This window comes from Eretmochelys imbricata, chromosome 26 (assembly GCF_965152235.1).
Source record: "Eretmochelys imbricata isolate rEreImb1 chromosome 26, rEreImb1.hap1, whole genome shotgun sequence".
Taxonomy (NCBI): Eukaryota; Metazoa; Chordata; order Testudines; family Cheloniidae; genus Eretmochelys; species Eretmochelys imbricata.
This window is the reverse complement of record NC_135597.1, coordinates 7,034,496-7,178,674: the sequence shown is the minus strand read 5'-3', so window position 1 is coordinate 7,178,674 and position 144,179 is coordinate 7,034,496. Positions and strand designations below refer to the sequence as shown.

The window sequence follows — 144,179 nt, the reverse complement described above, 5'->3', positions numbered from 1 at the left end:
AATCCCTGCTTCACCATAGGATGGGGGACTATAAAAATCTAGTCTTGCTAAAACACCTTTGGTGAACTAAGCCAGCTCTATTTATCTACCACCTTGAGAACTGTCAGTTGCCCATTTCCTTAGTTGGAAATGGTCACGCTATGGGCAGCGTCTGCACAATCTCAAAGAAAAATAGCACACAATCTCTCTTCAAATCTGTTGCTGTTGGAGGCATAGCCATGGGGAAATATGCAGAGTCAAAGGGATTTCACCCCAGCTGCAAGAGAGAACATGTCGAAGGGGAGAATGGAAAATTGAAATATTCAGTGTTCCACTGCCATATGAAAAATGTGGTGGAAGTCAGTCTATCTAGGTGGAGGGTGGGAGGATCAGCTCAAATGTTTATCTCGGGAAGGAGTGCAAAGGCCATTCCTGAATGGTACGCTTCCATCACTTAAATGGTGACAAGCTTAGATAGGGGTCTGGCAGCTGGATCCTCGTGCCTCTATAGAGCTCCGTTGACTTCAGTGCGATTCTCTGGGGGGAAAGGGGTCTTCCTTAGTGTATCAGATTGTAGAATCGAGACTTTATTTCTTATTAGTGGAGACCACTGTGAGTACTTTCCTATATTCTAACTTGAACATCCGCCAACCCTTGAAGTCAATAAAATTGTAATTGGTGAGTAAAATGGGACACAGCTTTAAATTCAATTGATATAAGTGGAATAAGAAAGCTTTGGAAGGACAAAGTGGGGGAAAACGTTAAATATTCTTCTGCAAACAGGAGCTACGCCTCCTAAATGGAGACAGGTGGCGTGTGTGAGAACTTGTCAGTCTGAATGTGACACACTAATGTTTTCTTGTTTGTTTCTGTCAAGGTTCCTTCCCCACTCTGAACTCTAGGGTACAGATGTGGGGACCTGCATGAAAACCTCCTAAGCTTACTTTTACCAGCTTAGGTTAAAACTTCCCCAAGGTACAAATTAATTTTACCCTTTGCCCTTGGAATTTCCACTGCCACCACCAAACTTTAACTGGGTTTACTGGGAAACGTAGTTTGGACACGTCTTTCCCCCCAAAATCCTCTCAACCCTTGCACCCCACTTCCTGGGGAAGGTTTGGTAAAAATCCTCACCAATTTGCATAGGTGACCACAGACCCAAGCCCTTGGACCTTAGAACAATGAGAAAGCATTCCGTTTTCTTACAAGAAGACTTTTAATAGAAATAAAAGAATCACCTCTGTAAAATCAGGATGGTAGATACCTTACAGGGTAATTTGATTCAAAACATAGAGAATCCCTCTAGGCAAAACCTTAAGTTACAAAAAAGACACACAGACAGGAATAGTCATTCTGTTCATCACAGTTCTTTTCTCAGCCATTTAAAGAAATCATAATCTAACACATACCTAGCTAGTTTACTTACTTAAAATTCTAAGACTCCATGCCTGTTCTGTCCCCAGCAAAAGCAGCATACAGACAGCCCCAGACCCTTTGTTTTTTCTCCCTCCTCCCAGCTTTTGAAAGTATCTTGTCTCCTCATTGGTCATTTTGGTCAGGTGCCAACGAGGTTACCTTTAGCTTCTTAACCCTTTACAGGTGAGAGGATTTTTCCTCTGGCCAGGAGGGATTTTAAAGGGGTTTACCCTTCCCTTTATATTTATGACCGTTTCTTTTTGAAATTCTACCAAGATCAAGTAGCAAATGATGCCAATTCTTTGTCCCAACCTCTTTATTCCCAATTATCGGGCTGAAAAAAGTCCCTTAATATGGTAATTTATATAGGTTTCAGAGTAACAGCCGTGTTAGTGTGTTATTCGCAAAAAGAAAAGGAGTACTTGTGGCACCTTAGAGACTAACCAATTTATTTGAGCATAAGCTTTCGTGAGCAGCTCACGAAAGCTTATGCTCAAATAAATTGGTTAGTCTCTAAGGTGCCACAAGTACTCCTTTTCTTTTTGTAATTTATATAGAATTTCATTAGCATACAACTTTTGTAATATAATAGCCACGCAAATAATGATCCCTCTTGAGGAAAGCATCTCTTCAGGAAAATATTTACACACCTGCTTAAAACTAGGGAGGCACATAAGTGCTGCCCTGAAATAAAGGATGAACTTAATCCTCATCATGGACCAAGATCCTCACCTGTAAGAAACTGTACAAACATAGAACTAAAGGATTGCCCCTGCCCCAAAGAGCAGGGGCTTAATTATCCACTGCCTTATGCCTTGTGCAGTCCTCTACATCTGTGCAAAATGGATGTGAGATGTTACACGTGCTTTGTACGGCATCACGTCTTTGGTAAATGAAACCAGACCACAGACTCTCCTCTGGCTCCCTGTCAAGTAAAGTAAGTGAAATTCCAGCCACCTGGATTTTCTCTGGTAAATTGACTTAAATTAATGGTAGATTTAAAGATGTGGGAGGCTGAAATGTGCTTTGCTTTTCTTAGTTCCTTGTTGTCACCTGACTTGCCTCTGGTATGTAAGGGACCTGATGGCCATCAGTTTGCAGAGAAATTGCTTAATTTCAAGGTGAGATCAAAAGTCTTAAATTCAGTGCTCTGTTCTAGAGGAGATTTGCTTGTATGATTTGTAGTCATGGTTTTAGGGATGTCCTCAGCTGTCTGAACTCTTGCCCAATAGGTGTACAAAATATATTGGGTACTGCTTTTAAATGTATTTAGTTGTAATTTTGAACCCTCCATTCTATTACAAGTTTTATGGAGGGCAGTGGGGTCAAGTGGATAGGGCACTGGGCTGGGAGTCAGGAGACCTGGATTTTATTCCTGGCTCTGCCACTGATCTTCTGTGTGACCAAGTTATTTCCCACTCTCTGCTTTGGTTTTCCCTCCCATCTTTTTGACTACCTTGTGTATTTGGACTATAAACTCTTTAATCTACTTATTTATTATTTTATTCCTCACAATAAAGTTGCTGAACACACATTGCTCCAAGCAACGCTGGGAAGTATTTTCGTTTGCTTTCACTTTTTTTGCAGTTAATTTATATTTTATATTGTGAGGTTTACTTAATCAAAGCTTGTAAAGTGCTTTGAGCTCAAAGGAGAAATGATGAAGAAGGGCAGATGGATTAAGATTGTAGATGGATTAATAACAAATAGTCCATTTTATGCTACAAATATGCTACAGAGTGAGATTGATCCTCTAAGGCTCCTGATGTTCTAGGTCAGAGGGTCATTTGCATCAGTCAGTCTCCTCCTAGTCAGTCAGTGCAAACTGTATTGGGCAAACAAAGGGCATGGTAGGGAATTGAAAGATTAGAGTTCCAAGAGTTTTTGAAAACAAATCTAGCTAGCCCACAGACACGCAGCATGCACACATGGCACATGAATAGATGATGATGATAAGCATTTATGAAGAACTGTTCATCCAAGGATCTTAAATCCTTTCCCAAGAATTAATTAAGCCTCCCTATTACATAGGTATGTGCAATTATATTGATTTTGCAATTGGATAAACTGGCCCGGTGAAGTGACTTGTCCAGGGTCCAATAGTAAATCAGTAGACAAGTCGGGAATAGAATCTAGGAGTCCTGACATTTAATTCCTTGCTGTAATTACTAAACTAAGTTAGTTCCTAATGCTGGGGAGAGAATCCAGGAGTCCTCACTCCAGTGCCCTACTCAAACCACTAAACAAAGCTGGGATCAGAAGCTGAGAGTCCTGGCTCCCTGTTCTAACAGCTCTGCCTCTGCTGGTTATGAATTGGAACCGGTAAATAAAGATGTAATATGTTTTCAGTCCTTTTGCAGCCCAGAAGTCATCGCAAGTGGCAGGTGAAAGATTTGCTGAAAAACAAAACCTCCTATTAACAAGATAGAAAGGCTGAAATGCCCTCTAATTACAGTTTGAAGGGTGATAAGATGCCTCAGACAATGAGCCTTGGCAAAGGAATTTGATCGGTGCCCAGAATAGCAACCCATAATGGAATGTGGTAATGTGACTGCCCCTCCCAAGTGGTAGCCAGTCTGACTTTGCCTCTAACAGGCTACAGTTATGCACTGCAGTGGCAAGAGGGAGTTCAGACTCCCCTAAGCAATAATTTCCAGCTGCTGCTGCTGCAGTCATTCAAAAGGAGAGTCTTTTGTTGCAACTCACTAATGTAGGCAGCAGGACTCTGGGTACAGGTTTTTCAGAGATGAAAATGAGTCAAATTACAATAAAAAGCCTGTAAGGGCTAGATCATCCAATGGTGAAGAATCAGAATAACTCCGTTAACTTTAGTAGAACTATGACAATTTACCCCGGCCAAAGATCAGACCTTAAATACTTCACAAGCACAAAATATGACGCAAAGTTGGATGTTGGCAGATGTAAGTGGAATTCTTTGTAAGGTAAAATGAATCTGCAAACTCTTAGTTGTACCAATTTTATGGTGAAACCTAAAAGCCCCAAATGAGGTAAGGGCATTTGGCCAAAGCGCTGTACAAAAATACAATAGGAGACGGTGTCTGCCCTGAAGAGCTTGAAGGATAACTAGATGAAGTGTGAAAGGAAATAGAAGTGTAGGTCACACCGTAGTTTAGCAGCGCAGCCAGGTACAGAACCCACATCTCCTGGTTCCCAGGTCAATACCCTACTCTCTGAACCACAGTCTCTTTTTTTATTATTATTATTATTATTTATTATTTTTCACAAAATCAGTTAAGATTTTTGGTGTTATTTTGTGTTGATTTCAGTGCTGTGAGTTTGTTATAAGCATGTTCCGCTCTGATTTGCTGATATATAAAGACTTGGCCCCAGCACTCTAGACATCAAGGACACTCTAACATCCTTTTAAAATGGCACTGGAACTTGTTACTTTGGCCAGCGTGTTGAAGGCAAGCTTCTGTGAACCTCCTTCAACACTGTACTATTGCGTGTCTCTACAAGTCTGCTCCAAAGCTTATTGAAGTGAATGGGAGTCTGTCTGGTCTGGTCTGGTCATGTCAGTGGAGTTTGGATCAGACTCGAACAGAGGAACTAGCATCCAGAGTTAATTGATAATTAACCTTCTTCTAAAATCAATGAAACCGTTAGGTGGTGCCTTTCAAACACCAGCCCTCTGAGTGGTTTACAGTTACAGTAACCAAATCTATTCAAAAATACTAAACCAAATGCACACTTAGCATTTCCAGAAGTCAGCCTTCTGGAGAGAGATATTGTTAATTGATGGGCAGTTCCCCAGGAAGATCTGGAGGCTCAAAGAGGAGCTCTGTGCTAGAATCCATATATTTTCATATGACCCAGCTGAGGAATGCAGTGGTTCTGATCCTGATCTCTCACGGGTAATCAGCAGTAACGACAATGCCCTTGTAAAGCTGCATCAACAAGATCGGAATCAGGCTCACTGTTGTTTAAACACTTCCTTTGAATGAGCAATGCATGCATTCAATAATGAAGTCTCAGAAAACCCTTATGAGGTTGGTAGGTATTGTACCCATTTTACAGAGGCACAAATTGCTACCATTCAATGCATCCGCTACAGCTGATCGTCTTAGCAAATTCCAAAGAGAAGTGGTGGAAACCCCATTGCTTAGAACATGTCAATTAGATTGGATAAAACACTAATACAAGTGTGATAGGGCATATGGGCAGGGAGATGAATTATATGGGGTACCAGGTCTCTTCAGTTTCTAGAGAGGTGTAGGGTAAAACACCTAAGTCTCTTTGTCAATCCAGGCCTTAGGCACTTGCACTGTGTCTATGCTGCACACTAAGTCCGGGCTCAGATTCAGGTTTCAGCCCAAGCCCCCTTTCCATCCTCTCACTAATCAGTCAGGCACTCAGGACGCAGGTCCTAGGACCCTGCTAGAGGAATGGGCACACAAGCCCTTTTATTTTTCAGCGTGGATGCAGAACTGCCTCAGGTCTGCGCGGTGCCGTGTGGGTGCGTTCGCATGGCTGTCTGACCCAGATTCAGCAATTGTAAGCCCAGGTTTACAATGCAGTATGGAAGCTCAAGCACATGCTTTGAAAGCCTAACACGCAGCCTGGGATCCCACAGACTTGGGCTTACAGTGCAGTATAGATGTACTCTAAGGAGCCTTTGCCACATGGGACTTTAGTTTTGAAGTTTATTTTGGTGCTTTGGAACATTTTACCCAAAGTGACTTGGCAAAGTTCACACAGCTCGACAGTGGCAGGGTTGAGACATCTTACTTTTTACTGGGACGACCAGGGAAAAACCAATACTTTGCACCCATATCAAGAATTATTGATTGGTTTTTTTGACATAGTAATTGCAGTTAACCGTGTCACTCGCTGACTGCGTGATGTATTAACACACAAGCTTAAAATCTAAGATGACAAAAGATCAGCTGGCTATTTCTCCTTTCCTCTTGTCCCTCGTGCTGTCCAGGAGCCTCATCCACACTTCAGGCAAAAGCATTTGTAAATAGATGGCATTTGTAGCCTGGAAGGTGAGCAGTCTTGGGGTGCGATCCTGGCTCCATCGAGGTAAATGGCAAAACTCCCATTGACTTCAATGGAGCCAGGATTTCACCCTTGGATTCTATTGAGTAGAACGTGCAATGGGAAAGGAGGCCGAAGGAATTGGTGAGTGGGTGAAGTTCAGTTCTCCCAATAAATCTCATTTAAGCCCTTAACCAGACCTGGAGTTATAGAGGGACCTGAACAAGGCCTATCCGCACAAGGATGAATTTATTCCAAAGAGATTGAAATGGAGCCTTGCCATGAAAGGCTTTGGAGGGGAGCCAAAGTACTTCAGAATCAATCTACATCTTTATGGGAAGCTGGCCTTGCAGAATAGGGGCCACAGGTGACTGTCTCCGTAGCTAGATGCCAAGTGTGGTATGATGAGCAAGTGAAGCAGCAGCACCAGGCAGGGCCAAGTCTTTTCAGAGTCCGTCCTTCCACCACCCACCCCCCAGTCCCGAGAGGATGGGTGCAAAGCAGTTCGGTTCCAGAGGTGTCGTTTAATATCCATTTGCCATGATACATTTTACATCTAGACATTTTGGCAATGGGAGTATTTGTATACATGAATGAATAAATAAGATAACCACAAAGGGGTGGGAGGAGAAACCTTTCCATGGCAGGATGGAATCTATTATTGGGGCCTGCTTCTGCCCGGAGAGCAGTTGATAGCAGAACTTGTTAGCGGTCACATCAGACTCTGTAATAATTTTCCATGGCTGTTGACTGCATAGCTGAATTTATGGTCTTTACAAGTTTTGGTGATGCAGGCAGATGGTTTAATGTAGACAAGGCCTGACTTACAACAGTGAAACGGGGCTTAGAATCAGGGCCAGATCCCCAACTGGTGTGCAAATCAGCACAGCTCCACTGGCCCTACACTGCAAAGTCACAGTGAAGCAAGACCCGCCTCAGCCCCATTTCGTTGATTGCCTTTTTGGGGACACAGGGGAATGAGCCTGACATTTAGTTCCTTGTTAAAAGGGCTTTGATTAGTAGAAAACTCTGCACATAAAAATTCTGGTTGCACGGCACCTTATGCTCTTTGCAGACAAGAATTGCCTCATTAAGGAAACAGACAGTGATAAAAATTTTTTTTTAAAACATCAAGCTGTTTCGTGTTCCAGATAAGTTTAGTCCAGATTTCTTTTTGTCTTGCAGGCTAAAACAGTCATAAATATTTAATTGGCTTCCTAGGCATCTGCTGAATTTCTTTGCTTATTGGGCAGGTTTGTCCTTGGAGCTTTGTATTAATGCGACAATGAACTTCCTTTTGGGTGGTGGAGTTGTCTGCTCAAGTGTGGCCCAGTGCCAGGTCGGGTCCATTTCTGTTTCCGGTGGGTTCTCCATTAGAACTCGGCTATAGAAAGCCGATCAAAAGAAGTGTCACAGGGAGGGGGTTTAAGGTAATCATAAAGCAAGGCTTATAACAAATATTCTGTGAGGTCACTGGGCTGCTGCAGTTAACAAAGCTGCAGGTTGTGTTGCGGTTCAAGTATCAATGTTACTGTACATCTGCACAGTATTTTCAAATTGTAACTGTGGCATTCGCATTAAATATTGGGTCGGATCCTCCGCTGCAGCGGAGATGCTCAGTGCAGCTGAGATTAGTGCAAAGCTGACTCTGTGAGTCACTCTGACATTCCTGGAGTTGATCCAGTCCCTTGCCATAACTTAGAGCAGCCTCAGAGGCTATGCCAGCACTTGGCATAGATGCAGCACGTGCCAACGGAAGGAGGAGTTCTGCCAGTGTAGGAACACGACCTCCCTGAATGACATTAGCTATGCTAGGTTTCAGAGTAACAGCCGTGTTAGTCTGTATTCGCAAAAAGAAAAGGAGTCCTTGTGGCACCTTAGAGACTAACCAATTTATTTGAGCATGAGCTTTCATGAGCTACAGCTCACTTCATCAGATGCATACCGTGGAAACTGCAGCAGACTTTATATATACACAGAGAATATGAAACAATACCTCCTCCCACCCCACTCTCCTGCTGGTAATAGCTTATCTAAAGTGAGCATCAGGTTAGGCCATTTCCAGCACAAATCCAGGTTTTCTCACCCTCCGCCCCCCCACACAAATTCACTCTCCTGCTGGTGATAGCCCATCCAAAGTGACAACTCTTTACACAATGTGCATGATAATGAAGTTAGGCCATTTCCTGCACAAATCCAGGTTCTCTCACTCCCTCACCCCCCTCCAAAAACCCACCCCCATACACACACAGACTCACTCTCCTGCTGGTAATAGCTCATCCAAACTGACCATTCTCCAAGTTTAAAACCAAGTTAAACCAGAACATCTGGGGGGGGGGAGGAGTAGGAAAAAACAAGAGGAAATAGGCTACCTTGCATAATGACTTAGCCACTCCCAGTCTCTATTTAAGCCTAAATTAATAGTATCCAATTTGCAAATGAATTCCAATTCAGCAGTTTCTCGCTGGAGTCTGGATTTGAAGTTTCTTTGTTTTAAGATAGCGACCTTCATGTCTGTGATTGCGTGACCAGAGAGATTGAAGTGTTCTCCGACTGGTTTATGAATGTTATAATTCTTGACATCTGATTTGTGTCCATTTATTCTTTTACGTAGAGACTGTCCAGTTTGACCAATGTACATGGCAGAGGGGCATTGCTGGCACATGATGGCATAAATCACATTGGTGGATGTGCAGGTGAACGAGCCTCTGATAGTGTGGCTGATGTTATTAGGCCCTGTGATGGTGTCCCCTGAATAGATATGTGGGCACAATTGGCAACGGGCTTTGTTGCAAGGATAAGTTCCTGGGTTAGTGGTTCTGTTGTGTGGTATGTGGTTGTTGGTGAGTATTTGCTTCAGGTTGCGGGGCTGTCTGTAGGCAAGGACTGGCCTGTCTCCCAAGATTTGTGAGAGTGTTGGGTCATCCTTTAGGATAGGTTGTAGATCCTTAATAATGCGTTGGAGGGCTTTTAGTTGGGGGCTGAAGGTGACGGCTAGTGGAGTTCTGTTATTTTCTTTGTTAGGCCTGTCCTGTAGTAGGTAACTTCTGGGAACTCTTCTGGCTCTATCAATCTGTTTCTTTACTTCCGCAGGTGGGTATTGTAGTTGTAAGAAAGCTTGACAGAGATCTTGTAGGTGTTTGTCTCTGTCTGAGGGGTTGGAGCAAATGCGGTTGTATCGCAGAGCTTGGCTGTAGACGATGGATTGTGTGGTGTGGTCAGGGTGAAAGCTGGAGGCATGCAGGTAGGAATAGCGGTCAGTAGGTTTCCGGTATAGGGTGGTGTTTATGTGACCATTGTTTATTAGCACTGTAGTGTCCAGGAAGTGGATCTCTTGTGTGGACTGGACCAGGCTGAGGTTGGTGGTGGGATGGAAATTGTTGAAATCATGGTGGAATTCTTCAAGGGCTTCTTTTCCATGGGTCCAGATGATGAAGATGTCATCAATATAGCGCAAGTAGAGTAGGGGCTTTAGGGGACGAGAGCTGAGGAAGCGTTGTTCTAAATCAGCCATAAAAATGTTGGCAAGCTTTCTTACAACTACAATACCCACCTGCGGAAGTAAAGAAACAGATTGATAGAGCCAGAAGAGTTCCCAGAAGTTACCTACTACAAGACAGGCCTAACAAAGAAAATAACAGAACTCCACTAGCCGTCACCTTCAGCCCCCAACTAAAAGCCCTCCAACGCATTATTAAGGATCTACAACCTATCCTAAAGGATGACCCAACACTCTCACAAATCTTGGGAGACAGGCCAGTCCTTGCCTACAGACAGCCCCGCAACCTGAAGCAAATACTCACCAACAACCACATACCACACAACAGAACCACTAACCCAGGAACTTATCCTTGCAACAAAGCCCGTTGCCAATTGTGCCCACATATCTATTCAGGGGATACCATCACAGGGCCTAATAACATCAGCCACACTATCAGAGGCTCGTTCACCTGCACATCCACCAATGTGATTTATGCCATCATGTGCCAGCAATGCCCCTCTGCCATGTACATTGGTCAAACTGGACAGTCTCTACGTAAAAGAATAAATGGACACAAATCAGATGTCAAGAATTATAACATTCATAAACCAGTCGGAGAACACTTCAATCTCTCTGGTCACGCAATCACAGACATGAAGGTCGCTATCTTAAAACAAAGAAACTTCAAATCCAGACTCCAGCGAGAAACTGCTGAATTGGAATTCATTTGCAAATTGGATACTATTAATTTAGGCTTAAATAGAGACTGGGAGTGGCTAAGTCATTATGCAAGGTAGCCTATTTCCTCTTGTTTTTTCCTACTCCCCCCCCCCCCCCAGATGTTCTGGTTTAACTTGGTTTTAAACTTGGAGAATGGTCAGTTTGGATGAGCTATTACCAGCAGGAGAGTGAGTCTGTGTGTGTATGGGGGTGGGTTTTTGGAGGGGGGTGAGGGAGTGAGAGAACCTGGATTTGTGCAGGAAATGGCCTAACTTCATTATCATGCACATTGTGTAAAGAGTTGTCACTTTGGATGGGCTATCACCAGCAGGAGAGTGAATTTGTGTGGGGGGGTAGAGGGTGAGAAAACCTGGATTTGTGCTGGAAATGGCCTAACCTGATGCTCACTTTAGATAAGCTATTACCAGCAGGACAGTGGGGTGGGAGGAGGTATTGTTTCATATTCTCTGTGTATATATAAAGTCTGCTGCAGTTTCCACGGTATGCATCTGATGAAGTGAGCTGTAGCTCACGAAAGCTCATGCTCAAATAAATTGGTTAGTCTCTAAAGTGCCACAAGGACTCCTTTTCTATTAGCTATGCTGACAGAAGCACACTGTTGGCATACTTGCATCTTCGTTGGGGGTTTTACCAGCATCGCTATGTTCGCTAGGGGTGTGACTTTTTTGCTGATACAGTTTAAGTACAGACCTGGCCGTAGATAGCTCAAACAGTTCCTTGGAAATATTGGCAGCAATCCTGAATCTCCAGGGCTTTAGCCACAGTCTTTCTCCTAGTACCATTCCTTGGGCTGGGGTCTGGAAGGGATGGTAGCGTTGAGCCACTAGGCTGGCTCTTTGCCACCCAAGGGGTAAGAGCTAGTTAAGCCAGCATTCTTGGTGCTTTGCGCCAAAGGAGCGGATGTGAAAGTCAGGCCATCAGCTCCTCTTGCTGTTGGGCCCCATCATTTTTGGTTTGAACCTGTCAAGTGTTGAGCCCCCTTAGTCTCTGACTGCAATGAGGGCTAAGTGTCCTCAGTGTATCACGGGGTCAGTAAGCCTTCAACTCTGCAAGTCAGCATCAAGCCTACAAAGCAATGCTTTAATTCTCTTAAGAGGGGAGAAGACAACCCCACCCCAGAAAAGCGACTTTCTTCCTCTTCTAATTCACAGATCTCTCGGAGGGCTTTCTTTTCCTCCAAAAATAAATTCCTGCCCCCAGGCTGAGATTCTTCATGCAAAGCCTCCTCCCTGAGCCCATTTTAACCACTGAGTTCTATAACCCCACGGTGGTATCGGGTTAGAATGAAAGCACTTGGAAATGGGTGCCAGTATTAGATTATTGCAAAAGGAGTAGTGAAGAAGGGGACCTGGCAAGCAATAGGACAGCAATTGAAGTGAGTACATTCTAGACCTTTTGGCAGTTAATTATTCAGCTTGTCCCTGTTGCAGAGGATATGGGCCCGCTGAGCTGAGCTGAGCTTCCGTCCAATCGGCAGGCTTGGCATTACTTTCCTGAGCGGCAGGCTTTAAGAGGCCTGTGCGCTCTACCTCATTGATTGATGCTCTCTTCCTTTTAACAGCGTTGGCAATATTTAAGACTGAGCTGTTTTGGAATAAAATATTTAAATGCCGTACTGTTTTCACTCTTCTGCTCAGCCCTGAGCGCAGAAAATAGTTTAAAGGCTGGAGAGAATAATAGAACTGGATACCACAGAGGGCCCGACTTCTGAGAGACTGTGTGTGCTCCACTCCCATGACTTCAAAGCTGTCAGCATATTGCAGGATTGGGCCCCATAAGCAGTGGGGAAGGTAGCTAGATAGTACTCTGCTATTCTGCTACAACCTTTCCTTTCTCAGTTTATCCAAGGTCGGGCTTTTGTGCAACTGAAAGGTCCTGGCCCAGAGCCTCAAAGGGTTCAGTGGGATCCCATTGGGTTCAGTGGGAGTCAGGTGCCTAAGTATCTTTGAGGATCTGGGGCCCAGCTCCTCGGCTGGTATAAATCAGCAAAGCACTGCTTCTGCGAATTTAACCACAACTGAGGATCTGGAACTAAGGAAGCAATCGTATCCCCATGGCTAGGAGACTCCAATTCATGCAAATGCAGATGTGAGGCTTATGTGGTGTATAGGCATTGTGCTGGCCCTCTTCACAGGGATGAATCTCACCCTAGAGGCTTAGAAAATAAAATAATATAACACAGGGGAGCTCAGTGCTTAATGTAGCGAGAGAGTCTACAGACTGATATGCTCAATATAATTATTAATAGTGTGATTAAGTGTTTGATGTTCTTCACAGACAACTTATCAACATGTTCCACATCAGTTTTGCTTGTACTGCTTTAGGCACCATTCATGCCCCATACTATGCATGTTAAGTACAAAGGACGCTTAATAGTTCTGGTTCCGCTAGGACACGAGCAGAGGAACCCCCTGGGCTAGGGGAAATGAAAAATGGGTAAGAATGAGATTTCTTGGGCAATATGTGAATGGAGTAGTAAGAGTCATTCATTGTGAAGAAAAGAGAGTAAGGGCTGGGCGGGGGAGTGAGAGAAATGGAAGTACATGGGGCGGAGGGGAAGACCCCTTTTCTATGTCAAAGGGCTGGATTGGAACCAACAACCTAGAGGAAAAAAGACTGGGGGTTTCTGCTCCCACTGAAGTCGATAGGAGTTCAAAAATGTGGGTTTTGGGCAGGAGGGATTTTTTTGGGTTGTGGTTGGTTATTTGTTTTTTTATTTTTTTTGTATTTTTATTTTTACAGAAGCATACAGGGTGTTTACGTTGTGTGTTAAAACCTGTGGCAGTGAGTCTCGGCACCTGAGACGTGGGCTCATGCTACGGCACTAAAACAGCAGTGTAGAAGTTGTGGCTTGGGCTCGGAAACCTGCCCTCTTCCTCAGGTTCCAGACCCTGGTCCCAAGCCCAAACATCGACGCTGTTGGGTTTAGTGCCATAGTGTGAGACCTGCGAGCCCCGGTCTGTAGATACAGGCTCTGAGACTCACTGCTGCGGGTTTTAAAATCCATTGTACCCTTAAAGGCTCCAAAAGAGACACTGTGGCCCTCTTTTTTTTTTTTTTTTTGGCACTGTATAGACTCCGCATTAGCTCGTTTGGGCAGGAACTGTCTTACAGTCTGAAGACACTAGGCAACCAATGGGTCGGAGGGGAAACCAGGGCACCGAGAGGGGAAGTGACTGGCCCAGCCAAGCTGAAGGAGGGAGCCAGTGTGCGCCATCCCCCAGGCTAGTACCCTATCCACTAGACCAAACTATCTCCCCATAATAGGGGTAAGGATTCACCTCAGTTATATTATTCTGGTTCAAAGAGGGTCAAAAATCCGACCAACCCAGTTTCCACTGTACTATATGCCATGGGCTGACTATTCAGAGGTGCTGAGGGCCCATAACTCCCAATAAAGGAAGCGGGAGGTGTGAGTACTCAACGCCTCTGAAAATCAAGGCCCTGCAACCATTGTCAAACTCAGAGGGAACTTGTATGTCTTATTTTTCTCTCCTGACTAAACTGTCTGACTGGCTTTGAAAACAGCAATGGAATATATGAGCAAGTCTCTACTGTATTCCTAAAAGTACACAGTCACTCTCATTCTTGGTTTAAGATGCTCGTCCAGTCAATTTACCTGGCAGTACAGAAATGGCTGTCATTTCCTAACAATTTTTGATATGCCCCATATAGTAGATTTTATGCAGTGGTCTTCAAATGATACAGCCTCACTTTATATATGTGTATATCTAACATAATGTGGATTTACATATCCATGCATTCATAGACTTGAGAATCATTAAGGTGAATTTGTACAAAGAAAAGCTAAAGAAATGGCATATCAATCAACTCTCATAGCCTATAATAATCCAAATTGGATGCTTCATGTATAGATCCAATGGGGGAGGGGGGGAGAAATGTGGGTGGCAGACCAAGTAACTGGCGCAAAGATAATCTGTACTTTCTTTCCATCATCTAGTCCTATCCACTCTGAAGGAAATGACATTAAAAATCAGATCGTATTTCCTTACCGAGCTCCCAACCCAGACAACTCAAGCTCCTCTTGTTGTTGTATTACAGTTCGCACAAGTTTCTCCCAATGTCATCTGTGATAACTTCCTGCATCCATGTCCTTCAGTGAGTCACAATGGGTATTTCTGCACTTCAAAATAACAGGACATGTCCGCTAGAGGAATTATAACTCGTTCCTTCTTCCCCCCCTAGTTGTAGCACATCTTTTTGTGAGACAGGTATATTTGTTACATCAGGCCGGCCTGATACTAATGTACCCTGCTTTTCAAGGCCCCAGTTCTGCATAGCACCTAACCTTAGGTGCTTCACTTTAATGGGACGATGGGAAGTCAGTGGCATTTACACATGTGCTTTGCTGAACTGGTGCCTAAATGCAGACTTAAAAAAAGGGACCAAAGAAGCAAAATGAGGTCCTGAATTTCTTCGCGTTTACATTTAATGTCAATCAGGAGCTCCTTCTCTGAAGTCAGTGCAGTTTCAGAAGTGTAAAACTAGTGTGAGAGGAGAATGGGCCCCTGATTGTGTAATTTAACATTGTACATTTCTGACCAGCACTCGCTCCACCATTCATGACAAGGTCCCATTGGTTGTCAGCATTTCAGGCGTCATCGCCCGCATTCTCTGTGCACGCTGACCTCTGCAACCTCTGAGTCCAGTGAGACAACACCATGTAGGCATGGAGAGCCACCCATCTGGTGCTCATTGCAGGGTCAGGCCCTAACAATGCATCTTGCCATGGCTGAGGGGGTGGGAGGAGCTACATTTCAAGCCACTCATGTAGCCATTGTGAAGTGGGCCTGAATCCAAACCTCTGATCCTAGCATCCTCAAATGCTTGGACGTTCAGAAACTGACACTGATCTGCACCTACACTGTGGGCCTTATCTAATGCCCATTTAAAATAAATAAGAAACTTTCCATTGACTTTGGTGGAATCTGGACTGTGGAACTGGCCTTAGCTGTGCTGGCTGAATCAAAGCCTCTGGGTCTGATTGCCATAAAGGCAAGATGAGGTTTTGAAACCTAGATTTGAGTTTTGCAGCTTGAGCCCGTCTCGGCAATCGTCAGAGGCCGTTTCCATTTGTATCCATCTGCTCCACAAAGCTGCTTTGCTTCAGTGGGTACCATCTGCAGCAGCGCAATGTGTCAGACACCAAGAAGAAAATAGTAAAAGCCATCCCCGGCTTTGATTTAGCATGAGCGCTCTGCTGCCCTTGCATGTTCCTCCCAATTGATGGGGAGGGAATTTCCAATTGGGCTCCTAGGAAGGCCCTGCAGCATGCTGACCCCAGCGCGAGCCCTTAGCTTGTTTGACAGCAAACACATATTAAAAAAAAAAATAAATAAAAACACTGCATCAGGGAGTAGGCATGGACTCGGATGCCAGTGCAGGAGACAGACAATTGAAGGCCTCATATGTCAGGATCCTAGATGCCAGCATGCGTGTTAGCTGCCAAAACAGTTGCTTTAGCTGACTGAGCGGGGGTCCAAAGGGACCTATGTATCGCTAACAGGAGCGTGCGCCGACAAGCCAGCTTTACAAGACTGCTAACATCACTTACAGCAGGGTGCTTTCTTATCTTTGGTGCATGTGCGACCCACGGGTGTGTGTTTGTAGGGACAATCCACAGAGGGTACAAGTTGTTTAAGCCAGCAGTTGCAGAGCCTTGGTGGTTTTTTATCTCAAGCCATCGTGGTTTGTGCTTTTAGCTCTGGAGGTCCCCGTTCAGTCCCCAGTGTGCAGGCCAAGAGGATGATCACCACACATGCTTTAACTTCAACCGGTGCAAAGAAATCTGCGCATTTTACTCCCCTAGCTGAGAGAAGCTGACTGGATTGTAAACTCTTTTTCAGACTTAAATTCTTTGGGGGCAGGGACTGTCATTTTCTATGTATTTGTACAGTGCCATGCACAGTAGGCCCCAGCCTGGTTAGCCTCTAGGACAAGCACTTAAAAAACGGAGTCTGAGCACTTTTGAAAAGGATAAAGATCACTATCCCCATTGGAGAAACTGAGGCGCAGATAAAGGGCAGCAATTGCTCCAGTTATCAGAGCTGGTCAGAGCCAGAAGTAGAACCAAGCTCCTTGACTAGATCTGGTTGTTATTTCAAGGGAATGTTTGAGTTTTCTTTACAAAAAATAGTTTTTTTTTTATTAAATGGAAATTGTTGCAAAATTCAATTTTTTGTGAAAAACAAATTAAAACTGAAAAAAGAAAAGTTAAAACTGATTTTTAGTTTTCAGTTGCTGAAATTTCTCAGTTTTTAACAAAAAAGCTTGCAGGTATGTGTGTTTTTGTTGTTGACGAAAACCCTAAGAGTCAATGTTTTGTTTTTGTTTGCGGGGCAGGGGGAGAGGAAAGTTTCCCAGCCAGCTCTACCAGTAACCTATCCACTGGACAACCCAGCCTTTCATTGCCTTTGGAGCACATCATGATAGAAATCAGTGTATGTGAAAGAAGAATCAGATCGGACATTTGAATCCAAGAGGAAATATGGAGCTGTTGTAAATAGAGAGCAAACAAAGAGATCCACTGAAGAACCATGCCTATTTCCAACAGGTAAGGGTTTATCTGAATACAATAATAGTTCATTTTTATGGCGTGCCTTTCATCTGCAGATCTCAAAGCACAGTGCAAAGGAGATAAGTAGCATTATGCCCACATTTGACTGAAAAACAGTGTGGATGTAAGGTGGGTCGTAAGCTGCATCTCCAGTAAATCCTCCAAGGTTAAAAGAATAGGGAACAATTTTAGAAGAAAGCTGCTGCATGAAGAAGAGAGAATTTCTGAAAATGTAGATGAGGTTCTTGAGATTTCAGTGACTATTCCTGTACACTCAGGGGTCTGTAGTAGAGACCGATTGATGAACTTTTTGTTTAAGAATTGAGGGTTTTATTTATCTTTTCCCTAATGGGGGCCCTAAGCATAACTGGCAAGACCCATGTTCTTGCTTGTCCTCGAATTCATAAACAATACATTTTAATTCCATTATGAACTCTCATAATGAAATCAACAGCTGGAGTGGGCCATGCTGCATTACAGTCAGAAACATGATAGGCTTGGAGTTATAACTAGGGTAGGACTGCAATGCAGAGAAAAAGACAATTCGAAAGAAAAAGAATCTATGATTTATGATAAGCTACTAATAACTCATTTGCATTGAACTGTGTTTCCCTACATGCATCAGGTAGATTTTTAACTTTAATGCAGGGTTTAGGGTTGCGGGGGGCTCGAAGGGGAGGTTATGGTTGCAATTTATTTTCTTAGGTCTGCCGCATTTTCTGTAGTGAACAGCATCAGTCCTGACAGGCTGGCTTCCAAAAGGTAATGTAATTCATACAGTCAGCATAAAGAAGCCCAGGAAGTCAGCTGACCGTTCCTTGCACTCTTCCTGTCTCAGTTTCGCTGAGACACAGAGGAGGTAAACTGTGTAATATGCAGATAATCTGAGGGTATGTAAGATAAGACAGTCAATGAAGACGACGAATCCATACCAAGCTGCTTCATCAAGATTAGGGATGGGAGAGCTGTTTAGGACCCAAAAGTTCACCATAAAACTAAATGAAACGGAACCTTTTCTGAGGTTGGGATGTGGTCAGAAGCATCAGCAAACCATGCAGAAGGGCCTGTTCATGCAGAATCCCAAACCAGGTTGAAACAGGCATACAGGTCAGGAAGTCCTGACTGAGCCTCCATTGTGATTGAACCCCTGCACCCCACCCCCAGCATGGAACAACGTGAAGAACATCCTTTCAGTCTGTGGGTGTTGGTGTGTCAATGTAGATGGAATAAATGAGCCCCTCGAGTCAACGGAGTTAATATGACCCTGTAATTGTCCAACATCAAATGGATTTTAAACAAGGTTTAGGTTTGCTATATCGAGACCTCAGCCTGCTGACTACTGTGGCAAGCCCATCATTAAAAATCCTTGATACAGGGAAAACCAAACAGTTAAAGTATTTGACATGTAAAGCATTAAATAAAGAGACAAGGGGAGGGAGACCATATCTTTTATTGGACCAACTTCTGTTGGTGAGAGAGGCAAGCTTTCGAGCTCACGCAGCGCTCTTCTTCAGAAGCTGGTCCAACAAAAGATATTACTTCACCCACCTTGTCTCTCTAATATGCTGGTACATGAAATACATCTTCCATTTGAACATCATCCCTTGCTCCTTTTCCTTTTAGCTGGAGGGAATCTTTAGAAGGAAACCCCCATCTGACAGTCTCTTAGTAGGCATAGATGGTAATAACTGTCCTGTCTGGGGAGAAGAGAAGTTAGTTGAATTGGGTTGGAGGATTTGCTTCTGCTGTTGAAGATAGTAAATACAGCTCCTGTCTCTGGCTTTCACTCTTACTTGTAACCTCATTGCTGGAAAAACACAGGCTCAGCACATGGTCTTAGCCACTCTCTAAGACCTGGCAAATTTGTACCAGCGTTGGGATGTTTAGAGTATTGCATTTAGCTGCCTCTTTCTAGTCACAGGTTCACAGCAGTGTTGCAGAATAGCCCATCCTCACATTATTTTGTCCACCAGCAATGCCTGATTTCCAACCCACCAATGTTGGGTCATTGATTTCTAGTCCCACGCTGTTCTTGTTTCCACAGATGAGCTCACAATCCAGGTAAACTTGTAGGCCTGCCAAGCTACTCTGCCCTTGGGTGCAGGTGTATGGGAATAAATGGGTACTCTGTCTGCTCCTACTTCTCCCATGCAAGCTGAGAGAGGGGCAGGAATCTTGGTTCCATCTCTCTTTATCCACCAGCAAGTTAGAGCTGAGCTAGTACGAAGGGTGTTGTCTTAGGCTGACCAGATGTCGCGATTTTATATGGAAAGTCCTGATATTCGGGGCTTTGTCTTTGTCCACTCCCTGTCCCTATTTTTTCACAGTTGCTAGCTGGTCACGCTGTGTTCGCTACCAGAGTAAGGGGGAAGCAGGAAGGGAATTGTGGCTGAGGCGTTCTGCCTCCTAGGGCTATTCCTGGGTGTGGTGCGTTTACCCACCCACTCTTGCTCAGGGGTGCACCTGAAAGCCAAGTCTAGCCCTTCATTAGCAAAGACCTTTTTAATACATTTTAGGCCATTACAGTAATATATGGCACTTACAGTGTACAGCCCAAACATTAATTAAGATTCACCCCCTCCTTGTAAGTGAGGTAGGTGGTAAGTGATGTTAGCCCCGTTTCCTAGACAAGGCAAATGTGATGCAGTGAAGTTAAGCAATTCATCTCAGGTCACCCGCACAGTCTGTTCTGGAGCCTCAGAAGTTCTTAATCCCCGCTTCATCTGCTATTCGCTACATCACACTGCCAAGCTGAATAAATGTATTCATTGTAGACAAGGCGGCCTGGGCTGCATTCTCCCCTCAGTGGCAGTGCTAATGGGAATTACGTGTACGCTTTGAGGGGAAGGCAAGATTCCAATGTCTTGTGAGATGCCACAATGCTGTTACAAGAGCTGAAGTGCAATTTCAGGCAAGTGCTGTTGTACAGATTGTGTTGCTGATGCATGTGACCTTTTTAACCTTGGCTAAGTTGAGAGGAGCATTGTGTAAAGTGGTTGCCAATTGATGACCACTTTATAAATAGAAATCTATAAAATCTGTATATTTGTCCTTCCTAATGTCAATCATGTCATTAACTTGTTTAAAAGCCTATTGTGATAAACTATACAATACCATTAAAATATGGTAGTATTTGTGTGTCTCTCAGAGCAGGTAATTAAGAAATACTAACAGAAGAAGAAAAGAAAAGCTGGTAGAATGTCAGTAGCAATTGCACTGAAAGATAGCAAATTTAAAACTGGTAATATGAAATACTTTTCCACACAAGTAGCCTGTGGAACTCAAACAAGCCCCCAGTTTTGGCAAGAATATAAACTCTCGTTCTTCGGGGCATAAGAAAACCTCTACTTAATGGCGGTTAAGAGGAAAATTTCACTGAACCAGCAGGTTTGTTGCAGATGCTGAAGCAGAAGCTGTTGGCAACTTCCAGAGACAAGATCTTGGGTGAGATGGGCCATTGGTCTGATCCAGTAAGACTGTCCTGTCCATCAGTAGGTCTGTCCAGATCTATTTGATCTATCACTGTCAAATCTAGTACCTTCTGTTCCTTAAATTACATAATCCAGATGACTGTAAATATGATTCCACTTAATCCATTTATTATTTTTAACTGGGGGCCTGATCGACACATGAGTTTCTTTCTGCTTTGTGTTAGGTTTTTCTGAATTGCTTGTCCTGGCAGCAAGATACCACCTCACTATCCCAATGAAATCTATGACTCCTCCCTTTGGGAATGTTTTGACAAAGGATTCTGTGGAATCGTCCTCTCTGAAAACAACAAGGTGGATACTGAGACTAATGTCAAGAGGCGCTTCCTTCGAGGTCATATTTAATTTTTTACCTCCACAGACCAAGGACAGAGCCCCTTTAAACCCTGTTTTCCCAGAGCATCCTGGTAAGAGCACTTGGCTGGTGCTCTAATATTAAACCAATCTGAAATTATGTTAAAGGGCAGTTTACTTATTTGTATCCCTACTTTTTGGTATCTTTGTTTACAGTGCCCACTGTGTCTTGGAATCTATTTTTTGTTTGACACCCCAATCACAGTTTTATATCACAACAAGAATACACTCCTGCTGTTTGTTCCTATTCTGTTACAGATCATTTATGTGTCTTGTAAGTGTTTACATCTCTTTAAAAGTGGAACAATTCCTTTAAAAGGGAGAGCAATATGAACCTCATAACCAGTAACAGTGCAAGAGACCAAGACTCTAACAGGATATATTTCAGAAAGATTAATTTATTGAACAGAGGTAATGGGCTGTTTGGAAGAGTCTCTGATACATGCCAGGAGAGGAGGCTCATCAGTCATACCTATTTTCAGATATTAATAAAGAGGTATAAGCTATTCAGTTTAAACTAGGGACATTTTCATCTTCGACTCAGAGCAGTCTTAGAATCACTTCGCCGGTCATCACAGCAGCTGTCTCATTATGGACACTTGTTCTTATTACGATTTATAGGGGGCACATTCAACCCCCTTTAAAGGAGGCACACTTGTGAGAATTCTTTCCCCTCCTTGCTGCGATGCTCCACACTCTAAATGAAATCCTGAGGATCAGCTCCATTGTACCCCTGCACATCGGAGACACAAACTTCCAACCAAGGATGGCTGTCCCAGGACGAGATGTTCACTAAAACAGTTCCTTAAACCACTTTCCTACTACTTAGCTTGAGGAACTCATTGCCACAGGCTACCATTGAGAGCAAGAGCTTATTGGATTGGATATTTATATGGATAATGAGTAGATCTGGGAGACTAATTGTTTTGTCAGTGCATTTTTTGGCAAATTCACTATCTATTGAAAAATTTTGCCCAGCTTTAATGAAAGCATGTAGAGTTACAATAAAAGATTTTAAAAATTCAAGAGTCTTGCAGGGGGTATAAGTCTTCACACTTGAAGGCATGAGCCAAGTTCCAACTAATGCAGGTTAGGAAGAAAATTCCATTGGGGGCAGCTTACTCCACCACTGCCCACTACAGACTTTCTTGCATCTTTTGCTGAAGAAACTGGCACTGTCCACTGCAAAGGGCAGGATATTGGACATGTTCTGATCCAGTATGGCAATTCCTATGTTAAATCTCATCGTGTCACTCAATGAAATGAACGAATGGGAAACTTAGATCAGATGAAAGCAACTATTGCCTTGCAGAGTATAGAGTTAACCTCTGGAATTCATTTCTGCATGAAGATAAGTACAATACTGACTAATTGTATGATCCTTAGGCACCCTTGTTATGTATTCTAAGAAAAGGATAAACTCATTTCATGCTTCAGTAACATCCAGAGCACATGCAAGGATCAGAAAGTGATCCCTCATCCCCTCCAGGAACCGTGTAGCAGCCGTGTTAGTCTGTATCTGCAAAAAGAAAAGGAGTACTTGTGGCACCTTGGAGACTATGCTCACATAAATTTGTTAAGCTTTCGTGAGCTACAGCTCACTTCATCGGATGCATGTAGTGGAAAATACAGTGGGAAGATTTTGTATACACAGAGAACATGAAACAATGGGTGTTGCCATACAGACTGTAACAAGAGTGATCAGGTAAGGTGAGCTATTACCAGCAGGAGAGCGGGGGGGGGAACCTTTTGTAGTGATGATCAAGGTGGGCCATTTCCTGCAGTTGGCAAGAACGTGTGAGGAACAGTACGGGGGGAAATGAACATGGGGAAATAGTTTTACTTTGGGAGTGGATGTGTCATTACACAGTCTTTATTCAAGCCTAAGTTAATTGTATCCAGTTTGCAAATTAATTCCAATTCAGCAGTCTTTCGTTGGAGTCTGTTTTTGAAGTTTTTTTGTTGAAGAATTGCCACTTTTAGGTCTGTAATCAAGTGACCAAAGAGGTTGAAGTGTTCTCCGACTGGTTTTTGAATATTATAATTCTTGACTTCTGACTTGTGTCCATTTATTCCTTTACGTAGATTCTGTCCAATTTGACCAATGTACATGGCAGAGGGGCATATATGATGGCATATATCACGTTGGTAGATGCACAGGAGAACGAGCCTCTGATAGCGTGGCTGATGTGATTAGGCCATACGATGGTGTGCCCTGAATAGATATGTGGGCACAGTTGGCAACGGGCTTTGTTACAAGGATAGGTTCCTGGGTTAGCGGTTCTGTTGTGTGGTGTATGGTTGCTGGTGAGTATTTGCTTCAGGTTGGCGGGCTGTCTGTAAGCAAGGACTGGCCTGTCTCCCAAGATCTGTGAGAGTGATGGGTCATCCTTCAGGATAGGTTGTAGGTCCTTGATGATGCGTTGGAGAGGTTTTAGTTGGGGGCTGAAGGTGATGGCTAGTGGCGTTCTGTTATTTTCTTTGTTTGGCCTGTCCTGTAGCAGGTGACTTCTGGGTACTTTTCTGGCTCTATCAATCTGTTTCTTCACTTCAGCAGGTGGGTATTGTAGTTGTAAGAACGCTTGATAGAGCTCTTGTAGGTGTTTATCTCTGTCTGAGGGGTTGGAGCAAATGCGGTTGTATCGTAGAGCTTGGCTGTAGATGATGGATCGTGTGGTGTTGTTTGGATGAAAGCTGGAGGCGCGTAGGTAGGAATAGCGGTCAGTAGGTTTCCGGTATACGGGGGTGGTTATGTGACCATCGCTTATTAGCACCGTAGTGTCCAGGAAGTGGATCTCTTGTGTGGACTGGCCCAGGCTGAGGTTGATGGTGGGATGGAAATTGTTGAAATCTTGGTGGAATTCCTCAAGGGCTTCTTTTTCATGGGTCCAGATGATGAAGATGTCATCAATGTAGCGCAAGTAGAGTAGGGGCATTAGGGGACGAGAGCTGAGGAAGCGTTGTTCTAAGTCAAAACTTCAAAAACAGACTCCAATGAGAGACTGCTGAATTGGGATTAATTTGCAAACTGGATACAATTAATTTAGGCTTGAATGAAGACTGGGAGAGGATGTGTCATTACACAAAGTAAAACTATTTCCCCTTGTTTGTTTCCCCTCCTACTGTTCTTGTCACCTGCTGGGAATGGCCCACCTTGATTATCACTACAAAAGGTTCCCCTTACCCCCCGCTCTCTTGCTGGTAATAGCTCACCTTACCTGATCATTCTCGCTACAGTCTGTATGGTCACACCCATTGTTTCATGTTCTCTGTGTATATAAAATCTCTCCACTGTATTTTCCACTACGTGCATCCGATGAAGTAAGCTGTAGCTCACAAAAGCTTATGCTCAAATAAATTTGTTGGTCTCTAAGGTGCCACAAGTACTCCCTTTCTTTTTCCAGGAACAGCATTGCACAGATGGCCAAGTGCATTAGATTTGCTGTTACCTTCCTCTCAGTTATTGTGTATTGGCTATTTCTGGCTGTAACATCCTGGACTTGACGGACCAAACTCTAATCTATGGCAAATCCTATATTGCTAAACCATCCGTTAAGGGTCATTTCACTCCCTTCTATAACTTTCATGCCGTTTCTTTAAAGTTCTAAACCTCTGCCAACCTAGATATGAGAGCTTGACTGTGTGACCTCTGTGTTCAGGTTGCAATGAGCAAAGTGTTTTTGCTAGACCAACCTACTCATTCCAATTTTGTTCAGCTACCAAGATTCACCTTTATGATCTTGTAATCAATAAAGGGGTAGGATGAAGTCATTAGAGCTAGTCAAAAAAATTCTGGTGGAACACTTTTTCCCATTGCAAATGCAAATTCTACAGAATCTAAACTTTCTATGGGAATATGCTAGTTCTGTCAAAATATTTGTCAGAAACCAGGCATGTTACCTGGCTGCCTGACTCCTCAGGGAACTGGCTGCCTGTGGGGTCAGGCAGCTGCTCAGGGAGCCAGACAGTCAGGAGCAAGCCAAAATATAGCATTTCAGTTCTCCCCAAAATGGAATTTTTCCTGTAGCGAATTTTTTTTTCACTTTTTCCCAATTCAGATTATTTTCCCAAAAAAGATTGAAATTTTTCATGGGCTGGAAATTCTATTTTCCAGGTGTTGGGATTCCTCAGACCTATTCCACTCTGCTGATCCAGAACACTTTATCCAGTTCTCTTGAATGCAAAAACTTGATTCAAATTCGACTTTGTCACTGAGGTTTCTTTATTGGCATTTCATAAAGCTACACCTGAGGCTCAGGTGGGGGGCAGGTTAGAGTGCACCTCAACTCCAAAGTATATAATTATAAATGAAATTGTATACATCATCTAAAACAGACTAACCCGTGCATTACATTCAGTGCCTGTATAGATCATGAGCTGTCCATGAGCTACAGTGCGCTAGTAAACAAACCTGCAGCTCCAAGCTTCTCTCATGTTACTCTTTATCTATTAGCTACATATTATTTACAAGATCACTTCTGAATTCATGCTTTATCCATGGCTAATGTCTTGTCTGTCTTCTGTTTTCTTTCATTGTTCCTGCAAGGCCTACACCAGCTAGCTCTAGACGTAATCTCCAATCACGCTGTAATAGAATAATGTTGAACAAGCTGTGAGGTACATTAATAGAACCCTTCAGAAGAAAGATTGTCTGCCTGGTGCTTGAGCCACTCATTAGAATCCAGGATTGCATGTAACTCGGGGGGAGTTTGATTTTTGTCAGTCATAGCAAGTAAGGGCTGGTCTATACTAAAAGCTGAGTTGTCTTAACTACATCGCTCAGGCTTGTGAAAAATTTCTCACCCTATGCAATGTAGTTAAGTTGATTTTAAGCTCCGGTGTAGACACCACCAGGTTGATGGGAGAATTCTTCCAATCCTCCTGCCCTCGGAGAGGTGGATTTACAACAGTGGTAGAAGAGCCTCGTTTGTTGCTGTAGCAAATGTTTTACGCTAGTGCTGCATCTGTAACATTTCTATTATAGCCAGACCCTCAAACAATGCAAACTGTACTGCATGTTAACCTAATGCTGAGGTAGTTCTCAGTTATGCTTGGGAGCGCTTACTTGGAAGACATCAATGGGTCTGTTTCTTAAAGCGCTCGCCAGTGTGAATACAGGTGGACAAGCTAGCGCTAACTAAACAGTAACTTACAACGAACAGTGGCGTCCATTCAGCAAAGCGTTTATACATGTGCGAGAGTGCTTCCCTATATTGCAAAACACTTAAGCATGTGCTTAAACCCCACTGAAGTCAGAGTTGAGCAAATGCTTGGATGCTTTGCTGAATATACCTGGTTTGCTTGAAGGAGCCACTGGTAGGTCTGATACTCTTAAATCAGTTCTAACCCCAAACGGGTAAGAAGACTTGTTAGAGGAGTTTTTAGGTGCATTTCTCCTAATAAGGTGTTGAGTGCTGTCCACTTAAAACTTGTCTCCACCGGGTATAAGGCTATAGTTTTCTTCTTGTAATTCCATGTATGGATGCTTTGATTCAAAATGACTTAATTGAAAGGGCATGCGGCAGGATCAGACCGAGAGTGCAGGTTCATTTGTTTGAAGGGGGACAGTATTTGAAATCAGGATCTCCGAAATCTTCTTCCTTATCTTGCGCTAATTTCTGTGTGATTGGAATTAGGAACAAAGTTCAGAGTGTACAAGTTCTATTTGCTACCCAGACTAACTAGATAATAAAAAACAAAGCTCTGTATTCAAATATAAAGCTGGCTCCTAAGCCCACTGAAGGAAAGGGGAGACTTTCTATTCAATTCAAAGCCATTGGTCAAGCCTACGTAGAGGCATATTTTTCCCCACAGTCAAGAAAGTTAATGTCACAGAAAATGAGCCCCATAATTGACATCACAGACAGCTTGGATATTTAATTACTGGTTTGAAAGGTCGTGCCAGTGCTATTCTGTAACTCAGCATTTCTTCTGACAGCTGACCTTACTGAAAAACGCCCTCCGATCCTATGCAAGGAGGTGAGTACGCTGCTGGTAAACACACAACTCTGCATTTCTGCACTGCAAAGCTGGGAGATAATGCTGATAACTATAAACACCATGATAAACATAAGCCGAAAACCAGAGCAACAGAAAAGTCCACCAGCTCAGGGTTCAGCCCAGTTAATGTGGCCCTGGGTGTGAGATTTGCTCACAGACAGGAGTGCCTCTTGTAGGAATTGCCTCTGTAGAGGAGAGGAAGCAGTAAAGTCCGGCAGCATAAGCCACTTTATCTGTAGCTTACGCAGTTTAGGGTGAAATTCACCCCAAAGCAGAGAACCGACCTCATGGCCTAAGCCCCTAATTGTTTGGATTTAAGCAGTGCATGCTCCTTATGATGTGTGCACAGGACTTGAAAACAAACACCTGGATTTTAATATTGGCTCTAAGACTGACTTCCTCTGTGACGTGGGGCAGGCCACATAGCATTTCTGTTTCTCTGTCTGTAAGACCTCAACAATAACTCTATTACATTCGCAATGCGGGCTTGTTGGGATTAATTAGCTGCTGTGTGTAGAGCGCTTTGATAAGTATTAGTGGGCACCGTACACTTAGAAAACTATGTCGCTAACTCTGATTTCTCTAGCACATACTATTCCAGTCGTGAGGAGTTCTTTAGTTACTACACTTAATGTTCAGCAGGCAACACGGCAGCTGCTTCTCATTCTTCCTGGACATGCGGAACTCTCATTAATGTTTATGGGACTTATGCATGAAGAGCAGGAGGAAAATGTACTTGAAAGGCTTTTCATGGAGCTGTTCCTCAATATTTGAAGCCTGCAGGCCCAATTTCCAGGTTGCAAGGTGGTGCCTGCTAACCCACTCTGACTTCAGTGGGGCCTCACGTGTACAATGGAGGGTCTACACTTTAAGTCAAAGTGAAAGGAGGACTTGTGGCACCTTAGAGACTAACCAATTTATTTGAGCATAAGCTTTCGTGAGCTACCGCTCACTTCATCGGATGCACAAAGCTTATGCTCAAATAAATTGGTTAGTCTCTAAGGTGCCACAAGTACTCCTTTTCTTTTTACGAATACAGACTAACACGGCTGTTATTCTGTAAGTCAAAGTGTGATTGGAGCATGGGTAGACTTGAATTTAGCTAGCACAGGTAATGGGTCACAATAGTGCAAACATGGTGGCGTGGGGTTCAGCATGGGCTAGCAACCAGAGTACAAGCCAGCTGGGGAGCCTGGCTCTGTGTCCTGAGGTTGCTAACCCAGGTCACTACATTTTCTTACGGCTATTCTTACCCGTGCTAACTAGATCAAAGTTACAATCACACTTTCGCGTGCAGTGTAGATGTACTCTGAGAGGAGTGTCCCCCAGCAAGCACTGATTGAAAGATACTGCAGTGAGTGACCGTCCAAGGCTGCACAATAAATGTTTGTCCTGAGCCTGTGCAAAAACACATTAGAGACAGGCCAGGGACAGAATCCCAGATCTGAGTGTCCCTTGTAAGGGATCCGGGTGCTGCAGACAGCATGGACAATCATACAAACTACAGCACAGAGGGTAAGAATGGCCATACTGGGTCAGTCCAAGGGTCCATCTAGCCTAGTATCCTGTCTTCCAACAGTGGCCAATGCCAGGGCCCAGAAGGAATGAACAGAACAGGTAATCCTCAAGTGATCCATCCCCCGTCGCCCATTCCTAGCTTCTGGCAAACAGAGGCTAGGGACACAATCCCTGCCCAGCCTGGCTAATAGCCATCGGTGGACGTTTCCTCCATGAACTTATCTAGTGCTTTTTTTGAGCTCTGTTACGGTCTTGGCCTTCACAACATCCTCTGGCAAGGAGTTCCACAGGTTGACTGTGTGTTTGTATGAAGAAATACTTCATTTGGTTTGTTTGTTTTTTTAAACCCGCTGCCTCTTAATTTCATTTTGGGTGGGGTTCTTCCTTTTGCAGCGGCCAGTGCGTTGTCTATGCACCACCTATCTACCACTTTAAACCCTCGCCACAGGAACTAGGAGTCACCTCCTTTAGCTCCAAAAGCATAGTTCTCTACCACGCTTTTAGCTACACTAACAGTGGGGCCAGTGATTAAACTGCATGAAAATTTTCCACTGAAACATTTTTTTCAGCAGAAAATGACTTTTCAACTGAAGAATTTTTCATGGGGAAAATGTCAATTTTCATTGAAAAGCTGGGTTTTCCCCACCCCCCCGAAACCAAAACAACCCAAACTGTTTTGGGTTTATTTGTTTTGGGGGGCTTCAGTGGTGGTGGGGTTTTTGGGGGTTTTTCAGAAGCAACCCAACAGTCGGATCTTTGGCTTTCCGTTATTTTGATGAAACCCTAAAAATCTAAAAGAAAATTAGAGGAAAGCAAACAAAAAACCATGTTGATGAAATGTCTTGTGGGGATAAAATGGATTTCCCCTCTCTCTCTCTCTCTCTCTCTCTCTCTCTGCCATAAGCACTTTGTAGGCCCAGCTGCAGGAAGGCAGAATTTGTCACTCACACGTGAACGATAAACTTGACTCTGAGGCTGTTCGGAGCTGGAACCAAACTTTTGTCACAGGCTCATCCCTTTGCAGATATTGTCCCAGGTCTGGGTTATGTGCGGCTCCTGCATGCTAGCTGTGTCAGGGAATGTAAAAAAGGTGGAAAAAGCCAATTGGGAATTCACTGATGGAGCGGCTTCCCTGGGCTCGGTAAGGCTGGCAGAGGAGCCCTGTCCCAGCCCGCTGTAGGGATGTGGCGGAGTCCTCGCTAGTGGAGAAGAAGGAATGAGGCTGTTGTGGGCGGCTGCCTTGACTCATGGCAGCTGCCGTAAGAGCAGTTCATGGGGCTGCTCTACTGCACGTGTTCAGAGCCTGGGGATGCCAAGGTGGCGCAAAGCTCAGCTGAAACTCAAAACTGGGGCCAGTGAAATCCCTTTTGATTGATTGCTGCACGATCTCCACTTTCAGGGCTGGCTTCTGCTTGGCTTACCCGGTCCGTGGGAGTCCTCGCAGTGAGACGAGCCGGCAGCATTCCATTTCTGTCCTGCCCTGGTTTTTGAAATGTTGTGCTTTACCCTGTTAGGCTGCTAACCCCGCGTTGAGTTGTGGCAAGTCTGCGTGCAAGGCAGTGCCTCCTGACGACGGGTGACACAACAGATGTGAATGGAACATGACAAGCTGGCTCAGTCCGAAACGAAAGCTTTCCTGCAACAAGGTGACAGCTTGTATTATTCTATTACAGGGAAGGGTTAGATCGGGTGATTGCATAGGGGACCGTGTCTTGCGTGCATGAAAAGCGGCTGTTTAAATTCAGGTTCAAGTTACAGAGCCCCTTTAAAGCAATTTGAAAGGAAAAAAAATAACACCATGCTGTAATATAGCAATGTACATCCCAGGGTCTGAAAATACTTTCTAGGAATTAATTGATGAAAACCCAGATTGTTCCTGATCAGGGGGATGTGCTGGGTGGGGAAGGGCAGGGAACGAAGGCTACAAGGAGCCTGTCTTGGTGTCCCTCTGACAATAGGGAAGGGAGGAAGCAGAGCTGAGTCTAAAGGAAACTGCACACTTCCCCTGCCTACTGAGAGAGGAGCATAACCCCTTCCTGGGGTGGCTCTATGCTGCCCCCTGTACTCAGGGCAGTGCAGAAATGGCACAAGCCTCCCTAGGAGCCCCGTATTCTCCCTATTTAGCTGATGGGGAAGCTGAGGCATGTAGAAATTTAGACCTACGTTTCCAAAAACAGCCACTGATATTTTTTTGGGTGTCTCCATTTTTGAGTGCTCGGCTTGGGTCTGACTTCTAAGGAGGAGTATCCGCAGCTCCAGCTGAAGGGCTTGGACGCTCAGCAACCCTGAAAATCTGAATCCTGGGTGCCTTAAGTGGGACACCCCAAAACTGAGGGTCCTGAAGCTAGTGGACACCCTCAACATCCTTGTAAGGCAGGGTAGTGTTAGAACATCCTCGCCTACTGACCAGCAAGCTGAGGGACAGAGGTGAAGTGGGGAAGAGCATCTTCCATATGGGAAAGGGTCCTAGGACTATGCATGAGCGAGAACTGCCTAGTTCCTCTTTTTATTCAGAACTGGGCCCTGAGCCTGCCAACTGATCCAGGCAAGTGGCCCCGTACACATGCCCAGAGTTCCATAAAAGTCAATGGGGGCTCTGCATGGGTTCAAGGAGTCTTAGGTGTGCATATTAGATTGCAGTGTCTTGGCCTAAATTTGTCATATGCACCAATAGTCTTTCATTTTAGAACAAACCCTTTGTTAGAAGTGGCTCATTTGCAGCAACCATTTGCAAAGTAAATCTCCAAACTTGATTTAATCTACCTCATTTTCCATTCCCTAAATTGATTCTTCCTGAAGCGGGGCCTTTAAAACAAAAATCCCATACCTCCACTTGCTTATGCACCCATTATGAATTTACTGTCTTTGCCAATTGCATTATGCAGCCTGGCATGATGGACTTCTTAATAAAGTGAATATTGGACAGATAGGGTTGATTAAAGATATGCCACATCTAATTATGGTTAACGAAGGTGAAAGCTTTTGGTTTTGGTGTTCTGCCCATGCCTTAAGTGCGATGCATATGTTTTCTCCATTAGTCGTGAAGTCACCACCAACTCAGTGATAAAAGTAAGTTTTGGTGATACAGCAATAAAAAGAGAGCATGCAGGGCCAATGGTTTATAGGCAAAATAAACTGCATTGGTTAATGCTTTCTGTGCAGGAAAGGTCTGGTCCAACGCCCCTTGAAATCAGTGCTGAAATTGCCATTGACTTCGATGGAAATAGGATTAAGCATTAAGTTTGCAAATTTCAGAAATAGGGCAAAGAGGTGTGTGGTTGTGTGTGACACTGTGATGGAGTTATTTTTTTCTAAAGCCGTTGGCCTATTCCTGAGTGGCTGGTTCCAGAAAAACTGCAGCGTAGCATAGCAGTAGTGATGGAAACTTGTCAGTTCCACTTATTTATTATTTGTACGATGGCAGCGGTCAGACTAATTGGGGCCCCATTCTGCTAGGCGTTGTACATACACAGAATCAGGGACAGCCTGCCCCACAGAATGTACATCTAAATACGTACGGGCAGGTCTACACTACGGCAGGGATTGACACTCTGAGATCGATCCACTGGCGGTTGATTTAGCAGGTCTAGTAAAGACCCGCCCAATCGACTGCAGATCGCTCTCCAGTTGTACTCTACCCATGACGAGAAGAGTAAGGTAAGTCGACCCATAGACCCCCACACGGTGTAGACCCCGCGGTAACTCGACCTAAGGTACATCGACTCCAGCTACGTGAATAACATAGCTGGAGTTGCATAGCGTAGGTTGCCTTACCACGATAGTATAGACAGAGTCAAAGACAGACAAAGGAAGTAATATGATCACCATTTACAAAAGGGAATCTGAGATAGTTTCAGCTCTCAGTTTATCAAAACATTTAAGCACCTGCTTAACTGTAATGACACTTCAGCATGTACTTAAAGACTAATATGCTTGAATCCTTGGCTGAATCAAGGCCTAAGCAATTAGCCCAAGGTCAAACAAGGAGGCCGTTCCAGATATGGAAATAGAACCCAGGCCTCCGGAGTCCCAGTCCTGTGCTTTAACCCCAAGAACATCTTTCTTGTCTGCACTCCACTTTCTATTTTTCTCTTTGTATGGGACAAAAGTAATTTCTAGAGCGGGTTGAGAAGTGCTTAAGTATGTTTCACACAAAACTGAAAAATGTTCATTTCAAAAAGTTTAAATTTTGCAACTGAAAAAATTAAACCCCTGGTTGTGGGGGGATGTGGGTTTGGGATGGGAGGGTTGTTTTTCTCCCTGGTCTCTCCATTTTCACTTTCCTCCGCTCTTCCTTTTTCATTGTCAATGGGGAAAAAAGAATGAAGGGAGGAAAAGGGGAAAATTGAAAGTAAAGGATGGGGAAGCATAAGTTGAAAAATGGATAAAGAAATCTGATATTTTTGATCAAAAAGTTAAAAAATTTTGTAAAGATGAACATTTTTATTTTTAATAATGGATGATTTTTCATTGAAAAAATATTTAGAATGAAAAATCCCAACCAGTTCGAATGATTTCACAAGTAACACAAGGTTAGTTGATTCCCCTCCGGCAAAAAATGTGAATGACCACAACGTAAGAACCACCAAAAAACAACGAAGAAGAAAGACTTGGATCACAGATGGTTTCTGCTCCATGTATAACCATCATATCTCAGGGTAGCAGCTGCTGGGCAGGTTCATTGCTGGTTTCTGACTTTCCTCCCCCTCCACCCACCAAGAAATCAATACTAGATAATTTAAAATAACCAAATCATTAAAAGAAAAGGAGTACTTGTGGCACCTTAGAGACTAACAAATTTATTTGAGCATAAGCTTTCATGAGCTACAGCTCACTTCATTGGATGCATGCAGTGGAAAATACAGTGGGGAGCTGTAGCTCATGAAAGCTTATGCTCAAATAAATTTGTTAGTCTCTAAGGTGCCACAAGTCCTCCTTTTCTTTTTGCGAATACAGACTAACACGGCTGCTACTCTGAAACAAATCATTAAAGATGTCATACACTGAATAGAGCCAAGTATGAAATGTATCAGGCCTCAGCGAAGAAGAAAGAGGAGAAACCAGGTACCCCCAATGCTGATAGAAGTAAGAAACCGTTTTCAGGCTCTTTGCACAGGCACTACAATAGAGAATGGTTTGGAAGGCTCATCTGAGGGAAGGGATCAAAAGGAGATCCCATTGACCGGAAGGCACGGGATGCATTGTCCTAGGGATGGGGGTTCCACGACCACCACTCAAGAGGAGGAGACAGGTGGTGGTGGTCGGGGACCCCTTCCTAAGGGGATCGGAGTCATCCATCTGCCAGCCAGACTGGGAAACTGGAAGCATGCTACTTGCCTGGAGCTAGAATTCAGGATGTGACCGAGTATCTGCTGAGACTGATCAAGCCCTTGGATTACTACCCTTTCCTACTTCTCCACGTGGGCACCAATGACACTGCCAAGAATGACCTTGGGCAGACTACGTGGCTCTGGAAAGAAGGCTAAAGGAGTTTGAGGTGCAAGTCATGTTCTCATCCATCCTCCCTGTTGAAGGAAAAGGCCCAGATAGGGACCATCGAATTCTGGAGGTAAATGCGTGGTTGCACAGGTGGTGTCGGAGAGAAGGCTGTGGATTCTTTTGACCATGGGATGTCCTTCCAGGAAGAAGGATTGCTAGGAAGAGATGGGATCCACCTAATGAAGAGAGGGAAGAGCATCTTCGCAGGCAGGCTTGCTAACCTAGTCAGGAGGACTTTAAACTAGGTTTGCTGGGGCATGGAGACCTAAATCCTGAGGTAAGTGGTGAAGTGGGGTACCCGGAGGAAACACGAGGAGGAGGGTGCAACAGGGGAGGCCTCCTGATTCATACTGAGAAAATAGGGCCATCGGCTAGCCATCTTAGGTGCCTGTACACAAACGCAAGAAGCCTGGGAAACCAGCAGGAAGAATTGGAAGTCCTGGCACAGTCAAGGAACTATGAATAACAGAGACTTGGTGGGGTAACTCGCATGACTGGAGCACTGTCATGGATGGGTAAAAATTGTTCAGGAAGGACAGGCAGGGGAGAAAAGGTGGAAGAGTTGCACTGTATGTAAGAGAGCAATTTGATTGCTCAGAGCTCCAGTATGAAACTGGAGAAAAGACACTCTCAACAGGCTTTGGGTTAAGTTTAAAGGCGAGAGCAACAAGGGTGATGTCATGGTGGGCGTTTGCTATAGCCCACCAGACCAGGAGGAGGAGGTCGACGAGGCTTTCTTCTGACAACTAAAATGTTTCCAGATCGCAGGCCCTGGTTCTCATGGGGGACTTCAATCACCCTGACACCTGCTGGGAGACCAATACAGCAGTGCACGGACAATCCAGGCAGTTTTTGGAGAGTGTGGGGACAACTTCCTGATGCAAGTGCTGAAGGAACCAACTAGGGGCCGTGCTCCTCTTGACCTGGTGCTCACAAACAGAATTGCTAGGGGAAGTAGAAGTGGGTGGCAACCTGGGCAGCAGTGACCATGAGATGGTTGAGGTCAGGATCCTGACAAAAGGAAGAAAGGAGAGCAGCAGAATACGGACCCTAGTCTTCAGAAAAGCAGAGTCTGACTTCCACAGGGAACTGATGGGCAGGATCTCCTGGGAGGCTAATATGAGGGGAAAGGAGTCCAGGAGAGCTGGCTGTATTTTAAAGAAGCTTTATTGAGGGTGCAGGAACAAACCTTCCCGATGTGCAGAAAGAACAGCAAATATGGCAGCTTGTCTTAACAAAGAAATCTTCAGTGAGCTTAAACACAAAAAGGAAGCTTACAAGAAGTGGCAACTTGGGCAGATGACTAGGTAGGAGTATAAAAAATATTGCTCAATCATGCAGGAGTGTAATCAGGAAGGCCAAAGCACAATTGGAGTTGCAGCTAGCAAGGGATCTGTGGAACTCCTTGCCTGAGGAGGTTGTGAAGGCTAGGATTATAACCGGGTTTAAAAGAGAACTAGATTAATGGACTTAACCTCCATGAATGGCTATTAGCCAAGATGGGTAAGGAATGGTGTCCCTAGCCTCTGTTTGTCAGAGGGTGGAGATGGATGGCAGGAGAAAGAAGGGATGTGAAGGGCAACAAGAAGGTGGTCAGGGGAAGTGTGGGACCCTGATTGAATGGGGGGAGGCAGCCTAGTGACAGAGGATGTGGAAAAACGGAAGTACTTTTTTTGCCTCGGTCTTTGCAGACAAGGTCAGCTCCCAGACGGCTGCACTGCGCAGCACCCTATGGGGAGGGGGTGAGCAGCCCTCAGTGGTGAAAGAACACGTTCGGGACTATTTAGAAAACCTGGACATGCACAAGTCCATGCGGCTGGATGCACTGCATCCAAGGGTGCTGAGGGAGTTGGCTGATGTGATTGCAGAGCCATTGGCCATGATCTTTGAAAACTGATGGTGACTGGGGGAGGTCCCGGATGATTGGAGAAAGACAGACAAATATAGTGCCCATCTTTAAAAAAGGGAAGAAGGAAAATCCGGGGAACTATAGACTGGTCAGCCTCACCTCAGTCCCTAGAAAAATCATGGAGCGGGTCCTCAAGGGACCCATTTTGAAGCACTTGGAGGAGAGGAAGATGATGAGGAACAGTGTACATGGATTCACCAAGGGCAAGTCATGCCTGACCAACCTGATTGCCTTCTATGATGAGAAAAGTGGCTCTGTGGAAATGGGGAAAGCGATGCATGTGATATAGCTTGACTTTAGGAAAGCTTTTGATACGGTCTCCCAAAGTGTTCTTGCCAGCAAGTTAAAGTAGTATGGATTGGAAGAATGGACTATAAGGTGGATAAAAGCTGGCTAGATCGTTGGGCTCAATGGGTAGTGATCAATGGCTCTGTCTAGTTGGCAGTCAATATCAAGCAGAGTGCCCCAAAGGTTGGTTGTGTTCAACATCTTCTTTAATGATTGAACTCAGCAAGTTCACGGATGACAGTAAGCGAGGGCAAAGGTAGATACGCTGGAGGGTAGGGATAGGGTCCAGAGTGACCTAGACAAATTGGAGGATTGGGCCAAAAGAAATCTGATGAGGTTCAACAAGGGCAAGTGCAGAGTCCTGCACTTAGGATGGAAGAATCCCATGCACTGCTACAGGCTGAGGACCGACTGGCTAAGTGGCAATTCTGCAGAAAAGGACCGGGGAATTACAGTGGACGAGAAGCTGGATATGAGTCAGCAGTGTGCCCTTGTTGCCAAGAAGGCTAATGGCATACTGGGCTGCATTAGTAAGAGCACTGCCAGCAGATCGAGGGAAGTGATTATTTCCCTTATTTGGCACTAGTGAGGCCACATCTGGAGTATTGCATCCAGTTTTGGGCCCCCCACCACAGAAAGGATGTGGACAAATTGGAGAGTCCAATGGAGGACAACAAAAATGATTAGGGGGCTGGGGCACATGACTTACGAGGAGACTGAGGGAACTGGGGTTATTTAGTCTGCAGAAAAGAGTGAGGGGGGATTTGATAGCAGCCTTCAACTACCTGAAGGGGGGTTCCAAAGAGGATGGAGCTCGGCTGTTCTCAGTGGTGGCAGATGACAGAACAAGGAGCAGTGGTCTTAAGTTGCAGTGGGAGAGGTCTAAGTTGGTTATTAGGAAAAACTTTCACTAGGAGGGTGGTGAAGCATTGGAATGGGTTACCTAGGGAGGTGGTGGAACCTCCATCCTTAGAGGTTTTTAAGGTCAGGCTTGACAAAGCCCTGTCTGGGATGATTTAGTTGGGGTTGGTCCTGCTTTGAGCAGGAGGTTGGATTAGATAAACTCCTGAGGTCTCTTCCAACCCTAATCTTCTATGATTCTGTGAAATAAAATAAATGAATGATGGTAAATAAAAATGAAGGGAAGGAAATAATGACCCTAAGTATAATCCAAACAAAAATAAAGATTATCCGGTCATGTACATCTTCTTCCATACATGTATGCAGTATTCTCTGTATCTGCTGTGTATATTTATGTATACAGTATTCCATATATTTGTATACATGTCTACACCGTACAGATAGGAATCATAAACATCCGGTTTAATCAATCTCAGTTTGTGTTCGATGGTCTTTGTTTTTTCAGGGGCTAAGGTACTAGACGTGTCTCAAGTTCGTAAAAATGACTATTTTTTTAAATGTGGCATAGATGTATTATCTTCATGTCTCAATGGAATATAGTCTACAATCCTGAATGTCTTGGGGCCTGCCTACTTGAGAGATGGCCTCTCTCCCTGTGCCGTACTGCCACAATCAGCAAATTCTGCAATGCCCCATCTCTGCTCTATGCCGATACACATCCCAGCTAAACCAGCAGAAAGATTTCCATTGACTTCGGTGGGCTTTCCATGTTGCCCTGTAAGAGGATCTGATCCTGCACCCACTGAAATCAGTGGCAAAATTCTAATTGACTTAAGTGGTGCAGAATTAGATCCAGAGAGAGGTGACTGGAGGTAGTATGTTCCTGGGGAAAGCTCCTTGGCTTTGAAGTAGCCTGAACTGGTTGCCCTGTGTGGCATGTTGCAGAAACCGTCCATCTGGGAGGAGGGCTTCTGGGAAGAGCTGATGGTCTGGGGATAGAATTTACTGTTTTATTTGCTAGCTCACGTGTTACATTTTTGCTGCGTCATGATGTGGGTGACGTTTCGATGTGGCTTGTAAGTGTAACTGTTAGGGTGCTTACCTGTTGTGTATAGGAGAATCTGGCTCTGAGTCTTTTAAATGTGAAAAGAACTCTCAAGAATGTTATAATAATGCTGTATTTTTTTTATTCCACCAGTACAGACAGTAGCAAATTTTTTCAGTCGGGGGACAACATTTGCTGTGCTTGCCTCTGTACTGCATTTGTACTAGCTACTTGGAATCACATGCAAGAGAAACAGCTGACGTGCAGTTTCCTGACTCCATCCAGTGGCAAAGAGAAGGAAATGCAAGATGGTTCTTCAGCAGCTTTTAGGAACTAAAGACACCCAACTTCATTCCCTGTGCAGCTCACATGACCAGCATACAGTATGTATGTGTTTTTTGTCTGTCTCAGTGTGATTTGTTTGTGCTCTACAGTGGAACACGGGATTTATCACATTGGTTCATTAAGTCCGATATCCTTCCTTCTGGCAGTAGTCTAATGCTTCATCCGTTAGAGGCAGGTGGTTGTGGTTGGATTGTAGATAGGCAGAGCATTCTTTCCTCACCCTTGTGGTGATCAGCTCATGCCCTAACGCTCGATCAGGAGATGGGCCAAACCAAAACCCCAGTTCTGAGCAGCTCCCAACTTCGGGAGGTTTGAAATCCAAACCCAGACCCCAATCCACATTTTGCACCTTGAGCCTATCACCAATGAGATCCATTTACCCTTGGCTTAGCAGGTATGTGTATACTGTGATCCCACAAGCACAGAATATGCTACAGAACCCATGCTGCAGACTCATGCTCCAAAATCTTTCACTTCTTAAAAAACGAGAGCCAGATCCTCAGCTAGCGTCACCTGGCCTTAGCAACACTCACCTGACTCCCACTTAAAGGGCTTTCAAAATTCCTCCAAATTTGTTGCCCTTGTCCGTCTCTGGCCCTGCTGAGGTATGTGCTAGCTCCTTGCGCTATGTAGGACTACTTCTGATGAATGCCTTGTGCTAAGTAGGAGAAGACTGGCTAATAGCATGGGTGAGGGAGAAGCAGACTCTCCCTTTTTGGGGTAACACAGGTCTAAAAACTGAAATGCGGATGAGGCTAGCAGTTAATACTGAGCGACTCAGCTTGGAAAGATTTGTATTGGTAAATGTCAATAAACTACAGTCTATGGTGCATAGCGGTTTACTCATGAGTAGCATCTTACTCCAGGAGTAGCCTTCTAGAATGAAGTTGACCACTGTCCCTTAATGATTTTTTTTAAAAGCCGGCATTCTCTCCATATTGCTCTTACGTGTTTCTGGATATTTTGCAGATATTTGAACGGTGCATATGAATGTGACTCTTTCCCTTGGGGATCTTTTGGCCAGCAGATGGACTATACCTCACAAAAATCCATGCTGGTTTGCATTTTTTTTAAATAATGAGCAGTCAATATTTCCCTGATTCCAGCATTCCCAAGAAGCAAGGCAATTAGATAAAACACATTAACCTTCTAAGGCAGGAAACTGGCAACATAAATGAGAAGTAAGAATAAAATACATAAGTACAAAAAGCTGAGTGGCGGAAGAAATTCAGGATGGTACTAATTAAAGCTTGCATTCATTTCTCGGTAATGATATATGGGACTGATCCAAAGTCCACTGAAGACCATGGAAAGACTCCCATTGGCTTCAAAAGGTTTTGGATCAGGCCCTATTTAAGGGGGTGGGAGGGGGAGTTGTCTGCCAGTTTAGGCTAAGCAACTGGAAAGCCATATTGACTGCACCAATAGTCTATGCAAAAGCATTCTTGTGTTGTTACCACCTCTTCCCTCTTGTTGTTTGTTTAATCCACCTCTTGTTTCATGTCATAGCCAAGACTGTAAGCATGAGACTGTCTTGTTACTAAATATTAGGGCTGGCCAGAAAACAAGAAATCTGTTTTTCAAAAATATAGACGTTTTCAGATTTGTTTGCGTTCGGATGTGGAATGAAAGCTAGACCTCTTTAAAAACTGTCATGGAAAACCAGAGAGACACCTCCCAGAATACCCAAGAGCTCAGTGGTTGAGACCAGGGGTTCTCAAACTTCATTGCACTGTGACCCCCTTCTAACAACAAAAATTACTACCCAACCCCAGGAGCGGGGACTGAAGCCTGAGCCCAAGGCTTCGGCCTGGGCAATGGGGCTTCGGCTTCAGCCCTGGGCCCCAAAGTCTAAGCCAGCCCTGGCAACCCCATTAAAATGGGGTCGCGACCCACATTTTGAGAACTGCTGGTTTAGAGCATTCGCCGGGGAAGTGAGAGGCTCAGCTTCAAGTCCCTGCTCTGCCGGATTCACGCTGTAGACTGTCTGCCTCCCTCTCTCTTACCAAATGAATAAGAACATGAGTGGCCATGCTAGGTCAGACCATTGGTCCATCTAGCCCAGGATCATGTCTTCTGATAGTGGCCAGTGCCAGGTGCTTCAGAGACCATGAACAGAACAAGGCAATTATAGAGTGATCTGTCCTCTCTTGTCCAGTCCCAACTTCTGGCAGTCACACATGTTTAGGGGCACCCGGAGAATGGGGTTGTGTCCCTGATCATGTGGGCTAATAGCCATTGATGGACCTGTCCTCTATGAACTGACCTAATTCTTTTTTCAACCCCATTATGCTTTTGGCCTTCACAACATGCCCTGGCAACAAGTTCCACAGGTTGACTATGTATTGTGTGAAGAAATATCACCTTTGTTTGTTTTAGACCTGCTGCTCGTTAATGTCATTGGGTGACCCCTGGTTCTCCTGTTATGTGAAGGGGTAAATAGCACTTCCCTATTCTTTCCTCCACACCACTCGTGATTTTATAGACCTTTATCCTATCCCCCCTTTGTACAGGTAATTATCGATACAACAGCTCCAGCAGGAGGGATTGAGAGACTGACTCCATAGCCCAGTGGATAAGATACTTCCCTGGGATGTCAGGCAGAGCAGCAAAGTAAACTGGGGTCTCCCACTCCCAGGTAAGTGTCCTAACAAGTGAGCTTTTGAGTTAATCTCAAGCTATTCTGTTACTCTGAATACTCTGAATACAGGTGGATCAGCTCCAAAGATGAGACTAAGCAAGAGAAAGAGGGACTGTATAGCTTAGTTGTTAGGATATTCACCAGGGATGTAGGTGACTCAGATTTAAGTCCTCACAGGGACTTGACTCTGCATCTCATACATCTCAGGTGAGTGTCTTAATCAATGGGCTATAGACTATTCTTGGTTTTTTCTCTCACTCTCCGTGACCAGAAATTCTATCATGGACCTGAGAGAGACTTTCAATGAATGGAGATTTTTCCAACAAAAACACAGCTTCCTCAAGAAAAACTATGCTAAATGTGTATTCCTTTGCTTCTAGCGCAATTGGGTCAGGCCTGGCTGGGTAGTATTAGTGACAGTGGTTTTGGTTCAGATCCCCAATGCAGGGATGGATAAAAGCTGTAAAACATATGCATTATGAACATCCTAAAATCCTGGCACCAGGTTCTGTCTTTGTTGGGAATGGCTCAACCCTTGGTCATGCTGCAGATCAGGGGAGAAAGGTGGGGTCCTATCTCTTCTAACAAGCATAGCTTGGCTGGACTCGGAGATCTGGCCCTTTATATGCGCTAATAGGGCCTGATCATCAAAGTTATTTTAATTTTAGAGGGCGTCCAACTTGACACCTCCTAGAGACCAAAGTGCTGTGCACCTCCAATTCCCTTAGACTTCCATAGGAGCCGTGGGTGCTCAGGACCTTTGCAAACCAAGCTCGAAGGACCAGGTATGTGAGTTGCAACTGGGGTTGTCAACCCTCCAGGAGTCTCCAGCCAATTAAAGATGAATCTTTAATTAAAGATTGTGTCGTGATGAAACCTCCAGGAATACATCCAACCAGAATTGGCAACCCTAGTTGGAACCAGTTGTTTAGCCTGCCTTTGGACAAAAAGGGAACAGTTTCTCCCCACCTCCAAATAGTCCCTGTCCTCAGTTATCTCTTTTGTCTGTATTCTGCCTGTCCTCTGATAGATGTCATTAATATTTCAGGTTTGTTTTCCATTCTGGTCCATGCCCGCAGTGCACAGCTGACTCTGGCATGAAAAATTCACCGCCAATTACAGCTATCCGGAGATCTGGTGATGGTCAGATGATTTGGACATGTGGGTCCTGCTGCGCTGCCTTTCCCTTTTTAGGACAACCTACTGCTCTGTGCTGTACCTGGTGGAGCGTAAGTTTATTTGCTTTCCAGCTCAAGGTTTCGCTGCTGTTTTCAAATAGTTACAGTGCAAAGATGAATTTAGGTGGAGTGCTGCTTTTGATATCTAACACAGTAGAGACATAGCCACTTCAGTGTTTTGGATGTACTGTGGCAACATTCTTATTTGCATTAATTACTGTGTTGTGTAGAGGCCCCAACCAACAGCAAGGCCCCAGTGCCCTAGGTGCTGTACAAACAGAATAAGGGACGGTTCCTACCCCATAGGTCTTACGGTTTTAACAGCCAGGAGAGACATTATGTGAAAGAAAGGGAGCATTATAGATGAGGAGCTGAAGCACAGAGCGAGCAAGTGCTTAGCATCCACAATTGAGGGCAGATTTTCCAAAGAGTTCAGCACACTACACGGACATCTGGTGCTAAGGTCTTCTGAGAATCCAGACCCCAAGGATGCTGAGCTCTAGAAAAGCAGGCCCTAAGTGACTTGCAGAAGGTCACACACAGTCTGTGGTGGACCCAAGAACTGAATCCAGATCTCCTGAATCCCATCTAGTGTTTTATCTGATAGACTATCTCCCCTCTTTATGTTCTTCATGTGCAAGTCTCCGGTCTTACTGCTATAAAGCCTCATCATCTGGAAACTGTCTTGTATGTCAGGCAGTCTCTGAATCAGCTGATGTATATAATGTTTAGCAATTCTGTACAGCACTAGAACATAAAATGCCAGTAAACTGGGATTAGGAACATGTTTCTCTGTAATATTTTTAAAGAATAACATGGAAAATGCATCATGCTGGTGCATTTAAGACAGAACAAAATGGGTCCAGCATGCCGAAAAGGGAGTTATTTTCCACCTGCATTCAGTAAAAGATCCAGAGATGAAAACCTTTTCCCCAGCTGCAGTAGAGGTTCAATCCAAATAAGCCCTGTGTCTGTCTTGGACAGGGCCCGTTAATTAAGAACACTTCTAAGTCCTTGGCTGTGGCTTCTGGGCTGTTGAAGTGCAGATGCCCTCCCTGAAGTCTTCTGATGCTATGTTGCTCTCTACTAGAATGAGCACTGCATCCATTTACCTACCTAACTACCATATACTGTACCCGTCGTTGTGTTGTCGTGTTGGAGAAGTTGGCTTTCCTTGGGTCCTTTATGTGGTAACACTAAAGTGTTTCAGAAGAATGGGGACCTGGATCCAAACTACCCCTGCTTTTGTAAATCTAAAATCTCCCCTCGATCAGAGTTGTGACAGTGAGAAATTGGATTTCAGGTACATTTCTTTTGCCTCCTTCTGATTTGTGTTTTATGGTTTTTACTTAGTGGGGCAGTGCTCTAGGTAATCCCAATGGGGAAACTACCCCTGTACTTCGCTAAATAGTTGCAACCTCTAGAGAGGAGTCCATTTTAGATTTACAAAGCAGGGGTAATAGTTTGGATCCATGTCTCATTTCATCTGAAACTCTAAAGGTTTTTCTTGGATAGTGGGTAGTTGGATAATTGGTTCTGGTTCATGTTTGGCTGGAGTGAGACAAATCTCTCCACTGTACACGAAGTTACTTGTCCTGGTGGGCTTTGATTTCTCCTGTTTGAAATAGATGATCCAGTTTCCTTCTCTTTCTTTGTAAAGAGACATTGACAAATCCCATGGTAACCACTTCTGCTCTTTTGATAGCTGCTACAGACACAACCATCAATACGCCAGCCTCTGTTTTTCCCCCTAGACCCTTTGAAGGGTATGGTCATGTATTATGCAGAATTATTTATGGATCTAATGCCAGTTATAGCATGCTGATATCCATGCCACTCTTCTAACCTTTGATCTAAAGTAATTTGGTGGCCATGGCTGTTGCCGGCAGCTCTATAGATAGCCCTGTGCCTCACTGGGCCTTCAGTTTCTCAATCACATAGAGGAAGATTAAAGGCGTCCAATTATGCAACACTTGGGAAGCTTTCAATAAGCCGATGATTGAAGATTGTCGTCCTTCTCCTGTTAATAATAAGTAGCTAATTGCTGAGGCTCACATATGGAAATGTACCAGTATACAGCAAATTACCCTGCTGCAAGAGCTGTTTCTGTCCCATAGAAATTGTGAGCCATTAGGCCCAGTTGGATATTGGGTAGTGGATAGTAGCTATTAGGGTCTGGATCTTCAGCTGCTGTCAGCTGGAGTATCTCCATTGATTTCAATGAACAGTGGCACCGGTGCCGAGTGAAATTTTTTAGGCACGTGGTTTATTCACAAATTTGACACACACATTTCTGGCCATTCACAAAACGGCCAGAGCTGCTGGTGCTGCTGCCACCCCTTCTCCTCCCTCCCCTTTGTAACCTTTTGCCCGGTGATTCGGCCACTCACATGCGATGTGGGGAGACCCCGGTTCAAATCCTAGCTCTGGAACAGACCTGCAAGAGACTTTCAGTTCACTGAAAAATTTCAGATTCTGTTTGTCCCAATCTGATTTTTCTTTTCTTTCTAAAATCAGTTATTTGCTCAGCTCTAATTCGCATCTGCTAAGGATCTGACTTTCAGTCCTTCGTTTGCCCTGAGAGAAGTATGGATGCAGTGTTGTTAGGCACACACGCTCTTTGGCTGAGCTGGGTTGAGACAGCTGAAGAGTAAAGAAAAGGTTTAATCTCAAGCTAAAAGAAGTGATAATCTTTTACCCATCTGTTTTGGTGCCGAATAAGTGTAAGCCTTAGTTTAGCTTTATAGTCAGTAGGGCTTTAGAAAGCAAGGGCTTCCTCCTAACCTGCATATCCTTGAGCATATAATTTCCATGGTATTCCATTTGGAGAGTGGGTTTAGCCTATTGATTAGTTGGCTGGCGCCTGTTTGAGGCTTTCATGCTGCCCTTACCTTCCTGCTCTGTCACTGTTAATGTATTTGAATCTATAACTGAATGCCAAGGGACATGGAACACACTGAAATTCATATTTAATTTGAAATCATGGCTACCAAGCAAGCTCTGACTGGATTATTAAATGGCTTTTTTTCCCCAGTAGAGTGGATTGTCTGGGCTGGATTCATCCTATATCCTCACCTCCCCAAATAGCCTATGTTCCCTGTGCTAGAGGTGGTTGAATGATCAAAAGAGCCTGCCTGCAGAAGCAAAAAGAAAAGCCTGCAGAAAGTAGAAGATGTTAGTGGATCCAGGCTGCAGTGGTAATTCTGCAGTATGCACCGACCTTCCCTTGACCCCAGGAAGTTGCTCTGCAAGGACTTTTTGTGAGGATGGTGCTTTGAGGGTATGCAGGGGAAAGGGAGTGGCCACTTTTTGCCGCAAAATTTCTCAGGGACTTGGGAGGGTGAGTGCAGGGTTTTAAAGTCAATGGAAACAGCAGGAGGTGCTCTCACAACACCAGCCCAGGAGGAGAGGGAACTGGGGTGGGAGCACTTATCCACGCCCAAGAGAAGATTGGAAGTTCTCCCCTTTTGTTTGTAGTAGTGGAAGGGGTGATGCATTTCTCCACAATTCCCCCTTACTTGAATCCCTGCATCTGTGAAAGCTGAGCCTGTCCCTGTTAACTACAGCGGGGAAAGAAGCTGTTTTCCTGTGCCTGGAACATCTTTGAGAGAGTGAAAAAATGTTCCAAGTTGGGAACGTTTTACAAACTGGAAATTGGAATTGCAACATTTCATTCAGATAAATTCAAATTTAGTCAGTTTTTTCAGTTTCAACCTTGTTTTCTTTCTTTCTCCTCTTTTTTAGTCTAAAATTTTAAAATGAAAGGTCATTTCAACTCAAAAAACCAAAACTTTCTGGTTCAAAAATGTTGAAGTGGGACGTTTTTGACAATTTTGGAACTCTTTTCACCACTTTTTTTCTTTTTGAGTCAAGAGATACACTGGAACTGTGCCTGTTTAACAAACTGTTTGGGTTACAACAAATTGGCATTTTGGGGGGGGGGGGGGGGGGAAAAAATGGTTCACTGAAATTCCCAGCCAGCCCCCGTGTTTACTCACTGATCCCACCAGGCCAAGATCTTTTACACCCATAACTGTGAAATGTTGCACGGTGGTCGTGATGCCAGAAGCTGGGAATGAACGACAGGGCATGGATCACGTGATGACCTGTTCTGTTCATTCCCTCTTGGGCACCTGGCATTGGTCATTGTCAGGAGACAGGACACTGGGCTAGATGGACCTTTGGTCTGACCCAGTCTGGCTGCTCTTATGATGCTGCCCATTGCAGGTGTGGAATGGACCAGGAGCACAGGGTGCTTGGCCCTATGCGCATTGAGCACATGGCTGGGGTGCTCTCTAGGAGTAGGATTGAAACCACAGATGGGAGCAAATAGCAAGATGAGGGTCTCACCTAAGAGAGAAAAGAATATGTCTACACTGCGATCATAGGGTATGTCCGGGACCCAGAGCGGAATGCAGTCCCAGCTCATTGTACTCAGTTGATTCAAGTTAATGATCCTGGCCTCCTGACAGGCTGAAGACACTAGCAGTCATATTCTTAAGCCCTGCTGCCTCCCCCATTGCTGCTCTGTAGTGTTTTCTGGTTCAGCTTCCTGGTTTTTCGGCCACCTTATCGCTCCTCCTGGCACTTGCTCCTGCCTCTGTCCCCGGTCCCCACACCTGGTCTCTAGCTCCCAGTTCTTGGGTCCTGCTTCAGCTGATACTCTGGTTCCAACCTCTGACTTCTGGCTCTCAGCTCCATCTTGCTCCCAGGACTTGGTATTGGCATCTGACTCTGGCTCCAACCTGGACTTGGTATTCAGCTCCTAATCCCGGCCTGGTCCCCTGGTTCTGCCCCCCACCCCAGTTCTGGCTTGCTCTCTGGGCTTGGTAACTTCCTCCTGAGCTGGGTTCTGGCCGCTGTGCCTGGTCACCCAGTTCCAACCATTAGGCAAGGCTGTGCACGGTTCATTCCTTAACAGGGTGCAATTACTGCTGGAGCTGACTGTGATGCAGCAGGAGCGTGAGATGGGAGGTATATAAGCCCCAGGATGATCAGGGCCTTATTCCCTGTGGACTAAGGAGAGGTTACTACAGGTTAATTAGAGCACCTGGAGCCAATTAAGGCCATGCTAGAGACCTAATAATCCCCTGCTTCAACAGGAGATGGGGAAGGAGACCTGACTGTAGTCTGGAGGAATACCAAGGGAAGGGAAACTCTGCCCGAGCAGAGGGACTCTTTCCCCCCCGCCCTCTCCTTCCCCGGCACAGAAGACCGAGAGAAACCCTGTCCAAGGGCAAAGAGGGTAAGAAGTCTGCGAAGCTGAAGGGGATGGGATCCAGATTAGGGGGCAGACCTGGGTCCCTTCTCCCACTCTGCTTCTCTCCCTGACTAGGGCACTAGTGGAGCAGTTGACGCTTAAGAATAGGGGCAGGGGTAGCGCCCTGACCCACCACACTAAGAAAAAGCACGGGACCCACCACAGTAGTGTCGGCCATTTGCCACACAATGTACCTGAGCTAGCTTTAATCAAGCTAGGCCAGGTCCCAGAACTTCAGTGCGGCCTAGCTTGTACTGTTGTCTTCATTGATCTGGGTCCCGAGCTTAAACTTAGCTAGCTATCTCAAGTACATCATTCAAACTACAGTTACACCCTGTGACTGCAGTATAGACATACCTATGTTTCCTAAGATGCACCTGTTCTCTGGCCATGCCCCCTTTTCAGCCTGAACTCTGGTGAGAACAGAAGGGTTTGAGACTTGTTGAACGCTCAGACCTACCAGCACTCTAGCATAGCCGTCATTTGCAACTGTGCATTATGTAAGGACTTGCCAGATCAAAGATAGCAAATATTTGGGGGCAGAGCCTCAGGTGGTGTAAATCAGTGTAACTCCATTGGCTTTTAATGGCACTTTGCTGATTTACACCCTCTGCGGATCAGGCCCTGGAAGTTTTGACATCTGAAAGCATCATAAGTATTCTTCCATCCTGTATATTAGAGGCTCAGATTTGGGCTGCTTTCTGCTTGCAGTTGAGGCTTTCTAACAGCAGATGTCACATTTGTATAACAGAACAATGGGGTTCTACAAATATACTCTGGCGTTTATATGCTGTGGCTGCCGGGAGTCTATGCTATAGTGAATATGGATAGCGACATATATGCGACTGCTGCATACATACACTATTGTCTGGAAGACTGGTCCAGTTGAGAAGCAACACTTGAGCATTGGGCATTTGCTTTACTCATTTCAAAGTGCTCAATTACTGTGATGACTGTGGTCAGATAATCTATGTAGCCAACAGCTAGATATAAATTAGCTGAATAGACAAATTGAAAGAAGGTAGATTTTTACATCAAGTATTTAGGGTTTTGTTCTCTCTGTTTTAGAGCAATTGGGCCATTTTCTCACCTAATATAAACTAGATTCAATGGAACTATGCCAGTTTACATCAGCTGAAGATCCATCCCACTGCATTAATACAAAACTTTGCTGGGCAGTTTGAGCAAAATTTGGAGTCCCGTGGATTTTATAGGATTATAAATGATCCCACTCATCTTTTATATGTATTATGTGCAATTGATGATGTTCTACAAAAAATACTCTGCTTTTCTTAGAACATTTTAATACAGAAATATTTGTAAATACATTATATATCGGTAATAAAAATAACATTTTAAAATCTCCATACACCATGTTTAAAATTGCTTATATTAAATACAGCTTTGAATACAAATAGAGAAGAAGTGATTCCAAAGTGGGAGACACAAATGTTCTCCCAATGAAGTTGAATCTAAAAAAAATGTACACCCAAAACTGACAGCTTACAAGGCAAGTAACAGAATATTATCATTTCATAGCATGGTTCTTTCTGTTACAGTGCTTGATTGACAGCCCAAAGGAAATCACAGCATAAGAGAAGGAATGGATATTTTTCACATTCTTGTTTTTGTTTCAGAGAGACAACAGTGGGCAGGTCAATACTTCTATCTACCTTTTTTTTTTTTTTTTTTTTTTTTAACTTAGATGTTGACGATCAAAATAAGATACTGTAAGCCAGAATTTCAACTGGTGCAAACCGGCACAACTGCGCTAACCTTTACGAAGCTTAGATTTACACCAGCTGAGGATATGGCTCTTTTTAAAGAGCAGGCCAAACAGGGAATGCTCAGGACCTGGCATGGATTAGAGTTACGATGCAATTCCAGATTTCATGTGGAGGCTAATTCAAGGCTATGACTTCACTTCGGTGGTTCTGCAGCCGGGAGAAGATCTCCCTTCGCGACACTTTTGTGCCCAGGTGGTGTAAATCTGCCATCCTGAACCACATCCTAACCCGTTCTGAAAATGAAAGGACCATTCTGCTTTTGAATGTGACCTAGAACCAAACCTGGTTCAAACTGGAACCTCTATGAAATGTTGGGTGCTTGGGATACAAGGCTCATCTTATTTTTTTAGAACATCTTTTTTCCTTGACACATACTCCCATGTGCTTTAACCTAAATATAGTGATGCTAGTAACATCAATCATATCAATGCCCCAAGTATCAATAACAGCAGTGCCAGCAGCCCAGAACTAATGAAGACCCCTCTAGTAACATACTAGTGTGCAAAGCCCAAGACACAGGAGCAGTTTTACAATAATAAATCAATGTGCCCAGCCTAGTACTCATTAGCAAACTTACAATAATACAGCAGAGTGCAAAGAGTAATCCTACAATTAAGAAAATACCAGTGTTTCTCTGCTGGAATGTGGCAGGGTGGGAAGGGGGAAGAGGAGATAATTCTGGAACTAAGTGGTGAATAAAACCATTTATTAAGGGATTTTTTTTCATTGTCCCTGGAGTTCAATTATGGCATCTGAAGTTCCATGTCAGGCTGGCAAAGCATGCTTTTCAGGAGCATTGTGACCCAAGCAGCTAGCTGGTTGACTGTAATACAGTCTCTGACCATGTCTCCAATCTTCCCAGCTCAAAATAGCTCACTGTGGGGCCTTTAAAGTGGTAGAGAATAAAGGGGTACTATAATCCCAAAGGATCTTTTCAGAACCAAAATACTTCTCAGATCTCAAGCGTTGCCAGTCAGTGCAAGAGCTAATAAACTGACGAACAGGAGGGTAATCCAGCCTCATGCTTCAATGTTAAAAGGGGACTTCCTCCAAGGGTCAGGAAGGAATTTTGTTCTACCCTTGACAGCTTTGCACATCCTTTTGAAGCATCGGGTGTTCACCACTGAAGGCAATGTTGGGCCATTGATCCAGCTACTTTGATGGTCCTTCAACTTTACATGTAGTTTGCAATTTACAGACAGAATCCAGCGCACCAGACTTTCCCAAATCTTAGACTCTAGAATCATAGGACTGGAAGGGACCTCGAGAGGTCATCTAATCCAGTCTCCTGCACTCATGGCAGGACTAAGTATTATCTAGATCGTCCCTGATGTGTTTGTCTAACTTGTTCTTAAAAATCTCCGATGATGGAAATTCCACAACCTCCCTAGGCAGTTTATTCCAGTGCTTAACCACCCTGACAGTTAGGATGTTTATTTTAATTCCAACCTAAAACATATACTGAGCTGGTTTAATAACTCACATATGGTCCCCCTCAGTTCAGTTTGCTATTCCCCTGGCTTTTCCTCTGGAAAGCCAGGAATGGCAGGCTGATGTCATTATCCAAGGACTACAACATTATTTGAAAAACACATTTTCTTTCAAAGAAATTGCCAGTCCATTTAAAAAAGAAAGTTAGTGGAACGATCATAATTTCCTTGGCAAAGGCAGGAACCACAAGGTGAATGGAGATGGAAACTGTCCCTCAGAATGTCAGGAATCTTGATCAATTCTTCTTCAGTAGCTTCATACTCTGGGTTTGACTGGTGGTTTTAAAGCCTGAGTGAAAACAAACAAATGGAACAAATCAAGTGACTGACACAAGATTTTCCACAAATTCTACTCAGCATTGCACAACGTGGTGAGATGCATTGTGGGTTTTTTCCGTACCTCCGCAGCATCAGAGAATAGCCATTGCTGCAGATTCCGGACTTGATGGGTAAATGGTCCGGCTCCTATATTCCAGCAACCCTCTTAAGAGCCAGATCTGATACCCTTACTCATTCTGAATGACACCTTACTCCGAGAATGGTCCCTCTGAATCACATGTTGTATAAAATACTACTCAGCGTGAGTAAAGGTAATTGAAATCTGGCCCACAGTTGTTCTACATAATAATAATTTTTGTATTGCAGTAGGACATAGAGGCCCCATTATGCTCGGCATTGTACTCATATATAGCAAAAGAATTATCATTCAAAGGCACCGATTCTGCAAAGACCTGTGCACATGCTGAGACTAGTCAGACGCTTAAAGTTAAGCGCACGGGATAATTCTTTGCAGGGTCAGAGCCTAGACCACATGCGGAGTAGTGCTGCTGAGATCCTGTACTTTTATTACAGGTTTAAAACCCTGCACTGTAATGCAAACCGACGAAGACAATTAGAAAGTAAAAGCATTTTAAATACCAACTACTGGACTGTGCTGCTAATAGTATTGACAGCTCTGTCTCTCCAAAAATCTTGGCTCTGTACCACTCCTCCATACCTCCCCCGCAAACTAACCAGACTGGATTCCCTTTATTTGCCTTCATGTTGTTGAGCCTTTAAGGAGTCGTGTTTTTTATCTTTTCTTCACAGCCATGAGTGCTGGAAACTTACTGGTTTTGAGTTTGTTGTAACCTGACTCCAGGAGCTATTAGGGCCTTGTGGGGAAAAAACACCAAGAATCATGCAGCTCACAGTGAAATCATGAATTGGCAGCACTGTGTTAAGATTTATCTTGATCTCTATCTTGCAGTCAGTCATACTTGGAATATCCACATGTATGGTGTACTTGAGTTACCTGTGGTGGGGGTGCAGGTTTGCCCTTTGGGACTGGTGAAGGAGTGGACTTTGTCTGTGCTACCTGTGACAAAAATATAGTTGTTATACCTCCCTTTTGAAGTGAGTACAGAGCTGAGCTGCTACTGGGGTTATCTCCCATATTTACCAAGACCTTTCCAGAGACAAAAAGTAAATAAGCAAGTAGCACTGTGATCCTAAATATTTTCCCCCTACACCAGGGGTCTCAAACACGCGGCCTGCAGAGTTATTTCCTGCGGCCGCCAAGCTCCCCTCCCCTCCCAGCGCACCGCGTCCCCGCTCCTCTGCCTACCTCCAGGCGTTTCCCACCACCAACCACCTGTTTGATGCTTAGCCCTTTCCTTGAGGGAGGGGGAGGAGCGTGGAGCTGCATGCTCGGGGGAGGAGGTGGAGAAGAGGCAGGGCAGGGCAGGGGCGGGGATTTGGGGAAGGGGTTGGATTAGGGGCAGGGAGGGGGCAGAGTTGGGGTGGGGACTTTGGGGAAGGGATGGGAGGAGGCAGGGCAGGGGTGGGACCTATGGAAGGGGTGGAGGGGGCGGGGTAGGGGCAGAGGTGTGGGCTTTTGTATCTTTTTATGAAAAGGTGTCAGTGATGCGGCCCTCGGGCCAATGTACTAGTCCTCCTGTGGCCCTTGTGGTGATCTGAGTTTGAGATCCCTGCCCTACACACACAACAAATGTAAACAGACAGAAACATAGATCCCGATTCTGGAAAGCACCTGAGCATGTGAAAACAACGAGGAGCCCGGTGGCACCTTAAAGACTAACAAATGTGTTTGGGTATAAGCTTTTGTGGGTAAAAAAACACTTCTTCAGACGCACGGAGTGAAAATCACAGATACAAGCATAAATATACTGGCACATGAAGAGAAAGTGGAGAACCAGTGATAAGGCCAATTCAGCCAGGGTGGATGTGGTCCACTCCCAATAATTGAGGAGGAGGTGTCAATACTAAGAGAGGTATATGCTTTACATATGGGATGTAAATTCATCTCTATCAGCAAAGGGTATTCAATAGGGCTACTCAGCTGCTTAAAGCCAGGCACATGCTTGAGGCAATGACTGAGGAAAGCATCTCTATTTTGGATAGCGCTTAAGCACATGCTGAACTTTAAGCATGCACTTAGGTCCCATTTGAAGTCAATGGGACTTGCGCTTAACTTTGAACACATGCTTGTGCTTTGCTGAATTGAAACCTTAACGAAAAATCCTTGCTCATGCAAGCAGTAGCATTGACTGTGGTGGGATTACTAGCTGGAGTAGGAATTGCTAGTCTGAGTAAGGACTGGAGGATCAAGCCCTCGGACAGCAAGAGTTTGAGTGGTTGTTTGCTTGGGTTTGGTTGTGTATTTTGCTTTTTGGGCAAACTTTCTGGCCTTTCTCATTTACACCAAAGGTGCTTTTATACTGCTGTGTTAGTGCGATGTGGCCTTAGTGTAAATGCAAACTAGTTTAAAATTCTTTCCCCCTGAATTTTATTAAAAAATTATTGATGACCTACTCTCCTGGTCCTGCCCTTTCAGTACATCTGAGGCAATTTTAGTGACTACTCGACATACATAGGAACACTGCAAAAATGGGACATAATAAATAATTTTAATATATTAGGTATTTGTATCACTCACCATCCCAGTCACGGATTAGGACCCCATTGTGCTAGGTGCTTTACAAACACAGAACAACAAAAAGATGGTCCCGTCCCCAAAGAGTTACAATCTAATTAGCTTCCATCAGTTTTAACCATGAAACTGAAAACACTGGCCAGTGTCCACTGCATCATGATTATATCACGTGTAACTTGATAAGATAAGATCCATGAGAAAAGAATGGACCAGGATTATGGAAGTCTACTTACCGAATTGCCCATGACAGAAGTAAAGGCTGGTTTGGCAGTAGGAACTGGAGGTGGTGGAATGGTTGGCTTTACGATAGGCTGAAAAAGAAGAAAATAAAAAATATGTTTACGCTGAGAGATCGTGTGTGTGTGTGTGTGAGGGAGAGGCCTCTGTCCCTTATTCAGAATTGCCCCAGCCTTACAAGTCTAGAGATGAAATCCTGGCTGCATTGAAGTCGTTGGGAGTTTTGCCATTGATTTCAACGGGACCAGGATGTCACTCTTCTTCTTTAAATCCACTTATGAGGTTCTTACCATTTTTGTATTTTGGTGGATGGCTGGCCTGCCATTGGATCTCTCCTCTGGGATATTCTAGGGAGCAACAATAAGTGACAATATGTTAGTGTTGCAGGGGGAAAAAAGGCAGTTTACAGGTTTATGGCTGACAACATACTGAGCTTTCAACATTAAACAGCCGAATACAGCACAGATTGTAGTATTTGACTTCCAGGACATTACTGATAAAAACCTATCCATTTCCCCAAGCTTTTTCCAGAGGGGATGTGGTGACAAACTGAAGTTGGAGTTTTTGTCCTGGTCTTCTCTTTAATCCGTTGGAGCTGACGTATCAATTTAACTATTTGTGTTTCAATTGCTTTATAATTGATGAGCATGCACCTGAAGATGGGAGAGGCGTGTTTTTATAAATACAAAGATAAATCCAATCCAATAAGCATTCTTTAAGGTGTATGCTCTTCTTGCAGCCTTAAACATTCAAATCTATGAACTCTAATGATTGTAGTGCCGAGATTATTTTGCTCTGGCTCAGATGTCACCACTCGAGATGGGTCCGAAACGCAGAAATTTGGACTGGGGGAGGGGGGCAAGTTTCCCAAAGCTTTAGGGATTGTTTAGATCTAGAGCTTTGTTTTGGGCCAATTTCTAATCACAATAGGGCCAGTCCTGAAAGATACAAATCACCCACTGTGTGATGCTGAGCGTCCAGGAGTAGATGATGAGGGCACTCAGCATTTTGTGGAATCGGGCCCAGTGCTCAGTCTGGTTTCTTGGCCGATATTTACAAAAGCCTCATTAAAGCGGCATGGCTTTGCATATTGAATCTATCCAAAGGACTTGCCTAGGACGCAAATGGAAGTCTTTCCATTGTGTCAAGCTCTTATAGCTTATAGGTGGTCTCATAGCAAACTCATGAAGGTGCACAGAAACAAGTCCATCAAGCAGACAAACAGAAGACTGGCGTGGACATACTGTGGAATTGAATGGAAAATTGGTGTAGGAGTCTGTAGACCTGAGATGCTTTGCAGTTGCGCATGTAGATATTACGGATCAGTAGCCTATCAAAATATGTGATGATGATCTTCTACTCTCTGAGGCCTATTCTTCCATGATATGCACATGCAAGTCCCCTGTTAGCATTAATGGGAGTTAGACACCCATCATCGAGGAGGAAAGAGATCTCCAAAACTTATTAAAGTATATTGGAGCTAAGCAAAACCGGTAGCAATTTTTGCACAAGGTATATTTTGTTTGTTTGTTGCCAGTGACTTCACACCCATTACATTTTTCTTTCCAGCAAAATTTGAATTTACTGTCTTTGCATCAAAAGCTTAAGATTTCAGTGTCAGACTTTGAATTTTGAAAGGGTCCGTTTTCCTGTGAAAACTTTGAAGCCTGGCAAACTTTTCTGCGAAATGGGCTCCGTTCTTCAGCAAAATGAGAGAAATACGAAAAGGTTGAGAGTATTTTCACCTTTTCTTGTGCACAGATCCCCTATTTCTGATTTATATCCAATGCTGCGAGCAATTAAAGGCCAGATGGGAGCTCACACTGTTGGGCAGCTATTCAATTATTTTCTGTCTGTTGCAAGTTCGTTGTTCATGACTGAGCAAAGCCCTTAGGCATATGCTTAACTTTAAGCATATGAATAGTCTCTTTGAATAAGCAGATCATTAACAGATTGGCTAAGTAGGAACTTGAGTGCTTTGCTAGACTGGGATCTATAATCCTTCGATGAGCTGGCAGTGCCCATTTTGCAAGGAATGTGTTTGTTTGGATATGAATATATTATAGATGGCGGGTTTGGGCAGCATTATTCCCCTTTCTAGCCATCTATGTTAGCCCTGAAAGAACAGAGAGGGGCCTGATCCAAAGTCCACCGTCATCAATGGAAGTCATTCCACTTTTGATGGACTTTGGATCTGGCCCCAGCTGTGGCTGACCATTACATCCCTTTGAATGCTGTGTTCAGCCTTATCAAAAATAAAATTGATTTTAAAAAAGAAAACAGTCTCCGGCTGTGCTCACAACATAGGCTTGTGGCTTGTTTGCCTGGTGTGGAGGAGTGGGAAGGAGGAATCTTGTGTTGTGGACCTGAAAACAGGAAAAGAGAAGAAACTTGATATGAGCCTTACTTTAAAATCTTTATCTTGCTTATTGATTTTGCTCGCAGCCCCTCGCTCCAGACTGACAAAGTACAGAAATTAGACTCTCTAAGCCAAATGGTCTACCCACTAGGCTGCGCTCCCACCCTACCAGAGCTGGGAACAGAACCCAGGAGTTGTGATTCCAAGCTCTTTGCTCTAATCACTAGATTAATCTTTAGACTCAGGCCCCTATTAATCATAGAATATTAGGGTTGGAAGAGACCTTAGGAGGTCATCTAGTCCAACTCCCCTGCTCAAAGCAGGACCAACACCAACTAAGTCATCCCAGCCAGGGCTTTGCCAAGCCAGGCCTAAAAAAACCTCTAAGTATGGAGATTCCACCATCTCCCTAGGTAACCCATTATTAAGTAACTGCAGGTAAGTTTTGAAATTTTAGCCACTCTATTACAGTGATGGCAGAATATAAGCAGAGCACCAAGCAGTCTGTAACTCAGCCATACATCCAGATTCTCACCTCCTGGACAGGTACCCCGGGTGCAGCGTTCGGTCTTCTGTTCTGTACTTTCCCTGAGAAGCCTTGGTTTGTCTCTCCAGATACACCTTTGCTCTGGCCACTACAAAGACATTATAATTTGCACTTCGGTTTGTATGTGTTATCTTGATTGTCTTAAAAAAAAAAAAAGACATTATACCATGGAAAGCGTTCCACATGTTGAGTTTAAATAGCTGGCTTACTATTGTTTACTTTTACTTTTTTTAAAGAGCAATGTATGGACATTAATTAGTCCTGAGAGGTTGGGGTGAGACCATGGCACTTTCAGGTCCCAGGGTTAACATCTCCCATCCTTCCTGCACTATTCAGAGAAGCCTGTGGGAGCAAGGAGCCCATCTCCTATTGAAAAGCTCCAGCCTTAATTCCTTCAAGATTTTTTTTATTCCAAAAGGATAAACATTGTACCTCTGAGCTTGCTTCTTCTTAGCATTTCGGTAGCGGATGATTAAAGCAGCGACTATCACAATGATGGCAAGGGCAGCTAGCACACCGGCAACGATGGCGAAATCTGCAGGGATGATACATTGCAACACGTGACTGTTTTGCGACAACACTGAGATGTAACAAAGGCATGTAGATATGGCATCATCATTTTCCTACGCTAAGGGCTTTCTTAAGGCTAAATTGCATTCCAATCAAAAGCGGCCACACGAGGGAGACTCCACCCCATTCTTCTGCATGACTGCGTAGTGCTGTGTCTAGCTGGATCCTGGGTCTGTGCATGTAAGGGGAGAACAAGAATTGCACGGCTGCTCGATATTCACTCATCACCTCACTAGCAAGATGGGCAGAAGCTTGGGGAGTAGGTCAGGACATTGTGTCAGCCAGATGGCTGCCAGGAGGAGGAAGAGGATGTGTCATAGAAAGGCTGACACAGCATATTTCTCCAACCAATGACAGATGGAAGTCCAGAGAAATGGTGATTTGGAGTGGTGTCTCTGAGACACAATTCCCTGCCTCCCCAGTGCCTCTCCTGGGTATGTGTAATGTCAGATTGTCGGTACTCAGAACTGAGTCTTCAAGCTCATTCTTGCACACAATGATCTTAAAAAGTTTCCTATTGAATAACAAAAGTTGGGGAGAGGGCAGGTGAGGACCTTAATAATAAAATTCCGTATGTTTGGGTGCTTTCTCTCTTCGAAGCACTTTGCACATACTCACGAATCCTCACAGCGCCTCTGTGGAACTCTGGACCAAGTTCAGAATTGGTGTAGGAGGTTTTCCTCTAACCAACCACAGTGGGTTTTCAGCTGCTTACACCAGTTCTGCATGTAACCCCCCTCTGACTGTAATCTAGCTTTTAATTTTGTTGTAGATAACTTGAAGGCAGGAATGAGTCTGGGGCTTCGTCTTCACTGCTTAAAAAGCTGTTTCTGCCATGGGGTGACTAACATATTAGCTATTCTGCTCTAAAGTTCTAGTGGAGAAAACACACCGTAGTTTTACCACGAAGCAAAATTACAAGAAGTCAACCACAGGCAAGCCATTTAGCGTTGTCCTTGCCGAGCTACTTTGTGGTAAAAACTACAGGGAGATCGTCTCTACCAGGATTGTACAGGTGTAAAAAAACACATTTTTAAGCAGTGAAGACAGAGCCTGCCCCTCTCCCCCCGCCCCCCCCCCCCGAGATGTGTCAATTCTTTAGGGCTATCAGAAGTAACCGCTTTTTTTAGTCACTCAAATAAGCAGCGATGACGGACATGCAGAGAGCAGATACAAAGGGGAATGAAGGTGCTGTATCCTGGTCTACACTAGGAACTTAGGTTGGTGTAACCGCGTTGCTCAGGGCTCTGAAAAATCCACACCCCTGAGTGACATAGTTAAACCGACCTAACTCCTGGGGCAGATAGCACTCGGTCAATGGGAGAATTCTCCCATCACCCAAGCTGCTGTCTCTCGGGAGGTGGGCCACCTACCCTCATGGGCAAACCCCTCCCGTCAGCATAGCTAGCGTCTTCACTGAAGCGCTGCTGTAAGTGTAGGCAAGCCCTTATGGTCATAGCTTCAGCTGGAGCGAATCCCCGTTGTTGTTCCTCTAAAGTCAGTGGAGCTGTGCAGCTCACGCCAGCTCTGTTTGGCCCACAGTTTATGGGCTGACCAGTGTCTCGCTTGATCATATTTATCACAGCCTACTCACACTGAACTGTTGTGGTACTATCACAGCTGGGCGGTGCCCATCCTTCTTCACACTGGCATTGCAGTTCATGGTCACACACCTAGGAGAACAGAGGTCTGATATTAGTCTTTAAACCAGGGTCAAGAGAGTGAAGAAGCTAGCTTAATGCCCGTGGCTAGTGTTAATCCACGTTTGTACCAGTGTAAGATCAGAATTTGGCCTATTTATTATACATAAATATATCAGCAGGATTGACAGCCCATTAAAGTCCACGGAGATCTTTCCATTGCCTTCAGTGGGCTTTGAATCAGGCTTCCAATGATGGGGCCCGCTGCAGTGAAGTGTAAAATTCCTATTCAGATAGATGAGAAGTTAGCTCACATAATGATAGTACTGACTTCTTACAATGCACTTTCACAGGCCTGATTCTCCACTCTCCTGCACCTTGTACAGTCACGTACCCTTGTGCAAAGCAAACGTAGAGTGCTCCGTGTTCATCTCGGTAGCATTTTACACCAATGTAAATTACTACACAAGGTGTGTGGCAGCAGAGAATTAGGCCCTACATCTCTAGACCTCTGAGCATTTTGTAAAGGAGGCATAAGGCCTGGTCTACACTTAAAATTTAGATCGACGTAACTACATTGCTCAGAGGTGTGAATTTTTCCCAGGGATAGAGCCCAGGTCTCCTGATTTCCAATCCAGTTTGCTACCCAAGGATTATGCTCCCTCCTGAAAATCATTTACGCTATCATTGTATGTGATCTCCTAAGCAAAGGTACTGATATATTATTGGGTTACGTGTGCTCCTGTGAAACCACAGGACGTTTCGGACTCAGTTCATCTGGATTCTTTCATTTGATCACACATTGCCAACCCCCCTGGACTTAAAAAATCCTATAGCTGTTACTGTAATATCAAAACTGGGCTTTAGTCCACACACAAGAGCTTTTCTTAGTGTCCTTGGCAATAAGACTCAGATCTTACAGCATGTCCGTTGCACTTGGCGGAACAGTTGGTTGACTTGTAGGCTCTCTCGATATCAACACATTGTCCCTTGCTGCACACCTGAAATTCAAAGTGCATGTGTGATCAACAAGAAGGGACTTTCAGCTTTCATAAATTGCATCACTGTGTAATAATTGTGTCAATTGTAATGTGATGAGCAGTGTAAAGGGGCATTAAAGTGTGTGTACAAATGTATTTTACATAGGTATTAAGGGCCCCGAGGTGTAAAGGGTCCTTAATATAACTAAGAATCAGACACTGTATAAAGAAAAATAGCATGATTCTCAGTTACACCAAGACCACTGTGCACTGCTATAGCAGTGTAAAAGGGCGTTAAAGTGGGAGTCAATTATATTTACTCCACATTTCAAGCTACAGCAGCATATAGGGGACTTCATGTAAATGAAGATCGGGCCCAAAGCGTTATTTCATTGTACCCAGGGTTGGTAGAAATGTTACAGAACTTGAAATTTTGATGTCATTTTTCATTGAAATTTTGAATAGATTACAAAAAAGGGAAAGTGTGTGTGTGTGTGTATCAATATTCCCCCTTCCCTGTTTTCCAAACCAGCTTTTACTGTACCAGATGTGGCTAACAGGTGTTACTCGATCTTTGAGATATCATGTTCTGTGTTTTGTACAGCACCTAGCACAATGGGGTTCTGGTCTGTGACTAGAGCACTGAGAAACTACCACAATACAGCATCTTCCCGTTTATCTGAATAGCCTGGGCGGGGGGCCCATAGATTTCATTTGGATAATCAGGTGTTGGGATAATCAAGAGGGCAGCCTTTCATCCCAGCCCCCCTAGTGTTCTCTCTTGCAGTCAGAAACAGTTGGACAGGGTATAGACTTCGCTGTTATCACTGTGCATGCGCAGTAGCCACAAGGCAGTAGACTCCCTAGCACCTGGGCTCCTCTTGCAGCTGCTCGGCTCAGTGCATGTGTGCCCCAACAGTGGCTCCTGCAGGCCGCCTGGGGAGCAGAGTGGAGAGTGCACTGAAGAGGGAGCTGCACATCTCAGTGCTGCATCAGCCAGAGCTACACTATTGACTGGGTGAGGGGCATCTTCACGCTACAGGTGCAGGGAGGAGGCGATGTTCATGCAGGCAGCGGGGCATAGTTGGCAGGCGGTTCCATTGGGGGGTGTGCATTCCGGCAGCTGGGCAGGGGGTTCCACTGGGGGGGGGTGCATTCTGGCAGCTGGGCAGGGGGTTCCATTGGGCGGGGGTGCATTCCGGCAGCTGGGCAGGGGGTTCCACTGCGGGGGGGGGGTGCATTCCGGCAGCTGGGCAGGGGGTTCCATTGGGGGGAGTGCATTCCGGCAGCTGGGCAGGGGGTTCCATTGGGGGGGGTGCATTCTGGCAGCTGGGCAGGGGGTTCCATTGGGGGGGGGGTGCATTCCGGCAGCTGGGCAGGGGGTTCCACTGTGGGGGGGGTGCATTCCAGCAGCTGGGCAGGGTGGCTAGCTGTGGGGTTTGCATACGGGCAGTTGTTTTGGGGTCAGGGACGAGGAAGGGATTTGGAGAATGCAGACGTTTGAATAAATGGGAGTATACTGTACAAATAATAAGTCACATTCTTATGAGCTTTAGACACCTTAGACTCCACATGCCTGATTCTCCATCAGTAACTTTATACCAGTGCAGACTGTAAAATGCATCCAAATCAGAAGGTAGCACTTTACACTCACTTTGTACAGGAATAAATGATGGCACAAAGAGTGAGATGGTAGAAAAATCAGACTTTACGGAGTTGAGTCACTTTGAATAGGACTTTTTTTAAAGTCCTTTTTGTCTTGCAAGAGTGTCTGTGCTATAAACAAGAAACAGCTAATGAAATGAATGGAACAGAAACTACTGGGGGATAAAAACTTCTTTCACTAACCATTCCATCACCACATTTAGTTCCAGCAGCGACCATGCCTGTGTCTTCATTATTGTCATTAGGAAAACTGCCTTTGCATGAGTCGAAAGATAGTAGGTTTCCAGCTGTAGGCATTCGTGAACCACCAGTACAGAATAACTTCCCACACTGTATATCTCTGGGAGGAAAACACTTGCTTATCTTCTAGAATGTCAGAGCACAGCATACCTAGATGTCATATCCCTGAGTCCATACACAGACTAGAACTGAAATAACTAAAGATTTGAATTATAACCCTTATTATTTCAGCTCCAGTCTGTGTGTAGACAAGTCCTGGTGCTCAATTCTCACTGACTTCCAGGGGAATTGAGGATCCTCACACTACTTTGCAGGACAGAATGCTTAATTTAACTGAACCCAGCCTCTGATTCTCTTCGGGTTCATTCTTCCTTTCTCAAAAGATTCTCTCTCTGACTGATCTCACTCTAGTTTATTATGCTGTCTTTACCTGAATCAGAATTGTATTTAGAAACTGTACTTCTCTCTTTCCATCAGAAACTGCCCTGCTTTACTGCAACATCCAGGTTAAAAAGAGAAAAGCAAACCAGCCCCAATATGAAAGGAAGAGCTGCTAGAAGAGAGTTATCCTAGTTTTTTGCCTCTTCACACGGACATGAATTACCTATTTCCTAGAACCCCCCAGACTTCAACAAGGTAAGTACTTTTTTGCTTACTTTTTTGCACAGGGGATGAATGTGCCATTCACCTTTTTGCAGTGTCCATAATAAACTCCATTCTGGTTAGTCTTATAACAAGAGTCTACAGCTACTGTAGCACCTGGGAAGGAGGCAAAAAAGACAGAAAAGACATGAAGAGCATGGAAAACAGTATGCCCTGGGCCAGATCCTCTGCTGATGGAAAAGTGGTGGAGCTCCATTGACCTCACCAGCTGAGGAAATGATCCATTCATTCTGTTGACATCACACACATGTAATCGGATTTGCAGTGGCACATCACTCAAATGTATCCTGGACTACAGTAGCACCCAGGATGTTCTAGGTGCTAGCATATCTACGTAAAAAATAGATGAGGGATAAAGTACATTCAGGGGTGTGTGGCCAGAGGGCATGGCTGGGACATGCCAATCCCTAGCTTTTCATTTTGACTCCTTGAGGTCCATAATGGAACTTCGGCTGGCTCTAGATTACACTGGAGGACCAGGCTAGTGGACCGAGTTTAGGGGAGGGCAAAGGTGAGCTTTATGCAGACCTTCACCCCTCTGTTCTCTGCCTCGCCCCCAGCCTGCACTGTGTGTTCTTTGCACATAGCGGAGGATCCAGTCCCATGTAAACCTATATAAACGCGGGGTTGCATGGCTATAAATGAGGGCAACATTTGCAGCTACGCCTTTAGTGTCTGAAACTGTGAGGTGAGTGTGGTCCAGTGAGTAGGGCACTGGAGTGTAAGTCAGGAGACCTTGGGTCTATTCCCAGCTTGCCACTGGCCTGCTGTGTGGCCTTGGCCATGTCCATACCGCTCTCTGTACCTCTGCCCCCTGGTTTGCATTGCCTATTTCAACTATAAGCTCTTTGGAACAGGGACTGTCTCTTACTGTGTGTTTGCCCAGTGCCTTGCACATTGGAGTTGCTTGGTGTGATGACACTAATACCCAGTGAAGAGCAGCTGATGTTTCTGATGGCTGCGTGTTAAGACAACAAGCACAATACGTTTATGCTGTAAAGATTAATTTGAGTTTTTTGTCTTCTAAAATATCGTCAGTAATGAAGACCCTGCAGTTGGAACCTAGCTTATAATTTGTCCCTAACAAGCAAGGGAGAATGATGTCTTGTTTGCTCTCCCTGCCCTGTAGTGCCACAAAAACAAATTTTTATCGCTAAGTAAAAAGGGAGCATAATCATCATCATCACATCAGTGTGAAAACAGAGAAATGGCCTCAATTTATCATGTAAATTCCCCACCCACTGCCGGACTACCTTTTTCCCCAACATTGTGCAAAAGAGGAGGAGTTTTCCAACTTCCTCTTTCCCCAGAAATGCATATTAGAAAGTGTCTGAAATGTGGCACTGAGCTTATGAAACTGGTAGGGATTGTCAGATGCAGTGGTGGCGTAAAAATACTAGATTTAAGCACACATGGCCCAACAACCAAAAATCCCCACATGGAATGAAATCTTTAAAGCTTTTTTCCTTCTTCTTTGGGGGAGGAGAGAAGATGTGTGATCAAGCAGCTGCAAATACTGAAGGTTTGTCTACAAAGGAAAGTTAGCGGGGAGTGAGCTAGGGTGTGAATTTAAAGCCCAGTAGCTACTCTGCACTAACTTCCTGTGTGGACACCTTTCAGAGTAGCAGCCGTGTTAGTCTGTATTCGCAAAAAGAAAAGGAGTACTTGTGGCACTTTAGAGACGAACAAATTTATTTAAGCATAAGCTTTGGTGAGCTACAGCTCACCCTTACTCCTCATTAAGGGTGCCTTTGGTACTTATCTACATGGCCCTGCAGTTTGGACTACAATGCTATGCTATAGCTCCCCTGGGTGGACACCGTTGGCGCAAATTAAAAGATACCTAGTTCGGGATCCTGGACCTTTTAGTTCGCGCTGGAAGTGTCCACATGGGGCAGTTACAGAACAGCACACCAGCGCATGCTAATACACACTGCACTTCACACCCCTGTGGTCTGAAACCCGGCCACCATCAACCATTTGACCTACCAATAGGGTGCAAGAAAAGCTATGGGGTTTGTACACGCAAGGAACCTTAGTACCAATAACTCTGTGCTGAGGCATTAAGACAGAAAAGGGAAGTTCTCTCTCTCTTTTTTTTTTTTTTTTTTTTTTTTGAGGAAGTATTAACAGATTTCAGAGAAGTTTCTGTTGGCTTTGTTTTCTAAATGAATGTGACTATGAGAAACGGAGATTAAGCAGGTTCTCCAATGGGAAAAAAAGCTTAAAACTACTCCCCCTCCATGTCTTAGACACATTTTTTGCCATGCTGGGAAAGTGGTAATTGAATACTTGTAAAAACCAGTTAATCCTGATGATAAACTGGGCTGACAATAAATTAAATAGAGTGCTGTAAATATAGCCCCTTCCACAACAGGTGGAATGTTAAGACGCTAGGACCACACCTGCATAACATCATAGCACAATTATATTGACGTGTTGGCTCCCATTCTCAAAAGGTACTTGACAAATTGTCACAAATCTGTCCTGAACTGTCCCCCTCACCTTAAACAATCTGATTAATTTAATGACAGCATCCACTCACCTGATCCCCAAAGAGCAATGCATTGGCTCTGCAGGGTGGGGCATTTCCCCATGTAACAGTAACCCTGGCCATCTCTGCAAGGGTATCCATTGACTCTGAATCGATCCACTGGGCACTGGTGGGACTGGCCAGTACACAGCTCGGGCAGGTCACAGTCGTGCTTTATCGGTCGGCAAAGAGTCCCTGCTTTTTTAATCTGTAGCAGAAAGAGAGAGCAGTGGTTTTAGACATGCCATTCCCCCATGTCATTTAAAATACCCAGCAATGGACTTATCCCAGGGCTGAATAGGACTTAAAAGTCTCTAACGGTCTGATCACCCATGTTACCCATTAAGGGCAAAGGGTGAGTGTTTGGTAGCTCTGAAAACCAGGCCACCTCGAACCAATTGTGCAGTCCTTCCATGCATGCCTCCCTCATTGAAACTAGTAGAAATTCCAATTCCCAGAGAAATCAGTAGGACTTCTGCATATATAATGACTGCATAATCGGGCCTTTTCATTGAGCCTGCTAATCAGTGACATTGGCAGCCATCCTATAAACTCACTGCTGCTAGCTATAAAATGCTTCTAGCGAGTGACCTTTAAGTGTCATGTGTCATTGCTTTCAAACACCTGATATAATTTCCAGGGAGAGGATTATTTTAGCTTTGGTGCAGATCAGTTATTTGCTGGCTACCATTATTTCCAATGACATTCAGAGACATCCTGGGTTAAGCTACTGCCATTTTAAAGAAGGCTGGAAAATATACGCTACATCATACTGTGAGAATCAGAGATGCGGCAAACCCAGCACAATGGGTGTTAATAATAATGCAGATTAAAATACTTCGCAGTTTCTAGTAGAAGGTACTCAGCATATTACACAGGGACAGCCATGGAGCTTGCTGCAGTGGCAACGATGCATTGTGAACCTCCTATGCTCTCCCTTACACACCTTTTCTAAACACTCCTGGCTGTGTTATGGCGCAGTTGGACTGCAAGTTCTTTGGAGAAGAGCCCTGTGATTATTTAGTTGTCCTTAACATACCGTTGCCACCCATGACTTAGTAGGATATAAGGGAAATGGATGATCTTGTGGTTAAGATACAAGCATGAGAGTTGGATGTGGATTTTATTCCTGTGTCTTCCACAGCCACACTGTATGAGTCACATAAACCTTCTGGGCCACAGCCTCAGTGGGTGTAAACTAGGGTGGTTCCACTGACTTCAATGGAGCTATGTCAGTTTATACCAGCTGAGAATCTGATGCTCCATGCGTCAGTTTACCTGTCTGGAGAGATGGGGAATGCTGAGAGGTTAAGTTAATTAACACTGGGTTGAATTAATCAACCACTTTGAGGTACTCCAATCGAAGGTGCTTGAGAAGTGCAAAGTATGATTATTGTTATAATGCTGCATCAGAGATAAACAACAGCCATTGTTCCATTTTAAAGGGGTCCTCCTGCCTTGCCCCAAAACACCACCAAAACCCAAAGAAACAGCTGAGATCAAAAGGGGTCTCACTTGGCAGTTTTCACAGCACTCTCCAAATCCACATTTAGCATTCGGCTTCAGCTTGCACGTCGCAGCTTCACAGCAGATATTTGTGCATTCCTGTGAAACAATCACAGAGAAAATTACTGGCACGGTACAGTGCTCTGTGTTTTGTTTTGTTTTGTTTTTTGTTTTTTCCCAGTAGCACATTTCTGACAGGACGGCCTGTACTTCGCTTAAAGAGAGAGAACGAGATGCATTTGTGCAACACGTATCTAAAATGGCTTTACGGCAAAGCAAACTGATACTAATCATTCTTCAGGAGGATTGTGCGTGACAACGAAGCATGCTTGATTATAAAATTGCAGAATCAAGTCGTGCAGGGAACGGCTGGTTTTGTGTTTTTTGTTTTTTGTTTTTCCCTTCGGCACAGATCACATACGGCTCTTCCTTATTGTAACTGAATCGGCTTACAATTCAGCTCAGCCTCACCACTCAGCTTTCTGCTGTCTCCCAATACACGCATTCTGCCTTGACAATCGGCTGGAAACTCGGTGTTCTTAGAAATAAGTTTCCACACTAGCTTCAAGACTGTTTTTTGTGGCCCTAATGACTGTACTGTGTGTCTCATGGCATTTGAATGGATATTCCATGGAAAAATGCTACTGAAGCATATTCTGGCAGAAGTTAATTCTGGGAGCGAGCAAGAAAATTATTTCATTTGGGCTAATGTACATTTGAGTCAACCTTGATTCTTCCAGCTATACTTCAGAAGTGTGTAAAGCTCAACAAACCGTAACGCTGGGTTAATTGAAGATTAGGGTTAATTTAAGGTGCGTTCTAAGCTCCCCAAGGCAACACTGACTGAAGCTCCCCCTTTGCCAGACCGGTAACCTTCCCTCCTCCACAGGTCCTCTGCTTCTCAGGGCTGAAGACCAAGGGCCTCATTTTCAATTACACTAAGGTTCCTTTGCACAACCCAGGCAGTGTAAAGAAGCCTTGATGTAGGGGTAATTGCAAAGTGAATCGGGAAATGCTACCAAATCAGCACACCTCCCAACATTTGCCAGTGGCTAAAGTGGGACAGGTCCTGCCCCCAGGGGTGGGATGCTGGCGGGGGGAGGGGGGCGCTACTGGGGTGACACGAGGGAGCTGCAAGTTGGCCCTGCACTCACCCAGTGCTGGTAGCACCTGCAGTTCCTGTCCTGCAGGGCTGGCTGGGCTTGGCTCCGGTGGTCTGAGCACATGCCTGGTTTATGGAAGGGAGGGGTTGTGAAAGGCTAGTGAAGGGGCAAAGCTGGGAGTGAGGAGAGAATAGGAGCGTAGGGAGGGGAGAGGCTGCCAAGGAGGAGAAGGGGGGGACAGGGAGCGGGTCATAATGCTTGCAGCCCAGAATGGAAAGCCGAGCCCAGAGTCGCTTTACCCGGGTTTGTGGGTTAAAGTGGAACAGTCCCATGAAACCTGGGACAGTTGGAAGGTATGAATCAAAGTCGTAGCATTTCATAACCTTGTTGCACTAGGCTAACTGGCTACACAAAGGGCAGAGCAATAGAGAATCTGGCACCTTCTCTGCAGCTCTGAGTTTTCTGCACCCTCAAGTAGCAGAAGGTTTCAGACCTTCTCCCAAGACCTCTGGGCAATCAGGGTTACTTGTGGAAGAGTGAGGTGGACTTAAAAAACAAGGCTACGTTCAAAGAGCCAGAAGCTTCTGTAGAATTTCTACCCCTCGATAAATATTATTTTTTCACAACTATTCACAGGTACCTCTGGAGTTCCACAGTCACACTCTTCTCCTTTCTCTACAAAGTTGTTCCCACAAACCGGGGTTGCTACTATGTCTTTCAGTGCAGGCATATTGGTGATGCACATTGGTGTTCGGTTCAATAGGTATTTCTGAAAATCCTGGAGGCTGCATGCAGTAAAATCCTTTGGGATGTTATAGCTGCATAGATGAATCAACATTATTTCAGTGACAACCAATTACACACAACACACAGAGCGTATAGGACATGAATGAAATGAGTGCCCTCGTCCCAGTTAATCAAATACAGTGGTTTCCCCAAATACTCTTTAAAAACCTGGAAAGTTTAGTTTAATTTCTGGGCACTTACAAATATTTTTGTTGGGGTGAAATTTTTTTAAAAAAAAAAACTTTTTTGGAGATACTGACAACATGGAGAGAGCATCTTCTTAGATCATAAATTCCTGGCTCTATAAGACATGTGTGTACAGTGGTTACTTCTGGCACCTGAAGTACCCAGTTTTCCCTACTATGGTCCTGTGGCAGCAATGTTAATCTGTGATCTCTATATCTCAACCACCAACATCCTAAAGTCTCAAATCGGTGTTGAATAGTTTGACCTCGGGAAGTTCTCCTCTCTTACTGGAGTTTAGCACATGGACTAAAGTGGTGGGATATTTTTTTTTCTTTTTTTTAAACCAAAAATACATTGCCTCAACCACCCACTCTTCAGACGTATGAAAAAAAGAGGAGAAAAATAACGTGACAAAAGGGAAGAGAATAAAGGACGTGTGGTTGTAAGAGAAACACTGGTGAAACAATTAAGGAGAAAGAGTGGGAAGTTTACACAGAATGAAAAGCCACATTTCTAGAGGAGTCAAGCTTGGTTGACACAAATTTTAATCAGCTGGGATCTGATACAAAGCCCTTCTACATCAATTCTGCAGATAAACACAAACAGCAGGAAGTGAACCATGATCACGAGTAATAAGGGAAGTTTCTCTTAAGCAAGCCTCTATGGGAACTGTGAATACTGGATGTCGAGGAGAGGTGGCAGAGTAACAGCCGTGTTAGTCTGTATTCGCAAAAAGAAAAGGATACTTGTGGCACCTTAGAGACTAACCAATTTATTTGAGCATAAGCTTTCGTGAGCTACAGCTCACTTCATCGGATGCTTATGCTCAAATAAATTGGTTAGTCTCTAAGGTGCCACAAGTACTCCTTTTCTTTTTGAGGAGAGGTGGGTGTTTTGTTTAACTAAGGATTATGTAAAATTGTGCTGGAAATTTTAGGGATGCTTTCAATTGGCTGCTTATTGGAGAGGCAGATAACTAGGGCAAGTAGCTCTATGAGAGAAATCCACTTAAGTTACAAGCAAGTTTTTCAGGACATGAAACAGGATATGCAAAGACTGGGTAAGTTCTGTCTCACCACAAATGTGTGAAGAGTCATGCTTTCTGGGCTCATCGTTTCACATGTTACAGTTATTGTAAGTGTTTGTTTGTGGCGTAGTTCACAGATCCATTTCAACAGTACTCTATTAGCCTTCTCCAAAATCAAGCGAATGGAAAGACTCCCCTTGACATCAGTGGGCCTTGGATTGGGCCCAGCTGTATTTTAAAGCACTCACAGGCTTTGTAGTTCCCTTTTTGCAGATGCAAATGCCTCACCTGAGTTGTGCTGCCATGATACAAGATCCAGAATTGCATTTGCAGAAGCTAGTGTCGTGATTCATGCCAAAATTATGCCCCATCTCGTGTGCCATGGTGGCTCCAATTGAAATTGGATTGGTATTATGGTCCTGCGGTGATGAGAACAATAGAACTGTCAGTTATTTCTATCAACCTGGGAGCAGGTTTGGAACAGAGCACAGCATAAGAGAAATGACATGGCTAAGAAATAGGAATCCCAAAATAAATATCCGCGAATGCAGAATACTTTGTATAAACCTGGAAAGGGATTTTTTTAAACATTTGTTTAATTGCATCTTAATTAGAAAGCAACAAAATTATTTAGCTCAAAATTCTTTCTCCATCTCTCTCTCTAGACTGGAATTTTCAAAAGAGTCTAAGACTAGAAACTATACCAGTAGACTTAAAGCAGTAAAACTCTTCGCCTCCCTTCAGTGTGGATGCGGTTAAACTGGTATACAAGTGCTTATGCCAGGATAGCTTATTCTGGATCAGGAAGTGAAGCAAACTATAGCAAAACATGACACATTTATGCCAATATACCTGTATTCAGACTAGGGTTTACACTGGAATACCTATATCGGGGGGGAGAATCGCACCCTCAACTGACGTAGATATACTGGTGTAACTTCTTAGTGTATACCAGGCCTAAGGGAGATAGGCAGCCATTTTTTATTGAATTGTAAGAGGAATTGGCACTTAAATCCCTTAAACTTCTTTGAAAATCCCAGCCCCTCTCCCTCTATCGCATCTAACATTGTAATATGTTTACGTATTATTAAATGATGTGTGGTAGGGAGAAGTGATAAGGGTAAAGAGAACTGCTCTTGCTAGGGATGAATCATTTTTTTTATATCTCATGTGGTTGTGTGCTTTTAAAAGTATGCCAAGGGCTCCTGGAACTCTGGCTGGCTTTCTCTTCTTGGTAAGGAGTTGCTTTTGGGTGGAAATCTAAATAAATAAGCTGTGTTTGATAGTAGAATGGCATAAAAGTCAAGGTGTGTTGCATTATTCCAGAATCCCCATCAGACACTGCAGTATATGCTACTACATCTTGGCTCCTGTGTGTTCTAAAGTACGTTCTGTCTGGTTTCACATCCAAATCAAATCACATAAAAATTGGGGTATTTGGCTTTAGAGATTTGGCTCGGTCCTTTAAAGCATTTGGCTCAGTCAGTGAACTTTGGGTCCAGAGGTGAACTTCCCTTGCTTTCAAGGAGAGGTTTTGCATCGAATGTTCTGGTTTAGGCGCATATCTACTTCATTTTTTTTTTTTATCTGTCTCTAATTTAAGATGCTCAGTGTTGTGATTTGGGGTATTCTGGTCAAAACTGATTCCATCGTTTACCCCTTTCTTTTAAATCGTGGTACATGATTCTGTTCTGCTCTTCCTTATATTAGTTTATAAATAAACAGCTCTGTACGCTCTGCAGCCTCATGCAGTAATGAAATGTACCCCAAATAATGCCATGCAGCAAATTGATGTGTTACAAATTCCAGTGACCTTTGCCTGCTGGTTAAATGTTACCCAAAAAACCAACCAGACCTGAACAATGCCTGAGGAATGAGTAGAACTGCACATGGTTCCCACAAAGGCCAATCCGACCGTTGGCCCATCAAAATCAATTGCTCTGTAAGGAAGCAAAAAAACACAGCATGAAGCCCAGTGATCTGTCACAAGGGTGAAAACCTGATGGCATTGCTGGTGGTGTTGTTGATTGAACTGGAGACTCCCTTAGGCATGGTCCCCTTAGTCAGAACCAATATGATTCTCAAGGGCACAAATACTCAAGAGCCTGACTCCCATTGGCTTTCAGTGGGATTTAGGCACTTACCTGTCATTTGTGCCCTTGACACTCTCTCCCTCAGGGTCATAGATGGGACACTGCAGCTGAATAATCCTGAATTTTGGATCTGAATTCCGACTTTGCAGCTCAGATATATCTTTATATTGGCTCCAGTTCAGTAAAGCACTTAAGCACAGGTTCAGTTTTAAGCATGTGAATGATTTCATCGCTTTTCTGCAAGACTAGATTTATCCGAGCATTTAAGTATTTGATTAAATTAATCCTGATTCAGCAAACCACTTAAGAACATTTTTAACGCCAAGTATGTGCTTAAGTTCCACTGATATCAATGGGACATTAGCACATGCTTCAATGTAAGCATGTGCTTTGGTAAACCAGGCCCAGTGGGCTCGTGCCAGAATACTGAATTGGGCACCTCTCCAAAGTTCTGATTCAGAGCAGAATCTGGGTGTGAGCTCTGTATTTCAGGCCCAGATAGACAGATAGCCAGCTGCAAAATTCATATCCAGCTCCTCATTCAGATATTAAACTTCCCCCTCCCCCCCCTCCAAAAGTGCATGGGTGCTTAGGTCCATCTCTGTTCATTCATTTTATTTGCATTTATACCATTTATGTTGGTATAAATGGTACTACATTTTATAGTATTCCTGTTTTGCCGGAGCTCAGACGAGATGAACATAACCATCTCTTTTGCCCTGAAAAACCTATAGGTGAAATTCTAGCCCTGTTGAAGTCAATAGCAAAACTCCTGTTGACTTAAATGGGGCCAGGGCTTCACCCTATCGATCTGTGAATATTACAACCCGGTGTTTGAAATGACAAAACTAGAACCCTTACAGACTGCATCTCTGGTTATCTTTGTAAACAAGTTTCTGGGTACAAATTCTTCTGGCATATTTGGAAATACAAGTGGAAAAGGCCATGATACGTACGTGAGTAACTGAGCGTTGTCATTATTCTTCCGTTTCAGCAGGTCCGATTGACGCCATGCTGAGAATTTGTCCAAGGTGGTGCCTGCTGAAGAATTCACAGTGAACGGATCCCCAGCCGACCAGATTTCTAGGCCAATCAAAGCCACGTAAATGTTTATGGCTTTGTAAACCTGCAGTAAGGAGAGAGCAAGGACAGAAGAAGTAAGTAACCTATAATTTTTTCAGACAGCAGGGACGTATTCTGATAATGAGTTTGTTTTTAATCACCTAACATTTGTTCATTTCTAAAACTAGATGAACTTTTCTGAATTCTGAAATTCCAGTGAAGTTTTGAAACTAAAAAAAATCAGAAAAAATCTGATTTTTCTTAATTCTGCCTCTTCTCCTCCCCCCCGCCCCTCCTCCCCATTTTTTGGACCAACTTAAGAAACTGTCAAAATAAGTCACATTTTGAAATTGCAACAGCATATTTGAAGAAATTACAAACTTAAAAGAGAGGAAAAAAATTGGAAATTTTTCACGACTTCTTTTTAATGAACTCTAATCAGTTTTTTGTTACAGTTGCTATGACATGGATGCCATAAACCCCTCCTTAAAAATATTTGATTTAGTTATGTAATTATTTCTCCCTCACTTCTGAACATACAGCCCGGGATATTATGGACATGTGGCATACGCTCGGGGCTAGATCTCTAGCTGCTGTGCTAGTAAGGCTCCTTTACACTCTAAGAGCAATATAATAAATGGGGCATTAATCATAAATGAGAATCAGGCACATGGAGTTCAATGGGATTGATTATCGTGTGCTTAAAGTTAAGCACATGCATGCGCATTTGGAGGATTGGAGCCTAACTATATTAAAAAACTCAGTCTATAAAAACTTGGCATAGAGTTTCCTCTGAAGGAAGAATTTTCTTTGAAAATTTGATGGAAACTGAAAGGTTTTGTGAAGATCTGGTCTCTTTATTTAAAAAAAAAAAAAAAAAGACCTTTGTAGCGTTTATTACAATTTTGCCTTTTACACGAGCATGGTTTGCCACTGACTTGACTTTGTGTAGTAGGTTGCTTGACTGCAAAGATGGTGTAAACCACTATGTTGATTTGGCAGCGTTTCATACCCACTTTGCACTGCTGTGAATAAACCGTGCAAGGCATGGGGCAGTAAAGAATCAGATCCAGTGTCCCTACTGTTGTTTTCAACCAAACCATTGTGGACTATGAGAGAAAAATCATTAGTTTGATATCATGGTCCTGTTGCTTTGAAGGCACAGAGTCTCCTTTCATTTTTTCCACCTGACCCTTTATTTATGCTTTATTCACTCTTTCATAAACGCCAGCAGATCTGATTTTCTTCATTCTTTTCTAGGTGTAATTACAGAAAACTCCCGAGACTGCAAAACTTAATAAATTCTGTAGCACTTTAAGTTAATAATAACAGGGCTTACCATGTTGATGTAATTGATTATTTCAAATACCCGTGTTCTTATACTTGTCATGTTGCGGTTGTACTTCCTATACTGCAAAAATAAATATGAAAGCATCAGTAACAGGATAAGGGAAAAAAATAAAACTGTGATTGTAGGGGAAAAGACCTGAAACATTTCAAATAAAACTGCACCACAGATCAGTGGTCTTTGTTAAAGTGAAATGAAGGTCTTGGTACAGCAACTAATCTCAGTTTACTATTTATCTCATATTCATATCATGTTGTATATTTCAAATCTCTCATACTGTATGATATTCAGCCCTATGCAGAGGGAGAGCACCAGGCCTACTGAAGTCCCCCTGGTGCTCTATTTTGTGCATTTAAGTGAGACTTCAGTGGTGCATAGGCCTTGTATTGCAGTGAATTTCACCCATTAGTTGTTGAGATTTGAACAACTATTTGAGCGCAGATGGTGATGTTAAGAACGTAAGAGCTGCCATACTGAGTCAGACCATGGTTCATCTTGTCCAGGATCCTGTCTCCGACAGTGGCCTGTAGCAGAGCTTCAGTGGGATGTACAAAACAGGGTAATTATTAAGTGATCCACCCCTGTCTTCCACTCCCAGCTTCTGGCAGTCAGAGGTTTAGGGTCACTCTGAGCCTGGGGCTATGTCTCTGACCATCTTTGCTAATAGCCATTGATGGATCCATCTTCCATGAACTGATCCAGTTCTTTCTTGAACCCAGTTACACTTTTGGCCATCACAACATCCCATGACAGTGAATTCCCCAGAGTAATTGTTCGTTCTGTGGAAAAAATACTTCCTCTTGTTTTTATTAAACCTGCTGCCCATTCATTTAATCAGGTGACCCCTAGTTTTTGTATCATGTGAAAGAGTAAATAACACTTCTCCATTCACTTTTTTCGCACTATTCATGATTTTGTAGCCCTCAATCATATTCCCCTTTATTTGTCTATTTTCTACAGACAACTACACACAGCACTAGAGCTACTGCAGCCCACCACACCTACTGTACTGCAATCACAATAATATGGGTTGAGAACCAAAGGCTCAGGGACTAGGTCCCAGATCCTGTCCCCCATTCTTAGAATCATAGCACTGGAAGGGACCTCGAGAGGTCATCTAGTCCAGTCCCCTGCAGGCAAGGAAGGACTAAATATTATTCTTGTTTTTCTTTGTCGGATAACAGCTGTTCTAGATATTAAGCCAGATCTTCAGCTGATGTAAATTAGCATCATGCCATTGTAATCAGTGCTGAGTTACACCAGCTATGGATCTGGCCTATTACTTTTAACACACAGTGCCTAGAGGCTGGGACTGAGTCTCCCAGCCCAGGCAGACAGAAAAGTGCTACTGGAGTTTGAGCTAGTGTGCTAAAAATATCAGTGTGACCTTTGTGGCTTGGACTGCAGCTCAGGCTCTCAAGCCTAGGTGGTGTGGCGGGCTTACCCTAAGGGGCCTGCAAACGCTTACTATCAGGGGTAGCATTACCATAAGTGTTTGCTAATATGAAATCATTGGGATTAGTTCTCATAATAAACACGAAGGGCTTGATCCAAAGCCCATTAAAGTCAGTGGAAAGACTTTCCTTGATTTCAGTAGGCTTTGGATTGGACTTTACATCTGGTAGTGTTTTGTGTGCTAAAATAGAAGGTACACACATAGGGCCTGGTTCTGATCACAACCGAAATCCATTTTTCATCACTGATTTCAGTTGGTTTAATCCTGAGTGACACAAGTGCAAGTGAGGAAGAATCAGATTTGCAGAGTGTTAGAGGACGTGGTACAAGGGCGACAGAGTAGCCTAAACTCATACAGATCTGGGTTTCTTCCTGTCCCTTTTAGGGTCTGGTTTACATTAAAGCCCCTTTACACTGTTCTGGCAGAATTAGGAGCCTTAGAATAGGTGTGAAGTACAGTTCCACTCACTCTAAGGCCCCTTTCCACTGTGGTGTAAAGGGGTCTTAGCACAAATGAGAGTGAGGCCCTTAGAATCTTAAAAAAAAAAAAAAAGAAAAAGAAAAAGTGGAAATAGCAGGTTTTATGAAAATTAGTTTAAAAGAGATTGCTCCTGGACTGCTGTCAAGTTTCTGCCTTTGGCAAATATTTAAGGCTGAGTAAACTTCCCCCTGAAAACTGGGACATATGACGGAAGTGCCATACTTTCATAACACCAAATATAGTAATGTTCTTAGAAAATATGCTGATGGGGGGGAAAAAAGAAGAAACGATTTGGAAAAAAAATTGGTCTAGTTTTTGTTCATTATTTTTCATGCCAAGATGATTCGCCTTGCCTGGTACTGCGCTGTTTTAGTTAATGGAAACACGTGATGTAACTTCCGAGTGTTGGGTCCCGTGGATTTTAGATGAGAGGAATCATAGAATATCAGAGTTGGAAGGGACCTCAGGAGGTCATCTAGTCCAACCCCGTGCTCAAAGCAGGACCAATCCCCAATTTTTGCCCCAGATCCCTAAATGGCCCCCTCAAGGATTGAACTCACAACCCTGGGTTTAGCAGGCCAATGCTCAAACCACTGAGCTATCCCTCCCCCCAAGCCTACAGCACCCAGTATTCCCAGGAGGTCTCCCATCCAAGTACTAACCAGGCCTGACCCTGCTTAGCTTCCGAGATCAGACGAGATCGGGCGTGTTCAGGGTGGTATGGCCATAGGAGCATGAATCAGTAAGCATGAAAGTGTCTGTCAGAAATATTATCAGCTGTGGACCTGATCCTGCAAACACAGGTTGCTTAACTTTGAGCCCACTGGTTGCAATTGAGGCTATTCTTGTGCTTGAAGTTCAGCACGTATTTGTTTGCAGGATCAGGGCCTTTTTATAATATCCATATTTTACCTACACAGCAGGTTGCATAATTGATCAGCTATGATTCTCTTGTATTCAAAATCTTCTTCTTTATTTGCAAACCTCTCCTGGCCCATGTATACTTTTGGTGGCCGTAACTCTATCTGCTCCTCTCCATATTCCCTCTGCTCAGGTGGGCTCCAAATCTTTGAAAGGCTGTTGAAAATACTTATTAAAGGTATTGGGGACAAGATGGTGGTCAGGGTCATGCAGGCTAATGAGCTGATCCTACAAGCTATTCTGCATATCATAGAATAGAATCACAGAATATCAGGGTTGGAAGGGACCTCAGGAGGTCATCTAGTCCAACCCCCTGCTCAAAGTAGGACCAATCCCCAATTTTTGCCCCATATCCCTAAAGGCCCCCTCAAGGATTGAACTCACAACCCTGGGTTTAGCAGGCCAAAGCTCAAGCCACTGAGCTATCCCTCCCCCCAAAAGCTGCGCCCACTCCTCCCCCTCTTTCGCAGAGTCCTACTGAGGTAGTTAGGGTTCCATATGGGCACAGTGATTTAGATTCATAGATATTAAGGTCAGAAGGGACCATTATGATCATTTAGTCTGACCTCCTGCACAATGCAGGCCACAGAATCTCACCCACCCACTCCTGCAAAAAACCTCTCACCTATGTCTGGGCTACTGAAGTCCTCAAATCGTGGTTTAAAGACTTCAAGAAGCAGAGAATCCTCCAGCAAGTGACCCGTGCCGCATGCTACAGAGGAAGACGAAAAACCCTCCTCCAGGGCCTCTTCCGATCTGCCCTGGAGGAAAATTCCTTCCCGACCCCAAATACGGCGATCAGCTGAACCCTGAGCATATGGGCAAGATTCACCAGCCAGATACCCAGGAAAGAATTCTCTGATTTGCTTGTGTGGAGCAACTTGTGGGATCAGGGTCAAAGTGTGTCATGTGGCTGGTCCACCTAGAGGGTGACAGCCTACTACTACTACTGCCAGCTAGCTCATATGATATCCTGTCCTGAGCCTCTGAGAGGCACAACACAGAACCTGCAGCCCAGGGGGATGGAGAAGACTATGGTGGCTAAGTCACCTTTGGGTCCTGCCCGCTCCAGGACGCCTGATATAATGTAGATAGTCCTGGGGGTCTGTCTTAGTTATGGCAGGCTTGGCTGGGATTCTGCAGCCCTGCCCCAGCACGCCCCATATGCCAGGGCTTACGAAGGATCTGCAGAGGACAGCCTTACAGCTATCTATCTTTCTCAGTGCCTGCACTAGGGGAATCTTCCCATAGCTAGAACTGGCGATTTTAGGTCTCCTTCTATAGCGCCCTTATGTAGTGCAACCAGGGATGGCATGTGGGTAAGGATCTCACACTAGTCGCAGGGCAACAGAGAGCCGGGCCATACACTTATATTGTCATCCAAAAAATGTCAATGTGTTGAAAAACATTTTCCAATCAGTTTTACTTGAGATCTGTATTTTGCTATCCATTGTGAATTTCAAATCTTCACCGGGCAGGATCTTCCTTGCTCGGAGTTGGCTTAACTCTGCCCCTGCTGCTGAAGTCAAGGATAATACTCCAATTTATCTCAGTGCGAGCACAGTTAGACCGGTGCCGAATGCTTTGAAAAATCGAATCCGTAGTTGTTGTTGTAGAGGTAAAATGAAAAATGTTTGTCTGAATACTCACCGCAGCATTGTCTACAACTATGTAGACTTCGACATACTTCTTCGCTTTCAGGTATTCCTGTTTCTAAGAAAAACATTTTGCAAAAGATTGTTATGACCTGTTCCGATCTGCCCCCTTTAGATTCAAGAAGAATATTTTATAATCATATAATCTCTCTCTCTCTCTCTCTTTCTCGCTAAATTTCTGAGAGTGGAAATGCTGTCATCTCCATTTTACAGTAGAGAAGCTCAGGCTTAGATTTTCAAAGGTATTTAAGTGCCTAAAGATGCAGAGAGGCACCTAGTAGAATTTACGAAAGCACCTTACAAAAGTCAGTTCAGTGCATAACTCCCACTGATATTGTTTGGCACCTAAGTCCCATTGACTAAGCCTAAATACCCTTGTAAATCTAGCCCAGGGTTCTTTTTTTAATTGAAATTAATTAAATTTGGGCCTTAGATCAATGTGCAACTCATATTGACCAATAATAATCAAACCTGTAGTGGGCGAACTCAATTCATTGATTCCCTGTTGGCAATTGCATGCTTGTATCTGCAGGGATAATTTGCCTTTATTTGTGTTTTAAAGCTGCCTGCTACTACGTTAATTAACGTTGCACAATACTAATGAAAGATAAATTGGGTTCCCTCCAGCTGCGTACAGGTTTCAACGGCTTAAGTCACATTTCAGATCTGTGATTTCATATTAAAAATGTATGCCTGTCAAGGCCAAATTTTCAAAATGCCTCCAAAAATGAATGTGCAAACTGTGCAATTTCCATGTGCAAAATGTGCATTTGCAGATGCAATATTTGCACATGTCATTTGGATGGATGTGCACATTTTTCATGCATAGGGACTGATTCTGATGTAAAGGAGTTGTAACTGAGGATCAGACCCATGGTTACAGAAACTGACTTTAGTATTTTCTGTACTGATTTAAAACTAAATTAACTGAAAAAGGATAATATTTTCCTCTCTTTCTAAGCTGTGGGTCCCCATTAAAACAGCAAGGTATACAGTGTAGCAGCGTGCATGGAACTTGGAGGGAGGAGCACAGGTTGCAGGAGAGAAGCGTTATGAGCCTGCACCAGGAGTCAGTCTGTGTGCACATGGCTAGAGCGCGCGTCACAGTTGCAGAATCTCTATAAATAGGTGCTTTAATGAAGAACCCATTTAATTTTACAAGCACGTAATTCTCTCGTGGAGTTACCCAGCACACAGAACATGAAACACAGATTGCCTCTATGCCAGCAATAACATGTTTCAGAGTAACAGCCGTGTTAGTCTGTATTCGCAAAAAGAAAAGGAGTACTTGTGGCACCTTAGAGACTAACCAATTTATTTGAGCATGAGCTTTCGTGAGCTACAGCTCACTTCATCGGATTGATGAAGTGAGCTGTAGCTCACGAAAGCTCATGCTCAAATAAATTGGTTAGTCTCTAAGGTGCCACAAGTACTCCTTTTCTTTTAGCAATAACATGTTGAATCCCTAACTACACCTAAGACCCTGTCTCATATTACCCTTCTGGGTAGGAATAAAAGTGATTTTTTTCCTCAAAATATGGTGTAATTCACCCCTTTATGCCAGGATCACAAAAACTAATTCTCAGAAATTTTCTTAGGGATTTAGTTTAACTTCAGGGCAGTACTCACTTCCAGACTGGTGCTTGATCTAGAGGACTTTTTGATAGGATCTTCTGATTCCCAGGTAGTGTTGGTTACGCCGCAAGTTTTTGGGCCTTCAACATCTTCCAGGCTTTCATATTTAAAGACTGCATGTTCCTCGCTGTCTGTGAGCTTCAGGGGTTGGATAAGGTATCTTTGACCCTGGCTCTTGAAATATCCTCTGTGAAACATTTTTTTAAAACCCTCAGATTAGAATGAAGGTGAGGATCTTTGCGAATCCATAGGATTTTATCAAAATAATAACGACTCACATTTGTGGAGCACTTTTCTCCCCTAGTATAAGGATCACACTACACACCAGTGTAATAGTACACAGTAGAATTTTAACTGCTCTCAGATACAATACACCACAGGAAGTAAAGAATGCCATGACAAACTGAAATTCTAGGAGAAATTAGATTAGAAAAGTAAAACCTACTCAAACTGGAATTAAGCCAGTGGAACAGAATTTTGTTCATGACTTCTATACTGATGAGATCTGTCTGAAAAATGGAATTTTGATTCCATGGGAAATTTGATATTTTGGCATTTGTGTTCATCCTAAATCAGGAAGAAAAGATAAAATATCGAAATGAAAAGTTCAGTATAATTTTACATTGGAAATGTCAAAATGTTTTGTTTCGACATTTGTGATCAAAACAAAATGTTTTCACATTCCGAAATCAGAATGTTTCATTTCAGTGTGTTAACCTGAAACAAAACATTCTGACAGAGAATTCTGCTGAAATCAATCTTTCCCTCAGAAAATTTCTATGTGGATGAAACCCCATTTTCTGATGGAAAAATATTGCTTCTTAAATTGTTTGCCCAGCCCTTGTGCTAATGTTCCCGGCCCTTCAAATTGTGCAATGGAATCTTTAATGGTTACAAAAGGACACATCTTTGAATTGATTGTCTCGTGCAAAAGACTGGATCTCTTAACAACACTGCTCCACCTAACACCATACTCAAGCACTGGTTCAGCATTGAATGAGAAGATTAACACCTCCTGCTGAACCATCAACATAACTTCCCGCAGCACATAAGTGTTTAGTTTCCTATCTAGTATTAGAACCAGAGTGAAAATATGCAGTTGCACCTCCTCCAAACAATTGCTGATACCCTCTGGCTTTTTCTTATCCTTTTTCCTTTTCTTTATAAACTGTTTTCCTCAGAAGTAGATCTGTAGGATAACTACTCAGACCCATTCTCATAGTGATTTCACCCTTATAGAGCTAAACTTTTGAGATCTTACTGATTCATAAGACTGGATGCAACTGTGACTGTAAATAAAGAGCAAGTGAACAAAAAGTCTTGTAGATTTAAAAAGTACATTCTTGTGTCATTTCACCATGAAGACCATTAGCTACAATCTTACTTCAAACCACTGCAGGCACTGATGCTTGCTTCTGAGTCATTATCGTTTTGGATGTGACCATCGTAAAAACAGTGGTCCTGTTAGGAAACAACGATAAATTGTCATATTGGGCCAGATCTTCAGCTGGTGTGAACTGGCTTAGCTCCAATTACGTCCGTAGCGTTATGTCATATTACATTATCTGCCGATTTGTCCCATTTAGATATTATAATTTTTCTCCGAATATTGTTTTTTGTTTTATATCAAATCTGAGTTACGGTGTTCTGGTCAGAAAGGAGATTGGTACCCCTCTACCGTCCACTTTAATTGCCTATGCTTCCAAAAGGAAATTATGACCTGTGGTACCTCCTGCTTGAAATGGAAATAGAGGGTGACAATTCCCAGGTCAGTTGCAGCAGCTCTGTGTTGGTCTGTTGGCACAAAGGTACCCTAACTTTGGCAAGTCCAAACAGTACAGGCTTTCCGCTCCATAGAAGAATCTTCAAGTGACTTACAGCTGCCAAGTTTATTTGCCTTCTGTTGCCCTGATTCAGCAAAGCACTTTTTCATGTACTTAACTTTACACATGTGTTACCCAGGTTCTCAAAGTTAAGCACGTGCTTAAACGTGAAATAGGGATAGGATTACTCCTGTATTTAAAGTTAAGCACATGCTTAAGTGCTTTGCAGAATCAGGGGTCAGATTATGTTGTTTCAGCATGACCCCAGTGCAGGAAAGCACTTAATTATGTGCTTAACTTTACCACCATTAAGTCCTGTCAAGTCCCATTGAAGCAAAGAATATGCTTAAAAGTGAACATGTGCTTGAGGGTGAAATTTTCAAAGGTGCCTAAGTGATTTAAGAACCTAAATTCCAATAGAGCCAAGTTGGTTCAATTGAATGCCTAAGTCACGTGGGTGCTTTTGAAAATGTTACCCTAACTAGTTTCTTGAATATGGGCTTGTGAAATAGCATTTAAACCCACATACAAATGTACGACTTTTATTGCTCATGGATGCTGGGTTTCACATTACGGTTTAACATCCATTCATCATGATATGTCAGTTTCTTTACAATGAAAGAATAATTAACGAAAGGAACATTATTAGAGAAAATAATAAACAATTGCTGTACACCTCATGCTGATGCAAGTTAAGCCAAAAAATGTTTAATCACAGAGCAGTACGAGCAAAGCTGGAATTCCTTGGTCATACAGTGTATCAGATGTCTGTGCCGCATGCCTTGTTTGGAATAATCTTTAACCAAATGCAAACTTCCATTTGGTGAGAGAAATAAATAGAACAATGAGGAATACCCTCTGTAATATTAAGAAACGAAATCCTGAAGTCCTTACACAGATGTTTACCCAATCCAAATGTCTATTGTTCCTCTTACCTTCTCCAGGACAAAGAATATTTATTTCTGCATTTCAAATTGTAATTGTTAACAAACATACAATGAACAATGGCTTAAAATTGGGGGGCGGGAGGGGGTTGTAGTTCTGTGGGTCAAGACCCATAGACATAGTTAATTTAAAAAAAAAAATGTGTACAGTGACTGCCTTTGTGCTTATAACTGAGTAACTGATTGGTCATGGTCCAAGGAAGCCATCTGGTATAACCTGTAATATATTTTAATGCAGCTGCTGTGTGGGTGGGAGGCAGGGTGGGTGGGGGTGTGTGTGTGTGTGTGTGAAGGTGTGTTTACCTGAGTTCATGATCTCACTGAGATTAGGCTCTTAAAATGAATAACATTTGCTCCTTTGTGAAACCTAGTTATGCGGTGGAAAGCCATAGAATGTTTAGTCTCAATGAGCCCCACTCCCTTTCCTCCGGGAATTCCAACAGTGTTCATAAGCTATAGACGTGTTCATAAGCTATAGATGTGCAAAAGGTTTTCTTTGTTATAAAGAAAGCTATGGTTCAGATTCTCAAGTGGTGTAAATCAGTGCAGTTCCATGGAGGTCAAGAAACACAACCTCATTCACTCATTCATCGAGGTGAGTGAAGCTATGCCAATTTATACAAGCTTAGAATCTGGACCTATATCTTCCATTATAAAGTGGATTGTTCTGTTGCTAATATGCCGGCGAATCTCACATGGAACACCACGTGATTACAGATTTGTAGAAGAGCCTTCGTATGTTACCTTGATCTGAGGGCTTGTTGTCACTTCTTGACCCTCATCTGAGTAATGAGTTTCAGAGTAGTCCTTGGCAAATAGATCCCTGGAAAGAATACAATGGGCCTGTTATTCCAGCAAATAATGATGCTGGAGTAATCAAGGGAAGAAGTAATTACATAATGAACTTCAAACCATTTTGAAACACTAGCATGCATAGTGGTGTTATTTTTAGCATCAAAAGACTGGAGAATTAAGGCCGCTGGACAATTAGGCCTCTTCACAACCCTTATCCAAACACAGGGAGAGTTCTAAAGTCAAACCAAAGCCCATTCATTGTATTAATACAAAATAACTTCCTGAGAGTATAAGACAAGACCATTTTTAAATACATATACGGGCCTGATTCTTTCTTGGGCTATACCTTGGGTAGTCATTTGTGCCATTTCAAAGTGAGTGTGAAACACTACTATTCTGATGTGTTAGTGCTTTACACCCACTTTGATTAACATACAGAGCAATGGAAGATCTGGCTCATCTATGTACAAGACACACATACATATAGAGATTGATCAATACTTTCCATTATTGCCCTCTGTTTATAAACAGTTATTTATAAGTTTGTCAAACTTTAACCCGGGGGGATGAAATTGTCCAGACGTGGTTTGTAGTTAAGGCTGACTTTTCTTCACTGTAAGTCTATCTACCTTTAGAAAGACACACATTTAGGTGTAACACACTAAATAGGTGGACATGATATCCCTGGAATACATCCTTTTAATTTGGCAACCACTGAATACACTGCATTCATTTTGCATTCTGACTTGCTTGCATGCACGCTGATCACCAGTAGCTCAATCTTGCAAGGTTCTGAGCACTCTGGGTCCCAATCCACCAGAGCACTTAAACAGATGCTTAATTTAAAGCAACCAGAGCAGTCCCACAGAGGTCAGTCATGAATTGGGGCCCAATTCACTTCAGCTAGTACTAATGTTCCAAACCTCTGTGAGCAATTTCAATGGGTCACCGTATTCTTAAAGAAAGGAAGCTAACGCAAAAAGGCTTCCCAATTCCTCTCCCTCTGCTTCCTTGAAATATTTTGAATAGATTAAAGCAGGGACTAACCTTTATTTATTGTTTCTATTTCTATTTTTGATACATTTAATATAAACCGATTGCCACGTTAAGGCATATTTACACAATCTTTAAAAATACGCCACTTAAAACGTACCTAAACTGACACAATGTCAAACATAAAGAACTCAAAAGACACACCCGGCCAATGCAGAATAACGATTACACGTTATTTCATGTTTGCTCTCTATGGGCCGACAGCGTTCTGATATACTCTGTTTTGTATTATAGCCTCTTCTCTATGTACCTTGCCTATACTATACGTGTAGACTAAGCTCCTCAGGCTGGGATGTGTTTCTTATTTTGCAAGATTAATTCAGAACCCAGTAAGGTTTAGAAGTCTGATCACTTGTGAACTGTCAGGACTATTTCTTTGTATTACTATTGTAATATTTTCCATTCTGAGAGAGCCTATTCCCCCCCCCCCCCCAGGAATCAGAGCTCCGCTGAATTCGGCACCGAACAAACATAACGCAAAGACAATCCCTGACACAATCCCCCACACAATTTATAATCTAGGATTTAGACGAGAAACAAGAGGTTAATTTAGGCAAATAAGTAGGAGTGAGAGAACAAAGTTAACAGTAGAGGCAGGTATGATTTCATAAATGGGCAGTAATCGTAGTGATAGAGGTCACAGAGGGTGGCCGGCCTGACCAGTGCTATCCTAGCTGTCTGTCGGTCTACCTATCTACCTCTTGCATTTTCATAATGTCTTCCTTCTGAGGATCTCAGGATTCTTTACAAATGTGAATACACAATACCCTGAAAGTAAATCAGTATTATTATCTCCAAGTTACAGATGGGGAAACTGAGGCACAGAGAGGGGCTCACAAGTCAAGTTTGCTGCAACCAAGGTTTTAGAATCCAACAGAAAGCAGCAGGAGCTGCAGCAGTGTCGTTATAGTCACAGCAAATGTCCTACATCTGTTTTGGAGTTCTGTCATGCTGGCCGGGCTCTGCCAGGGTGCCACTGATTCTGTTCTAGTCTGTTCTATTCTATTCAGGTTCTTATTCTGCTGCCATCACTATGATATCTGAGAGTTAAAATTTCAAATACACCCATCTCTTAGGAGCCTAAGTCCCATCTGCTTTTCGAAACTGTATCCTGAGTGCTTTATAGTATCTCTTTCCAGTGACCTGGGTGATTAGAGAGTGATGATGTTAAAAGAAAAGAAATTGAACTTACTTATTTTTTTCTAGATGAAGTATCACTTTCTCGCCGTTGACTTTAATTTCGTATTGCATCCTGTCGTCATATTTTGCCTGCAAATATTTGTATGTTATAATATCGAGATGAATAAGCACCAGCCTCACTGTGAATTTACTGGTCTTGAGATGCCAACACCAACTCCCCCACGACAATAAACCCGCTGCCAGTGCTAGACTAAGCATCAGTTTTTAAATGACTTGAATAAATTGATCTCTAAAATCTAAAGTCTGCTTTCAAAGGTACATGTACATCTCTGCTGACTTCGAGAGGAGACTATACTTAAGACCCAATTCTGGAAAGCACTCAAGAACATGCTTAACTTTAAGCATGTGAATAATCCTATCCCTATTCGTCCAAACACCTACGCATGTTCTTAACTTTAAGCATTTGAACTGTCTTAGTTGAACTCAGTGGTATGTTATATCGTTTTCCCCACTACCCTTTGTCTGTCTTGTCTATTTAGATTGTAAACTTTTCAGAGCAGGGACCATCTACTACTCCCTGTTTTATGCAGTGTCTAACACAATAGGCACTTGGTGGATAACTAGGCACTATCTCAATAAGAGTAATAATTATTAAAGTGCTGAAAGTTAAGCATGTGCTTATGCTTTCCTGTGTTGGGGCCTTCATCCATAGGACTCAAAGTACTTCATAAAGGATAGCAAGTCTCACTGTCCTATTTGACAGATGGAGAAAGAGGGATCAAGAGAAGTTAAGTGACTTACTCACCATCCCCCAGCAGGTTGGGTTGGTGGCAGAGCTAGGAGTAGAACTCTGTCTTGGACCCTACCACTGATTTGTTCCACCTCCACCCAAAGGTTGATTTGAGGATGTGGTTGTGCTGCATACTTTGGATCTAAAACTCAACTCCCTGGAATGCGAGGCGCTTCTGCTCTTCTGTTTTCCACTATCCACCCACCGCTCTACTTTTGAGCAAAAACGTGCCACTAATGCCAACGAATGAGTTGGTTTGCTCTGTGAATAAATGTATGGTCATAAGCTAGGAGGAGACTCGTCAATCACATTTAGCCTTTGCCACCTACTTTTACTGTGTGACTGTCACAGCCTGCCCTTGCAGGGGAATGGATCCAATAGTCTAGTTATTCTGTTCCATTAGTATGATCTGATGTCTGGATCTAACTTATCTTGAAAGTTAAGTACACTCTGACCCAAGACAAAACTCTCCCATTCCCATGCAAACAAATAAAAAATGCCTCCTTTATTACCCCATGGTTGGGATTTTGGTTTCCTGCTACATCTCTTTTATGTAATTGGTGTAATTTTTGTGGGTATACCACTTCGTAGTCCTTCACCCCCGGTAATTGCCTTCGTGCAGTCCCTAGGGGAAACAAAAAGATTTGTCAAAACAAAGGTATTTGTTTTATTTTTTTTTAAGTTCCAGAGTTTCTAAATGCTGTATTGTTTTATTTAATTTTCATGCAATTCATAGAACCCTATTCTAGCACTGCGTGATTTTTATATCAACACATTGGGCCAGATTTTCGAGATGTCGCCTTTACTTTTGCATTCGCTGTTTTGCAACTGATGCAGGTGATTCTGTAGAGTTAATGATCTCCAGGCTCTGTTACAGAAAGTTGTTCAAATTAACAAAGAATTCCTCCTGTATGGTAGGTAAGTAAGTTCACAGCATTCATGGGTAGTTGGGAGCAATCTGATTCATTCTTTAGAAAAAAGAAAAGGAGTACTTGTGGCACCTTAGAGCCTAACCAATTTATTTGAGCATAAGCTTTCGTGAGCTACAGCTCACTTCATCGGATGCATCCGATTTGGTTAGGCTCTAAGGTGCCACAAGTACTCCTTTTCTTTTTCGAATACAGACTAACACGGCTGTTACTCTGAAACCATTCTTTAGAAATATTTTCAACTAGTCTTTTCACAGAAATAGCTTGCAGTTAACCTTCCACCTATAGCATGTTTCACCTACTATATTTTACTGGGTGTGATTATGTGCATGTGATAGTTGAAAACTTTTCTTTTCTCTGCTTTTTATTGTTGTCTTTTTCTCTCCTTTTGTTCAGTCCTCTCCTACTCCTTGCTCCCACTTTTTATTGAGGTTTTATACAGGAGTATGAAATATATTTTGTTCCTTATGAGAACACTTCATACCAGCTGTTTTGTGATCAATATAGTTGTGTACAAGGACGCTTGTAGGAGAAAGAGTGGTTCATAGATTTGAAAGCCAGAAGGGACCGTTACGATCAACTAATCTGGCTTCCTGCATAACACAGACCAAGAGATGGTGGCCACAGGAAGGAACTGTAAGAGATGGCAAGAGTAATATCAAACCCTTAGACTGAGGGTGTGCCCATCATTGGTTGGTTGGATTCATAGTCTGTGTTTGTGGTTAGCCCTTCAGCTACTGCGAGAATATCCATGGACAGCAACAGCCATATTGGCTTTTTTTCTCCTCTTCAGCAGGCCAGGAGGTTGCAGCTCTCTCTTCTGGGTGCAGAGTTGGTGAGCACCGTGTTTCCATAGAACTGAGCTACCATATTGCATTCCTCATGCAGAAACTATCCCCAGTCCATAGCACAAGCAGTTGGGCACCACATGTTGCTGAAACCAAGCACAACACTGGATTGTGCGGCCAAAATTTGCAAAAGTTAAGAGTGGTTTTTTTGGTGCTTTGGATTTTGGGTTTCCCGCCTGCAACAACCTTAGAGGGTCTGATTTTCATGAAGGGCTAAGCAGACGTGCTCTAAAAATCAGGCCCTGCTAAAACATCTGTCTCAAGTTGGGCACTGGACAAATTGGACATGAGTCTCTTTTTGAAAATTTAGCCTGAACTCATTAATATTAATAACCTGTGCTGAGACTGCACCTTTCACTTGAGGATGTCAAAGCACTTTACGTGCATGGTTAAGTCTCATAACACGCATGTGAGACAGGTCTTTTTATTAGCCCTATTTTGGAGGTGGGTAAACTTAGGCATAGAAAGGATAAGTAAGTTGCATAGTGAGTCAGTGGCAGAGCTGAGAATAAACTCCAAGAGGCCAGATGGCTAGGCATGTGATCTAACCATTTTGCTCTGTCCTTCCTCACTAGAGTAAGTTGAAAAATTTCCAGCAAAATATCTTTTTTTCTATGGAAAATGGCTTGTCAATGAAACAGAAATTTTGCCAAAAAAGTTCTGGTTTTGTCCCAAAAAAAAGGGGGGGGGGGCGGTTGTCACTGAAAACCCAAAAATCTGAATCTTTGTATGCCAAAATCAGAAAAATTTCAAAGGGAACTATCATCGTGGAAAAATTCATTTCACAGACGGCATACACGTGCTTGCATACTAGAAGTATCAGTTGGTAGAATATGGATATTTTATCCAGCTAAGCATATGTATTAGTATGGCCTTTGGGGTTGGACAAATCGAATTCACTCCTTTTGAGGCTATTTAAATGTTCTTCAGATTCACACAAAAGCTCTGTCGATATCCAAGCCCAGGGTGAGTTAAATGCTAAAAGGCCCTGAGGCTATGAAACTTTGGCAATGGCTGACTGATAGCATGCTTCATTGTGAACAGATGTGCACAACACTACTCACCGTGCCAGAATACAAGGAAACCAGTTACATAATCAGGGAGCCTCATGGTTAGTCAGTACATCGGTATGTGCACAATTTGCAATACCCGGCAGTTGTCTCCTGTGCCATTATTGTATGGGAGAGCTGCAGTCCATATTAAGGGTCAGATTGTACCTTGATGGGCACCTGCCCGCACTGGGGGAGTTTCAGAGCTGCATCAACTCAGTGTTAGCTCGAGGGCGGATAGTTCTTTGGGGCAGGTGCATCCGGCTGTCATGGGGGCTGGTGAGTAGGTATGGGTGGGGATTGTGTTAAGGACGCCAGGAGTAATGGTCTCATGTTGCAGTGCAGGAGGTTTAGGTTGGATATTAGGAAAAACTTTTTCACTAGGAGGGTGGTGAAGCACTGGAATGCGTTACCTAGGGAGGTGGTGGAATCTCCTTCCTTTGAGGTTTTTCAAGTCAGGCTTGACAAAGCCCTGGCTGGGATGATTTAGTTGGGGATTGGTCCTGCTTTGAGCAGGAGGTTGGACTAGATGTCCTGAGGTCCCTTTCAACCCTGATGTTCCATGATTCTAAGGAAGGTGCAGCAGGCTATCCTTCTCCCCCGACTTTCCCCACACACAGTGCATCTGGCTATTTTCACTGCTTGGTGTGCAGATGGGAGCAGGACCATGGCTCTTTTCGGGTGGATCGCAACCAAATGGATGACAGCAAGGAGTTGACTTTGCGCTGAGGAGGGCCAAGGAGCTTGAATTGTACCTTCCTTATGCAGAGTCATCTCCTCATTCCTTCTCTTCCCCCCTTGTGCTATCATAGTCTGGCCCTAGTCATGTTACCAGTGCTCTTTTGGCAGTGTGTGTCTTCTGTCCTACTTGAAGAGCAAAATTCTCCTCTCAGGACTCTCAGATCTCTATTGGGTATAATGCTGAGCTCAGTGCAAGGGCAGGAGAGCAGATTGCATTTCAGATGGGCGTTGTGGATTTGGCTGTGGGATCCCCGTCCTTATTAAATTATTAGCTAACTGTAGCTCTGGCTAGATCTGATCTTGCTTCTAGATCCCTCTGTTACACTCGACAAACTCAGACTGGGGCAGAGCATCTTTCTTCTGTGCACTGCTCCGAGGTCTATCTCAAAGCGCATGAGTGTTTTTGAAAAATCTGATCTATTTCATGTTAACAGGTTAATTGTGATTATTTCTCCCACTCAGAAACATAAATACAATTTCCGCTCAGACTGCACAGGATATGTGGCACCTGTGTATCTTTTATATACTAGTGACAGCTAATGTCTGTTTACTCTAAATATTACTCCATCATGCTCTACACCGGCCTCTGCTGAGTAACCCCATGATCTTAACCCTGGGCTCACTACTCCAACCTTCTGTACAACCCCTTTGTTGCATTATATCTGAGCCCGCAATGCATGAAAGCACGAAGGCCCATAGAATCATAGAATATCAGGGTCGGAAGGGACCTCAGGAGGTCATCTAGTCCAACCCCCTGCTCAAAGCAGGACCGATCCCCAACTAAATCATCCCAGCCAGGGCTTTGTCAAGCCTGACCTTAAAAACTTCTAAGGAAGGAGATTCCACCACCTCCCTAGATAACGCATTCCAGTGTTTCACCACCCTTCTAGTGAAAAAGTTTTTCCTAATATCCAACTTAAATCTCCCCCGCTGCAACTTGAGACCATTACTCCTTGTTCTGTCATCAGCCACCACCGAGAACAGTCTAGATCCATCCTCTTTGGAACCCCCTTTCAGGTAGTTGAAAGCAGCTATCAAATCCCCCCTCACTCTTTTCTCTTCCGCAGACTAAACATCCCCAGTTCCCTCAGCCTCTCCTCATAACTCATGTGTTCCAGTCCCCTAATAATTTTTGTTGCCCTCCGCTGGACATTTTCCAATTTTTCCACATCCTTCTTGTAGTGTGGGGCCCAAAACTGGACACACTACTCCAGATGAGGCCTCACCAGTGTCAAATAGAGGGGAACGATCCCGTCCCTCGATCTGCTGGCAATGCCCCTACGTATACATCCCAAAATGCCATTGGCCTTCTTGGCAACAAGGGCACACTGTTGACTCATATCCAGCTTCTCGTCCACTGTAACCCCTAGGTCCTTTTCTGCAGAACTGCTACTGAGCCATTCGGTCCCTAGTCTGTAGCGATGTATTGGGTTCTTCCGTCCTAAGTGCAGGACTCTGCACTTGTCCTTGTTGAACCTCATCAGATTTCTTTTGGCCCAATCCTCCAATTTGTCTAGGGCCCTCTGTATCCTATCCCTACCCTCCAGCATATCTACCTCTCCTCCCAGTTTAGTGTCATCTGCAAACTTGCTGAGGGTGCAATCCACACCATCCTCCAGATCATTTATGAAGATATTGAACAAAACCAGCCCCAGGACCGACCCTTGGGGCACTCCACTTGATACCGGCTGCCAACTAGACATGGATCCATTGATCACTACCAGTTGAGCCCGACAATCTAGCCAGCTTTCTATCCACCTTATAGTCCATTCATCCAGCCCATACTTTTTTAACTTGCTGGCAAGAATACTGTGGTAGACCGTGTCAAAAGCTTTGCTAAAGTCAAGGAACAACACATCCACTGCTTTCCCTTCATCCACAGAGCCAGTTATCTCGTCATAGAAGGCAATTAGATTAGTCAGGCATGACTTGCCCTTGGTGAATCCATGCTGACTGTTCCTGACCACTTTCCTCTCCTCTAAGTGCTTCAGAATTAATTCCTTGAGGACCTGCTCCATGATTTTTCCAGGGACTGAGGTGAGGCTGACTGGCCTGTAGTTCCCAGGATCTTCCTTCTTCCCTTTTTAAAAGATGGGCACTACATTAGCCTTTTTCCAGTCGTACTTAACTATAAGTCCAATGGGACTTAAGCACATGCTTAAGTGTTGTCCTGGATAGAGATGCTTTCTTGAGTCAGGGTCTACCTTAGTTTTTAATCTCTTTGCAGCAGAGAACTTCTACATATTGGGTAGCATCTAGTATACGATTAGGTACTATTAGCATAAAACATAATAGCTGTAACAGACCAGTTGCATAGGGGTCTTCTAAGATAGTTCCTTCAGGAAGAACTTGATTGTTCTGGATTGCTATGGATTCCTTTGTGATGTTGATCATATATGTGGGAATATACACGAGTCCATCTATCTTCCTATCCCAGGTGGCTGCTGTGAATCTGTTACTCGTACATTATTTCCATCTACCATGATCTCCCTTTCAACAAGCTTTGAGATAGCAGAAGTCATATGACTGATGCACTGGACCAGCAGTTCTCAAACTGTGGGTCGGGACCCCATTTTAATGGGGTTGCCATGGCTGGAATTAGACTTGTTGGGGCTAGGGCCCAAGCCCAAGCCTCACTACTCAGGGCCAAAGCCCAAGCCCCACCATGCAGGGCGGGGCTCAGGTTACAGGCCCCCTGCCTGTGACTGAAGCCTTGGGCTTCAGCTTTGCCCCCTTCAGGGTCGCGGGGCTCAGGCTTTGGACCCCCTCCTGGGGTCGTGTAGTAATTTTTGTTGTCAGAAGGGGATCGCGGTGCAATGAAGTTTGAGAACCCCAGGTCTAAACTATTCCAGAGAAGATCGCGCTTTGTGTCCTCGAAACGCTATTCTGTATCCACAGAACAAACAGCTCAGCTAAAACTGCTGAAATGCATTCACTTTACTTTATAAGGCGATCAGAAATAGTCTCACAATGGGAAGGAAGGCCCCTTTATTATTCTCCGCAGAAAGAGGCTGCACCTGGCCCCAGAGTGTTCTGGGCCAATGGGCAATATGTCTTCTAGTTCTTGCATTGCTGCTGCTAGAAGAAGCTGCCAGGCTGGGGAAATATGTAGTCGCCAAAAATGTTATCCTGTGCTGCCTTCTGAGCAATATTAGCCATTGTGTTTGTGACGGGCTGGATCACAGAAACCCCCTGGGAGCTGCCACCTGATGTGCCAAGACTACTTCTGCCCCTGCCAGCGTAGGGCTCCAGCACCCTGTCTTGCTCAGCCAGACACGCCAGTCTGCTCCAACCCAGAGCCAGGGTTTTTGGGCTCCCCTCGGGGGAGACACGCCTGTGTCCCCCAAAAGGGAAAGAGACCTTGATGCAGCTGCGGGCTCACAGTTACCAGCTATGACAGACCTTTCACTAGCCAGCAAAATTCCCCCCCGCCCCGTTCACTCAGGTTGGGTTTGCTTCCAGCTCCAGAGTCCTTGGGCTTTGTTCTCACCACAGGAGTCACCAGGACCCCCACTTCCCACTCCAGGATACATGTCTCTGTGCACCTCTTCCACTCCATTATAGCCAGTTCATGCTTCTGGGTCTTAATAGCTTTGTCTTTTAAATCCAGGATTTGCTGGTGGGCAACCTTTTCTTTTGCCAGGGCAGCCTTTTCCTGGGCAAATTGCACATCAGTTTCCATTTGTTTTCCCTTTAGACTGTCACTTGATGAGCTGGGATACCACAGAGGAACCCCCTCCTGCCAAAACAGTCACCCCTTCACTCTTGTCTAGCTAAGTTAAGACACTCCAGTCAGCTTCAGCACAAAGAAAAGGAGTACTTGTGGCACCTTAGAGACTAACAAATGTATTTGAGCATAAGCTTTCATGAGCTACAGCTCACTTCATCGGATGCATAAAGTGGAAAGTACAGTGAGGAGATTTTATATACACACAGACCGTGAAAAAATACACATTGTAAGGAGAGTGATCACTTAAGATGAGCTATTACTAGCAGGAGAGTGGGGTGGGGGGAGAGAAAACCTTTTGAAGTGATAATCAAGGTGGGCCATTTGCAGCACATTTCCAGGAGTTAACAAGAACATCTGAGGAACGGCGGAGGGGGGGATAAACAAGGGGAAATAGTTTTACTTAGTATAATGACTCAACCACTCCCAGTCTCTATTCAAGCCTAAGTTAATTGTATCCAATTTGCAAATTAATTCCAATTCAGCAGTCTCTCCTTGGAGTCTGTTTTCGAAGTTTTTTTGTTGAAGGATAGTCACTTTGAGATCAGAAATCGAGTGACCAGACAGATTGAAGTGTTCTCTGACTGGTTTATGAATGTTATAATTCTTGACGTCTGATTTGTGTCCATTCATTCTTTTATGTAGAGACTGTCCAGTTTGCCCAATGTACATGGCAGAGGGGCATTGCTGGCACATGATGGCACATATCACATTGGTGGATGTGCAGGTGAACGAGCCTCTGATAGTGTGGCTGATGTGATTAGGCCCTATGATGGTGTCCCCTCAATAGATATGTGGACACAGTTGGCAACGGGCTTTGTTGCAAGGATAGCACAGACACAGAGGCTGGAGCACACCCATCTTCAGTTCACTGAAACAGATGCACTCAGCTCAGGGGCTTCTTCGTTAACAGAGACTTTCACAGCACCCAGTGTTCAGCCTTTCTGGGCAATTTGCGTCCTGTGCAGTTTTAGCTTCTTCTGATCTTCCCTCTTACTTATTTTGCTTCCTTTTCTGTCCCTACTTCCCTTACCCAAAATAAGCAAACAGAAAATAACCAAACATGAACCACTTTGTCTGTTCTCCAGCCACTACACTTAAAACTTACTTAAAATCACTACCGCTACCTCAAAGCAATCAGCTGTGCACAGATCCTGCCCGACTACACCCCTGTGACGGGTTGGATCACAGAAGCCCCCTGGGAGCTGCCACCTGATATGCAAAGACTACTTCTGCCCCTGCTTTCCTGCCTTGCCAGCTTGGGTCTCCAGCATCGTGTCCTGCTGAGCCAGACACGCCAGTCTGCTCCAACACAGAGCCAGGGTCTGAACCACATCCCCCCAAAGCTGCAGGCTTGATTGAAAGCAACTTAGGAAATGTGCCTGTCCTTGACACTCAGATGCCGAATTCCCAATGGGGTCCAAACCCCAAATAAATCCGTTTTACCCTGTATAAAGCTTATACAGGGTAAACTCGTAAATTGTTCGCCCTCTATAACACTGATAAAGAGCGATGCTCAACTGTTTGCCCCTCCCCCCCAGGTATTAATGCATAGTCTGGGTTAATTAATAAGTAAAAAGTGATTTTATTAAATAGAGCAAGTAGGATTTCAGTGGTTCCAAGTAGTAACAGACAGAACAAAGTGAATTACCAAGCAAAATAAAATGAAACACGCAAGTGTAAGTCTAGTACAGTAATAAAAACGGAATACAGATAAAATCTCACCCTTAGAGATATTTCAATAAGTTTCTTTCACAGACTGGACACCTTTCGAGTCTGGGCACAATCCTTTCCCCTGGTACAGCCCTTGTTCCAGCTCAGGTGCTCGCTAGCGGATTTCTCATGATGGCTGCCTCTTTGTTCTGTTCCACCCTCTTTATATATCTTTTGCATAAGGCGGGAATCCTTTGTCCCTCTGGGTTCCCACCTCTCCTCAATGGAAAAGCACCAGGTTAAAGATGGATTCCAGTTCAGGTGACATGATCACATGTCACTGTAAGACTTCATTACCTACTTGCCAGCATACAAATATACAGGAAGACTTACAAGTAAAACAGAAAGAAAAGGAGTACTTGTGGCACCTTAGAGACGAACAAATTTATTTGAGCATAGGCTCATGCATAAGCATGCAATCAATCATCATTTTCCACAGATTGCATCTGATGAAGTGAGCTGTAGCTCACGAAAGCTTATGCTCAAAGGTGCCACAAGTACTCCTCTTCTTTTTGCGAATACAGACTAACACGGCTGCTATAGTAAAACAGAGCCATCTACAGTCAATTGTCCTGGTTGGAATCTTAATGGAGCCATTAAGATTCCAACCCACCATTAATGGCCCACACTCTGCATAACTACAATAGGACCTTGGAGTTATAGTTCATATTTCTAGTTTCAGATACAAGAGTGATACATTTATACACATAGAATGACCACACTCAGTAGATTATAAGCTTTGTAATGATAACTTACAAGAGACCTTTTGCATGAAGCATATTTTAGTTACATTATAGTCACACTCATCAGCATACTTTCACAAAATCATACAGAGTGCAACATCACAGTGTTGCAAAGTGATCTGAATGTAAATGACTATGCCGTCCCCACTACATTAGAATGACTAATACTGGTACCACCGAGGTTCAGCCAATCCTAACTGCTGGATCAGAGTATTATGGCTACTCTGGACCAGTTAGATCTCCATATCCCTATAGGTTCTTTGTCACCAATCCAGAACTGAGTCATGAAATAGTCTCGAATATCTATAGGAAGAGCTGCTCTTGTTTTCCAAGATGCTCTTGTTTCCTCATCCTCTAATCCAGCAGTTCTCAAACTGTGGGTCAGGACCCCAAAGTGGATCGTGACCCTGTTTTAATGGGGTCACCAGGTTTGGAGTTAGATTGTCTGGAGTCTGGGGCTGAAGCCCAAGCCCGAATCCCACTGCCTGGGGTCAGCCTTCAGATGGGGGTGGTGGGGCTCAGGTTACAAGCCCTGGGGTTTCAGCTTTGGCCCCCCAATTGGGTGGGCTCATGCTTCAGTCCCCCCTCCTGGGGTCGTGTAGTAATTTTTGTTGTCAGAATGGGGTCACAGTCAATGAAGTTTGAGAACCCCTGCACTGGACGACAGCTACTCTCCTGTTTTGGACAGATCATGCCCAGTATGGATCATATACTAGTACCACTCTGATGTGGTGTGCAAGCTCTTGATATCCCTGTCTGGAGCATGGAACCATGTCCAAAATTCATTAGGATCACTCGAGTGAAAGGGCATTAAGATGTGCAGAACTAGAATCTGGGTCTGGGTCTCCTGGGTCCAAATTGGAATGAAAACAAAAAAAAATCAAAGTTTCCCAGAAAATGATTGGGGCGGGGGGCAGACATTGTATTGGGCCATTCAAAACATTTCATTGTGTTAAAGTTGAAATGCTTTGTTCTGATTTTTGACTTTTTAAAATGTTATGCTGTATCATAATTTATAATATAAACTAAAATACATTTTGAAATGAAAAGTCATTTCAACGCATACCTTCAAAAGGCTTTGTTCTGAAAAGGTCAAAACGCTTCATTTCAACTTTTGTTTTTAAAAAACTGAAACTTTGTTGAAATTGACACATTCCCATGGAAAGTTTCTAGTTCAATGACATGTTTGACTCGCTGTGGTGGCATTTAAAGTGGACTGGGCAAAGCTTTGGCAAATATGCTGAAAAGTAGGGAACATACATGTCCATGACGGAGGTGGCAGGAGAGACATCTTAGATGACCCCAATGGCCTTTTTCCATCTCCCCTTGTGTACGTGGATATGTTGTAGTCTGACTGTGCAGTAGTGAAGTACGTGCTAGAGGTATTGTGGTAGTGAAGAGCTTACTAAGGGTCAGAAGAAAAATTTTTCAGCTTCTGCACTGAAGAACATCAGTGTATCACGACCTGATTTTCAGAGGTGCTCTGCACATGTGACTTCTCTTGAAGGTGTTCAGAGTCTCTGAAAATCAGATTCTGTCCTATGAGACATCACAAGGCCTATATACCACATAGGCCCCCTTTAATCCCGTTGCAGGGGGGTGAATTTCACCCTAAAGGACAAATTTTCAAGGGTTCAGCACCTACATTTGGGACCAGAATTTAAAAAATAGGTCGGCTCCTATTTTAATCACATAAATAAAGCCCAGATTTTCCTAAGCGCTCAGGACCCCATTGTGACCCTTGTAGCCAGATTTTCAAAAGAGCTCAGCACCCAGCGAACGTTGCGTTCTATGGGTCTGATTTTCCAGCTACTCCATTTGAGAAGTACTTCCTTATGTAAAGTTTCAGTGAAATCAGTGAATCTCTTCAGTGAATAATAGGACTACTTGCGTGGGCGAGCACTAATCAGAGAGTATGAGTTGCTGAAACAGCCCCTTGTTTGGTTTTGTCTAGAAGAGGAAAAGTCTTTGAGTGGTGTCACTGAAATCAACCTAACCAAAACTTCCTATTGCAGATTCAGGGTAACGCCTTTAGCTTGATTTTTAGCAAGTCAAATTACAGCCTCCGTTGCTCAAGTTAGGTTGGGTTTCGCTAGGTAGCCTGATCTAAATCTGACCTTTTCTCTAGTCAAGACAAGCCTTATGGTTTAATACCTTTGTGATGTATTTCATATGAGGATTTTTAGCTACAAGATTCTGGGTATGTTAAGTAAGCAGTTATATTTTGTTCTGTTTCTAATAGTTTTCCTAGAGTCAGTTCTTCAGAGTGAATGTTTGGTGTCATCTTGTTTTGCTTCAGGCATGATTTTAACTCAGTTTTTTCTGAGCAAGAAGTTTAGTCTGGATCTGTTACAACAGGTTAAAAAATTGGTGATAAGGCGTAAATAAATACTGCAATTTCCCAACCATCTTAAATCAGGAATTAAGACCACCAGTTAGTGTGGATCTACATATGAAAATGAAATCTGTTTGATCAAGATATATAAAGTCTCAAGGGGAAGATTTTCAGAACTCTTCACAAGAAAATGCATATAATTCCATACACAATTCTGTTTAATTCTATACATAATATATGTGTGCACTGAAGACCATTACATGTCCAAGTGACCATGAATCGCGTGTGCAAATTTGTGCATATTTGTGCATGTCATGTTCTGAAAATCTGCTCCTGATTCAAATAGCAAGCAAGCAAGGATACACTCAAAAACTAATGTATGGCACCTCATATAGAATATGGTTAAATAATTATACTTACTTACTATTGAAAGGATTTAATATATAACTATTTAATCATATTCCGGGTGATCTCAAGGTATTATCCTGGTGCTACATAAATATTACATGTTTATCATTCTATTTCAATTGCAAGTAGAGGACTTCTGTTCATTTAATTCCAATAAAATTATTTCTTTTACAATTAAAATGTTGTAAATGCAACAAATTATCCAAGTTGAATACATTCTCTCACAATTGTTGAAAAAACGGCTTTCTCACTTCCTCAGAACAAACTTGTTCCAAGTCTTGAGTCAATCTGTGTCCAGTTTAGTCAATCGGGTAAATATTTTCTTTACTAATCTGCCTTTCTCAAGAATTTTAATGATTACTTGTTAACTTGAGTCGTGAAACAAAAACCTCTATATTCAGCAATGCCATTGTCTTCAAGTGACTTCATCTGGTGTGAGTACAACAAATGCAATCATGGTTCTTCAGTATCAGCCACCTGTTAATAATTAAAAGCTTACAAAAGCTATAGAAACTTATCTGTCACTGTACTTAGCAGCGATTTGATAAAAGGGGGAAAAACTTACCTCGGTGTTGAGAAAGGAGCAAAACTGTAGAAATAAGAAATACTTTAATCATTTCAGCTAAGCCTGGAAAGCGGTGTCCTTGCTTTGAGAAAGACTGGCCTCTAGCTTCTTCCTACTTTAACCTGCCCTGCCTTCTGCAGTGAAGGAGGGAGAATGAGTCCTTCAGCTTTATTCTTGTTCTTACATGAGGAAGTGTTTACTAAAGGTGTTGCACAATTTTCAAGTTACAGCAATGCCACTGCATGCGGAAGTTCCTGCCAGTGAGTTGGTGTCACTTGAATTGTGATATATTGATTGCTTCTTTCAAATGATTTCACAGACCTAGTGCCTATCGCCAAAGGGACTGGAGTTGTCCGAAGACTGTTTGTTTTTATTTAGCCTGGCTGGTAGAAAACAGACATGGCTGCTTACAATTCTTTTTATGCCATTAGAGTTGGGATTATATGTACATTCATGCCTTCATGTGTAAATACAGGGCTAGGGAAGAGAGGATAAGAGACTGGAATGTTGAGCACCTTCCTTCCATGGAGAATTAAAGATATGCAATGGATTTCAGCACCACAAAGATTTCAGGTCCTGACTTATCAGCATTTAATCAATGTGAATTTCAGTTTGTGCTGATTAACATTTAACATGTAAGGAAGGGTAGGGCTCTGAGCAATAAGTAAGGGGAAAGTAATGGCCAGTCTGTGAATCATTTCCATTTTATAAACACTGCACTCGTGTCCCCTCCCCCATGACACCTGCATTAGTGATGTTCGTTTTGGGCTGATGATGTAGATTCATAATTACAGCGGATTTGAAGATTGGGAAGTGAAAATGGAATTCATGATATAACTAATGAGAACAACCAGGAAATCAAAAATCTAGAGGGAAAGAAACAAAGTAAGTTTCTACAACTTAAAACTTGTCTACGCTGCAAAGTTGTACTGCTTTAACTATACCAGTGTAACTTGCTTTATGCCAGTTTGGCTTTGAGAAGTGTCCTAACTATATTGGTATAAGGACAGAGTAGCAGCCGTGTTAGTCTGTCTTCGCAAAAAGAAAAGGAGGACTTATGCATCCGATGAAGTGAGCCGTAGCTCACGAGAGCTTATGCTCAAATACATTTGTTAGTCTCTAAGGTGCCACAAGTCCTCCTTTTCTTTATATTGGTATAAGCCATCTTTATACAGTACAACTCTGTCCACACTCAATGTTTTTTTTCCCCCCTGCTATAACAAGATCAGTAAAAATTCCATCTCCTAACAGAAGTAGTTTTACCAGTAAAGCTTTCAAGTGAAGAACAGGCCTTACTTAGGTGTTTACACATAGATTTAGGTGTCTATCTTGAAGCATACCCATTTGGAAATATTGGTATTAACCTCCATGTTTTTCAGTTTTAACCCTTGGTTAAAAACATTTGAGAATATGTATTTGATCTACAGGGTGCAGTGAGAGTTAGGGGTCTGTCTGTCTGTCAATCAGTATTGTAAGTCTCAATACACTGAGCTTTCCTTAGTAGAGTCTAGTTTCACAAGGATTAGTAGGACAAATCCAAGGCTGATTGCAATATGTAAGTCTATCAGTAGAGGTAGAAATTTAATAAAAACAGATTCCAAGACAAGGGCCCAATTCTCTGTTGCCTGGTACTTTTTGTAGTCATTACACTAAGCTAAAGGTATTGCAAAGTGGGTATGTAACTCTACCAAATTTATTAGAGCATAAGCTTTTGTGAGCTACAGCCCACTTCATCGGATGCATAAAAGGGAACATATGGTAAAAAGATATATATATACACACACACATACAGATAAGTTGGAAGGTACCATACAAACTGAGAGGCTAATTAGTTAAGATGAGCTATTATCAGCAGGAGAAAAAAACTTTTCTTGTGATAATCAAGATGGCCCATTTAGACAGTTGACAAGAAGGTGTGAGGATACTTAATTTAAGGAAATAGATTGAATATGTGTAATGACCCAGCCATTCCCAGTCTCTATTCAAACCCAAGTTAATGCCAAGTTCTTGCCAGCCCAGCATCTCCTCCCTTTTTCTCTACAGCTAATCTGTAGCCCAGTTAAGTCAGTGGAAGTCTTGCTATTGTCTTCAAGGGACTTTTGGCTCTGTCCCTTAAATCCTTCCATAAAACCTACATCTTCCATGAAGCCTTCCCCTCTCTTGGTCTCCCTGCATTCGCCTAGCTTACCCTGTTTGGTCTTAGTTGTATTAAGGTCCAATCTCACAAGGTGCGGAGTCTCTCCTGTGTGATACTGAGTCCCCTCACTTCCCACTCAGGCCCATTTATAATCTAAGGAAGGGTCTTAGATCACAAACTCTTTGAGGCTGGGATGCTTTCTGTCTTGTGGAACAGCATATGCATAATCTAAGTAGATGATCATGAAAACTCTGTCCTAGGTCCCTCCCTCTATTCCTTCCTTCCCCTTTTATTTCAAAGGAATTCATTTATCATTACAGCTTCCTGCCCAATTCGGCTAGGTTTACTGTATTTTGTTTACCTCATCCTTTGACCGCATCAGTGCGTAAGAGGAATAAGACTGACACCGCGCACGTTGCAGGAGAAAGCTTATGCCCAAATAAATTTGTTAGTCTCTAAGGTACCACAAGTACTCCTTGTTCTTTTAACTTTTCCTAACAATTTGTCTTAATAGGGGCCCGATTCCCCATTGCCCTGCATCTCGAGTCACAGAATCATAGAATATTAGGGTTGGAAGAGACCTCAGGAGGTCATCTAGTCCAATTCCCTGCTCAGACCAGGACCAATCCCAACTAAATCATCATTTAAGTCGTCATTTGCACCCATGCAAAGTGTGCAGTGTAAACGATAAGGCAAAGCAATGGAGGATCAGGCTCTGTTATCAGACTCTTCTTTTAGAAGATGTTCCTTTCTCCTTTAAAATCAAATCAAGGTGTGGCTTTGCAAAGGGGCAGCAAGTAGTTATGCTGGCCTCAGAGCAGAGAAGGAAGCAAGACTGTGACTCAGGGCTTGTCTACACGACCAAGTTTTGTTGACAGAACTTATGTCGACACCCAAAAGACGACAAAACAAAAATCGCCAAAGGGTTTTCACACTTGCTCCCTCTGTCGACAGATCACATCCACACTGGGGACACCATCATCGACAGGGTGAGCAATGCACCGTTGGAATGTATCCCACAGTGCAGTGGGGGGAAGGAAGAGCCGATCACTGGGCATCTTGGGTTTCTCTCAGAGTTCTCCCACAGCCCCCTCAGCTGCTGAGAGCAGAATCATGAGTAGCTCTGTGAGCTCTCCCTGCTGAGGAATGGCAAAACAGCCCAGCAGCCTGTCCCCCTCCCCCTGGCTGCTGCTGTGTTCCTAGCGCAGGGCAGAACAGGAGCATTCCGATGATTTGCCCTTTGTTTGTTCCCCAAAGGGAGCAGCACACAGGTACTTCCCAGAGCTTTGAAAGGGGAGGGGTGCATCAGGGCAGCAGAGATCAAAACACTGAGCAGAGCAATCAGGGCAGGCATTGTGGGATATTGGCGGAAGCCAGTTCTGTCGACAAAACAATCAGCAGTGGACAATAAAGGGAGAGGAAAAGACAAAAGTCTCTCGTAGGGGTGGAAGTTTTTTGTCGCCAAAACTGGGCATTTTTCGTGACAAAAGCCCCATTGTAGTGTGTACGCTCTTGCTGTTCTGTCGCCAAAAGGAGGGTTTTGGAGACAAAACTTGGTAGTGTGGACAAGGCCTCAGAGTCACAACCTACATTCTGGTCTTCCCATGCTCCACCGAGGAAGCACCCTACTCCAGGACTACATCTAGGACAGCATACTCACCTCTCTGCCCCAGCATATCAGTGCAGCCGTGCTTGCCCGTGCACTGGGGGAGCAGAGCAAAGGCTTACTCCACTCCATGCCCCCTGAGGGGTCTGCTGTCCATGCTCCAAACGCTGGTATAGCTAGCCAGTGCAAGCAGGTGAAAGGGCCGGTTACACCTTCTTGGTCCTATGTGTTGCCCTGCAAGCTGGGTCACAATTTGGTCCTTAATTTTAATTTGGGGATTCACCTCACTGGGAAAAGTTCAGAAGAGAACATCAGGCACATCCCTTTTGTCTTTATTTATTTATTTGCAAAGCGGGAAGCAGAGAGAGTTGAACCTGGATGATGCTTGTGCGATGGGGTCCGATTGCTTGTCACATACAGCGCATACTGAACGCTTTACCTGATCTTTCCTATCGGTCCAATATTGCGACCACTGAAGTCGATGGGAGTTTCCCTTTCAGCTTTTGGGGCCTGATGCAACAAAAACTTAAGTTCTTCAACCAGGAATGCACCTACTTTGCATGAGGGTGACCAAATGTCCCGATTTTATCAGGACAGTCCCGATATGTGGGGCTTTGTCTTATAGAGGCACCTGTTAATTCCCACCCCATCCCGATTTTTCACACTTGCTATCTGGTCACCCTGCTTTGCATACATGTAAGCCTCTACAAAAGATACAAAGCAGTGAAGAATCAAGCCTATTAATGACTTCAGCAGAGTCGCTCTGTATTTACCCCCTGTGTAACTGAGATGAGAATTTGGCTCTTTTGTTTTCTGTGAATACAACTTCCTTCTTCTGACTCCTACCACACCTGAGTCACAGCTGATAGAAAATACAACGGTTCCTTTGTGTGATATACCCCCGCTGACATGTGGAGGTTACAGAAAGGGCCTATCTGGTAAGTGATTGACTTCTTACCCACAGGGGACAGGAAAGAATTTCCCACACCTCCAAAATACTACATTCTATGATTAACCAGGGGCATTTTGCCTTTGGCCTCTGTCTGAAGCATCAGGTTTTGGCCACTGCTGGAAACAGGACTCCAGACTTGATCGACTAGAAGAAAACAGCTTTCATTTCTAGTGATTTGGTCCCGTAAGCCTAGTGCTCTGAACCTGGTTCTCCACTTCATTGCGTCTGTGTGCAAAGTGAATGTAAGAGTGGATTAAAATTCTACAAAACTTTACACCCGCTTTGACCTGGTGCAGGGGCCAAATTCTCTGTTATGCCAGTTTAATTCGGAGTGGACTTGATTTTCATTTACATTAAGCACCCTTTACGCCGCTCTGATAGTGTAAAGTGCGTGTGAATGTAATTGAAGCCCACTTTAAGGTCCTTTTACACTGCCTTATTGTGAATGAGAAGCTGGCCCAGTGAATCTATTAAGAATAATATCTAGCTGTTATATAGCACTTTTCATCAGTTGATCCTAAAGTACTTTACAAAGGAGGTCCATATCATCGTCCCTATTTCACAGATGGGAAAACGGAGGCACAAAGAGGGAAAATGACTTTTCCCAAGGCCATCCAGCAGGCTCACGGCAGAGCCAGGAACTAAAACCAAGGTTTCATGAGTCTCAATCTGGTGCTTTAGACCCAAGGCAACAGAATTAACTCACAGTTACTCTGATTTTCCTGAGACTAAAATATGGCCCACAGATATCCCTCCTGCTGTACTCTGATGTCTACACTATACTGTACTATTCATAAGCTCCATGCATCTTCCTAGAACTCTGACATGATAATAGGTTCTGGTGCTAGAAGCGTGAGGCCATCTGGAAAGGCCCTGCCAGCCACACTTGATCTGTGACTCTAACACTTCCTATCTACCCGTATGGGCTCTGTTGGAGAGGTAGGTTTGGTAGCATTATGATAGATTAGAAAACACAAGGGAACGTTAATATTAAAGCTGGTCAAAATTTGTATTGCCAAAAATGTTCCCACAGGAAAATGTAGTTCTGTCAAAATTGAAATTTTCCATGGGAAACTGTCTGTTTCCATTTTTATTTATTTTTTTTAATTTTTGGTCAATGTTCCTACGGGGAGAATTGAAGTTGAGGGGTGGGGGGGGGGATGTTTTGAAATGTTGAATCGTTTTGGTTTGATTGAAAATGTCAAAAAAAAATCCAATTTGAAACTTTTTGGAATTTTTTGTTTGGTGACAATTTTCAATATTTTCCATTTTTGTTCCAACTCCGAATGGAGAGTAACTTTGACAGAGTGAAATTTCCGACAAAAGGAAAATTCAATATTTCTAATTAATGTTATTTCCCAGATAAGTGTATGGAACTCTTTGAGTCTGTGATGTCTATGAGTCTAAAGAGTCTACGAGTCTCTTTGATAAAATGCACACTAGTGCACAGGGCCAGTACCAAGGTCTATGTACCACTTAAGGCTCACTAAAACCCTATTTTGAGGTCTGTGGTGGGAGATACCTTATACTGGTCCTCTGTGACTTTTTTACCCCCACTGCAGACAGAGCTGTAGTTACTAATTCGGGCATGAGGAATATGAACTCATCATTCCTGGAATATGATGCCAAGGATCCCAAATACTGCACATGAAAGCTGCCTTGAATGGAACATTCTTTTGTTTGTTTCTTAGAAATCAGAACCAGATCTGGGCAACAGACCTAACAAAACAGTTGTGAAACAATTAACTTACTTTGTGAGCTAGAGAGACTGGTATTTCTTTTCTAGCTATGCAATGGAAGCCTAGCAGAAAGGTAGATATTCTATTCCAGTTTTGAAATCAAACCCTTCCTTTAGTCATTATTGCTTCTTTTAAAGCTACCTCTGTAGGAACACAGGAGGACCTTCTTGCAGAGAAATCTATGGGTATGTCTATACTACAGCCTTACACTGACCAGACCTGTGTCGATATAAGCTAACATGAGCTAAAGCATCCACACTTGGAATGTACTCATATGTGTGGGCCATCATCTCCTGTTGTTTCAGAAAATCACAAGTAGCTCCCCTGAGATTAATGGAGTTACACAAATGCAAATCCAAAAAACTGTCCCCATCGTGGTCGTGGTACTTAAGTGCAACAGCATTTACTTTTGCAGAAAATTTGCATTCCTAGCAGAGTTTCACTGTAACTGGAGTTGAGTATTGCATCCTATCGTAAACTGTAGTACAGACGAAGGGTCACTGGTCCTGATTTACCATAGTTCAATTCCTGCAGTCTTTATTTGGGCTAAACTCCCATCGAATTCAATAAGAGATGGAAGCAGGATTTGGCTCTGCTTTATGAGTGGGCCCTAGTTTATATTAAGTGAGAATCTATTATGATAAAGCAAATTTCCCAAGGAGCCTGAGCCTGGCTTCTATGACTGCACATTTAACAAGTATGTATTTGAATGTATATTTCTGCACACACTGGTATGCTGCAGATATAAATAACAAAATCTGCATATGCAAGTGATTGCGGGTAAAATTTCAAAAACACCTCAATCACTAAGGAGCCTAAATATCATTTTCTAATGCACCTGAAGTCCCACTGAAAGTCAATGGGCTAAGGGCTTGTCTACACAGGGACACTCAGGACTTATATTTTAAAGTGGATTAGTTAAATTGCATTAAACCCCTGTGTAGACGGGCTTATTGAGAATTTAGGTGGCCTTAAGTAAATTAAGCTAAACCAAACTAGGGCCACTTTAACTCTGAATAAGAGCATTCACACAGGGTTTAATGAGGTTTAACTAATGCAGTTGAAATTCACACCTTTATTTAATTTGGATTAATTTTTCTGAGTTGTCCCTGTGTAGACAAGCCCTGAGCCTCCTAAATGGCAGATGTGCTTTTGGAAATTTTACCCTTCAGTTAGGTAATTGCCTTTGTAAATACATGCAAATTCTATCTTTTGGGGCATAAGGGGGAGTGCACGCACAAGTGTGTATGAAAAACTAATGGCCCAGTTTGGAAAACTTGATTAAATGAGGGGTCATTCCTGCCACGACAGTAGCAAAATACCCTGAAGAAAAATTTTGCTTATGGTAAGTCGTTTTTTATTTTTATATTAGTTTGCTCTCAAAAGAGTTTAAAAAATATTCTGCAAATAACTAAGTAAAAGAAATAATCTCCAGAGTGCTTAGCATATAAATCAAGCTATCATCCCTTCAGAGAGAAAGCAGTGTATTTTCATGTTCTTGGAAATTCCCATTTTCAGAAAGCCGCACCTTTTATGCCACTGGACAAACTGTGGGATACCAGAATTTACAAAGACATCACATTCTGTGAACAGCTGACTGGAGGCAAACTGTAAAAGAAAATAATCCTTACAAATTCAAAGGCTGCATAGTCCAGTGTGGTATTCTCATGTAATCTGTCTTTTCACCTGGTAACTCGGCATTAGCGTGTTTGAATAATCATAATAATAATAACTTTCCTACCATAGCATTCTTTGTAATATCATATAACTAGAACCGTGTCTGCATGCTGCATAAAGGATGGGATTGCAGTTATGGCACTGGGTTAGGACCATGGAGATCTAAATTCAGTTCCTATCTCTGCCACAGACTCTCCGTGAGACCTCAGTACAGCCTGAAACACTCTGACCTAGACATGGGCGGTGGGTATTGGAGGCTGGGGGAGGCTAAGCCTCCCCAAACCTCTGCTAATGCTCCCTGCTGCAGCCCTGGGGCTGGGCCATGACAAGGCTCAGAGCTCCTCTAGGTGGCCCAGGCTCAGGGCTCAGCCCCTGCCGGCCGGGGCTCCTCCGGATTGAAGAGGCAGGGCAGGGTCTAGCCGCCCTGAATGCTGGGTGCATGTGCCACCCATGGACCTAGATCCTCAAACGTCTTTAGGTGCCTAACTCTCATTTGGAGTCAGACGCCTAAATACCTTTGCGGATCTGGGCCTTTGGGCCCCAGTTCCCCATTTTACAAATTTCCAGTTGGCAGGGGGAGGGATTATAATCCTTCCTGAGCTGTGAGTGGGACTGTGAGGATAAATTCATTTATGTTTGTGAGTTGCTCAGCTACTCAGTGATGGGAACCTTGTAAGGACAGAGATAGACAGAACTTTTGCTTATCTGCAACGCTAACATTACCGTGTTCGTTGTGGGCTAGGTTTTGTGTCAGTCAGCCGAGCGTAAATCTGGAGTAACTCCACTGCGCCCATAATACTTCGCATTTACACGGAGGTAACTGAGAACAGACTTTGGCTATGTAAAATTGATACAATCCTACACCTGAACTGAAAATACTCTCTTCAGTAGAATAGAATTACTTGCATGGAAAACAACAGAAGGCTTTGGTTGTTTTTAATCGGGGGTAGCACATTCCATAACACTACAGAGCTTCTCTATAGTTTTTCTAGGTTTCAGAGTAACAGCCATTGTTAGTCTGTCTTTGCAAAAAGAAAAGGAGTACTTGTGGCACCTTAGAGACTAACCAATTTATCTGAGCATGAGCTTTCGTGAGCTACAGCTCACTTCATCGGATGCATACCGTGGAAACTGCAGAAGACATTATATACACACAGAGACCATGAAACAATACCTCCTCCCACCCCACTGTCCTGCTGGTAATAGCTTATCTAAAGTGATCATCAAGTTGGGCCATTTCCAGCACAAATCCAGGTTTTCTCACCCTCCGCCCCCCTCCCCACACACACAAACTCACTCTCCTGCTGGCAATAGCCCATCCAAAGTGACCACTCTCCCTGCAATGTGCATGATAATCAAGGTGGGCCATTTCCAGCACAAATCCAGGTTTTCTCACCCCCCCACCCCCATACACACACAAACTCACTCTCCTGCTGGTAATAGCTTATCTAAAGTGATCATCAAGTTGGGCCATTTCCAGCACAAATCCAGGTTTTCTCACTCTCCGTCCCTCCCGCCCCCCACAAACTCACTCTCCTGCTGGTAATAGCCCATCCAAAGTGACCACTCTCTTCACAATAAGAAAAGGAGTACTTGTGGCACCTTAGAGACTAACCAATTTATTTAAGCATGAGCTTTCGTGAGCTACAGCTCACTTCACGTGGAAGTGAGCTGTAGCTCACGAAAGCTCATGCTCAAATAAATTGGTTAGTCTCTAAGGTGCCACAAGTACTCCTTTTCTTTTTGCGAATACAGACTAACACGGCTGTTACTCTGAAACATCTCTTCACAATGTGTATGATAATCAAGGTGGGCCATTTCCTGCACAAATCCAGGTTCTCTCACCCTCTCACCCCCCTCCAAAAACCACACACACAAACTCACTCTTCTGCTGGTAATAGCTTATCCAAAGTGACCACTCTCCCTACAATGTGCACGGTAATCAAGGTAGGCCATTTCCAGCACAAATCGAGGCTTTCTCACCTCCACTCCCCCCCCCCCCCCCCCGCCGAAACACACACACAAACTCACTCTCCTGCTGACAATAGCTCATCCAAACTGACCACTCTCCAAGTTTAAATCCAAGTTTAACCAGAACGTCGGGGGGGGGGGGGTAGGAAAAAACAAGGGGAAATAGGCTACCTTGCATAATGACTTAGCCACTCCCAGTCTCTATTTAAGCCTAAATTAATAGTATCCAATTTGCAAATGAATTCCAATTCAGCAGTTTCTCGCTGGAGTCTGGATTTGAAGTTTTTTTGTTGTAAGATAGCGACCTTCTAGAGGCTTTTAGCGTAAGTGAAACTGTGACCCATTCCTAGCAGTTAGACTCATGTAGTTTACTGATTTGTCACCAGAGTCCTCTAAAAACAGCATGAGTTAGTGGGACCTGGAGACAGGAGTTCTAGGTTCTATCCTCAGTGCAGTTACTGACTCATTGTGTGAATCTGAGTGAATCATTTCCCCCTCGCTGTGCTTCAGTTTCACCAGCTGTAAAATGAGGATGATAACGTCTCTGCCAGCGGGGTGCCTTAAGGCTAAAATCATTAATATTTGTGAAACACTGTGAAAACCCCTCGATAAACACAAAGGCCTGGGATCTCCCCCTGGCCGATCAGCTCAAGAAGGGGGAGGGGCACTGGGAGCCAGCTCTGGCCCCCAGAATGAGAACTCTCTGGCCCCTGTACACCTGAGGGCTGTAGACAGGCAGCCCTAATTTACACCAATAAAGGACTGGGTAGAGTAGAGCCATGCCCCTCCTCTCCCTGGCCCGCCCATGGAATACCCCAGAGCTAGCCTCTCCTCCACCCTGTGCTCAGCGTTGAGGGTGCGTCTCTCGTGGATTACACTAGTGGGGAGTTCCCTTGCAGAAGACAAATGCTCCATTGGCCTCCTTCAGTTGTTGTAAGGGTGCTTTGTGCCCCCTCTGTGCTGTACAGTGGACCAGAAAATCTGACCCAAAGACTCCTATTTTATTTTAGTATCATGGAATGATTAAAATTAATTCCCCCTTATGTTTTTGTTAGCTCTGCAATCATTTTACCTCAAAGCAAAAATGTCCACAAATATTGCTAAGTGCTTTTTTCATCATTATGGTTGCAACATCCTGCTGCCATATTGTGGAATGCTTTCAGACATGACTCATCCAAAAATAGAAGGGAAGGTCGCAGCTCTGGAGACAAACACCCGTGTTCACTCCACATAACCATGTCACAGAAGAGACAACAGGTGCACAGAAGCCATTGTCCCAGCCTGTCCACCCTCACTGTGTAAATGTCAGCTAACCCTAATTGGTGCAGACTTGCATTCATTTTTCTTTTAGCACTGGAACCTAGCCAACTTTTAATTTGTGTCATCCAGATGAAACTTATTTACCATCGTCCTGACTTCCTTCTGAGTGTTGGACACTTCATGTATTTTCCTTGGAAGCAAAGCAAAAGCGGCTTTAAAATTACATTTGTACGGGAGAAGTTTTTGACCATCCTGTTTAAATAGTGCACTTGCTGTATGCCAACACAAACGTACGCAGGCATTTTAAATAGAACAAGGTCCTTTAAAAATTATTACCTGCAAAAGCTACAATTCTGTGAAAGAAAATCAAGCAAAAATAAATTTCCGAATGGTGAAATGTAATTGGAAGTTAGCCTGTTTTATGAAACACAGTAGATTTATTAATTGAATATATTTTGGAAGGTTGCTTGTTGTTGTTGCTTTAAGCCTCAAAACTTTTTTTTTTTTTAAGCACAGATCTTGGCAATGAATTCATGAGAGTCAGGAGAAAATGGTGATGTGTGTAACAGATGACCCACACTGCACATGTAAACAGCTATACATATAAATGGATGGGGTCTAAATTAGCTGTTACGACTCAAGAGAGAGATTGTGTTGTCATTGTGGAGAGTCCTCTGAAAACATCCACTCAATGTGCAGGTTTCAGAGTAACAGCCGTGTTAGTCTGTATTCGCAAAAAGAAAAGGAGGACTTGTGGCACCTTAGAGCATAAGCTTTCGTGAGCTACAGCTCACTTCATCAGATTGCCTCTATGCCAGCAGTAACATGTTTCAGAGTAACAGCCGTGTTAGTCTGTATTCGCAAAAAGAAAAGGAGTACTTGTGGCACCTTAGAGACTAACCAATTTATTTGAGCATAAGCTTTCGTGAGCTACAGCTCACTTCATCGGATGCATTCAGTGGAATGCATTCGATGAAGTGAGCTGTAGCTCACGAAGGCTTATGCTCAAATAAATTGGTGAGCCTCGAAGGTGCCACAAGTACTCCTTTTCTTTTTGTGACTACAGACTAACACGGCTGCTGCTCTGAAACAAGAACTAGGGGTCACCAAATAAAATTAATAGGCAGCATGCTTCAAACAAGCAAAAGGAAGTATTTTTTCACACAACACACAGTCAACCCGTGGAATTCATTGCCAGAGGATGTTGTGAAGACCAAGACTATAACACGGTTAAAAAAAGGAACTAGATAAGTTCATGGAGGGTAGGTCCATCAATGGCTATTAGCCAGGATGGGCAGGGATGGTGGCCCTCGCCTCTGTTTGCCAGAAGTTGGGAATGAGCGACGGGGGATGGATCACTTGATGATTACCTGCTTTGTTCATTCCCTCTGGGGCACCTGGCATTGGCCACTGTCGGAAGACAGGATACTGGGCTGGACCCAGTACGGCCGTTCTTATGTTCTGACAACCTACTGCATACACAATGGTTGTCATTTTGAAGTCAATGCTGACCAACAGTTACCATGCAGTGATTCTGGCTTATGACAGCATTCCCTTGTAGCATGGCATCTTCTAGTTTGGCAACTGATGGCAAATATTGACTTTCTAAAAGCAACCTCTCTGCAAAGTGTCTTTCACCTGAGGATCTTAGCACATAAGTGAAGACTCACAAGACCCTATTGACAGGCTGATATGTTGTTACTCATTATGCAGATAGGTTTGTGTAGTGGCATGTAAATGAATGAAGAGACTTTCTAATACCATGAAACCACTCAGTGGCAGAACTGCAAACAGAGCCCATGAGACTCCTGTTCCACTAGGCTAACTGCACCGGAGATCTTCCAAATTTGTGCCAGAGTCATGAAAACCAGCTGCAGTTCTCTACCAGCAACATATTATATATGTCTGTGTGTATCTTCAGGAGAGGAATTGTGTCTTATGTCTCTTACAACACTAATTGTAATGGATCCCTAATCTTGGGTGGGGCCTTTGTGTGTGACTGAAATATAAGTTAATTATAATAATTGATAAATAATAAGACAAGGACAGTGTGTACCTCTATCTCTGCATGGAGCTAACACGCTGTCAGTGAACAGTTAATGCCAATACTAAGAATAACCTCATTTTACAGTCCTTAAAGCTCAAGTCAATAGGGCTTTTTCCTGTGTTAGGACAGGAAATGTGCTCCTTGATACTTTTTCACCTTTTTTCATCAGATTAGTGGTCTTGCCTGGTCCATCCTTAGGGTGCTACTCTGTTAGAATGAGCAAAATTACACTCCTGATTTGACAAGCGATGTGTAAGCATGACCATCCATTGGTGTGCATATCAGCTATTCCCTTACGCCTTATGAAAAGCCACTGGAATATATTTCCAAGCTTGTCATTTACTGGATAAGTTTGAGCTCAGACTCTCACTTCAAATCTTACTCCTGTTTGTTTATTTTTGGATGGTGGAGTGAGATTTGAAATGAACTCTGGGGCAAGTTTTTCAGGGCTCAGCCCCCACAAATAGCTAGATTTTCAAAGTTCAGCTCCTCTTCCAGCCCCTAAATGAGGGTCAGTTTTTCCAGCGTTTTCACCATGCAGTGGTTCCCATTCTGACAGTTAGGGCCAGAATTTCGGAAGAGTTCAGCACCCACCATGCTGAGCACTTTTGAAAATCTGGCCACTCCTTTTGAAGCCTAATTGGGAGCTGAGATATTTTTAATGTCTAGCCCTTGTTGTGCTGAGCTCTTGAGCTTCTGGCCCTGACTCCTTTGCAAAGCTTACAGCTCTATTCTTAAAATAAGTCTGGTGGATATTTTTAAGCTCTGATCTGATTCCTAGGAAAATTAACATAAAATATATATTTTTAAAATCATAAAAATGTGTGAAGGGCACACCAGCCCTGGAACCTTCACCGGGACCTCAATCCAAAGCCAACCCTCTTTTGGACATTCATAAAACTTCAGGGAAAGATTTTTTTTTTTTTTTTTTAAAAAGCACTTTTCATGCTATTCTGAACATCCTGCTTTTCGCCAGTTCTGGGCACACAAGTGCCAGCACTCCGCACAAATGTTGATTTTGCAGTATTTCCAGGTCAACAAATGCCATTGAGTAGTAGTAAAAAAAAGTTGGACGAGAAAGAAATCTTACAAAATTTCCAGAATAAAAAAGTTTTGGATACGTTTGGATAAGTGTCCTACAGAACTAAATCCTTTTTGAGGGACTTATGTCGCTAACAGAACAAAACACAAATCTAATGTAAAACAACCATGCTGAGGTAAAGACCCCGTGTTTTTCAAAAGTTTCTAGGGTGGGTACAATGGGCATGTCAGTGAAACTGCTACTGGTATCACCAAATCGTGTACTAATGAAGTGCAATGGATAACTATATGCACCGCCTTAAAGAAAAGACTTTTATTGCCCTCTTACATCAGTATAATACTTCTCTTACTCATTGCTTAGCAATGCAGCAAAAACATTTGTTGCTTTCTCAATCATTTTTACTGTACATGATAAAACATGTGAGGAAGAGTTGTTTTCATTACCTGTGTTTAATCAGGTGGCCCTAGCAAGCCACAGGAGTTTGTGATCAAGAGTGTGAAACCACTGGGTTTAACTGAGAGGTTATGAGCACCCACAGTTCCTATTTTCGATTCAATTCAGGCTCTCATACCATGTCCATCACCATGGTATCTTAGCACCTTCCATTCAATCACTATGCAATTCAGAAATGCACACACTTTATATTTAAACAGGTATTTAATTCCCAGGGTCTTCAAGTTCACCTGATTTACATTAGTTGTATAGATTACATTGCATAATATGTTTGATCAAATATATAGGAAACGTGTGCCTTATTCACCCACATCTCTGCATTATTTACAATTCACGGACACACCTATCCCAAGCTCTGTACACAGTGCAGTTCGTGGTTGAAAGCTGAAGTTTTCAAAACTACCTCCGAGATGTTGATGTCTGGCTCTCGTTGGTTTTAATGAGAACTATGCATGCAATTTCCAGAGATAACTTTGAGAATCTCAACCTAAACACACAAACACACACACAGCAAATCTTACAATCAGAAAGAAAGATTCCTAATCATTGTGCCTGGGGTTGACTGAATGTTCACCCGTGCTTTTGCTCTTAATGATTATGTAATGGGGTGCACAGGTCTATTGGCAGCCTCTGGAGGGGACCCCCAGACCTTGATCACTCTGCCTGCAAGCACCAGTAGCGTCCCTGGGAGGAGTCGCTACCAAGCCAGACCCCAGCCAGGATTCAGAGGTAACTCAGGGAAACATTCCTAGTTGGGAGTGAATTTCTATACAACTGCACCAAATTTGCCTCAATACCTTAAAGGAAGGGACACTTAGCGGAGGCAGGGAGGCATTGTGCTGACCAGAAGGCAGGGCAGGGAGCTCTGGGAAACATAGGAGTTACTCTGGTACGGTTTATGGCTGGTATTTTCAAAGGAGGCTAAGAAAGCTTGTTGCCCAACTCCCACTGACTTTCTATAGGAGTCAGGCACCTAATTCACTGTGGCTCCTTTGAAAATCCCAGCCTCTCTCATGGAGCGTATTTGAATTACTGCTTGTAGAACCTCATGGAAGGAATGGGCCGCTGGAGACGTTAACCATAACCATGTCAGTCTGGGTTAAACCAAAACCCCTATAGAAAATTTCTACCCAGAGAAGGTGATTTCCTGTTCAAACCTAAGCCTTCAGTAAACTTTTTTTCTTATTCCAAGGCTAATAGACTTTAAGGGCAGAAGGAACCATCATGATCATCTAGTCTGACCTCCTGCATATCAGAGGCCACAGAACCTCACCCATCCACCCACTACTGCAGTAGGCCTGTAACCTCTAACGGAATTACTGATGTCCTCAAATCTTTATTTAAAGACTCTGAGTTACAGAAAATCCACCATTTACTGTAGTTCAAACAGCAAGTGACCCATGCCCCATGCTGCAGAGGAAAGAGACCCCTCCTCCCCCAAGATCTGTGCCAGTCTGACCGAGGGGAAAATTTCTTCCCAACTTCAAGTATGGCCACCAGTTAGACCCTGAGCATGTGGGTGAGACCCATCAGCCAGACATCTGGAAAAGAATTCTCTCTCGTAACTCAGAGCCCTCCCCATCTAGTGTCCTATCTCCGGCTGTTGAAGATAGTTGCTATAGCAGTTGGGATAGGCCATATGACTTGTAGGCCACCTCACTTTTCCAATCCTGGCCATGCAATATTCTCAATTTACTCTCTCAAAAACTTGCTCAGGCCAACTCTTCATTATTGTACCTGTAGCCTTATATAAGCTAACTTTTAGCTGTTGTCTTTGACGAGTTTTGTCTAATCCCCTGCTCTGGCAAAGCCACCGGTGCCACTAAAGGGACAGCCCTAATCCTAAAAGAATGGGCGCCATAACATACCATGTCAAATCCTATCTGTGTCTAATATCTCTAACTAATAACCGTTCAATGTGACATTTAAACAAAGGCTTTCCCATGGAGTGTACTAGGAAATAATCCCTGGCCTGTGGTTTTATTTGGGCAGAAACTAGATGGTGGCCTGTAGCAGAGAGAAATCCAATATCTATCATCTCTGAAGTTAGGTCCTCGATTCTTTGCTCTTTTTGTTTTGGTTTAGAATAGAAAAATCACCTGAGGATATTGTATTCCGTGGACAAACACTCTTGGTCCAACAAACAGCCTTTGATGGCAGGAAGAAGTCAACAGTCAGTGCATTCAGAAAACTGCCAAGATAAAAGATAATTCAAACATGTCTATTTATTCTGCGATTTATTCAACTAATTGGCCAGTCAGAATGAAACTTGATGGAAAACCAGACACGAGACAATGTGTACGATATTAGTGCGCACAAATGCAACGTATCTTATTACTAAAGCTAAGATTTTGTCATGGATATTTTTAGTAAAAGTCAGGGACGACAGGTCACAGGTTTCCGTGAATTTTTCTTTATTGCCTGTGACCTGTCCCTGACTTTTACTAAAAATTTCCATGATAAAATGTGAAGGGACTGGGCAGCTGTGGGGAGGCTGGCAGCTCAGGGCTCCAGGGGCCCCCTGCCACCAGTGGTGGAGGGAAGCTGCAGAATCCCCCTGCCCCCTCCCAGTGGCGTGGAGCTGGGAGTCCCCATGCCACCGCCACAGTGGGGAACTGCGGGTGTCCGCCTCCCCCCCAGTGGCGGGCTGAGGGCTGCAAGGGTTGCCCTGCCCCCCCATGGCAGGCCGGGGAGCTGTGGGGGTCACCCTGCCCCGCCGCGGTGGTGCAGAGCTGCAGGGATCCCCCTGTCTCCCGTAGCGGTCGGGAGCTGTGAGATACACCCCCCCCCCGGCCTGCAGCGGTGGCTGGGAGCTGCGGGGTACCACGCTGCCCATGGCGGCTGAGAGCTTGGGGGTCTGCTGCCTCAGGCAGCAGGGGTACCTCATAGCTCCCTGCCGCTGTGGGAAGTGGCGGGACCCTGAAGCTCCCAGCTGCCAGAGCTGAAGTCACAGAGGTCTTTGGAAGTCACGGATTCCGTGATTTCCGCAATCTCTGGGACAAAACCATAGCCTTACTTATTCCTAAAATAAGAGGAAAAGGAATTTAGAAAATCAGTAATCTCAAAATTGAAATCTGCCTTGCAGATTGCAGAATATTATTTATGCTGTTGAATGCCCAAAGAGTCAATTTCCATAACATTGGAATTAGACATACAGGCTTTATGAAAAAGTTGTATAGTATTTAATAGAGAATGAGAAAACCTTCTATAGATTTTTTTCCAACCCTTCTTTTAGATTTTAACAGGGAATTGTGTTTCTGAATTAGAACTCAATGGGATGATTCTATCTATCTATCTAATCAGTATTTAGAATAATTTATATAAAAGCCTACACTGTGACGGCCCTAACCAGCAAAGCACATAAGCACCTACTTAACTTTAAGTACATTGAATAGTCCCATTAGGTCCAGTGGGTCTGAGCACATGCTTAAAGTTATGGAAATACTTGAGTGGTTTGCCTACATGGCATACGTGAGGACCGGATTCAGATTAGGAGTAACACTTGAGTAAGAACTCATGCAATCTGTGCAGTGAAGACAGACTCCACCTCTGTGGAAACCTAATGGTAGCATCTCTATTAAATTTACTAACGACTTTTCCATAAGTTGGCAAAATGTTTAATGACTTGCCAGAGGTCACATTGTCAATCAGTGGCAGAGCTGGGATAAGAACCCAGATGTCCCAAACAGCAACTCTCAGCTCTAACCAATAAAATTTGTTCCTAAGCTTATTTTTTTTTTAACAAGTATAGATTGCTATAGGCAAAGCGTGCATATGCATATACACACTTGCACACGTATTTGGGGACCGTTAGACCATTTATACAGCTATGGGTAGGTTGAGGCACACAGAACTGGATAACAATTCTCAAGTCTGGGGCTGTTTTTTTGGGACCCATCTCTAGCTGCAATCAAACTCACCCAGAGGGAATAGCATTTTTAAAAACATACCTGCTGACTTTGTATTGGTTTCTTAATTCAAAAGCTTTCGGAAACGACGAGGAAACAGGTGTTATGAGGGACATAATACTAAGCTTCTGCTTTACTTCATATCTTTATAGCCTGTTTTAATATGCTGACTCACACTACCGTCCTGGTGATAATTTGAAGTGAAGAGATCTGAATCGTATGTCTTATCCTGTGGCCACAACACTACCCAGAGAAAGAGCTTTGCATTTCAAAAATCCACTTTTAGGTGGGATGCTGTTTACCCTGACCTGAATATGCGAGTTAACAAACAACAACGAAAGAGAATATAGAGGCCACAGTGGAGGGAAACACGGCCAGTGTAGACTAAAGAGGACTTCGTATAAATGAGAATCAGACCCATCTGGCTACACAGACACCCACGTGTACACAGACACGTGTGTGTGTGTGTGTCCATCCAGAGAGAGAGAATTTTCCTCGTTTGTGAGTTACGAAAGCTTTAAATTCTTCTGGAGAATGACTAATAGGGTGATTTTTTTTTCTTTTATTTATAAAGAGTTGAAAAAGAGTTACTACAATGACATATTACAGGGGTGGCCCAAACTGTGGCTCACAAGCTACATGTGGCTCTTTTACCGTTAAAGGGCGCCTCGCAAAGCCCCCCTCGCCACTCCCCCCATTCTCCACCAGTGTGGGGTAGGGTGGGGGGGACCTCTCCCTTGCAGCGGGATAGTGGGGTAGGAGCTTCTTCCCAGTGGGGAGGGGGAGGGTGTCTCGGGGCTTCAGCCCCATGGGGCGCACCTGCCAGGGCTCGGGGCTTCAGCAAGAGTGGGGCTGAAGCCCCGAATCCTGGCAGGCATGCCCCTGGCTCTCAGACTTCTGGAGACTGTCATATGTGGCTCGGCGGGTCAGTAAGTTTGGCCAACCCTGACGTATAATGAACCCTTACAGTCTTACAGATATTCTGTAAGCACTTTAGAACTGATGGATGAGATCAGAGCCTCAGCTGGTGTAACTCAGTGGTGCCCGACTCTCTAGGGGAGGACCTAATGCAATATTTTTACTTGTAATAATGTCTCCACTTCTCTGACCTTAGTCTCTGTTACCACTTTTAAAACCATGCTCTCCTTTATTTATTTGGTTTCTTTTCTCTCTTTGAGATTTACTGATGAAAAGTGCGATATCGTTCTTATTATCATCATTATTTTACTATGAATATGCTCAAGCTGAGCTCCCTGGGACAATGGTGCAATAAATACACATCTGAGACCAACCGGCTGAAGGTCTTGAAGCCCTTTACAAAGGTGAAGTGTGATGGGGTATACAGAACCCACACTGACCTGGAAAGGGTTAATGAGAGCTGGTAGGCCCAATCAGCCCCACCCTGTTACACCTGTGTGAGTTATCAAGCCTTAGCCTGGAGGGGTGAGTTAAAAGAGGAAAATCCTAGCTCAGTCCTTAGTTGTTGGGGAGAGGGGTGGGGACTTTTTGAATTAGTTCTGTGCTAAAAGGCTTGGCTGTGGCCTAACCAGAGGCTTTTAAATGTCAGAGGCTCCTTAGGGCAGGTAGCTCTGGTGTGCGGTCTTTTGTTCCCTGTAACTCATTTGGGGGTCCTGTTTTGGGAGCTGCAGCAGTGTCAGCAAAGGAAGAGATGGTGAGAAAGGCCTTGCTATGGGCCATGGCAGGAAACAGCCCAGGAGCACAGCAAAGGGGCTGACCAAACTGACCTTATCTGCTTGGTACAGGGTCCTTGTGCTGGCACCGAGAGTGGAGGCTGGGTTTGGGTTCCCTTACTGACCCAACTGGGATGATGGTGTGAAGACCCCAGAGTCAAAGGCCGGAGGGCCCCCAAAGCCAGAAATGTGGGCTGAAGCTCTGGCATAATGTTGTCAGAGTACTGGTGTGTGTTGGACTGCATTTACCCTGAAAGAAGAAAGACAGAGAGCAGCAGACCACTGCAGGACAGGAGAGACTGTTGGCAGAGCCTGCCAAAGGAGAAGATGCAGCTGTGCCATGTCTAGCCATGAGGAGATGTGTCTGTGGTGAGTAGACTCTTTCACAGGGCAAACATTATTATTCCTATGTTACAAGATGGAAACCTGAGGCAGAGTGAAGTGACTTGCCCCAGGTTGTATGGAGATCAAGGGTCAGGAATAGAATCGGGTCTTTTGTCTCCCTGCCACCTGACCACAGCTTTCAGACTAGATTTTTTTTTTTTTTTCAAAGTGCATGTGGGAAGCAGGGGCACGACTGCCATTGGATTGCAATAGGATTTGGATAACTGAAGCACTTTTGAAAATCACAGCTGTAATGACCAGGGGTCAAGTTTTCATGAGTGACGTAGGAGCTGGTTTCATTTTGGGACTCTGGTGGGACTCTGGCTCCTAAGTCACTTGGGTATTTAAGAAAAGTTTACTCTTAGAAGCCTGTTTCATTGAGACCTAAGCTCTTCAGTGCCTAAATCACTTCTAGACAAAGAATTTGCGTCCTAAGTCATTTAAAACTCTTGGAAAACCTTACCCCAGACTACAACTGTCCCTAGAAAAAACATGAGTCTTGGATACAGTATGTTTTAAGTCTAGTAACAGTTATAAAAGTGATGGTGGAAAGAGAGCTGAACTACTGCTCCATTGTCTAGGTAAACTTCTTGAAAAAATTCTTACGATAAGTCTGTAAAATTGCAAGGTCTCTGAACACCGTACTTTCCTTCCAACAGCTCTTGCATCAGTGACCAATACCACACAGCTATTGTTAGGCAAATGATTCTGCACTTACATCATCCAAGCACTCACTCTGAGGAAGTGCTAGTCACTGCGATGCAACAAAGCTGTGGAAAAAGAACTGAGATGTCTTTTGACTGCTGAAAATAAAAGAAAGGGTGTGCAGGCGGGAGTCTCTTAGCTGTTCCCAAAGTTTTTGAGAACTATGCCTTCTAAACTGGATGAGTGAGTTAAAAAGCTTAGTAGCCCAGGGACATTTCCTGTCGCTATTTATCTCAATAGCACCCCTCCCTCCTACCTCAGTGAGCCATTTTGGGCTCTGAGTGGAATTTGTTATCTAGTTCCAGCCATGGCTTTTAGAGGCAAGAGAACCAGTTCTGATAAGACTAGAAACCACTTGAATGGTCACCCCAAAACTCAGAGCTAAGTGACTTTTGAGGTCTGAAACTGTTCAGCTGCTGTTGGAGACCACCACTATTTTCAACTTCCTGCCATGCTTCTGGGTTTCACATGGGAGAGGAAGGAGCAAAATACTTCAGTGTTCAGGTCCCCTAAAGATCTCTCACCCCAGTGGAGAGATGGCTTTTTTTGGTGGCATGCAACTCGATGCACTTTGGCCCTGATCCAGCAGAGCACTTAAGCACATGACATCAAGCACATGAGTAGTCCCACTGACCCTCCTAAGGATCACCGAAGTGCACAAAGTTAAGCCTATACTTACAAGTGCATTATTGGATCAGGACTGAGGAACCAGATTTTGACTCTGTTATCCAGTCGGAGCGGTTAGATGGGTACTGGAGAGAGGCACAGGGCGAGTGAGGAGCGGGTACCCTTACCCAAACCCACAAAATGACTATGTAGCTGCTCCAGGGATGCTATTTCAGCCCAATAGCTAATGCTTCACTAATAGGGAGCTGCTATGGGGAGGGGGAAGACTAGGGAGGATCAAAGCAACTGTGACTCTTCCAGACCCACCCCTGCTCCAGGCAGGCAGGATGACCCAGTGGTTCTGGCACTGGTCTAAGATTTGGGAGCCGTGTGTTCAATTCCCTGCTCTGGGCTTCCTGTGTGATCTTGGGCAACTTGTGTGTGCCTCAGTTTCCCCTTCTGTAAAATGGAGATGGTAATAGTTCACTGCCTCTGAGGTGTTCCAAGGATTACCTTAAAAGACTGATGTGCTTTGAGATCTGCTGATGAAAAGCACCACCTAAGAAGTAGGATTTATTTATTATTCTCTATGCCCCTGAACTTTCCTTAATATTCTGCTGCCAAGGCGCCAAAAGAGCAAGATTTTTTTCTTTTTGAAGTGGACTTTAAGTGTGTTACAGTCATAATGGTATCTTGCAACAGTTAAAAGGGCTGAGTCTGCACTCTTAAGCCAAAATTCACATGGACTCAAGTTCATCATTGATCTGCAAGGTGTATCCCTTAACACTAACTTAGAATCACTAACACAGACTCCTCAACTGCTGTTTCGGAGTTTAATTTGGTATAAAGACTGACGAAAGGGAGTTTGGTCTGAGTTTGTGTACGATCAGGTTGGCCTTTTATAAAGGAGCATGCTTGTTGTCTGTTGTACATTTCAGAGTTTGAACTGAGCTAAATGTCCCAAAGCTCTCTCTCCTAAGAATAGAGTCCATTTGCGAATATGGGTTGTGATTTTGAACCACTGGACAGACGAGAGTGGTCTGGATTTGGGTCATCGCTGATAGCTTGCAGATGACCCAAAAATTGAGCAATTGATAAATAAGGAAGAGGCCAGGTCGCTGATTCAGAGTCCACTGGCAACAAGCAAGCCATGCCTTTTGATATGGCTAAATGGGAACAAAGAATGTAGACCATACTTGCAGTCTGGGAGTCCCTAGCCTGGGAAGCAGTGATTCACTACAAACCCCAACTCTTTTTCCAGAATAAACAGCTGAAAATGAGCTCCCAGTGGGATTCTGTGAATCTAGTCATCGTCATATGCATTCGTTAACGATATGCAAATTATTTCAGAAACAACAAGTAAGCCAAGTCTGATTATGTCGTCTTCTGGGCCTGAGAAATCTTTTGCATGTTTCTGTATGCCCAAGTTTTGGAGACAGAAGTAGTGAAGTACCACAAAGAGAGGCTGATTTAGTGGTATTTCCTTTGAAAGTGTAATCAGGAAGTTTTGAAAACGTCCTTGACCAACTTGAAGATTTTGAAACCAGTTTTCAAAACAGACCTTCTGATCAGCATCTGGCCACTGGTAGGTGTAAGCATGCTAGCTTGGTAATCTTTTCACCTTCTTCATTAAGGGTCTGAGCCAGCTCACTGATTCTAGTTTGTAGCATGACTCGTTTGATAACCCATAGTGGGAGGTTGTTAGGCAAACAAACCTCCTACATGTCTGAGGTCCAACCATTGCTAGAAATGACATTGTAAATACATTGGCCATCCCAAAATTACTTTGCTATTGAAATAGCCATAGAAGGACTAATAAATTCATTCAATGGAAACAAAAAAGGAACATCCCTTTTATAGAACTCTGAAATGACTGAGTAAGCTTCCTGCTGAACCGAATCCATGTTAGGAAAACTCCCTTGGAGTAAATGGAATTACACCAGCTGAGTGACCCTACATGTGTAGTTAGTGCTGAGTGGGTTCCCCTACACGGTGAAAAATCACCCCTGTGTGTCAGGTCCGCATATCTGAGCTCCATTTTTGAGCGACGCTTAAATGGTGTATAGGCCTTGTGCTGAATCTCTGCACAGAGTGAATTTTACCTTTAAATTGGCAATCACGCTCCCGATCATTTCTCAGTGTTTTAATTCAACCAGCTCCCTGGTAACCTCGTATAACAGAGTTTATCCTCACTGGAGAGCTTATTAATTCATTTACCTGTTTTGTACCATCGTGTCTGTGACCAATGCTAGCTAGGAAGTTGGAGATCTCATATAACTCAGTGTTATGCAAGGCTTAAAACTTGCATACCTGAGAAGGTATCTGTAAATTAACTTCCTCTTGAAATTGCACACAGTTTGTACAGCCTTTGACACTTACAGCTTGTGCAGCTCAGTACAATTTTTATTTACCGTTTAAAAAAAAAAGTAGGTGCTATTTTACGTTCCGGTTTGCTCTGGCACCTTGGCACAGCGATGTGTTTGGGACCAAATCCAAAGCCTACTGAAGTCAATGGACTCCCACTGACTCCAGTAGGCTTTGGATCAGGGCCCAGTACACACTGCATCAAAAGCACTCCACTCCAGAGAAGCTGAAGAGACATGGAAGTAAAAATATCTGCAATCACAGTATGTCTGTTTGCGGTTCTTGAACATGATGAGAACTGGTGGACGTGCATGCAGGCACGTGATTTGAAGTCTTATTTCTACGTGTTTGCCTTTAGCATGACACTGGGTTAATCAAACAGTTGTAAAACCATGTTTGAAAAGAGGCAGCTGAATGGACTCGTAAAGATTTATTACTCACGTTTGGCTCGGCACCTCTGGGAAAAGAAGGGTAATAAACAGGAGGCTCTCTTCTGTTCACTTAGATAGTTATATTGCAATAGTTGTGAACTCTTACAATTGTGGTTTGATATGCAAGTATAGCACATCCTTTGTGTTCCACTTCTTGTTTTGTTCTTTGCGTCAGTACGGCAAAATAGTTTGGCTTTAGCGTGAACTCGAAACACTAAACTTGTCAAAAACAGCAGGTTGTGGGTTATAATAATAATAAAAAATAGCTGGATAGCCAAGTAGTTAAAACAGCATATAGTTCTCCTAGGCATGGTCTAAACACTGTTTTTGTATCCGTATAATGGTTGGTTAGGTGAAGTAACTTGGGGATTGGCCCTGCTTTGAGCAGGGGGTTGGACTAGATGACCTCGTGAGGTCCCTTCCAACCCTGATCTTCTATGATTCTAACTCTCTTACCAATATAGTTATACCAGTCCAACCATTAGTGTGGTTGCAGTTATAATGGTATAAAGATGTCTTCTACCAGTATGGCTTATTTCCCTTCCCATATGGGAATATCTATACTGGTATAAAACAGTTTTATAGCAGTTTAACTGCATCCACACTAGGGGGTGTGTGCTGCTTTAACTATGCTGGTATAGTTAAAGCAGCACAACTGTCTAGTGCAAACAAGGCCTCTTATACTCCATAGTCCTGAATCACCATTGCCTTGAGCCATCACTTACACCAGTGAAACGGGAGTACAAAGTGGGTGTAAAACGACCAGATCAGACCCATAACCACTTATATCCACGCTGCACTGGTGTAAATGACTGTATGAGATGCAAGGTTACCAGTTAAAAGATGGGAAAACAGAAGTTAAGAATAAATGGTCCACTTTCAGAATGGAGACGTAAAGAGTGGTATCTCCCAGGGATCTGTACTGGGAGCAGTGCTGTTCAACGTTCATAAATCCTTTGGAAAAAGGGGTAAACTGAGGTGGCAAAGTTTGCAGACAATACAAAGTTGCTCAAGATAAGTCCAAATCTGACTGCAAAGAGTTACAAAGGGACCTCACTAAACTGGGTCATTGGGCAACAAAATGACATTCAGTGGTGATAAATACAAAGCAATGCACATCAGAAACTTGGGTCCCATCATTTTGTATGTATGGGTGGGATTGTTTTGGCTGTTACCATTCAAGAAAGAGATCTTGGAATCCTTGTGGATGGTTCTCTTAAAAACATCCACTCAGTGTGTAGCAGCAGTCAAAAAACCTAACATAAGGTTAGGAACCATAAGGAAAAAGTTAGATTTATATAGTGGCATGGTGATATTTTCTATGGTATTCCTGTATCTTAAATACTGCATGCAGTCCTGGTCACCCCATCTCAAAAAAGATGATGATAGAAATGGGGAAAAAAGTACAGAGAAGAGTACAAGAAATGATTAGGGTATGGATCAGCTTCTGTATGAGGCGAGATTTAAGATTGGGACTTTTTGGCTTGGAAAAGAGACTAGTAAGGGGATATGATTATAGGTTCATAACACTGTGAATGGTTTGAAGAAAGTGAATCAAGGAAGTGTTGTTGTTGGTTACTCTTCCTCATAACACCAGAACTAGGGGTCACCCAAAGAAATTAATAGGCAGCAGCTTTAAAAACAACAAAAAAGTAGTTCTCATGCAAATCACAGTCGATTTGTGGAACTCATTGCCAGGAGATATTGTCAAGGCCAAAGCTAAAGGGGTTCCCCTCCCCCCCCCCCCAAAAAAAAAATTAGGTAAGATCATGGTGAATAGGTCCATCAATGGCTAATGGCAAAAAGGGTCAGGGATGCAGTCCCATGCTCTGGGTGTCCCTAGCTTCTGATTGCCAGACGCATGTGGGCTAAACTGCCGGGTAGTAGTAAACTCATTAGTGTAAATCTCTTATTGTGTGCCAAAATTCACTAAAGCCAGATTTTTGCTTGTATACAAGTTATTCAGTAAATTAACTGTATAGGCAAAGATTTTGTGAACAATTTGATTTTACTCATTTTTAGGTTTGTTCAGTTCAACCAGGTTGCAGAGATAATCTTGTGTACGAGCAATAAGAGAAGAGCTGCAATGTTCAAGGAGCTTTCCAAATATTACAGATTTTTAGACTATCAGTCAGTAAACATAATACAAAAAATGACCAATAAAAAGTCACAATATAAAATAGACACTCATGGAGCTTTTTTCCAGTTTTTAATTTGCTTCAGAGTAGCATCTGACGTATCCAACCAGTTTTGGCCCAACTGTTCTAGGCACTACACAAACATCATAAACGACAGCAGGTATCAAAGTTAGGCTGACCGGTACCAAAGTCCTTTTTGTTCCCCTTTTCAAAGGTAGGTACTACATTTGCCCTTCTCCAGCCCTCTGGGACCTCACCCATTTTCCATACGTAATCGCAAAACCATTAGCGATTATCTTTGAGAACTCAAGGAACTAGCTGAAGCACCTGTGATGAATTTCATTAAGTCCTGCCAACTTATTAACTTCTCTAACCTGTTGTTTCCCTATTTTGGCTTGTGTTCCTTCCCCCTTTTCGTTAAAGTTAATATTGTGCTGTGTGTGTGTGTAACCCTTTTTAGTGAGGACTGTAGCAAAATAGGCATTAAACGCTGCACCTTCTTGATGTCAGTTGTTCGCTCTCCTTCCCTGTTAAGTAGTGGTTCTGTACTTCCCTTCATCTTTCTCTTGCTCCTAATGTATTTAAAGAACCCCTTCTTATTGCCCTATGTCTCTTGCTAGGTGTAATTCATTTTATGCCTTAGCCTTTCTGATTATGTCCCTACATGCTTGTGCTATTTATTTTTCTCCTCCTTTGCAATTTGTCCTCCCTTCCACTTTTTGTAGGATTCCTGTTATCTTTCCTTTGCATCAGGATAGTTTGCAGTTGTGCCTTTTTTAATGTTGTCTCCTTGAAATACTACCAGCTTTCCTCGACTCTTTTTTTTCCCTTCGGTCCCATGGGAAGAGAAACTTGCTTTTCTGAGTTTAATGACTGCTCTTTTGAAGACCAGTGTTCTTCTTCTGCTTGCTCCTTCCTTTCCGTAGAATCATTAAATCATCATTTCATGATCACTTTCACTCAAATGCCTTCCACCTTCAGGTTTGCTACTGCTTCCTCCCTGTTGGTCAGTCAGAAGCAAGTCTAAAATGGCTGTCCCTTGAGTTACTTCCTCCATGTTGTAGAAAAAAGTTGTCCCCAATACATTCCAAGGACTTATTGGAAAATTTGTGTGTGTGTGGCGGGGGTTCTTTATTCACTCAGACATCTATTGGAAAAGGGACTTGTCTTGTTTGGGTTTTTTTGTTCTAGAAAATGCCTCCTCTACCTCCTCCCTGATTTGATGCTCTATAATAGACCCCCGCCCCATGACCTCCCCCTTATTTTTATACCCTCTTTACCTGTACAAAGGCTTTCAACTGGTCTGCTTCACATCTTTTCCTGGACCTCAGAACAAGTGTATGTATTACTGATTGTATAATGCAACACCTCCCCTTTTTCCCCTGCCTTTCCTTCCTGAACAAGCTGTATCCTTCTAGACCAATATTACAGTCTTGAGATTTATCCCACCAGGTCTCAGTGATGCCACAGAATTAAAAGGCTAGAGCAGAATTAGACGAGGGAGTACATAACACCGGCCTAACCTAGGCTCAAGTTCAAGGACACTGGTAAGAGGAACTTGAAAATGACTGTAAGCTGGGAAGATGCAGATAGCAACAGGCTACGCTTGAGGGCTTAACTGTACCAGGGAGCCAGGCGGCTGAGCAAGGCAAACCCAGAAGAAAGTGCAGCAGGCCTCGAGCACTAGTGGTGCACTGGCTTTATCTTCTGGTTGCTCAAGAATGTCTTTTGAGACACAGTTGTCTTTTGAGACACAGTTGCTATTCACAATAATCCACTACAGCCTAATGGGTCCCATATTGTGTTTCAAAACAAGCCAGGGGACAGGCCAGCTCAGCGGATTGGTAATGCAGCGTAGGGCTTCTTCCTCTGTGGCGCTAATGCGGTCCAGGCCAAGAGGCAGCCTCTAAAAGTGGTTACCATGGCAGCTGCTTGAGGGCCTGTGTGAAATTACTTTGGTGGGCCTCAGTCAGTTCCCAGTGGCTGGAGGTCTGAGACGGGGAGCATTTGTGGGGTGGTGTGTAGGAGAATCTTGCCCTGCTGCCACCCTCACTGTACCTGGTCTCTACAAACAGAGGAGCAGACTTTTCAGGAACTCAGTCCAGTACTGACTCCACAGTAAAAACAAATGCAGTGCCAATAAGACAATACCAGAAGCTGTGTGTTTTTTGTTTTTTAGGGGTGGGTAGTGCACCACCTATTCAGATACAGGTATTAAAAATTAGATCTCATTCCAGAGAAAATACCTTTACCCATTGCTTATGTTTTCAACTTCTTCCTTCCTTTGGTTTTTTTTGGCTTTGGTTCATTATTTGTCTGCAGGTCATTAGCCAAGTCTCTCAAAGTTTTGAGAGAAAAAACCTGAAGAAAACCCAGGAAATAAGTTGACATCCCAGGGCCAAATCAAAGCATGATTCATGCTACCCCCTGAGTAATGGACCTACTGGGCCAGGTCCTGAGCTGTTGTAAATCAGTGTAGTTCACTGGATTCAGGAGGGCTATCCCAGCTTACCCCAACTAGAGATCTGTCCCAATGCTATTTATTAGTATCTAGGTAAACAGAGGATTCTCAGACTGGAGCCAAGCTGACTTACACAGTGCCATCAATGGATCTAAACAGATCTGCATCAAATGAAGATTGATCCTAACTTATTATTCATGTTGGTTACTAGCAAATACTTTACACTGCATATTCGTGTGCAGAACTGCTCATCTTGAGGTGCTTGTTTCACAAGGAAGCAGTAGGTCACAGGGAATAAAGACTTGCAGCTTTTATTCCTGGCTATGCCCCAGACTACCCGGGTGACCTTTAGCAACCTTCCCCTACAAACTTCTTCTGCCAGCTTCTGTATGTACATGCACCCAGCCTAGTCCCTGACACCTGTGCAAAGTGGGTATAAAAGACTCTCTGCATTTTATTGCCCTGCATCTTATGTGGTCCCAAGGGTGCATGGTGAGAGCAAACCACTGCTTAAAGAAAAATGGTGTCCTTTTACATCACCCAAGGCAGGGAAGAGCTAGGCCCTTCTTACGCTTCTTTGGATTTTTGTTACGAATTACAAATATTATTGGGGGAACATGTCCCCAAATGACATGGTGATGGTCATGGATCCCAAGCTGGTGTAAATCTACACTGCTCCACTTATGTCAAACAGCGGTTCTGCTCTCCATGATATCAATGCAGCTGCACCAATTTACACCCCTGAGGATCTAACCCAGCTTAGTGTTTTGCTGCCATCCAGTGATCACTACAGTGAGGTGCATGCGAAGAATGCGCTCTGTAGCCTATAGGATTAGCTTGCTTGCTTGCAAATATATCTTATAGCTTTAAGTATTTTGGTTTATTGTAATAGGTTTATAGATTTATATAAAAGTAAGCTTGGCTGTAATGCAAAGGGAGCTACAGGCCATATCCTGTATGTTATGCTAAAGCAAAGTTAGCACATCTATATTAAGACCTTTTACCCAAAAGCAAAGTTGACCTACATCTTGTTATCTAAATAGGTAAGTACCCATGCACTTCTAGGACCTTTTTATCTAGACCAGTGGACAATGGAAGAATGGTATAGGGGGTTTTTCAATTTGGACCCACAGACTTAACAGGTATACCACAAGGAAACATGTCGTCAATACGCACATACATACTAGCCTATAGAGTAAGCATACCCTAATACTTTGTAAAAAGAAAAGGAGGACTTGTGGCACCTTAGACTAACCAATTTATTTGAGCATAAGCTTTCGTGAGCTACAGCTCACTTCATCGGATGCATATTGTGGAAAGTATGCATACTGTAGCTCACGAAAGCTTATGCTCAAATAAATTGGTTAGCCTCTAAGGTGCCACAAGTACTCCTTTTCTTTTTGCGAATACAGACTAACACGGCTGTTTACTCTGAAACCTAATACTTTTTGGATCAGGAATGAAATTTGGGCATAGGAGGAAGGATTTCCAGCACTTGTGCTCTACAAAAGAGGTGACCCACCTCACTAGAGTATTCTTTTTCCTTCTCTCTCTGCTCCCTATTCCTCTTCTATCTATTCTAGCTATCTACTATGATTTACTACTATTAGTAGGCTGTATTTGGCCTAACTTTCAAGGGAAGTAGACTAAGATTTTTATTCCTAGTTTATTAGGCTTTGATTTTAAGTTCGTTAGTCAAGTAAACCCTAAGGTAGCTTTGATAACTGAGCATTAGTTTCTTCAAAGCACTGCATCCCTCACTCAAGAATTAAGAAACCTGAAGGCAAGGGTGGTCATCTTGTATAAATCGGAGGTGGTCGGGGGATTAGCAACTTTGGTCTCCACAGGAGGGAGCCAGAGCCATTGCTCTGAGATACTCTTACACATCTGATGGTTCCTTAAGGGGTGTGTGGAGTCAAAGGGAAGCTCCAGGGATGGTGTGTGATCTTTCCAGGGGAAGCCAAACTCCACTTTCTACAGTAGAAAAGATCCAACAAAATAAACATTGTATACGGCCAAAAGCCATACTCCAGTGCCTGGCCTCAGTAGCTGGGCTGCAGGGATCCCCGTAGAAAGGGAAGGAGTCTTTCCCTTGGAGTGAGAGTGGAGCTGCTGCTGCTGGCTGCTGAAACTTTTTGTAGGCTCTATCCATCGGGTGGGGAGGACCGAAAGATCCATGCATTCGGCTGCTTTGCATATGCACTCTCCTCCTTTCTCCTTCAATGTAGCCCCAGGGCACAGCTATGTGCAGAAGCCACCTCCTGGCTTGTCTTCACACTGGGGGTGTCTGCCCCTAGCATGGGCTCAAATTCTGCTCCTTCTTGTGCTGTGGGATGGCAGGGATACTGCTCCCAAGTGGCCACGTGCAATTAGAGGTGGGAGCTAGATTCATCCCTAAATGCCAAAGATTTGGAAAGATGCCTGTCCTTAAACAACCTTCATCTTTGTTCATTGTGATTTTGCTCCGGGAAACGTGGAGGCAAACCAAACACAAAGCTGCCCTTATGGAGAAATCAGTCTGGAGTATCACCTGAGTGAAATGCATCTCCTTGCATAGGGTCAGCACAGGCCTATCCACCACCTAAGTCACAGTTAGGCCCTGAGGATAGGACTGGAGCATTGCTTGGGCTGGGCCTCTGCAAAGGATTGAATTTCACCCTGACTTGACACACAAGATCATGAATGGCACCATTACTTAAGCATGTTTGGATGTGCAGGGTTTCTTAAGAGATGCTTCAGTCTTTGGTCCAGTCCTCAGCTGCTATAAATTAACATAGTTCCGTTGAAGTCAATGGCAATATGCTAATTTATACCTGGCAAGGATTTGATCCTTTGTATATCGATGGTACTCATCTGGCTCCATTACCATAACATCTGAACACCTCACACCTTTCATGTATTTAGCCTCACAGCACCTGCGGTAATACAAGGAAATGCTTTTTCTCCCCGTTTTACACTTACACATATAGAGACTGAATGATTTGCCCAAGGCCACGTAGGAAGTCAGTAGCAGAGCAAGGGACTGAACCCATGTCTTCTAAGTGTAAGGCTGATGCCCTAACTACTGGGATGTGTCCTCTGTTTGTGGTGGTCTCCACTTTTTCATTAATTTTAGCTCTGATTCTTGGTGTGGAGGAGTTTGGTTCCCCCCCCACACACACAATGCTGACTCAAATCAGTGAGCTTCTTCCAGATCTTTCTCCAAACAAGACGTGAGCTTTGGTCTCTCGCCTGCTGCAAAATGAACCAAACATCAAGCAAAGGGAACTTTGCAACTGAGTAAAAGTAAACAACACTTTTATTATAGTCATAAATTTCAAGATGCATGGGGTTTCTTCATCTCAGACTTTATTTGAGACACTGGGGGTAACTTTTTCCATATTAAAAGGAGCTTGGTATTTGTTAGATTCTTTGGTTTATTGTTGTTGGGCTGTTTGCTGACAGCTGAACAAAGGAAACATTTTTGTTTTGGGGAACACGCTAGAGTTTTGATAGCCTTTCCATTTGCCTTCATTTTGGTACAATTACATCTTTAGATGAAAAATGGGCCATAACCAGAATTTTTTTAAAATTGCATCTTCCTGAAGTGGTGGTAGTAACATTAGACCACGTTGCCTGCCAGGTCAGTGTGGCCCATTGTTGTATAAGGAATTATATATTCCATTAGATGGGTCCATTACACGTCTAAGACAATGTGGTCTAGTGGTTAGAATTGGGGAAAACTGAAAGTCAGTATACTTGGAGTTTTTTTTTTAATCTCTCAACTTACTCACTGTATGATCCATTACCTCACTCTTGCATCCATGTCTTTAAGATGGAATAATTATACTTCCCTATCTTGTAAAATACTCTATGCTCCTTGGATGGAAAAATCATAGCTTCCTCTCGTTAATGCTGCTCAGAGATGTATCAGTAGGAGAGGACCATGGCATTAAAGAAAGATTCTGCGAAGAGGAAACCATGTATTGCACCAACAATAAAAATTAGAACAGCCAAAGTACCCCCATTGAAAAGAAGCACTAACCTACTGTGTATATAATTCATAACAGCTACAGGACTGAAAGGGAAATAGACATTGCATGCAGAATGTTACAATGTTTTTCTCATATGTTGAAGGAACACATTCCTTTCCCCTGCCCTGTAGCTATGAATTTGTCTGGGTTCACGTTTTTCCTCTTATTATTTCTCCTAGTTAGAGGTCATTGGGATTTAAAAATATGGACAGCTAGAGTCTCTTCTGTAATCCAGCTAACACATTGTATCCAAAGAGCAAAGCCAGATGAATCTTTCGCCCACCCACCTGTAAGATTTTCTTCACTACAAGAGATGAATGCCAGGTAAAGTCCTGGTGAATAAGGGTAGAAGGTTCACTAAGGATTTATGCTTCTCACAATCAGTGGTTTTTTGAGGGCTTGAGAAGGCCTTTAATGGTGGTCAGGCTTTCTACTGGTGTGATGGCCTCTCTTGGCTGACATGCCAGGTATTGAACCGGGGACCCCTAGAGCTAAAAAACACAAGCTGCTATAGAGTCCGATGCCTCGAGCTCCTCCTCTTGGGCTTGGGCCTGGGCCCAGATGGCAGACCTGTCATGCCTGTACAAGGACATGTGTACCCACCATCACCCCCTGTTGGCATCTGCATAGTGTGACTTTCTCCAAGGGTATTTAACTGAAATGTCTGATCCTTGTGTTCTATAGACCTATTGCCATGGGAATGGTATCCACAATCGGACATCACTTCTCTCTAGTTCTCCACTTCAAATTCATTCCTAGGAATAGTAACCCAAAAATGTTGCCATCTATTTACTCTGATGGCCTATGAAAAAGGACTCTTGGTTCCAATTCTCAGTCCCAACTCTTAGTGGCACAGATGTCAACCCTGAAACCCACTGCTGCAATGGGTGGATGTTGGGAGCCTCAGTAGAGAGGCCAAGCAAGGAATGAATCAAAGACACGGTCTCACCCAAAGAGGTAGCCACCTGACCAGCCAGTGGCTGATACATGTTGCTGGGGTGGGAGAAGCTTCTGCTCTCCATGGGGCACCTGTGCTGTGGATAACTGAAGGAGTTCAGTCTCCAGGGCTGCTAGCTTTTCACAAGCACCAGAACATTAGTGACTGGCACGGTCAGGGCTGGCTGAGTAAAACCATATTATTGTGGTGCGTTCCTAGAAACGGGGCTGGTTTCCCCCACTGAATTGTTCCCCAGTATAACACTGGTGCAATTCCATTGGTTTTCAGTGGTGGTAAACTGACACACGACTGAAGAAAGAAAAGGAGGACTTGTGGCACCTTAGAGACTAACCAATTTATTTGAGCATAAGCTTTTGTGAGCTACAGCTCACTTCATCGGATGCATGCAGCTGTAGCTCATGAAAGCTTATGCTCAAATTTGTTACTCTGTATGCTCAAAAAGAAAAGGAGTACTTGTGGCACCTTAGACTAACCCAGCTGCTACTCTGACAACTGAAGAAATTCAGTGGCGAGTCAGGCCAGATTCTTTCAGAAGTGCTCCGCTCCTGTTTCAGCACCTAAACAAGGACCAGATGTTTCACGGTGCCTAGCTCCCATTGTGATACCTGTGGCCAGATTTTCTGTGGTGCGTTGAAAACTCTTAATTCATAGTGGTCTCCTTAAGGCCCTTGGTCCTGGTTGCAGGCTGAGGGCTCTGTAGGGAAGGATGCGATTTGGGTCTTCGGCAGTCAGTCTGCAAAAGAGTCCATCTGGAGCAAGGTGAGCAGGAGCAGATTTACCATGAAACAAACTGTGGTGGCGTCATGGGGGGGCCCCCAATGATGGGAGGGGGCGGCCACCAAAATGCAGGACAAATATCTGACAACTTGCCCCCGAGTCCCAGCCAGCAGCACAGCAGGGCTCAGGCAGGCAGGTTGCCGGCATGCACTGGCCCCACGCCGCTCCCAGAAGCGGCCGGCTGCTGGCATGTCTCTCCGTGCCCTGGGCCGGGGAGGCAGCTCTGTGTGTTGCCCCTGCCCCAGGCAGTGCGTGGAGACCCGCTGCCCCCTTCTCCCCAAGGGGTTCACAGACACACACCAGCAGCAGGGCTAAGGCAGCTCCCTACCCGCTCTGTGCTCCCTACCCGCTCTCTCCGTGCCACTTCACTCCTGGAAGCGACGGGCATGTCCCTATGGCCCTGGGGGGGGTGGGGAGCGGGGGGCTGTCTCTGCACGCTGTCCCCACCCTGAGCGCTGACTCCACAGTTCCCATTGGCCAGGAACTGCAGCCAATGGGAGCTGCGGGAGTGGCACTTGCAGGCAGCGGTGTGTGGAGATTCCCCTCCCTCCACCTGCCTAGGAGCCACTACCGGGGCGGGGGGTGTGCCGGTCGCTTTGGGAGCCATGCTGCCCCTGTCCTGCACCCCAACCCCCTGCACCAATCAGGGTACCTCACTTTATTTTCATTTACTTCCCATTACTTATAATGGAGGAGGAGGATGAAGGGGGGGCAGGAGGGAGATAAGAGTGTGTAGTTTGGTTTTTCTTCTTGGCTGGGTCCCGAGGGGTTGGGCAAAATGAAGCTGTGCACAAGGCCCCACTAACTCTCAATCCGCCACTGAAGGTGGGTGAAGATATGCGCCTCTGCCTTGGCAGGCCTGTGTGCACACACTCACGCTCTCTGGTCATTGTGTTTAGAGTTCTGGATTCTTGGAAATCAAGTAGTGTTATGTTCCAGTCTTCTAGGAAGCGTGTTTGCTTTGTTTCTAACCCTCTGTGTATGCCATGAGCATAACGTTTTCAAAAGAAGCCTGATACCCAATGTGCTGAGCTCTGTTAGTTTGGAAATCTGGCCCAACAGATGACTAAACCTTTGGGCCTAACTCCTCCTTGTTTTAACTCGGTTGACTTCACTGGAGCTGCCTCGAGGAGGAATCTGTCTGGTTCTAGCTCCAGAACCTTGGCTCAGTTTGAACTGACAACCCATTGAGCAAAACTCTTCAATATTGAATAAAATGGAGCTATGCCAGTCTACACCAGCTGAGGCTCTGTCCCTTATTATCTTATTAGCAATAGCAATATTGTAGTAGTGCCTAGAGGTCAAGTCCCTATTGTGCTAAACTTGTACAAACAAGACAGCGCTGCCCAGAAGCGCTTGGAAACTAACCAGTCTACTGACCCTTACTATCTTCAAGGCCAGGTGAAGGCCGGTTCAGTATTTTTATTCCACTGTCCGAGGGCAAAAGCAGGTGTACAGGTTTTTGTGTGGTCTCTTCTTTTTAGCTCAGTGTAAATAGTTTCTTTTGACTGCAAGCAGTTTCCTTTTTGTTGCAAACTTTTGTACTTCATGGTCTGCACTCCAAGGACAGATGAGTACTGCCAGAAATTCAACAACAATTTACTTGTAGAAGGGCCTTAGTCAACCTCTCACATGGACCAAGGGGCAACGCAGAGTGCAATTCTCATCACAAACCAACAGACACCAGGAAATGTTCAACATTACAGTGCAACCCCATCTTTTAGGATTTACATTCTTATGTACCGGGAAACTATTTACAACCTTTGAGAGGGAGATATGCTCCTACAAATAGAGGGATGTTTTTGTTTGAAGCTGACAGCAGAGTACAGTTACTATGGGGGGGAGGGTGGGGGAGAAAAGCAAATGCTTATGCGACTGCATATGAAAACAAGAACTTTGTATCCCACCGGGGAACGAATAAAAACCTACTACAAGAAGGAAGTGTTCTAATTCTGCAGAACTGCAAAGTTACAAGAGGCATATTCAGTTGTCGCTCAGCTGAAGAAATCAGGAAGACTCAGGCAGTGACTGGATAGTCTGACATCAGAGTGTTGGCCCTGGTCAATGTTTAGATGAGAAATCTACAAGGAAAAAGCAAATAGCTGCAGGAAGTTGCATAGCTACGCAGTGCAGTTCTGGATCCTTTAAAAGCCCATATGTCCTGCAGGGGAAGGGCCTGATTCTCAGATGCCCTCTGGCAGCAAAAAGGGGCCTTGAAAAGGGTGGAACCAGACCTAAATCACCCCCCAAGTCTTCCCTGTGCTGACAGACTCTGCAGTCTGTGCAGAACTGGCATAAGGGCTGTGCGCTACCCTGGTTGCCTACCTACAACATTGTGGGAGAAAAGAGTTAGAGTTCATTGTTTACAGCTATTCTTTACTTCCCATAGGGGAAGCTGTCTGTAAAAGAGCTATTTCCTGCCCAAGGCAGAGAGGGGGGAATTCAGAATCAAGCTCAGTGTCTCTACTACCAGCATGGAACAGAATTTCCCCCTGCAGGACTGGTGGAAATGTAAGGGTCCAGGAGAATAGGATGGCAACTTTAAAAAATGTTACCAAATAGAGTTCTTCATATAGTGACATGGGCTGGACCTGGGTCAGTGAAGCGGAGGTGAAAAGCAGTCTTTTGCCTTTAAGCTAACAGTCCCCCCCAGAAAGAGCCCCGACACACACATCAGGCCACCTGACAGTACTTTTACTTTTACTTGACATCCCTGTTGTGGGCAGCATAGATGGTGAAGAAACTTGAAGTCAAATCCTGGTCAATGGCCAAAGTAACTGACTTCAATAGATCAGGATTTGGCTCTTGGCTAGTTGTAGCTGAATGAGCATTTGGAGCCTTAGTTCTACAGGGACAATTATTAACTGGATCTTAAAAGAAGTCCATCAGTGGCAGTGAAGGATCTAGTTTTAAAAAAAAACACAAAAACCTGCTGCTTACACTTTGCTTCATTAAATTACCCTTTCGGAAAAGATAGGCAAGACCGTCTTACGTGCTAATAACAAATCTGATGTCAACTTCAGATTTCTGAACCGTTACTGGGAGTATGTAAAACGGGGTGGGGGGAGTAATTCCTCAGCAAATCAGTACAACTACAAGAAGGTAACTACCATTAGCAGCTTAGCAACCTACCTTACGGAGAGCAAATTGGTAAGTGCAGTTCATATCATAGGTTTGTGCTGTCCTAAACTTGTTTGGATTTTTTTTTCTATATGCCATGACCCTACACTGCCGTGCATAAGGGTTTTGGCCCTTAGATGCTAGCTAGAAATCTCACAATGTGAGACTATATTGCTGCAAGATTTGTTTACTGCTGTGATCAGGGCAGAAGTGCACCAAGAACAGTCTCTCTTTTGCGGTACTTTGACTGGTCTCTAGTCCTGAGCAAAACTTGGGAATGTAGATGAAGCCTTGTGTAACCAATGATGCAGATAGAAGAGGCTATCTGAGACTCTTCACCAATATTAATACGTTTTTAGTGTCCTGTTACCCTTGTGACCTCAATAAGCATTTCCATTTTACACATGGGGAGACTGAAGCACAGGGAAGGTAAGTAACTTGCCAAAGGTCGCCCACTAAGTCAGTGGCATGGCCAGGAATAGAACTCTGAGCTTCCCAACTCCTAGTACTTCTCTCTCTTCTCCTCCCTCCCCGCCCCAAATGGAGAATTAGAAGTTAACAGAGCCCTTCAAAAGGTTTTATTCTGGATCAGATTTTGAAAGGGGGGAATGAGAAGAGGGATAAAGGTTTCTTTTTTCCCCAAATTTTGCACTTTCCTGGTTCTAGTACTTATTAAATATAATGAGCTGTTATGTTAGACCTTGATATAAGATAGATGAACCAAAGTATAAAATTAAATGGATTAAACTGAGAAATAAAAGGAAAATTAAATGAACTGTTCGTGTAAGTGCTAGGAGCTTTGGAAAATAATGCTGAGATTGGAAGCGTGCACTAAAAGGGTACAAAATAGGTATTGCAAAAAGTGAGTTCCTCAATGAGGATGAATTAGAATTCAAGGTTATGAACTGGACTAGGAAGAGATGCAGCCATGTGCATTAGGAAGAAAGTATAGGTGCAGATTCCATTAACTTACTTGCCTACCTATCAGGCAAAATACATTGAACAGAGAAACTAATGGATGGTTCTCGGTGATGTGGTTGGTGTTTGCAATAAAATGTGAAATAGAATAGGCTTGTGAAACAAAATGCAAGGGGGCAGATCCCCCAATGGTTTAAATCTGCATAGGTGAAACAGAGGTCAATGGAGCTTTGCTGAATTGCACCAGCTGAGGAGTTGGCCCGGTGGTGGTGGTGGTGGTGGTTTCTGTTTTCTTGTTTAGAGATATGTGGGACAACAGCCGCTGAGAAGGCCAAAATGACAGCAGCTATAAACATGCTTCCTGTCCTCTTTGCAGAGAATCATTTAATTGGGGTCACTTATAGGTGACTCGGTGGGCCCAGTCATTGCAGCACATCTGGCCTGGGTTGGGGGAAGTGGGGTTGCAGGGATACATGGATGGTTCATGGCTAATGGACCCCAAAGTCCTGTGTATGGGCAAGCTGCCAAAAGCACCGAGTTCAGATCCAGGGCCAAATTCTCTGTTTGAGATGGCAATGGAGCTGCACCAATTACTACAGCCAGAGAATTAAGATCTGGAGCCAGATGCACTGTTAGGCCCACGTATGTGGCAATTTCCCCTCTTATTCCTGTTGCCCATGAGATGGCTTCCCATACCCGTAAGGATAAGAACAAAAATGACCATGGCTGCATGTGCAGATTCGGGTTCCGGTTTGCATAGAAGATTATGAATACATAATACTAATAAATGAGGAAAGGGGTGACTTAATTTTTCTCCTCTGTCAAGGGGTGGGGTGGGGCTAATGGTGCTCACTTTCTCTGGAAATTGGTTTTGAGGTCTCTGGGTGGTTATCTAAGAATTTGGGCAGAACAATAAATCTAGAACCTATTAGAAAACTAGGGGTCTGATTCTTGTAGACACCAAGGTGATTCTACATTACTCTGGCAATGTAAAAGGACCTTAAAGTGGGCGTGCATGTATTTACACTCATTTTAAGGCTTCTTTATACTGTCAGAGTGGTGTACAATGGCCTTCGTGTACATGCAGTCAGGCCCTCTGAGTTCTAGGTGAACTTTGACAACTGCTAGTTCTGTTCTCCAGTCCCATTACAGATATGGGGGGAGGGGGTGTGTGTGTGGCAGCTCCATCATTAAGGTTGTGTTGAATTTTCCACTTCAATACACGTCTGACAAAATGTGAGTTCTACACTACGTGACGCTCTTCTAACTTCCTCCCTCCGCAATTCCTGGAGGCCAGGCAAAAATGACTCTCACACAAGAATCTGTTTGCATAGCCCAGGATTTCTAGTTTAGTGGAAGGTGGCGTTACATTGCCTTTGGGGGTGGGGGAGGACCAAAACCCAACAACAACAAACTAGCCAGTTTAAATTGAAGGGGAGCGGAGGGGGGGAGATGGTTTTTCTGACATGTTCATGGAAACCCCAGACTGTTTTCAAATTCTAGTGCTAAGCATACCGTCAACGTCTCCTGGTTTTGGGTATGCTGGGTGTGATTCTCCTGCCACTCACTTTAGGACTCCACTAAAGTCAATGGGGTGACACAGCTGTGAACCTATAGTAAGGCTCGGTCTATGCGGCAATGGGCAGGGTGACTGAGGCAGGTGTACACGTACCCGAGCTCGCTTTAATAACCACAGCAGCAAAGCCATGGGATGCAGTGCAGGCTGTACAAATCCACTTGGGACCTTGGTAGGTACTCAAGTGGCTGGCTTATGCTGCTGCTGCTTCGTTGTTCGATGTAGCTAAATCAAATCGAGCTCGGGTGTCACGACAGGTGCTGCATTCAAATCTGATTGCAGTGTAGACCTATCCTAAGTGAGAAGAGTATAAAGCCTATAGCGATCCTCTGGTACTTGACAGGTATAAAAACCAAGCAGCAGAGAGGATTTTTTTTTTTTTTTCAGGGATGTACCTTGCTGTATAAATTAGATACAGATTTGAAGCAATTCTCTGCATCTTCATATTGCACTATAATATATGGGCTTAATTTTCCGTTGCCTTGCCCTTTATGTGCACTGCTGAAAAGGGAGCAAAAGTGGGTGCTAAACACTGCTGTTCACGTTACACTAGTGTAAATGAGTATCCAAAGTGCGGAATCTGGCCCACTAACACTACAAGGAGCAAGAAAGTGGAGAATCGCATCCGAAGTTTGTAAAACTAAAATTTGCATGAATCCACAACCAGCCCTGACCTTGGGGTCCACTCCACCATCAATACACATGCACTTCCCGTTGCTGCTAATGGGCGTTACATGAACTCCGCCACCTCTCTGAATGAACTGGAAACTCATCTGCAGGATGCTGGGAAAAGTGGCTCATAAAAGGGAAAACACTCTTATCTAGAGTTACGATCTACTAACTGAATGTGAAAAACGAGAGCTGTTCATGTTAAATATTGGCGCTGCTGATCACTCTGGGTCACTGGAACATTGCCCTTCATTAAGGGTTCATTATGCAAGCCGCAAAAACTCCAGGCTCTGACATTAGGACTACAGCAGCTAAAGATCCGTTACCTGTGTATGTCTAATCGCTGGGGCTGTAGTCAAAGTTGCCCTTTAATTTTCCACTGAGCTGTATGTTTGTGTTTTTTTAATTGTGACATTTGCATTCCTTTTTAGCAAAATACCAAAGCTAAACTAAAAATCCTTTCCATCAGTTTTAGCTTAGGACTAGGGAAGGCAAAGATTTACTGTAAATGTGTGTGCAATGATTGCTGCCAGGAAATTGGCATAGCCAGACAGCTGAAGTATGAGAGTAATGTAGTTTTTACATAATCTGAGGTTCTTTCAGTTTACCAACCAGTAGCTTCCATAATGTTTGTGTGAAACCATTTTCTTCTTCTCAGGAGTAATGAGGATGTATGAAAATCCTGATTTGCTTGCCTCTCTAGTTGAGGATGTTTTGAAAGGTCTATGGTCTCAATAAAAGGCAGGCTTAAAATAACAGCAAGGCACTGTTGCATCTCCCATATTGTGTCTGTGGCTCACGATAGTTTAGTCTTTTGAGGGCTGTAATACTTCGATCTAATTTGGGTGGTTGTGTTTTGTGTGAGGCGGGATGTGTGGTGATAGTGGCCTCTGATAGAAAGTCAGACTGGATGATCTGGTGGCCTCTTATGGCCTTACGCTCTGTATCTAGTATGAAAACTACAAACTACCTCAACTGACTCATGGTAAAATCCTTGTGACGGCAGCTCTGCTGAAGAACACGACTCTTCTTCATAGTGAAGACACAGCCTTACGCATATACATAAAGTTAAATACATACCTGTATGTTTGAATCAGGGTCTTGGATTGGAAGAAGAGGCACTATGCCACTTGGATGCAACGTGCACCCAGATCTTTGCATCTTGGGGAGGAGAAAAGAAGGTTTTAAAAAAAAATTCTAGTGTGCGATCTAGCAAAAGCAACATAAAAATGCACAATAAATGATTACAGGAAACTATAATTATGAAGCCAACTTCCTTTTCTGGGGCCTGATCCACAGCTTCCTGAATACAATGGGATTCTTTTCATTGTTTCAATAGGCTTTGTATGAGGCCCCTACAGATCCTGGCCAGTTTCATCACACCGTGAGATGGTTTTGGGTATGTCGAAACAGCCAAAGTTCTGCATGGGCTATCCTACCCTAGCTAGCTTGAATCCAGCTAGGTCCTATAACAATAGCCGTGAAGACAGCACAGCTGAAATACCTTTGTGTTCCCCAAAATTGGGATATGATCTCTGTGTAAACGGGCATTGAAGAAAAGGCAAGGCCAGTCCACCAAATACATCACAGCACTTTCTGTATAGTTGACTTATTCACGGAGTCTAATGTTGCCCAGTTAACGGTTATAATTTGTGGGAGAAGATTCATGTTAATGAAATGAGTCTGATGCAATGGCAGATATTAGAAAGGTGATTGCATCTCAGGATCTTAATTCATTCACTTTTGACGTTTATTTTAGGCAGTCAATTTGCATGAGCTAACAACTTCACTCCTGTGGTAGCTAGAACTAAATGATGTTCCCCTGCCACTGAAAGTGCTCCCCTCTCCAAACAGCCACGATATTAATTTCCATAAGATTAACAGGTTTCTCAGCAGAGAAACTAAAATGACTGAGACCGATGCTGACTCTTTAGTTCTGATTGGAAATGAAACCTCATTGAAGCATGAAGTGTTCCTAACTAAATTCACTTATTAAAAGACCTTCACTGCAATTCTCTGATCCAGGGGACATAACTGGAATTCCAAGAGAAGAATAAGGGTAATGCAGAAAGCATTGTGATTAACTCTGGGCCAGAGCCTCAGCTCATGTCAATTGATGTAGCCCGACTAATATAATTGAAGATTCATACTAGCTGAGGCTCTTGCCCTCTCTCTCATCCAACGTGGGCTCAAATGAGACCATAGTTATTTATACCTCATTTTATCCAGGGATCGCACAGTGCTTTAGAGTAATTAATTAATCTTCTCAATACCTGTCATGTATTTTAGTTGCTGCAGTCTTTCCTAAAGTTATGCAGAATTGCTGACCGTACAGATTGTGTAAACCCTTTCTACAGATGGGTAAACTGAGGTACATATGGAACTTAGTCAACACCACAGAGAGAATCGGTGGCAGAGCTAGGAAGCGAATTCATAATCCCAGCTCGCAATCCTGTGTTTTAGCCACTATACACAACTCTCCCTCTAT

General features: G+C 43.7%; 1 protein-coding gene and 1 non-coding gene across 3 annotated transcripts; both read right to left on the bottom strand.

The window, feature by feature from the left end:
- Positions 1 to 48,868: 48,868 nt before the first annotated feature.
- Positions 48,869 to 100,220, bottom strand: LOC144257629 (zinc metalloproteinase-disintegrin-like NaMP). Of its 2 annotated transcripts, none has more exons than XM_077805650.1 (25): positions 100,089 to 100,220; positions 87,543 to 87,655; positions 86,293 to 86,369; positions 83,997 to 84,075; positions 81,870 to 81,946; positions 80,480 to 80,672; positions 78,846 to 78,908; positions 74,330 to 74,401; positions 72,885 to 73,054; positions 71,691 to 71,775; positions 70,124 to 70,254; positions 68,477 to 68,654; positions 66,743 to 66,832; positions 65,240 to 65,435; positions 62,688 to 62,790; positions 61,975 to 62,131; positions 60,067 to 60,147; positions 59,101 to 59,179; positions 57,369 to 57,471; positions 56,925 to 57,024; positions 56,331 to 56,396; positions 54,321 to 54,377; positions 54,027 to 54,104; positions 52,153 to 52,215; positions 48,869 to 51,147 (listed from the first exon to the last, which is right to left on the bottom strand). In XM_077805650.1, exons 1-25 carry the CDS (start codon positions 100,138 to 100,140, stop codon positions 51,115 to 51,117), a joined length of 2,496 nt encoding a protein of 831 aa, XP_077661776.1. In that variant the 5' UTR covers positions 100,141 to 100,220; the 3' UTR covers positions 48,869 to 51,114. The 2 variants fall into 2 exon arrangements, with proteins under 2 accessions (XP_077661776.1, XP_077661777.1); XM_077805651.1 differs by lacking the exon at positions 100,089 to 100,220 and adding an exon at positions 96,050 to 96,382.
- Positions 76,888 to 77,006, bottom strand: LOC144257816 (5S ribosomal RNA). The gene has a single exon (XR_013344599.1). It is a non-coding gene; the product is annotated as a 5S ribosomal RNA (ribosomal RNA).
- Positions 100,221 to 144,179: the final 43,959 nt, after the last annotated feature.

What these genes read in the sequence shown, in the direction of transcription:
- LOC144257629 (XM_077805650.1), bottom strand. Translation starts at nt 100,140, where the DNA reads ATGATTAAAGTATTTCTTATTTCTACAGTTTTGCTCCTTTCTCAACAC. An exon ending in CCAAGTGCAACGGACATGCT is followed by an intron (nt 59,180 to 60,066) that starts GTAAGATCTGAG and finishes CTGTTCTCCTAG; the next exon opens with GTGTGTGACCATGAACTGCA. An exon ending in CCGGGGTACCTGTCCAGGAG is followed by an intron (nt 56,397 to 56,924) that starts GTGAGAATCTGG and finishes TCCTGTTTTCAG; the next exon opens with GTCCACAACACAAGATTCCT.